This window comes from Ambystoma mexicanum, chromosome 9, assembly GCF_040938575.1.
Source record: "Ambystoma mexicanum isolate Mex_15411 chromosome 9, UKY_AmexF1_1, whole genome shotgun sequence".
In the NCBI taxonomy this organism is placed as follows: domain Eukaryota; kingdom Metazoa; phylum Chordata; class Amphibia; order Caudata; family Ambystomatidae; genus Ambystoma; species Ambystoma mexicanum.
This window is the reverse complement of record NC_090931.1, coordinates 767,905,104-768,049,282: the sequence shown is the minus strand read 5'-3', so window position 1 is coordinate 768,049,282 and position 144,179 is coordinate 767,905,104.

The window sequence follows — 144,179 nt, the reverse complement described above, 5'->3', positions numbered from 1 at the left end:
TGCAACTTATCCAGAACAGGACTGCGAGACTTGTCCTTGGCCTCAAGCCCTGGGATCGTATCTCTCCAGCTCTGAAATCTCTCCATTGGCTCCCAGTGGATGCAAGGATTAAATTCAAAACCCTCTGCATTGTCTACAAGGCTTTCTGGAGCCTAGGTCCAACATACCTTCAGCTATCCCTCCACAAATACCTTCCATCTCGGGCACTCCTCTACCTCTGACTTCCTCAGGGTCAGTCGTTTCTCAAAGAAACGAGCTGTGGGTAGATCTCTGTCTTCGGCTGGGGGCCTCCCTCTGGAACAGCCTCCCTGCCACTCTAAAACCTGAGGAGAACCATCTCCGGTTCCGGAAGCACCTCAAGACCTTCCTCTTTGCTTCTGCCTTTGCCCCCCCTCTCCCCTGCTGACTCTACTCTCCCTCGACACCATGCACCTGGCCACTCTCTTTCCTCTGGGCCCAGGTACCTGCTCCTCTTGCCACCCGCACGCACTGCCTCCGGGCCAACCCTTGCGCTGGGGTCTGTATCTGTACCCATACAGCTCCCACCCCTTTGTTTTGTTCTTCCTGCACTTATCAGACCTACCCAGCCTGATGCCTTAAACCCAGCACTGCCACTTGCTGACTGCACTCCCTCTGTTTGTTGACTTTTTATTTATTAATTAATTTATTATTATTTATGTTTTTTTCCTCCTTTTGATCCCCCTTCCATGCACTTCTCCCTCTCCCCCTCTACCATGCACTTGCACGTTCTCAAAGTCACTGGGCCTAGTAAGATTGTTGTTTTTGTTTCTCCTCTGTTCCCCTTCCCTTGCCTTGTCGCGCTCTGAAACACTTGTGTATGAGCGCAATAGAAATAAAATATCAATATCAATAAGGTCTTTCCGAAGTGAAAGAGGTTCCAGAATATGTTGGGGCACAGCCTGTTCTGACCCAGCCTCCATTAGCTACGGATTGCCTCAGGGGGTTTGGATTTCCCCAGCCCGCTTTAACATATATATAAAGGCTTTATGCGAGAAACTAGTAGTCAAGTGCCTTCACATCACCAACTATGCTGACGACTTTCATGGACCTCAGTGGTGACTACTTGACTGACACAGCCAACCTTAACGACATCTATTCATTCATTCAGGAATGGATGGTTAGTAATTGGATGTGCCTAAATTGCTCAAAAACTGAGCTCATGAATTTTGGAACAAAACAAGCCAGGAGTAAGCTAAATCAAACCTATGATAGCTGCTCCATCAAGGTGGTTGATAAAGTAAAAACACTTGGCAAAGTACTCGAGGCATCCCTCAACTCTGACGCTCACATTAATAACGTTGCTAAACATGCTCACTTTCATCTTAGAATCCTGCGGCAAATTAACCCACAAGTATCACAAACAAATTGTGAAACTCTAGTCAGAGCCATAACAATGCCTCAGCTGGATTGCTGCAATGACCTACTTAGTAGAGCTAGCAAACAAAATATACAGAATTTACAAATCCTTCAGAATGATGCTGTCAAGATAATACACAATGTCTTTAAGAAGGAACATGTCTCCATTTTCTGGAAGGAGCTTCATTGGCTGCTTGTGGAAAAGAGAATCCAGTTTAAAACATTAACTTTAACCCACAAGTGAGTGCATGGAAAGGCACCAGACTACCTGAAGCGTGCCCTGACACGAGACACACCCAACAGGACTCTGCGATCAGGATCAGCACACCTTCTTACTGTACCACTTGCCAAACAGGTCAGAGGAAAAGGTACATCCTTTCCACTCCGAGCAGCCTTTTCATGGAACAATCTTCCCATATCCATGCGCTCTGAAGAAAAACACTACTTTCTGAAAAAACCTAAAAACACTCCTCTTCAAGTAAATATCCGTATTCCCTATGTGTCTTTTTCTAATCACATGTGTTGTCTATTTGTGCACCCTGATGCCTGCAGGCTACAGCGCATTAGAAATGAATAAATACAAAAATACATAAATAAAACATAAGGTAGGACATACAACTCCAACTGACTATCCTGTATTGCCAGAGACACTCACATAAACACTAGACAGATGGTGTAACTCACATACCTCTAATCCAACCATTAGTGTAGGAGGAGGGGCCCTACTCACATTGTGTAAGTGAAGTGGAAATTCCCCTAAAGTAGCAACATGTATTGTACGTGCTATGACAACTGTGGCATAGGTGGTACAACCTCTATTGTGTACTGGGACAAGGAAGAGGGACAAGGTGGGAATGGAAGGTGTAGTCCCCACAAGCTCTTCTTTGCTCTAAGTAGTTCTTGCAGGGGGACAGAGGAGTAAATGTGCATGCTGCCTGTGGCTTGACATTTCTGTAGGCAGGGGTGGTAGGAACAGATGGACTGCCCAGTGACTGTTACATGAATAATCGTGTGTTTAGGTTTCTCATTACCAAGTAAGGATTTCTGATCCAGGTCCAGGCTATGGTCTGATAAACAAACTACACATTTTGTGAACCAAAATCATCCAGGATTCATTGAAGTGGTTCTTATGAGTTATCTTTTGCTATGGGTGGACTGTGATATGGGCAATGTGTGAGTTTGTATACATGGAGGAGCACTGCTGCAGGATAGTTTTGCCTTAGTCAAATAGTGGATTATCTGTCATTGATCTTGGTATGGTCTTCACAAGGCAGGAATCTACCTTCACCATTTGTGGTGGAGATGTTGGCACAGCATGTTGTACATGTGTGTCACATCTGTTAGTGATGTGTTGACAGGCTTGGCTGTCCTGTAGGGCAATAGGGCAATACCCGAACCAAAAACTTGAAATGCTAGTTTGATGAGTAACTTCATTATGCAGCGAGTAGTTTTGATCAGCGTTGCTAAATAAATATTCTTTAAAATGCGCAACTTACATCACAGGATATAAAAAAACTCCCCCTTGGGTACTATTCAAACAGTCAGTCACAAAAGGAATGAATTGCCATTTGCAACTGTGGGCCACTTTTTCATTGGTGCCTTAGACAATTGTATACCCAAGTCCTAGCCTGTGTGTTGAGGCATAAGCTTGACATGACGCCATTTGGAGCGGCCTGTACAGAGGGAGTGCTCAGCATTGCTGGGAGGAGCATCAGCAACCTGCTACAGTGCAGGACCAGCCACAATAAGAGAGGCAAGCGAAGGATTAGCCATAGGGGAGCAAAGCTGCACAGGCAGTGGATTGTTACCAGAGTAACTGCATCATGCAGCAATTGAATCTGGAGTATAAGGCACAAAGGGGCTGGTGTGGTAAGCTGCAGAGGGGAACGTAAAGCAAGGGGCATGTAGGAGTTGTGGAAGCATAGCAGCACAGTCCACTCCAAAAGGGGGTGTGGTGCTGTGAGGGCAGACAGACCGGCAAGCCCCAGGGAAGATGGCTTTACTTGTGCAGCTTCTGCTGGAGGTGGTAGTGCACATTGAGCAGGGTAGTGCAGGAGTACAGAGGTGCCCGGAAGTTTGCCTTATTAGTAGGGCACATAAGGGCCTGCTGGCTGGGTTGGTATCAGCCTTGACAGGTGAGATGGAGGTGTAGTGGGCACACTGGGCCAGGGTGTAGCCACATTGGTAACATGTCATCCCAGAGCAGGATGTGCCACCACGTTCAGAGTGGGGCAGCAAAAGGGGGTGTGTTGAATAGGGGGGGGTACCACATATAGATATTTGCTGATGAGGGACTTGATAGGGGCAGCAGTGCTGGCAATGTGTTTGTGTGCCCTGGGATCATGGAGTATAGGGGCAGGAGGACACACAGGAAGAGGTAGGGGTTGATGATGGCAGAGGAACTAAGAGGGAGTGGGTTAATGAGGGGCATGTAACAGGATTGCAGGCACACATGCCCCAAGTCTCCATGGAAAGGAGAAACGAAGGTGCTATGGGGAGCAGAAGGAAGAGTGGATGCATTAACAGAACTACGCCAAACAACGTGGCCATGGACGACAAGCAGTCTGGTACAACACTGCCAGGTGTGGTGCCAGTGCTGCAAGGTAGCAGTAGGGCAACGCCGGGACGGGGGACAGAGATGGGGCCAGCAGGTGGTACACCCACAACTGCCATGAGCAGCAGGGGGATGCTAAGGCTAGACAACACACAAGTAGAAGAAAAATGTGTGTGGTTGGACATTATCCGACTGGGAAGATGTGGACGAGGCAGTCACTGGGGGTATGGTGGGGTGTGAAGTGGTAGAGGGTGCTACGGGAGTCGTGAGGGAGCATTGATGGATTGGGAGTAGGATCATGATGATGACAGGGAGGAGGAACTGAGCATTGTAGCAGGATTACTAGTGGATCAGAGTTTGGTAGGTGTTAGTGGCATGGGTAGGGGTATTATTGGGGGAAGAGCAGAGAGGTAAACGTAAGGAAAACAGGGGCAGTAGCTGTGCCGATGTTGTGATTTCCCATTGTAGAAGCACACAGGCCACCAAAGAGCGTACAGCTCAGTAGGACCCGCACACATTGTGCAGAGGAACTATTCATCAAGTGTGCAATCAGATGAGCAGGCAAACGAGTGGTTAATGGCATGGCATATGTGGGGGGAGTTAGGTGCATCAACGATATGTGAGTGAGGGTGGGGGCCATCAGGGTGCTGAGAGGCTGAGGCAGGAGTGGGGATAGTCAGCAGTGACATCTGGTGGGAAAGAGGGGGCTGTGGAAGTGCAGGTGGAAGATAAGAGCAGGGGGGTGGAACACTGTAATGGGTGCGGAGGGACTAAGGACAGGGGGAAACAAAGGGACAAGCCAAAGGTGGTGCATTAAGGCTGACATTTTGGGAAAGGGAAAAAGGACAGTGTGCAAGCAGTGACCAATGTGGTATTCATTGTTAGAACGGGACCTACATGGCCCCAACTAAGGCTTTGTGGATGCACTTGATACATGTGACTGGGGTGAATAAATGGGGTGGAGCCTTTTGGCCTAGGGCATCCAGGTCCAGGCAGGGTTCTTAGGAAGAGGAATTGGAATTGGCAGGAGGGTAAGGAAAATACATGCCAAGATTCTAAATCACCTTGGAGGGAGATTTCCTAATGGAAAGAGGGAGAAATTAATCTTCTCGTTGGCCTGCATTAGGGTTAGATTTATTTTTGCTGCTACAAAAGGAAAAATAGCAATATCTTTAATAGAGCAGTCAGGAGTCTTCCACGCCTATCAGTGTTTCTGCCACTGTGTGCTGAGGCAATATACACATAGATGTGTCTGTCAACTTTGAAGTACATTGACATAATGCAAGAGTCATTTGTGAACTCTGGTGGTGGGTTATGTCTTGTGTATGAGGTGGAATTCTGGGAAAGGTTGCTGGAGATTCAAATCCTGCTTTAGATGTGTAATTGGCATGGATCTGTGCTTATGATGGATGTTGCCTAATGGCCTGGCTCCAGTAGTACACACCACTAGTAGGTGTAGGCCTTTCCTTGAACAGCCAACACCAGAGGGCGTGTGGTGAATGATGAGGTGTCGGAAGTGACCAGCGTGCTGGGCATTTAACCATGCATATTTTATGGTGTGTATATTCAAACAAGAGTCCCTCGGGTGCAAGAAACTAAACCCTGTCGCACAGTGCTTTGCAGCATACAATTGGATGAGGACAAGTAAAGTTGGTTCCACTTCTGAGGGGATGGACCTTTAGCGAGATTGTGACGGATTTGGGGGGGGGTGTTCCAGTAGCTTTTAATTTGGAGTATTAATTTTCATGCATAACAAGATAGTCCCACATTTTAGACTCAGCAAAGGAGATGGTTATATTTTTTCAATGTAATTGGTAAAGAAGGTGGCGGCGGCCATGTAGGAGTGTGAGGTAGACATGGTAGTATGGCAGCTAGGGTGGTTACACTGCCAGCTGCAGGGTCATTTTTAATTATATTACTCCTGTCATGGCCAGAGGGGACATGGGTGAATTATTTATATGTGTTAGAAGATTCTGTGGTGTCTTAGATTGGCATTCAACAGGTGGTGGCATTGATGGGGGAATGTGGCTCCAGGACTGCCTAGTCAGTATGTGACATTACGTGAGCATTTATACATTTGCCAGTACACCCAGTTGATCATTGGGTTTTGTGGCTAATGTTTGGGATACAATATTTGACAGTAAGGTCCTGTCAATGTTACTTTGTGTATCCTGTGCACTTTTTTGAGCATATTATCTGACTCCTGCTGTGGTCTTCTTCTCTCATGCCAGGCGGTGTGCACGTGTAGAAGGATTTGCATAGTTTTTTGTTTGACTGCAACAAATGAAATGGGGATTATGGCAGGACAATTCTCAGGTATTGGATGTTTTGATGGAGGAGCTTGGGATCAGTTTAGCACCATGTAAAAAGACTTTGGAAAGCATGTCTTTCACCTTCTGGCCAAATTGTCTGTAATTAGTGACTAAAGTGTGAAGGCTGCCAACAGGGAAGGTGCAGAACTTGTACAGCATCCTGGTTGCTGTTGAAACAGCGGACACGTTGGAATTGAGTCAGGGTTGCCCTTTTGATGTTTTCATGGGAGGTGTTCACCATGTTGCACACAATTGGCAAGAATACTAGAATATCAATGTGAGGGCCCTGGTTGCCACATCATGTGGTGCGAGTATTGTGGGGTCTGCAGGAGGATTCAAATGTGCGTTTGACTTTCTTCTGGGGATACAATATCTAGGGGAGGCTCTGGTGTAGCTGGTTTCAATGCATACCATAAGGGACAGATGTGTGAAGTGATGTCTTCAGGCTGTTGGAGGACTGAGGGCTATTCCGTTGCCTTTCTGGAGTTAGTTCCACTTGTAGTAGCATTGGGCAAATTGACAATGTGGGCAGACAGAAAGTTCAATTTCAATGTGGACAAGTAAGATGTGATGAGCATGATGCACAGACACTCGCAATGAGACAATGGTGTATGCAGACTTTTTATGTATGTGGTCAGGTTCAAGGGTGGAGAGCATGCAATAGGGTAGTGGTTCACAACTGGTGTTAGGGGCCACATTGGGCAGCAATGGGGGTAATTCAGCAGGGCAGCATTGTTGTACATGTTGGATCCTCAAGAAGGTGAAGAGATGATTTCCAGTCATGTTTTGAGGGTTTCAGTGTGGGAAGATGGCTCTGGTTATGGGACTCTTCCTTTCAGGGTAGATGCAGCATTGGAAGGGAGGTGCTTGTGGATGGGGAAGCAGATATTTTATATATTGGGGCTCTGGAAGTCAGACATATATAAGGGGTGAGTGCAACATCGGGAGTGATAGGTTTGATGAGAGTGGTGGCGTGTGGAGGGCAGGGTGCTGGTGAGTTATTTATTGTTTGATTGTTGTTTTAGATACATTGAATGATGCAGTGGCATTCCTGGGGTATGGACCTGTGGTCATTCAATTGTGTAGTCATGGGAAAGCAATAAAGGGAGGAGGAGAGTCTTTAGAACTCAGACAGAGCGTGCTATGGAGAAGTGCAACAGAGTTGTTCCAGTTTTGAGAGATTGAAGTGAGAACAGCTCCTTCCAATATTTAGCTGGAAGAAAGAGGGGCCTGATGCCAGCAATACTTATGCACACATGGATGGACAATTTGGTTAAATATCTAGGGTTGGCACTGATAGGGCAATGTCGATATTGCATGACTATTGGACATTGAGCAAGGTACTGTTCACTGAACTCTCATCAAGATGGGAATGGAGGGGGGCATTGAAAGAGGAAGCAGTTTAAATGAGTAGAACAAAGCTAAACAAGGAGACTCTGCAGGTCAGCAAGGTATGTGTTGTGCATGAGGTGCACAGCCCAGATATAACGTACATTGTTTTATTTAGGACAGAATTCTTTTGATTATGTTGGGATAAGAGTATTATGTGTTGGACCTGCAGATGGAAGTTCAGAAGGTGGTAGTGGCCTTGAAAGGTGTAGGGGTGTTGGGTCAGTAATAACTCCTATGGGCATTGTAGTATTGAGTGAGTGGAACACTGCCAGTTGTAGGAGTTTTTGGGTGAAAGTTAGGGTTTGGTGGGTCATACAAGAATGTGGTCAGTGCTGTTCAGAAAGACAGTTAAGGACAGGGCTACACTATAGGGAGGAGGCATTTATGAGAATCTTGCTCCTGATCAGTGAGAGGATAGGTCCATTATAATTTACTTATTTGGGGTTGATGAGGGGGGAATGGCAAATGGAAGTGAGTAAATGTTGGAGGGGAGGCTGGGTGATAGCTTAACAATGGTCAATTTGTAATGTCATTGTTACTTCTTTGTTAGTCTGTAATGCCGAAGGGACTGGTTATCAGGATTAGTACTCTTGCTTCAGTGGCATTAAAACTTCAATATCAATTGAAATCATTCTTGTTGTGGTTTCCACACTTTATAACAAGGATGTAGATGGGATAGCAGTCTATTTTTTCTACTATGGAGCACACACTGTTTTTCAAACCGAGACAGGCATTCTCTATGTGTTGTTTATGGGAAAGCTGGAGTTGTCAGGTTTCATCATTGAAGGTCATCAAGGATGTGGGTTTGGTCCTTGTGTTCCAGACAGAATGTAGTTTATGTGAAGTTTATGTGACGTCGGTTTGAACTACCTCAGTGTGCATGTCCTGTCCCCTCTCCCTTTGGCCTGCTAAGGGAATGGTAGTGCCCGTGGCTCAAGGTGCAGACCCTCCTGCACCTCTTCTGGTATGCAGGACTTGTGGCAATATTATCTAAGACACAACATGCTATTATGATTGTGCATACAACAGGTGGTGCATATAGCAATACTCCACCAGATTGGTTGAGGGAGAGGAAGCGTGATTTAATCATTCTGATTCCTCATGTGTGCCATTATGAATGGTGATAGCAGGTAGACACTGTCCCCTACAAATGACAAAAATAGGTCCTGTTACTTTGAGGTCTGTAGTTTGATAGATGTATGTGTAGGATGTGACTGGATGAGTGTGCTTGTGTTTATGGTTGATACTCCCCAATGAGCAACTTGTTGCCAACGGTTCCAGATGCCAGTGCCTGGTGAATAGGGGAATGGCATAATATTTTATTTATTTATTTACTTGGATTTGTAAAGCAGCCCAAGGGCATTGAGGCACTGTTGCATGAAATCGTCTTAGTTACAGTCGGGTTACTTTGCTCATGTTTACAGTGAGCTTGCAAACAAAACAGTCCGAGGTTGATAGTATTGATAGTACATTAGGAGCACATGCACAGGTGGTTACAGTTTTTAGATTGTCATACAGTTATAGTAAGAGTTACATAATAACAAGGATGGAGCCTGCTGTCTACCTAGGGTGATGGTGCCTGGGAACTCGTTTAAACAAACAGCATAGTTTTTAATGCTTTCCTGAAGGTTAGATGCGAATCAATACTCCTCATGTGAGGGGGCAGAGAGTTTGTGTGTGTCGCTGCCAGGACCGGGAAACTGGACCCACCTGTCCACATTCTCTGGGTTTTGACAATGGAGATCCTGTTAGTGTAGGCAGATCTTGTGTGGTCTGGCTGAAATGGGCTTGACTATTCTTTGAGCAAGGTACAGCAGTGGCAAGTTATGGACGCATTTGTGTGTCAAGCCAAGAGTTTTAAAGACTATCTTTTCTTTAATGGGGAGCCAGTGAACCTGCTTCCTGGTTTCAGAGATATGTTCCCTCTTGGAAATACCGGTGGCAGCCCTTAGAGCATTATTCTGGACAGTTTGGAGTTTGGTGATGTTTTTTACTGATGTCCCACCATAGAGGGCATTTCAGTAATCAAGTCGGGATCCAATTATTGCTCTTGCAATCGTGAGCCAGTTCTGTTCTGACAGAAAGGTTCTAGCTGCGTTAAGCAGTTTAGAGTGGTAGGCTGAGGTCAATGCAATGGCATTGACCTGCCTGTTCAAAGAGAGGTCAGAGTCGAGGTAGACCCCCAGGGTCTTAACAGCTTGCGATACAGGGATTGGAATATTGTCAATCATGAAAGAGCTGTATTGTTTGTCCAGTTTCCTTGGGGAGGCAGGTGATCCAATTAGCAGAAGTTCGTTTTTTTCACCATTCAGGCATAACCAGTTTTCTGCCATCCAGGTTTGGATGGTGGAGTATATGGATTTATGGGTTACCATGTCTGTCCCATAGTCACCAGTCAGGGGGATGATGACCTGCGTGTCATCAGCATATTTGGTGTATGTGATTCCCAAGGCATCCAAAATATGGGACAATGGCCTTGTAAACACGTCATAGAGGGTAAGAGATTTGAAGGAACCCTGTGGGAATCCACATTTAATGTTACTTGGATGGGCACAGGCTGAGTCGAAAAAAGACTTTCATAACCCTACCTTGGAGAAACAAGGTGATCGAAGCAATGGCATTGGGGGAGAAGGGACTGGTTATCAGGATGAGTACTCTTGCTTCAGCAGCGGAAGAGAGATGGTGACAAAGGGTATTAATATACACCAGGTCAAATGCTGCAGACAAATGAAGGAGCAGAAGGAGAGCGGGTTTGCCTGCATCTCTGAAATCGTCCATTTGATTTTTTTAAGTCTAAGAGTGCCGTTTCAGTACCATGTCCTGGACGGAATTCCTGGACTTGCAGATAAGCTGATTTGTCAAGAATTTGTTATAGGAAAGGGACCGTAGTGATGGGTCTAAAGTTCCATGGGGTAGGGGGCTCTAGTGATGTTTTCTTGAGGAGAGGGTGTACCCATGCTTCCTTGAGACCTGTAGGGACGTGGCCTGACTGGAAGGATGCATTAATGAATGCTGTGAGGAATGGGGTCAGGGTGGGGGCACAATCTTTAATAAGTTGAGCTGGGCAGGCAACCCCTTTGCAGAAGGAGGGTTTGATAGACTTAAGGAGGGTGCTGGCTTCCTGTTCACTCATTCACTAATTTCCTTGAAAGCGAAGGTAGGGGAGTTGCCAGCAGTCCTACTTTGTAATTCAGAAATGTGGTGGCTGAGTGCCTGTTGATGGGCAATGATTTTATCTGCAAGGTGGTAAGTTTATCTAGCATAGCAGATTGGATATTATTACACCAGTCTTCATCTTTGTGAAGGGTAGGTGGGGGTGGGCATTTCTAATTCCCAGAAGATAGCAAAAATCTCTTTGGTCCTAGATTTTGCATTTGCTATCCTTGTATTAAATAGGAGGCTTTTGCTTTGATAGTAGCTACTTTATATTCTTTAGAGATAATCGGAAAAGCTAACTTGGAGGCGTCATTAGGGTTCACTTCCCAATGGGAAAGCACTGTCCTTTTCCTGGCACATAGGTCAAGAAGCTCTTGGGAAAACCAAGCATTGGAATGCTGGGAACGTTTAGCTTTCCATTGGGTGTGTGGGGCAATGGCGTCTACTGCTAGAGGGATGACGGCTCTGAAGGCATTCGCAAGGATTTCTGGGTCACTAGAAAAAGGGGCCTGAAGGGCAGGCACTTGGAGGTAAGGGGTAAGCTTTTCCTTAGTGAGCAGATGGGTACTTCTCGTGAGTGCTGGGGGTAAAGGAGTCTGTAGCTGGCTGGATCCCTTCATGGTGTGAAGTTCAAATTGAATGGAGTAATGGTCAGACCAAGGAATAGGGGAGATGTCCTCGACCCTGAGGGAGCAGTTATGGTGGGAAACCAAATCAAGGGTACGGCCTTTAGTGTTAATAGACTCTGTGATAGCCTGAATGAACCCTAAGGTGGAAAAGGCTTTGTTCAGGGAGGCCGCTTGGGAATCGTTAGGGTCATTAAGGCCTAGGTTAAGATCTCCCCGGAGAATGGCTCAGGAGGATTTCTTCAGGTTGTCAGACAGAGAGTGGATCAGAACATCTTGGAAGTCCGACACTGGCCCTGGTGGTCAATATACAATATGGAGGGCAACGGTGCAGTTAGGGGAAAGGTTAATTTTAAGATGAAGATAGTCACTATCATGGCCAAGTTCCCCCAACACCCTCTGTTAGGGATGGTTTCTTTAGCAATAAGAGCGACCCCTCCCCCTTTCTGAGGAGATCGATCTAGAGTAACCTGGTGGGATGTCGAGGGCCAGGGCTGGGCCGGACACTTTGGTGAGACAGGTTCACTATTTATCAATAGGTCAATGTTCCAACTAGTGATAAGATCATGAACGTCCAATGCATGGGCAGGGAGAGAGTGGGCATTAATAAGGGCACAGATAAGAGGAGCATTTGGTGAGGCCATGTGGGCGAGACTAGGTACAGAACTGTTGGTGTTTGGCCCCTGCAGATCAGTGTTAAGCACAGGCAAAGCAGTTTTCAAGGCATTAAGCGCAGGGAGATCAGAATGCACAATATTTGACTCCTGCAGATCATCATTAACAGTATTATGCACAGGCAAATCAGTGTTCAGGGTATTAGGTTCAGGCAGATCAGAATGCACAATATTTGGCTGCCGCAGATCATCATTAACAGTATTATGCACAGGCAAATCAGTGTTCAGGTTATTAGGTATTTGCAGATCAGAATGCACAGTATTTGGCTCCCGCAGATCATCATTAACAGTATTATGCACAGGCAAATCAGTGTTCAGTGTATTAGGTACAGGCAGATCAGAATGCACAATATTCTGAGGAGCAGCACTCTGGCTGTAAGAAACAGTGGGGGCACCGGCGGATGGCATACCACGAGGCAGATTCAGTGTTACAATAGATGGCAGAATAGGGGCATCAACATTCAGTGACATTATGATTAGCGATACACATGGAGCAGCAATTTTCCCATGCGGCACCAAGGCTACATGAGCAGGTGTTGGCAGAGAGGCCCTTCACTCCAGAGGTGCAGCTATCCTATTATGAAGCTGCACAGGGGCAGCCACAAGAGGCGACATTTGGGCATAAGTGTTTCCAGTTCCAGCATTAGTTAAAGATGATACTTCCACCTACTGCACGACTCCTTTTAGTGGCTCGCGTGTGAGCGGGCTAGATAAGGTTTTAAGTGATGCCGGGTGTCTGAAGTGATACGCTGGGTGCGGGGTGTGGAAGTGATCCTCGAGCACAGGCATGCATTCCTGGAGAATAGGGACAGGGATTTGGAAGCATAGGAAATGCAGCGTGTCTGCGCTTTTAGGCGCTTTGCTCTAGCGGCAAGGAGGGGGTTAGCTGGCCAGGAGGGGGTTAGCTGGCCTGGTTACAAAAGGGGGGTAAGGGCTTGCAAAACGGCCGCCATTTATGTAATAAGTAGCTTCCATGTGTAAATCCAGGGTAGTTGGCATTTACGTGCATGATATGTCCCTTGGCATCACAGATGACCTGAACATTGATTGAATGCCAAGTCTTTCTTTTCCGATATATACGCTTTGTATCTCATGGGATTTGAAGCACATCATGGGTGCAGTCGATGGCTCTGAGTACTCATGGAAAGTGGGCCACAGCATAGAACTTGTGAGCCACTCTTTGCTTTGCCTGCAGAGTGCATGGAATCTGTATATGGCTCTGCACGTGTGCTATAATGCACCTCAAGTCCTGGTGGAGGCAGCGTGATTGTGTGACTGTGAAATACCCCCTCTGGATGAGCCAGTGGCCAGGAAGTGAAAAGCAGATAGGGCTTTCACACGGGGTGGTACTAGCTGGGAGCACAAGGTGGGTGGCACCAGGTCATTCTCCCACTCCCTGACCAAATTTAGGATGACATGTGGAGGAAAGAGGCATGGGCCATACATTTCCTCATCTGGCATCCTAAAAATAGTTGTGTGGGTATGGAAGGTTCTGTGCCTCCTCGTCCTTCTTCCACTTACTAGTATGAGTTAGAGCAATGCAGGAAAGGGTGTGATCAGGAGATTCTGCTAGCATTGAATTCCGCTTTTTATACTTGGAATTACATGGGGCCTCATTACAACTCAGGCGGTAAGGGGTTTACGGCGCCGTAAACAGCGCCGACCCTTACCGCCTGAGTACGAGGTCCCTTAGCGCCATGGAGATCTTAACGGCTGCTTTTTGCAGCCGTTAAGATCCATGGCGCTAAGGGACCATGGAGTTAATTACACCACTGTAATCTACGGTGGCGTAATTAACGCCTTCCCCACTCCCATTATGCCCTATGGGGCAAAAATGGGAATGGGGAAGGGTAAATGGGGATTGGGGACTTACCGCCCCGCCAAACTCGGAATGGGGCGGTAAGTCCCCAAACGTAGTTTACGCCATGGTGGTAAAGGTACGACCCAGGCGGTAACTTACCGCCTGGGTCATAATGAGGCCCACGGTGTAGTTTTACTTTTCACCTTGTCACACGCCCATGCTATTTCTTATTTTCATATTTTAATGAGGACGTTTGCATATTCCGGCCCCTTCTCTTTGTGCTGGCTCTTCTGTTGTGACTCTCAATGAGCTTGAGTATTGCGCATAGTGGGAAGGACCAACGCAAAGTCTGATCTGTAAATCGGGGAAAAATAATTTAGCATGCCAAAAAGTGCACTGTTTCAGCGAAAAGTCACTGCGACGCACAAACCCTTTTGTAAATGAGTCCTCTTATGCTTTAATTGTATTATAACTTCAAAGAACCCAGCAAGGGCAATAGGCGAACCGTCATAATAGAAGAAAGGAATTTTTAATCGCATTAATTTCAATAAGTATTTGGCAAACATACTGCTAATAATTTGCTGAAATAACTGATACGTTTTCGGCAAAGATTGTGCTTCCATATGCAAACGTTGGTTTTACGAAACTGAGCAGTCCACTGTCTTTGAAGCAATCTGTGTGTCATTGAAATGTGTTTTAAAGTCGGTCTCCTGTGAATTTGTATGTATAGCTGTTTCATGTAAGCCACATGATAGAGGCTCAGCTCTCTTGGGCGTAGCTTCAATAACAGTTCAATAAACATCTGCTCGATTTGTTCGCACATTGTTATTTATCTTGGAATTCTGGAATGTCGTCACTAACTCAAACTTAATTTTCTGGCTCTATGTGGTTCATTGCTTACAAAACAACCATGGGGTTTCTGTGAATGAAAATGTCCTAAACCCTTATCCCTCACTGCATATTCTTTACAGCTGGTGTAATAGTAGAGTCTGTGTTTGGCTTTGGCGTTTTGGTTGCCCAAATACAGATTGAATATTTGAATATTTGTTGTTTCTTAGGCAGCACACCCTTTAGGCCCTGGAACACTGAGCTACTTGTAAATGATATAGCAATCTTTAAATTCAATCTAATATTTACCATGTTTCCAAGCCCTGACTAGGGTTCCCCCTCACCCTCTTCTTCAAACGTAAAAAAATAATAAAACCACATTTAAAAAAACAAAAATGGATGAGATGCCCATGCTTTCTGGATACCTTGGCCCTCATTACAAGTCAGGCGGTGGACCATGGTGCTATTAGCACCATGGTCCATGCCGGATTCCGCCATGGTGGATGGCGGAATTACCGCCCCATTCCAAGGTGAGTGGGGCGGTAATTCCCCATTCACCATTTGCCCTTCCCCATTCCCATTTTTTTGCCCCATAGGGCAAAATGGGGATGGGGAAGGCGCTAATTACGGCACCGTAAATTACGGTGCCGTAATTAGCACCAAGGTCGCTTAGCGCCTTGGACTTTAACGCCTGCAAAAAGCAGGCGTTAAAGTGTGAATCAGGCGTTAAGGGTTAACGGCGCCGACGGCGCCGTTAAACCCTTAACGCCTGACTTGTAATGAGGGCCCTTGTCCAATCACCATCTTGCATTGTATTGCCAAGGCCAGCTATATTCCAGGCAATAATAACCAAAGGTCCATTGTTCAATGATAGAGCTTTAGAAGCATTCATAACAAACTTTGCTGATGGACATATAAAATGTGGGGTGGTGAGGTGGGTGGAGCTTGTGGCAGTCAGTCTGTACCATCCAGAACTGCTCCACTTAAATTAGAAACTTGTGAACCTTTCAGGTTAGAAATAATACACATTCCCTGGCACAGGTAACCTTGAATGCCAGATTTCCCCTTTCAACTGAATGCATGTGCTATCAGGGAGGAGGGGGCGAGCTGTACAAGCTGTACTCTGTTGCTGCAAGACCTATTGCTAAAAGCGCAGAAAATAATTGAGTACAGTCACATCTTCAACATGGTCACTGGGATAGGAAAAGTGGGTGAATTCAGCAACATTGTTCCTTATAACTGAATTGAATCCTCTCAAGTCTATAGTCCCGTGCACTGCGTTATTGATTACAGACTCCTTGTGTTCTAGTGCCTTGTGCCAACTTTGAAACCCCACCCATATAAACCTCATTTCCCTAATTCCATCCAGTCGTCAAACTCCTTTGGCATACGTCCTTATTGTAAACACTCAGGGCCTGATCCACAGAATCAGAATGTTTTGCACAGTTATTACCAGTTCATTTAATCCACTAACATTCTTCTACGTCAGTCAAGGGATTATGGCTGGGCATTATCAGGAGATTTAGGGCCTAATTTACAACGCTTTTTTTAATAGGATTGTGCTATTGTAAAATGCTATTGTAGCCCTCTCTTCCTCAACCCACACCCAGATCAGCAAATTGGATGCGCCCAACGCCACAGCTACTGCGACGGTGAGATGCGGCGCCGACACGCATATTGCTAATTTCACTCTCCATTATTTTTGATCTGCGCATTGTATAGCAGTAGTGCAGTGTTTAGAACTTCATATGACCCACAGACTCTGATTAGACGGATCTCGCTATCCTCCGCCATTGCATGCAATGTGGTCAATGGCTGCCACGTTATTTGCAAGCTTACGCCATCCCCAGGTCTGATGATCTGTCTCAGCCGCAGATTGGCTCTTCCGCCTTCCACCCCCACCGATAGGTGGAAGCCGGAGTGCGGACGCTCCTCACCGAAGGGCTGAGCAAACCGGCCTGTCTGCGCCTGTCCATGGCGGGCCGCTGTCCGCCACCTCCGGTTTACAGTACAGAGTAAGCACTCCCCCCTGATTCACCCGCTTTTGTCCTCTGCAGCCTAAAACATTGTATTTGAAGTCCACTGTTCTCTGCCAACTGAACCTAGCTACGAGTGGTACAAACTAACTTTTCTCGTTGAACACACGCTAACAGAGAACTAGTAAACACATCATCCGCTTTGACTTTGCTTGCTTCCCCCTCACTTGCCCATGATCTCTGAGTGTTTGATGCCATACCAATATATACTGTCTTTTGTCTAACGCTGACCACTGGCCACTCCATATTGTTGCTGTTACATTACTGAATGTTGACCGTAACTCCTTAGGCCTTACCCTCAGGTCACCACACTCTAACCCTGCGCTTAGAACGCCATTCGCTCTATGGTTGCTATTGCTCCTGTGAATTAATCATGGCCCCCACCCTACGGGGCTGCTAGCCACATAGCCATTGTGTCCGCAAAACTATTTCTGCTCTACACTAGCAGTGCCTAAACTACTTTGTGACCCATTATCTTCTGCTAATTGAGACCGTACATTGCTTGCTCTACTCTAAATATTTGAATAACCATATGTTGTATTTTTATCCAGTGCTGTTAATGATCAATGTGTCATTGGCCTATTCGAAATGTATAACTGCCCTCTGCCACCAAAGATGAATGTATCAATGGACAGATGTATTGCACAAGATGGCCCTGGCTTTATTGTAGTATGACATGTTGCATTACTTAGGAATAGATTACCTTAAGGGTCTACCCTCGAGTCAATCGGACAACCTCTACTAGAATAGCCAATCCTAAACGTATGTCCAGTACTGCATAGTAATACCAGGTTACTAGCGTATGGTGCTCCACCGCCTCACCCTAAACTATAGAAAGCCATGCTAAGCTGGCTAATCATCGCCATGTTCCCTTTCTGAATTGTTCAGAATGGCATACTTTGCACAGGGTGTCATTTCCTTAGCTACAAAAATGGCCTCTCCAAATTGGGCTGTTTCTGGCATGACCCCATTCCCTGCCCCACACCCTTCCTGCCCTTCATGCCACCTTTACCGCCCATCTCAGACCATGCCCATAGTACCAGTCCTAACAACAATACCCATAGCTCAGAACCCATCACTACTCTCTACATAGCGGCTCACCCGCAGACCGAAGATACCCCAGAGAAGAAGTGCACCCATCACATTCTGGGCAAAAACTCCCAATCAGCCCCTGCCTGAAGTTCACCCATGCAATATCAGTCCAAAACACCCACAGCCCTGACTACTAAACAAACACTCACTACACCATACTTATGGACACACACAACTGCAGCTACTCCTGATCAGGAACCACCAACTAGTCAATGCCCGATCTCTAGGAGCTCACGCCTTTGTAATACATGATCTAATCACCAAACAACATCTAGACCTTCTAGTAGTCACAGAATCCTGCCTTCACCAAGCATCTGGACTGCTGCTGACACTCACCATCACAACAGATTACCCCATCCTTAGGACCGATAGATCACATCCTCATGGAGGCGGTTTAGCTATCATAGCCAAGACCAAACTTCAATTAAGATCTTGCCCCATCGACAACATTGCAGGCTATTAATTACTATTAGCTAAACCTGCCACTAATAAAAAAACTACGATAAACCTTGTGGTGGTCTACAGATCAACAATACCAATAGTCATCCAGAAGTAGACATACCCTTGTTACTATTTCCACTCATCAAACCCAACACCAAATGGATTATCCTTGGAGACCTGAATCTAGGATTTAATGACAACCAAGACCCCAAAGCAGAAGCCTTACACTCTTCACTTAAGGACTTGCATTTAACACAGCTTGTGAATGCCCCCACCCACATTGAAGGGAGAACACTTGATTGGATCCTCTCTCTTAACACAACCATAACTATTGATTTGATCTCCCCCCTTGATTGGACTGACCACCAGAGCATTAAGTTCAGTCTTTTCTGTAAAGGATCCCACCCTCCTAAAACCAATGCTAGAGACACTTACGAAACCAGAAACACTTGTAAGCTCACATCTGATAACTTTGCCCCTATACTTAGCAAAGGGTTAGAAACTATTTCGATTACCAGTGACAACCCTTGTACCCTTGCAGATTCCTACCATAAATGCCTCACCTCCACCATCAATGCCGTAGCGCCTCTAACAACCAAAATGCGACGCACTGACAAACAAACCTGCTTTTGGTTCAACGAAGAACAAGTCTTGCTCAGGAGAACCAAATGTGCCCTTGAACATGCCTATAAAAGACATCCCACTACTGAGTCTGCATTTGCCTTCAAGGTGGCAAACAACATTTATAAAGCATCTCTCACAAGCTAATGTCTACACTACTCGTATTAGCAATGCTTCATCAGGTTCTAAAGAACTTTTCTTGATCCTGAGAGAACTGGAAAACCCCACCCCAGTCACAGCCTCTGCTAATTCTAGTAAAGAGTGGTGTACCACCATTCAAGATGCCCTAGCCGCTAAGATTGATCTTCTTCAATACAATATAATAACGAAAAGACAAATATTAGCTGATATAATCGCTACTAGTAACTCCCTCACAAAATCCAACTAGAATACCAACCCGCAATTCAATTTCACCCCAGTCCCTCAAGAACTAGTGCTCAACACTATTACTAAACTTAAAGCCTCAAATTGTAAAAGAGACAATGGGCCTCATTACATGGTAGGCGGTAGCCATGGCGCTAATAGTGCCATGGCTACCCCCTTACCGCATTCCGGGTCCGTGTTCCCGGAATAGGGATTTACCAGGTCATTCTGACCTTGGAGGACCCGGTGAGTCCCCATTCCGAAAGCATTCTGCATTCCCATTCGAGCCCCCATAGGTCTGAATGGGAATGGGGATGGAGCTAATAAAGGTACCACAATTTGCGGTACCGTTATTAGCTCTGAAGTCCCTCAACGGGTCCCTTCCATAACGCCTGGTAAAACCAGGCATTATGGACGGGACCCGCTAAGGGACCTCGTAGTAGGGTGGTAAGGGATTACCGGCACCGGTGCCCTTACCGGTGCCGGTAATCCCTTACTGCCTACCGTGTAATGAGGCCCAATGTCCCAGCGCAATTCGTTAAATCATGCGCTCATATTCTCACACCTATTATAACCAACTTTGTCAATGCCTCCTTCAACACCAATCTGGTCCCAGCCAGTATCAAAGAAGCCTGGGTCACCCCCTTCTAAAAAAAACAACGTTAGACCCAACTATGGCCAGGAACTTCTGACCAATAACAACAGTCCGATTCCGGCTCAAAATCTTAGACAAAATAGCCTATGCACAAGTTCAAGCCCACCTGGAACAAAACCAGCTCCTTGGAACCAGACAATCTGGTTTTAGGCCCAACATCATTACGGAAACAGCACTCCTCGACCTGAAAATCCAGATGGATACCATCAAGGACACAGAAAAACTCTGTATTCTCCTATTGTTGGATTTATCCACAGCGTTCAACCTTGTGGATCACAATAAACTGTGTTCTACCCTAGCTAAGGATATTCATTTCTCTAAAGATGCCAACTTGTGGGTGAAATCCTTTCTAGCCAAACACACATCTAGAGTCTCCATAGGAAAAGAAGCTGTGGACCCCATCCCAGTCCCCATTGGAGTACCCTAAGGCTCGTGCCTTTCACTTACCTTCTATAATGCATATACAAAGCTCCTCTTCTTGGCTCTAGACAACATAGGTGTCACGTACACCAATTTTGCAGATGACACCCAGATCCTTACTCTCAGGCAACTACGACCAGGACACACTGACCATTGATAAAATCTATGCCATAATACAAAACTGGATGGCCCTAAATAGCCTCTGCCTTAACAATGAGAACACCGAGATTCTCATAGTGGGCTCCCAAACCAAAATAGGTGCTCTCCACCCGGACTACTCCGCCATCAACATTGACGGTATGATGATTCCTATACTGAAGCAAGTTAAAACCTTTGGAGTTTACATTGACGCCAACCTCACAATGGCCAAACATATAATTACACTCTCATCATCCACCTCCTACACTGCCAAATTAATTGCCTTAAGCCGCCGATTCCTGACATCGACCAACTTCATCACCCTGGCCAGGGCTTTGATTTTATCAAAGCTCGATTGTTGCAATGTGTTGCTACGTGGGACCTTCAACACTAACATCAACAAACTACAACTAACACAAAACAAAACTTTATGGGGTGCATTAGGAATTAAAAAATGCAATCATATTTCCAAGACAAGGAGAGACTCCCACTGGTTGCCCATCAAAGCCAGAATCATTTCTAAGATACTTTGCATCGCCTTTAAATGCCACTACAAAAAAGCACCCATCTACCTGAACAATGCCATAGCTAAAAAGGAATCTGATCACTGAGATCCAACTACAACCTTCTCATGGTAACACCCCGCTACAAAAACACTTCTAATTTCTGGCCCACATTGAAACTCCCTCCCTCTCAGCATGAAAAAAGAGGAATCCTTCCATGGCTTTAGGAAACTGCTAAAAACTTGGTTATTTAACCAATATTAATAAATGCTCAACTTCAGAATTTGTAAATAATGTTGTAAATAAATAAGTAGCATTTTGTGCTGCCTCTTTTTGGATTTCTTTTACAACAACTATTAGAATGGGGAGAATTATTGTTTCAAAATATTTCTAATAGTTCTACCTACTTACAATTACACAAATGTAACAACCTGTGTATACACATTTTTTAAATATATCAGTAACGTTAAAAAATGTCATAACATCACATTATAAAAAATGACAAGACAACACAAATGTCAGATATAAATGTTTACAAAATGTAATCATAATTCCTATCACAGTCAAGTGACATGAACCATACCTCAAACACTAATTTACAAATTCAAGTGAGATAAATATGAAACCACAATTTACAAAAAATATACATTCAGTCTTTGTAGTCTTCCTTCCACTGACATATGGACCCATTGGTTTCACAAAACATATTTGGATCCATCCCTCGTCAGTGTGTGATGATCCCTCATCACCAGATTCCAAAAAGTACTACTCCATTTCATTTTCTCACCAGAGGATTAAGCATTATCGTCTTGTTTCTCACCCTCAGGGAATAGGCAGTTCAAAGTTACGAAATGGGGTTCCTGGCTTGGTCTGCTTCATATCTTCATTGTGGTCTCATCCAATTTCCACTACAACATACCTTCCCTCCTTAAGCAGTTTAGGCATGTATTCTATTCATTCTCCAGGTTTGACAACTTAAAAGTCCCTAGTTGTGTTGCTGGCTTGATATACAAAGCACACTTGAGCTGTGATAGGGATGGCAGGATCATGTTACTTTGCTTACAAATTTGGAGAAATAATGTAATCTATTTTTATCTACATTTCTTCTTCCTGTGTCCTTCCTAATCTCAATTGATATGGGTTTGGCTGCTACCTGTTCTGAGAAATCCTAGCATCAGGTCAGTATAACTTTCACTAACATGATGTAAACCAACTGATTATCATAGTCTTGTCTTTGCTGTTTCCAGTTACATGGATAGATACTGGAAATAAGTAGAAAAAATGTTCTCACTATTGTCCTGTGCATGTGAACCTATGAGCGAGTTGTCTACATGATCTGCCTTCAGCCCATTATGCATGTAAAGAAAATAGGAGGTGCCATGACTTTATGTTGGTACATGTTGCACCTGAATTCCTGTGATTCTTTAGCTTAGGATATTTATTTAGGCTTTATTCTTGCTAAGTCAATTCAGGCTTTTGGATGGTGAATATTTGTTTGGTGAAATCGGCAGGGTGAGGTTTCTTCAAATAGGTGATGTGCAACTATGTTATGACCAATTTCAAGGTGTTTGTCCTATATCAAGCTTACGTGTTATTAGGTTCATTGTATTCTTTTTTGCGATTGTGTACCAAATGTGTATTTGACAAGCCTGCTGAAAGGGATTTTGTGAAGAAACACATTTTTATTTCATACTATGTAACATTTACAGGATCCATGTTTCTCAAGATGTGATTAGTATTTTATATATATTGTGATTAATTGTTCTACAATTGTCAAAATGATGTTAGTTGGATTTAATCTGTATGCGATAACTGAACGTTGTTCCCTATGCCATTTTAGTGATTCATCTCTTTTCTCTGTCAAAGTGAGTTGTCAGAATGCGTCTGCCTGTTTGCAACATGATCATTTGAACTGTACCTCATCTGATTTGAATAAGGCTTACTTAAATCTGAACTGCTGTTTTCAAAATGTCTGCAACATGGGGTTTGTGTCCTTATAATTATATACAGGCTGCATTGGTCACTGTTACAAACAATTTGGCCATAATCACCAACCCCTTTTTCCATATGAAGAGATGCATAGTGTCTGGCACAAGTTAAAGATAGATCTCAAATTCTGAAGTCTAGATAATTTTGCAATTTTGTAATGCATCATTAACCTAAACTTGAATGTTTTCCCCTATAATGTTGAGCAATATACGAATCAACTCTGGATGGATCTGTGCTTTGATAAATAACGCCTCTCTTGTCAGAAAGTGAAATATCTAAAGAACTGCTTTCGGGTTTTGCTGAATTATTGTTCTTTTGAGTAACATATTGTTTCAGGGTAATACATTCTAAAGTATGTGATGGCTAATAGAAATAGAAATTGATACTTCAGATATGACCTCTTTCTTAGGTGATCTTTGTCAGTGCATACTGTTTCCTGGTTCTTCGCAGAGTTCATAACATATTTAGAATCTGCAAATAGAATTGTGAACATCAATGTGTGTAGAAAAACATGTGGGTCATTGGGGCAAGGTAGGTGATAGCAGCCATCCTTGCTTCCTGACTGTTCTGGAAAGAAGAACATGTCTTACATTTGTCTTGGTTTTCTGAAATTCCAACCTGATAGATTTCTAATTCTCGAGGGATCAGAAATAAAGGTGCATCCTTACCTGCAAATTGGGAAGTTATTTGGTCTGGACACAGCTCTATTTTGCCACACCAACTGTGCATCATGTGCATCATGCAATCAAGTGACAATACATGTTCAGGTATATGCATATTGTTATTTGGATTAAACTCTTTTTGAAGTGATGTAATTGCTTCATGATACAAACTAGGTTATGTTTCTCTCTAGATTTGCAAATTGTACAGTCATTTGGTTCTAAATTAATGAACTTTTTTTTTCATCCTTTCCAGAGGTTTAAGGTTTTGTCGGTGCTTTTTACTTGTCATGCTGTATCTCAGAAGACAGAGCATTGAAACTTTGTGTGAGCATCTGGTTTTCAGGAAAGGCCTGAAAGTTTGTTTTTGTGCTTCAGTGTTACGCACTTCCCGGATTAGATGGGACAGGCGATAGCTGGATGAGATATGATTCTCACTGTCTGAACCTGACTGTATGTCTACACTATTTAGAGAAGTGCCAAAGTGTCTAACTATTATAATCATGTTGACTGGTAAATGCATCATGTCTTACGTGGTAAGCTTTTTCATTTGGTAAGTTTAGAAAGCTCCATATGCTTTTTGTTTATGTTTTCCCATTTTGATTACATTTCATCAATTAAATAAATTACATTCAGTAATTCTCTCTGACCACTAGCTAACGCTTTTATCATTGCTGCCAACTGCATAGTCATGTGATTCATATTCCTTATATAAGTTACTTTTACTTCATCCTGTGTTTTTTTAGTTTGCCTATGTCTTATTCTAGATTTTGAACTGCATTTTGTCCAAAGAATTGCTTAATTTGTGTCTTGGTTTTTGAGTTACTCTTTCATAGTCGTTCATAGTTTGTTTAAACAATTCCATAACATGAGTAGCCTTGTCCTATTGGTTTTTGTTCAATTGATGTATTTTTGTTTCTATGTGGTACTCCTGAATGTTGAAGGCCACACACAAAATTACAGACTTTCTCAGCCAATTTTATGCAGCCTACAAATGCATGATTATGCAACCGAGAAGTACCCGGAAGTGCTGCTTTGCTGCGTCAAACTCTGCTTGGACTCTGCTCCTCAAGGACACATGTTTTCTCAACTTCACTTGTGATAATATAGCCCTTTTTGGTGATAATACACCTATTGACAAGCAAGCTCTTCCCCTAACATTAGCTGTTCTATATAAACCAGCATGCGCGCGCAAATGCGTGCACACAGCGAGAACTCTGCTTGGACTCTGTTCCTCAAGGACACGTGTTTTCTCAGCTTCACTTGTGGTACAAATATATATCCACAGAGGACTTTAATATACTGGTGTGGATTGCTAACATCATATTAGATCTTGGGCCTCATTACGACCCTGGCGGAAGACTATGGTGCTATTAGCACCATGGTCCATGCCAGTAAGTTACCGACTCCGCCATGGAGAAAGGGGGAATTACCACCCCATTACACGGTTGGCGGGGCGTTAATTCCCCCTTCCTCCAATGCCCTTCCCCATTTTTGTAGATAATAAGGCAATTTTTGGTGATAATACACCTATTGACGATCAAGCTCCACCCATAACATCAGCTGTTCCATAAAATCTGGCAAGCTTGCGCAACCGAGAAGTGCCCGGAAGTACTGCTTTGCTGCTTCACTGCACAGCGAACGGCGCCTCCAGGCTGGGCTGAGATTATAAGAGTGTGAGTACTTTTCAAAACTCTTAACGGTTTAATCTCTGTCGTCGTAGATTTCACCTTTTGCTGCCAACTTGTATGCAAACAAAGTATACTCATTGAAATCGGGAATGTCATCCTGCATTGTTGTTACGAGATCTTCGGTGCTTCTTGAAGCGACGTGACAAAGCTCTCGCCAACCAACACTGTGAAAAAAAAAAATATTGTAGGAGTTGTCAACACCCTGAAAAGAAAGATCTCAGCCAGGGATATTCGAGAGTTTTGCCAGCCTCATTCAAAGATCGAATCTTAATGTATAACAGCTGATTGCATGATTGTGTCTCCCATTTCTCTACACTTTACTCCTTTTGTATAGGAAATTTTTAATGGCAATAATGTTAGTGACACTATATCTGGCTCTTTACTATTGGCTGGTATCAGTGATTCTCCATCGCTACCATTTATCGTTACAAACCTGCTTTGAGCATTTCGTGTTCCGATCAGAACAATACACAGCAATCTAGTGTTAATTTAACCAGTCAGGATGTTTTACCTAATGTTCAATCATGTTTCGACAGAATGGATAATTTGTCACCACCGGTCCGTATCTTTCTCACTGAACAGTCGTTTGCTAAAGAATGAAAATTGTCAGCTATTGTGGATATTGCAGTTTCTGATATACAAATTGTCGCGCCTGCTTCTTTTTCCCCTGTAAGAACGGATGCAATTGTACATAACCATAGTCTTTCACAATCTCACAATATGTTTGAAAATTCTATTCATCAATCCTTGACCCTTTCACTTTCTTTTACACGTCCAACACTGTGTAAGGTCTGTTCACCTTCTTGCATACCTCATACTCCATTTTCAAAGCAAGATTCCCGGAATACACAGTTCCCCTTACTTGAGATTACATTATCTGCAATGAACATGACTATGCTATCTCTATCTAAGCTATTTGAAACCTTGGATACTAAAATCACGCAACAAATGAAACAAATTGACCAAATAATATGATGGAAGACAAGCATTTATAAAGACAAGATGATAAATACTGATTTGACACCACCTCCCATCAACATTTCATTGGCGAGGACACAAACTTTACATGAAAGTGCAGTTTCTGATTCACTTAAACTTTCTTCCCACTCAGAATTGTTTGAAAAAATAATTCTTCCAACATTCATGCAAATAATACATCCTTGTGAAGAAACTATAGTAGAACAATCATCTTCTGAAATTCAAAACATTCAAATACCAAAGAAACAAGGCCTCATTACGACCCTGGCGGTAAGTTACCGCCAGGGCCGTGACTTTACCGCCATGGTGCTAACTACGTTAACGCCATGGCGGTAAGGGGATTTACCGCCCCATTCCGACCTTGGCGGGGCGGTAAATCCCCAATCCCCATTTACCCTTCCCCATTCCCATTTTTGCCCCATAGGGCATAATGGGAGTGGGGAAGGCGTTAATTACGCCACCGTAAATTACGGTGGCGTAATTAACACCAAGTTCCCTTACCGCCATGGTTTTTTACACCCGCTAAAAGCAGGTGTAAAAACCGCCATGGCGGAAAGGGAACTCGTAATTGGCGGTAAGGGGTCGGCGCAGCTAACGCTGGCGCTAACCCCTTACCGCCAGGGTCGTAATGAGGCCCACAGACTGCTAGTGTTAGCACACCTGTTATTAACAAGTGTGAAAACATGGAACATACTAAACGAGACTCTAACAATCAAAATCCAACTTCAATTACTACTTATTCTCGATTAGATGATGAAAAAGATGTGCCATCAATGCAACTTGTGGCTGAATCTAAAAATTTGAATAACCAAGCAGCAGCCCATTCAAATGTGATCACAGACTCTAATAAAAGTGAGTCATCATTGGGTGACAGGTTGCTCCCGCAAATTAGAGCGTAAATTCAGAAATCAATAGAAGCATATTTAACTTCTAAGAATGAGTCAGGTCTTCCAACTGGCACCCAAAAAACACTATCCAAAGAGACTGCAGGCAACGGACTTGACCGTAGACAGCCTAACATGGTACAACATTCAAATCAGCATATTACATCTTCTTATTCAAATCAGAAATTCTCTCATCAATATTCTCACCTGCATTGTAGAAGTGATGTTAGAAGGAACAAGGATTGCAAGTCTCAAAACATATTGAATCAATATCATCAACTTATTATGAAATGCCATCCATCACCATATCCTACTTATGATCTTATCGGGACAAGTGTATTTGCAATCTCTGGTCAAATCCTCACTTTAGAGGATATCTCTTCAATTGACATTGAGCAGGTGGAATTTTTAAATGACATTGATTTGTCTGTGGTGAGGCTGTGGATCTGTTCAGGTATAGTGAGGAATACCATATGGCAGGCCAAAATGGAGCTTTTTGCTCTAGGTTTTGTCATAGCACAAGATCCCACAGTGTTTAATGAAGCCTATAGAATGGAAAAACATAAGAATTTAGAAATGCTGTTTTCAAAAAGGCTGATTAATAAATATAATCAGACTAAAACATTAATTCCATCTGTTAATGATAGACTATCATCTTTACAATGTGGTCAAAGGATATAACCATAACTACTCTTTGAAAATAGTCACTATGTAGTAACCCTCGCTATCTAGAATACGCGTGGTTCTTCTCATTTGTTTGGTGCTACTGCTGAATCAATTGGTTCATTTGACATAATAGCACTTCAGGAAACCTGGCAGACGGAAGAGTTTACGTGGAGTGACCATAACATTATTTTACATCCGGCCAAAATTGTACAGAAAGGTTGACCTACTTCTGGCCTTATGGTAGCCGTTAAAGTCAGCTCAGGTTTTAAAAATATCCCTGGAAAGCACCAGATCAATATTTGAAAATTGTTGAATTGACCTACCGCAAAGGCATAATGGCTTTTAATAACATCTACAGAAATCCAGCTGCGATAACCAATGCTAAAGTTTTTCAAGATCTTGAAACATTGCTAAATATGGTAACTCAAGCATCAAATAGCAATAATAGCATATCCAGTGATTTAAATCTACAGTGTCTGTCGCAACAAAAGAGAACAGTTAATTTGATTTGTACGAAATGGATAATATGAAAGAACGACAATTAATAATGGTAAATGGTTGTCTATTGGGTGATATTCCACCTCAAAGTACATGGTGTAGAGATACCAGCAAATATATTATTGACTACATATATGTAGATCAGTATACTTACACTAAGGTTAACACATTTGAGGAAATTAAACACTGCCACAGTGATCACGAAATGCTGACATTACATTGGTCTCTTGAAATGTCTAACATAAAAAGAAATCTTAGTAGTTAAAATGAGCATATCATTGTCAATATTTCAAGAACTCGATTAGATTGGAATGAGGATTCTTTACAACATCTTAATGTTAATATTCTACGAGTTCAATCTCACACTGCATTTCAATGGGAGACATATACAGATGCCTTGTAGCTTTCTAAAATTAATTCTGTGGCAACTTCATATTGTAACTATAAAAATAAATGCAGCTTTGATCCGGAAGTTCAGAAACAAAAAAGTGTCCTTCGTAAACAAAACAAATTAGCTTTGGTTGTTCCATTTTCTGAGCAAGCTGGAATCTTAAAAACATTAAGATGCATGCATAAAAATTGACAGAGAACTAAAAAAAATTCAACTTTATCATCATCATGGCAAAATCATGCTTGGCACAATAAATGCTTAAAGTTCATCACAGATATGGTCTTTGCTTAATTTAGCTAACCATACAAGCCAAACGCCTGTTCAAATTAACAGAGTAACAGAAGATCAATGGATATCTTATTACTCCAATACATACTCTCGAACTCAAAATACAACTCAACGGCCTATCTTGATGAGTTCAACTGAAGTAAAGTCACAAATAACAGAGCAGGACAGGACATTCTGTACTATATGCTAAAATCAAGTAGTTCACGGGCTCCCGGCCCGGATGGGATTAACAATTTGATGATTAAACCACATCCACAAGCATGGGTGACCATTCTTTACAATATCTTTTTGAACATTCTATCAACCAATGTTATTCCACAGCCTTGGTGCCGATCTGTCATTGTTCTTATTTTTAAGAAGGGCGATCAGACCAACTAAAGACTGATCGCCCTTCTTGATGCGGTGGGTAACAGTTTTGCTGGGTTCATCCTTAGAGACTTCAACCAATGAGCCATTGAACATCAGAAGTGTGATCCGTGTCAAACAGGTTTTGTGGCAGGGCTTGGAATGACAATTAATTTGCTTTCCATTACCTCCATTACATCAAATCTATCCTCCATAAAGCAACCTCTTTATTTGGCATTTGTCGACTTCCGTGCGGCATTTGACTCTGTCTCTAGAGAGCTTCTATTTGACAAATTACACCATGCAAAATGTCCTTCAAGCATCACCTAATTTATTGAAGTCCTACATACGAACACCAAAGTACAGATTAGACTGACGCTGGAAGGTGGCCTAACTACTTCGATTGATACTTATAGAGGGTTGAAGCAAAGATGTGTCCTTGCTTCGGTCCTCTTTAATATTTTCATTTCTGACATGGGAGATTCTTTTGGGAACATCTTTACTGATGCCCCGAAATTAGGCTCTCAATTCATTCCAGCTCTGTTAAATGTGGACAACTTAGTCCTGAAGTCTAAGACCCCTCGGGCCTGCAGAGACAACTAGATTCTCTTGCAGTTTATGTGCAAAATCATTTTCTAACTATAAATCTTGAAAAAACAAAAGTAATGATTTTCAATGGCAGGAGACATCTGAAGAAAACAACAACATGGTCACTGCAGAACTCTGAACTGGAGTTCGTCCATCAACATATATATTTAGGTGTGGTTATTAGTGACCAAAATGATGGTAAAGCCTATTTGCTAAACTTGGACAGAAAACTGAATGCAGTTATTTCTCAAACAATGATTATACAAGCAAAATATGGTAAATTTACAGTCACTGCCGCACTAACGTACTATCACCAAAAGGTTACTCCCATATTGTTAAATGGATCTGAAACTAAGGCAATTTTATCGGAAATTGTGTGGCAAAATGTTATAGTAATTTTGGCGGTGAATTATCAATCTGCCGAAATATGTCCCTGTTGTTTGGATTAGATATGGGATTGGGTCTCATATCTTTGTATGCAAGATACCTGTGGCAGTTGATTGCACTTTTCAGGAAATGTTTGGTTGCACCATAATCAAATATGCCGTTAATCATTTTATCCAAATGCATGTTTTCTACAAAACATGTTTTTATGGAAAAATGGAAAAACACAGTTCTCCACATACTAAAGGAAGTTCACATCTTGCTCGAATTACTCATAGAAAATCCTAATCGAGTAAATACCAAACTCTTTCAATATGATTGGGTTAAGACGAGAACAAAATGTCAAATTTACCAAGATTTTAGAAATAACCCCTTTCGATCCAAAAGATATAATGTGGTAGAGCCATACATAATTAAATGTCCATCTCCATCACATAGATCAGACTTTCTGCATCTAAGATTTAACGTATGGCTTACTAAAGACATACAAGCAAGGTGTGGAACAATTGCTAAACAAGATAACGTTTGTCGTTTTTTGCAAAATTTCAGATAAGAAATAAACTCAATGTCATTTACTAGTTGATGGTCATATGCTGCACCATACTCGTATTCTATATTTAACAAAAACAGTTGCAAGATTTCAAAGAGATTACTCCAAACCTGCTGTGGCAATTCATCTTTACTGGAAAATTGACCGCACTGAGAATTGCTATCATTGTTTTTTACATGCATTGCAATTGAGTTAGAGAGTGTCTAACTAATGGTCTTGAACTTTCAAAAGAACTCCCATTTGATTTTGTCAAGAAGTCTACAATTTGTTATCCTGATTATTAGTATGCAGATTTGTATTCTGATTTTTAAGTTTGTTAAATAACCTGTCAATTTGCAACCGTTGAAATGGTATAACATAATGGGTAATGAGCAAAAACAACACTGTTTTTATTTCAGACTAATGTAAAAATTGAGCAGATTTTGTGTTCTTTTTATTATATGTGATGTCATAATTATTTTTCCTTTTATCAATGTGTTCGATGTTTTAATATTTGTAAAATTGTATTGTAAATTCGATAAAAATCAGCTAAATCAATAAAAAATAATAATAGCAATAATCATGTTGATTTTAGCGGTTGTCTCAGCCCTCCAATCCCAACTGCCAACTGATGCCATGCCCACTCCAACCCCCACCCTCTCTTGTACTAGTGGGTATTCCTCTAAATCTGGGCATTTTATCCCCAAACCATATTTTGCTATCTGGCCCCTCCCTCATCTGCCCACCTACAGACATACACACAAACACAATTACACTTACCTGCTTCCCATACCCCTTCACACCTCCACCCCCTCCCCTCCAGGTTACAAACATTCCCCCTCCCTTCCATGCTACAGACATTACCCCCACCTCTCACAGACACACACATTTACACTTACCTTACATGCTCACAACTTCTATCTCCTATCCTGGCACGGCCTGTCAGTCCTAGTGCCACTCACGTGCGGTGAGTGCTATAGCTGGTTGATTTAGAAAGACCACTCTGAGCGGTCGCACAGTGCTCTCTCAAAATCAACTATTTTTTGCGATTTTTAAAATTGAGTTTAATGCTTAGAACAGTATTTTCAGGAAATCTGACATGGATCATATTGGGCCTTATTCCGAGTAGGTAGTCATGGCGCTTTATTGGCTCTGATTTCCCTTAGCGGGTCCCTTCCTTAACGCCTGGTAAAACCAGGCGTTAAGGAAGGGACCCGCTAAGGGAACTCGTAGTAGGGCGCAAAGGGATTACCGGCACAGATGTCCTTAACGGTGCCCGGTATCCCTTTGCGCCCTACTCGGAATGAGGCCCATTGTCATTTCCTTGCAAACTACCCTTGTGTTCAGCTCATTCATTTTGTAGAGTTTATGTCTCAGCAGATGTTCCTGTTTCTTTAAATCATCTTGTAACTGCTGATTGCTGATACTCTCTCTTTTGCAATATAGCAGCATCTGAGTACCCTGGTCATGTTCTGCATGGTGCCCACCTTTATTGTTAAGACTGTGATATAAACGCACAACATATATTTCCAGTATTAAGGTAGGATGCCATAGTGCTGCAGCTTCTGCCTTGTTTTGTCTGTGTGGCTCTGCGCCTTAAAATGACCACCTATTCTTCATCATCTTGCACACAAACAAACAATTTGGTAAGCATCCAACTCCGAATCTACTCCAGACTTGGATTCTCCCTTTTATTCAAAACACTCGATGATCTCCAGCACTGCATCCACCGTCCATGCTGCCTATAATAAACCAAAAGGCATCAATTCCTTCAGCAATTCACCATAAATTCATGTGACTCATTGAATCCCCAGATGAGTGTCCCATTATACTCTTGTCGGGGAAAAGGGGTAACACCAGAACACTTTTACAGCTACTAGTATTTATATTCTCCACAGCACCCATTCTCATAACATCATATATTACCTTAAATTTAGTATTGGTTTTTCCGGGTATGTTTCCGCAAATATTCTGGCCATCCCAAGTCCTAGTCGGCAGCCGTTGCATACGACATAGAGCATAATTATTTCTATTTAGTTCAGAAATGGAAAACAACAGATGTCTAGCAGACACAAGAACAGGCAATTAAAATGAAAAATCATTCGCACTCTGTTTTAACTTGAAAATGTAACTCAGATGTAATGATGAAAATAGCACCTATTTGTCATGTCTTCTTTGATGTCCTCGGTGTTAGACTGAGCAGTGCATGGTGCGCGCACGAATTATGGTTTCATAGCTTACCATAACTAGCATATTTTTGGGGTTTTCAATTTTGCGTTGCAACCATACTGTCCCTTTAACAAAGTTTCTTTTCCACTGATTTTCAATGTTTTTATAAATAAAAACGTTTTATGATGTTCCAGCACTGAATGTAAGTTATTAATAACTCCCCTTATAACATATATTAAAGCACTATAACTCTCCATTCACAAATATATTTTTTGCAGTGCATGCTGATATGTCATGTGTGAAACGCCCATAACATGATGCTCAACCTTGACTTGCCTCCTCCAGGTCATGGACAATAGCCACTGGACCTAGACTACAGCCTGGTGCAGTTCACACTATACCATAATGGATTTGTATGCCACTGTCCACAGCTTGTGACCTTGGCCACACTCCCTCGGGCATGGGTGTCAGAGATGTTGGCTGGCTGTGCAAAGCAATCCATAGTAGAAATTGGGGCTACTAGCCTGCAGCCTGGCCCAGTAGCCACTACAGCCGAATTGTGGGACAGTTGACTCTGCCCATGATGTGTGGCCATTGCAACAATCCACAATTCTTGACCTGTCGCCTCGCCCAGTGGCTACTATTTCTCAATAATTGGACTGTTGGTCAGTGTCCACAACCCCTGCAGCATGAGCTTCAGGCAAATTACAGGGACTGCTATCGATCTCAGAGTGAACATTATGCTTTGCGCCCACTTTAACCCCATAGCTGGTACCCTGGTGGCCCTGGCTTTGGCCACGCCCCAGTGCCAAATTTGGACCATTTTCTTTGTACCTACATTTTGGCACATTTGAAAAAATAAAACACAGCACATAGTAACTCCAGATTTGCAAAAACATGATATCGGAACTGTGGGGATGCGCCTCGGCACCCGCAGGGGGTGATGGGCGCACCTGGGATTGGGGGCACCAGGAGCCGAGGCAGCGGACCGGCCCCTCCTCTCGCGGCAGTCACCAACGCTGGTAGTGGAGGAGCCTGAGCCGATGCTCGGGGACGTGGCGTGTCACCGCCGCACTCACCTGCCGGAAGGCGGCCCGTTGCTCGGGGACGCGGCGCGTCACTGCCGCACTCGCCTGATGGAAGACCCGGACCCAAGGACAGGAGGGGAGTGCAGACCCTCCATGACAAGGAGGGGGGGCGACCAGCCCTTCAGCGTGCCGCGGATTGCGGCTGGAAGACGCCCGGAGCCAGGGCCTGCCAATACCCGACGCGACCACGTTTTTGGTCACGTGATCGCCTCAGCAGTTCCCCGTGGCATGGATGGGATCACGCAGGCACGGCAGCCTTTATGGGAGGCGGGTCAACACGGCAGCAGCCAATAGGATGTCGGCTGGTCAGGGCTGATGGCGATTGGTGGGGGCTTGATTCTGAGGTAGTCCATAAAAGTCCGCCAAAAGAAACTGACAAGGTTCTCTCATTTTACAGGGAAGAGAAGAGGAGGAGGAACGAAGAACAGAGTGGTGGGCCTATCCAGACACCACGGTATAGAATAAGCTTGAGGACTGCCTCACCGTATTCTGAAGGGGTCAAACACTGGTGAAGTAAACCAGAGGACAATATACTTTGTTTTGTTAAGGACCCTTATCCATTTGGAATAAATAATTTCAGCATCTGCCTGTCTCCTGAAGGTTATTTCTCACAGGGACCTAGCTGAAATTTGGTGCAACTCCATCCAGCGATTCATGCTTTAGCAGCAAGCAACATTTTGTTCCCATTCAAGTCGATCCAGACTTTCAAACATCTTTTCACTCCCTTTACAAAAAAACACCAAACTTTGCAAACACATTTATTTAATTGTTTTTTTTTAACACACCTAATACCATACCTGAGTTCAGTTTCTAAGCACAGATACGGGATGCAAACCTCTTTTGCTCTGTGTGGTCTTGCTTCCAGGACCAGCGTGTTGCTTCTGTACTATCCTCCGGTCACATATTTAATCACAGGTCTACATTGTTTCCGCATAGTTTGTGTTGATTTGTCAAACAGTGCCAAAGTTAGACACCCACTCTTAAACTGAGCTGACCCCTAACACTTTGCGCCCTTGACAAAACCACACCAAATCTTTGAAAAAATATTCAGTTAGGTCTATTTTGTTCTCAACAGATTGCTATCTCTAATGTATTAATATCTACGTTTTTGCCATTTTTAAATTATCTACTGGATGAATTAAAACTAAATTTGTAAAAGCACACTTTTGGGAGCAGTCTGGCCCTCCTTTTGCAAGTTTGGTGCAAATCTGTCCAGCGGTTCGAGCTGCAGTCTATCTGGATCTCTGTATTATTGTTGAAAAGTTTTCAACATGGAATGTGATTGGCGTGTTAGTGAATTACAGGAATGTATAGCTCATTTTAGAACAAAGCTTTTACGTGATGGCAAACGGTGCAGGCTACTAGGTGTTTATGGTGTGTGGTTGCATTATAGGCTTCAGATGTGATCAAGCAGCCCTTGTAGTTTGGAGGCTTTCACCATCTTACTTTGTAAGAAACTACCTCTGTCATGTTGAAAAATCAAAAGATGTATTTGAACATAGGGCCTTATTAGTTTGTGAAGCTGCCATTGAAAATTCTATAAATAGTGAACTTGTAAATCAATACAAAACAATACATGAATATTGTCATTTTATTATAAGGAAAGATTTGTATATGTAGGAGTAGAAGCTCTGAATTTTAACAATTAGGTTAATCATTTCAGCATGCGCATGGTAGTGTGGGTTTGAACTGCAACTGCGGCCCATGGTGTGAAAATCATTACTGGACTCAATAGTGTGAGTCTGAGGCAGAATTAAATAGATGCCAATGCACAGAACACATGCTTGAAATTGTACTTTGCTTCAGGATAATATTCCAATGAACTGAGCTGCACTGAATATAATACTAACATAAATTAACATAGTAATTTAACCCAACCCCAGTTAATATGTAACTGGATCCATTAATAACATTTAGTGCAAATTACTCCATGATGGAACAAGCTGAATGCAGATTGTGAAAATGCTGATGCTCTGGAAATTGGAATTTAAACACGCTGGCTGATTCTGCGCTGAGTGATAAACTAAAAATATGTGAAGATCCATACTACTGAAAACAGGGCATTGTATTAGATCAGGAAGTGCAAGAAAGAAGTATATTTTGCTCTCCAGCAATGAAATCACGTGCCATTTCAGTGGAATGATCTGTTCAAAGGGAGGTATTTCCCTTGAGTGACAAGGGGGTTTGACAAAAAGGCTTGTGAGACAGAATAGCATGTCATTCATTCATCCTCGGGTACTGGGAGACGAAGGAGAGGCAGGCAGATGGAATTCAGTGCTGGCAAGCTGTCCTTACCAGGGTTGACCATGTGCGAGGCAGGCAGAAAGATTCGGGAGGATTTCCATGCCAAAATGATAAAGAAATACTGCCAACAAATCTAGGTAAATATGAAATTAAGTGAGGGGCTGCTGTTGTGAATGCGATCAGGTAGTCTAAGTTAAGTAGTCCACTTCATTTTAGGCGCTGTCTATTTTTAACATGCATGTAATCCTGTGTTTATATTTCTCAAAGTCTTACTATGTTTTTTTTAAAGTGTATTTCTCTTGCCAATTTCCACGGTGCCAAGGACAGCTGGCATGGCTTTAGCCAGATAATGCTCTGAAAGCGATTACAAAGAGAAATATACTTGCACTATGAAATACAATGTGGTCATAAATGTCATTCTGTGTAACGCATATTTCTATTGTACGATAAAAAAAAAGATTAAAAAGTAACTAGTCTAATTACATTTATTCCGCATCCAGTCCCTTTCTTTGGGCATGCTTAGAGAGAGAGATGTGTGGTAAGAAATATCTCGAAGTAAAAAAGCCACTTTGAGCTGTTTATCTAGTGAGAGATTGAATGAATATGCAACTAATGCCTTTTCATCCAATGCATTTGCATCAAGGCATTTGTATCGAAAAGAAATGCATCAAATGCATCTTTGGGTGGTAAAGTGTTAATTTGTATTGTGGATGGTTTTTAATGGTTAAGAAACGGGGGTTTCCCCCACCAAAAAAATAAGGAAAAAATGCATTTGATGCTAATTTATTCGATGCAAATGCTTTAGATGGAAAGGTATTAGATGTAAAGAATTTGATGCAATGACTATAAACCAATATGCAGTCCAGTGTGGTGTTTGTTGTTAGTGACCCTGGTAAAAATAATTATTAGGCAGTATTTTGAAATAAGTCTCATCACTATAAGAATACCCCAACAGGTTACCATGATATATTACCAAGGATTATAAAATACCACCAAATACCACCATAATAAAAAAATACCACAAAGTAATACATATAACCCCAAAATACATCCTGGCCGTGCGTTCTAAAGCATAACCATAGTGTGCGCTCATTAATTTACTTAGTGCTGTGAGGTAGTGCAGTACTGTGTGCTAATCTGACATTCATTATAGTGCCAATGGCAATAGTGTCACCATGTCCCAAATCCAGGTTCAGTTTTCTGAATTGGCAAAATATCTTGGGGCAAAGATTTATGCCCATGCAGTTTGGTCCTCAGTAAATGCGACAATATGGAAAGACAGAGGGCCTCATTACTAGGCTGGCGGTAAGGGGTTAATGGCACCGATGCCACATTCCGAGGTCCTTAGCAGGAGCCGCTTAGGGACCAGGGAGCTAATAACGGGCCCGCTATTTGCAGGCCCGTTATTAGCTCCTTCCCCATTCCAATTGAGCCCTTTGGGGACTCGAATGGGAATGGGGAATGGTTTTCAGAATGGGGACTTACCGGGTCCTCCAAGGTTGGAATGACCCGGTAAGTCTCCATTCCGACTACCCGGACCCAGACACGGATTTGGAGGCAGCCATGGCACTAATAGCGTCATGGCTACCTCCAAACTCGTAATGTCCCCCATAATTACCACAGAGGTTGAACCGGGGGCATTTGAAAACATTTTTTGATGAAGGAAGCATTAGGCAGGTGTGCCTCCTTAGGCTATTCCAAGCATCAGAGCAGAGGAGGAGAAACACTGCAGCATCAAATTATGCGTAAAATTGTGGTTCCTGCTACACAGGTCCATAGAGATGCAAGGGAATGACAATGAAGTTATTACCAAGTTACAATGCAGTATAGACATTGAATGTGATCAGGTGAAGCTGTTACAAGCAGAACTAAAACAGAGAGAGCTAGACACAGAATTACAAGCTAAATTCAGCAAAATGGTTAATCAATTGGCTCAGAGAGAGATAAAATGTAACGAGAGTGAGCAAGAATTAACCCACTTAAAAGCAATTTTAGATTAAATAAGTCAAGACAAAGATGTTGCTATTTCAGAAATATAAACCCTTAGAGAAGATAACAGGGAGAAAGATAGAGAATTCCATGCTATGAAACAGGAGATATTTAAATTAGTGGAATCAGTATCAGACACAAATCAATGAATTGCAAGAAATATTCAATAAGGTCAGTGATAAGAATTCTGACATCTGTCATGAGGCAGAACAGCTTCATGGACAGTGCAAGAACTTCGAACAACAAATATTTAGTCTCAGGTTTCCAGAAAGGAGACACAGCACTACATTCAATAGAACTGAACTCAATCATAGTTATGGCCAAGGAAACAATGTAGCAACAGCTGTTCCTGTGGCCAGACCTGGTTATAACTCAATGGTGCGGTCTGAATCACCGGCAAATACTCACATGCATTCCTGCCCACAAGAGAACAGGAATGAGTGACAAAATGACACCCACCATGCACCATGTAGTCCTATTAAAATTATGAAATCTATCAAGACTTTGATTAAACCATTCGAAAAGGGAGGTGATTGTTGAAGGGAAGACCTCTTAGAAGCCGTTCACGATATATATTTATAGCCCTACAGATACAAAGGGAACAATATAGACAGTACTTTCATCCAACCCTAGATTCAGCAGCTGCTAATGCCATTCGTGGTCTCAAGGAACAGGAACATTTGTCATGGACGGATTTTGAGAAAGAGGTTAGACATTAATTCTCACCTTATAAGTCTATACAGGATGCCATAAAATCAACTTATACAATGGTGGCAAAGCCAGATATGTCCCCTCGCCAATACCTTCAACATTTAAAAGAGCATGTTCACACTTTGATGTGGCCCTTAACACTAACTCTGTAGAATTTAAGACTGCATACTTTTATGGACTCCAAAAACAAATTGTATCCCAGTTAAGTTGTGAACTTGACAGGGGAAAACCACTAGAATGGGTAATAGAACAGGGGACCAAACTATATGAAGTGATATTTGGTCAGAGAGAGGAGAGGCCTAAGAATAAGGAGACAAAACTAAAGTCTAATTTTGGAGTTAAAATCTGTAAAGATGCTGCTTGAATCAGCCCAAATTCAGGCAAGAAACAACATGACACCTAGTCAAAGGGATATGCTTCCACCGAGGATATCGCCCCAAACTCCTTTGTTCCAATCCATTGATCCCAGTAATAGGGATTCTTAGATTAGCCCTAGAAATGTGGGTAATTCTCCCAGAGTGGGATTTCGCCATGATAAGTGAGGCCTAAATAATAATCAAAATAAAATTTACAGTGCCCCAAACCAGACACTAGGGGCTCAGAGTAGATTTGAACCTAATACAATTTTATATGGCCACCAAGAAAGACCAAGATATGTAGATAGATTCATTGAAAATGGAAACAAGCATAGGGGACAATTCCCAGCAAATGAATGACAAAATATGAATTATGTCCATCACCAATATAACCAATCACCACCACCATTCGACCATGGTGAAAGGATGGTCACTGTGCGTTCTCCACCTCCTGTGTCACATGAATTCAGAGGTAACACAAAAGAAATCAATCTCTTGAGAGGTACCAGAACAGGACTAATCAGGGTGAGTTTAACCATTACCTGACCAGGCCACTAAGAGATCAATTCAGAGACTGGGACAGGTTTCAATGCTCAGAGGCCCAAGTGGAAAGGTTGTCTGAACAGCTAAGAAAATAATGTGTAGTTCAAAAGCAACAGCCAAGTGAAGGTACAGAATGTCATAGGAGTGATCTTGTGTGTTCTGACAATAAGTGACTTGTTAATAATCTCTGCACTGATGAAAAAACCTGATGAATCACCTTTGAATAATGGTTCTAAATTATTTAATGATTTAAAATAAGAAAAAAAACAAATGAAAGTGGAACAGAGAATTTCAACGCACACAAAAAAAGGAGTGTGGTTCAATTTAGAGATGAACCAGACTATTGGGGTATGGGACAATGAAGACAAAAAAGGGGGAAATTAACAAGAAAAACCAAAATACAACAGAGAAATAGATTTAAAAAGAGTATCAAATGTGAAAATAAAACACAAAGCGAAGTGTTAGAATCAACAGATTATCGTCACTTGATAGTCAGAATACCGTTGATACCCATGCAGAGGAAACAGTAGCTCAAAAGGTGGGTGCAGGTCAGTCAACTGAGGAGTATCTTGAACCACAGATATTCCAAGGGGCAGAAATTACAGGCTCCATGCAAAACACAGATAAGTGTCATGAGCCAGATGTTCATAGACTGTCACTTAACACTTGTGAAAATACCCAGTCAAAAGGTTGCATTGTAGAAATAACTGGCAAGAACCCAGACAAGTACAATAAGAAATGGGGGTGTGAACAATAGTGGTCCCAAGTCAGAGAGGCAGTCAGTAGTTCCACACCGAATGGGTTTTGAGCCCAGGAGAATAAATAAAAAAACTCAAAATTAAGTGGGCAAAAAGGAGGGTAAAATGGCATTTCATATGCCCATTTGCCGAGCAAAGAGTCAAAAATAGCTAAGGAAAGTAAGTTCTGAAATAAGCAAAAGCTCAAACTCACACATATTATGTATACTAGAAGAGGTTGAATGTAGGTACTATGCTCCTATTACTATTGGAGACAAATGTAAGGTATTTGCAATGATTGAGAGAGGTGGCGAAGCAACCAGAGGCGTCGCTAGGGGGGGCTAAGGGGGCTATAGCCCCTGATCTTTTGGTTGTAGCCCCAGATAGAATCTCAGGAGCTACAACCAAAAGGCTAGCTAGCCCCCAGTCCCGACAGTTCCGACATCAGCGTAGCCCCGGGTCTTTTCCAGACCTAGCAACACCCATGGAAGCACCAATAATATCAAAATAACTAGTGAAAAGTATCAATGAAGAGAGATCCCACAAAATCATATAGAGGTGAGTCAAATCAAAGGCCCTGTGCACAATTTCAATGGGGAAGATCCACCTATCGAAGGTGTCACTGAGGTTGACATAAAGATAGGAAAGCATCCGATGAGACAGAAAGTGTTGATCGCATCCATTCATGAAATACCCTTTCTCATAGGGACAAATTGCCTGAAGAGGTTGTCACCCCTCATTGATGGGGTCAATGGAGTGTTGTGGTCCTTAGCTAAAAAGCCATTGAGACCCTACAAAATAATGACACAAAGCAACAGTGTAAAAGAATGCACCGCTGTTGCTGAATCAAAAAGTGCAGTGGAACAGTGGAAGTATATCTTCAGAATGGCTGTGTGCCCAGCGTCACTGTCATTCTCATGTGTCAAGATTAAATGTGAGAAAAATAGAAGCAGTCTTTGGAGATTTATTTGCACCCCAAGAAAAAATGGCAAATTGAAATAGATAAAAATACGTTGCTTTTTTATCTAAATGAAGAACAACGCAAACCACATATCACTGTACATGTAAATAAAGAAAAGCACATTTCAAGCATCTCATAAATGCACATGGGAGATGGACAGTCATGGATGTCTATCCATGTGAAAGGGCATCCTGAAATAATTGAAGCCACTTTGGCAGTTGAACATGAAAGGATTTTATTAATGAAAAAGGTACTCCAGCAAATAATTGACAGGGACGACATCCCAAAGTTCAGAATAAAGATTCAACACATTTTTGGCATAGATCATCCAGAGTTGGGACAAAGAATTGTAGGAAGATGCATGTTGAAGATTACAATTGGCCCTAAGGGTATTCATCACAATGTGTGGATCATGAGCGGGACACAAAACAAATTCTATTTTGGAAATGACATCATGCACAGGATGTGTTTGGTATTAGACTTTATAAATCAAAAGGTTTGTTCCAGGTTGGATGGAGCCACACCTGAACTTGAAGACAAAAGACAAGCTTACCATTGCACCCATATGGCACCATATGCAGTTGAACTGCAGATGAAAAGGGATGTTATCATTTCCGCATTCACCAGATAAGTTACAATAACATTACAATATAGAAAGGGATAACAGATAAAGGGTTCTGATGCATTTGTGTGCCTAAATGAATCCACAAGGCAGCAAGGGCTATAATGTGAATATATACCACTGACAGAGATTGGGGATGGACCCATTAAAATCCTGGTGGACAATAAAGGGTGTTAAGACATTCATTTGGAAGAGAATTCAGCAATAGAAATGGCAATACAGAAATCTGATAACACTGCCGATTTCATTAACCCAGCGATTGTGAACATTTCTGAAAGCTATGTGACTGCACAGGGTGAGTTACCAGGATCCTTGGATTCTTAGCCTAAATTAATATTTAAAGTCCAATCTGTGTACCCTTATGAGCCAAGTGAAATAGTGTGCTGTCATCAAGATGAGTGTATCCTATTTGAATTAAGTGAATCTAAAAGAGAAAAGCAGCATATTGAAATGGAGGTCAATATTCGAAAATATTTGAGTGTAGGGATCCTCCAAAGAGACACTGCCAAATTATTAGAGGAAAGTACAGAGGTTCCTCCTTTGGAGGACTTCCCAGAGTTCTCTAAAATGGTAGAGGAGCACATTCAAGCTGCAGATGCTTGCACAAGTGAAGAAGAAAAAGACCAAATGAGAAAGAAATGGTATTGAATTCAAACCGGTATTTGCCAAAGATGCATATGATTGTGGGTGGACCGATTTGCATGTTGCCACACTACCAGAAGGACATGGTAGGGAACCAGTATTTGTGCAATAACATATGTTACCCCTGGCATGTTTGGAATCACTAACTCAAATAATCAAGCATTTAGAATCTAGAGGAATCATTACGCCTATTCCTAGTACATCAAATACCTCTATATCAGGTGTGCTAAAACCTAATGGCCAATGACGCTTGTGTGCAGATCTATGAAAATTAAACATTAAGGTACCTGTTTCAAGGTGACCCATTCCATTTATTGATCAGAGTCTTGCTGCACAGGTTCATGGGCCAAAGGTGTTACCGCACTGGACCTTACAGCTGGATACTGGTGTTTGCCACTAGCTGAAGATATTCAAAATGTGTTTGCATTTTCTTTAGACAAATCCCAATATGCATTGTCCTGGACACCTGTTGGGTATGACAATAGTGGGAGTGAGTTTGGGATATTCTTGAGCAAGGCATTCCCGGATGCAGCTGAAAGGGGGACAATTGTTTATGTGGATGACATGCGAATCAAAAATGAAGATCTGAAAAGCCACTTCAATGAGATTAGACATGTACTTTGTCAGCTACAGAAGGCTGGGGCAAAAGTATCTTTACAGAAAGCACAGTGGTTTAGGAAAAGGTAAACTTCCAAGGTCATGATGTGACACAGCTTGGGTTAAACCCAAAAAAGAAAAAGGTGGAGGCGATTCATAAACTAAAAGATCCCACTGATTTCAAATGTTTAAAGAGTTTATTAGGAATGACAAGCTACAACAGGAAATGTATTGAGAATTATGCCGAGATTGCACAACCTTTAACAAGATTACTGAAACAGGGTGTACCCTGTGCTAGAGAGAATTCTCAAAAATGTGCTAATTCCCTCCACCTTAGAGACCCCCAGCAAATTTTCTGGATTTTGAGGACTTGATTTTTTTAACCAGGAGAGAGTGAGACCCTTTTGTCCCACTCTTTCATGTATTTTAATGTGATTTCTGACCTTGCGTTTCTTTTGGTTGTGGAGTCTGACAAACTCCATAGGCATTATCTTTTACATTGTGTCACAAAGCACCTTCAGTGCAGTGGCACAGGGAAGTCTGTTAGATTTCCCCAAGGTTTAAATACCTTCTCTGGGATAAACTACTGTTTCCCAGAACAGTAAAGTGAAATTGACTTTACTTACGTTTGTAACTTTCTAGACCCAGCACACACTATCTCACAATAGGGTACTGGATGGGCTATCTAGTGTCCTTTTCGTCTAGATTCTCATGTAACAATTGTTTGTAACCCTTTCCTCACTGAATGGCTGGTGGTAGTGGTTTCATTTTAACTACTATAGTGTGCATTACTGCAGGCTGTGTTCGCAGAAGCAGTAAAGCACCCAAGGCTGTCATTTTTTGTCAAAATGGCCCCTGTCTTCTTTTTTCACCATTTCTTTGTGGAAAGGTCCTTCTTGAGATTTTCTCTGCACGCCAAACCAGGTTTGGTCCCATTGTTCACTTTGCCTTTGGCGGGATTCACGAGTGAAGCCCGCCTCTGGCTCCAGGGTGTCTGGGGTAGGCAGGAAGTGAGGGAGGTGGCCGAAACTCCCTGTGCTTAGTCTCCTAGGAGGCCCAAATTCACTCTGTAGTGATTAGCCAGCTACTGTCGGGCAAGGACAGCCAACCTGCTGGTTGACTGACAGCTAGGCTGGAATTAATGGGAGAGAACTGAATAAAAGGCAAGGTTTTTGGCTTGGAAGGCAGATTCGACCACTGGACGAAGGAACCAAAGCATAACTTGAAGAGGACAGCCCCTGCAACTCCTGGACTGTTTGTTTGCCTGGAGACGCCCTGCTGCTCTGCTGAAACTCCAAATTCGTATTGACAGAGAAGTCCCTGCAAGGACGACTTCTCCCCTTGAGTTGGTGGGACCAATCAACTCCAAAATAAGCCACCTGGACAACCTTCTCAGAGCTTTTTGAATTTCCACAGATGCTGCTGGAAACCATACAGCTAGGGAGAGGAACAACAGATTGTGTGCGTTGCTTTTAAGCTGGCCTAGATCTTCAGGAAGATCCTGCGGAGTCCGAGGAAGCAGGACTGACTGAGCCTGACCCCCCTCAACAGACTGCGGGACCCCAGAAGCAAGGAAAGTCCATCTCAACATCCAGGAACCACGTGTTCCTATTTGCGCTAGATGCAAGGAGCTGAAACACTGAACAGCCACTGATTTGACTTGATTTGATTTGAAGATTGCCGGTTGTGAGCTTTGACAGTCCCATTGCAGTGCAGGAGTCTCCAGAAGTCCTCCCTTTGTCCCAACGACTGAGGCCCAGGAACATTGAGATCGGCAGACCTGCACAGGAACATAAGTCATCTGCAGCACTTTTTTCTTCAATTCAAAGGTACTGTACAAAGTCTGAGAGAACGTACCTCTTGCTGTAGAGTTGCTTGCATCTTCTACCCCTCACAAGTGGTCCTACATTTGATTCTTCTTTTCTTCAAAGACTTCTAAACATTGTGAAAACACTCTTCTACTTAGCTACCAGAAGAGCTTCATCCTATACAAGATTTTTGCCCATTGACTTTGGCCTAGCCTGTTATACTGAATGACTGTGCTGTGGGGATCCAAAAGTATGTGCCTTCTTAAGAATTGTTGTGGTCTCTTTTTTGTTCTAATAGCCTTTTCCTTTTACCAATTTATGACAGTATTCTAAATGCTAACAGTAAGATATTAATGTCCCCAGCACACTAGCTATTGAATTCTCTGGGCCATCCCAAAAGGGTCTTAACTGATTTAGAAACTAAGAGTGTACAGTATTGAAGTGTATTTGTGGGTTACTGTTATTTTGTTCCCTTCTGAAGAAGGCTTATTCTAACTGACTGATAACTAAATTAATGATTGTTTATTCAAGAAACCTTGAGTGTAAGGGTTTATTTGAATACTTGTCACTGTGAATCTCTGTGTAACTCCCCTATAGCTCACATTGACCCCTTTTAAGATAATCTAGACAGAAGAATTTTTGTTAAAAAGTTTTTCCTAAATCTAAGTCCCTACAGATAACTTTTTCACACTGTGTTTTTTTTCTACCTTCTACACTGTCTAGCCAACCCTAGTGTTCGTTTGTGTGATGCCTACAAAATGAGGTGTAGAGGTACTTGCCCTTTCCTCACTCACTACTTTCCTATATCTAAAGGATCAAGTGCGCACTTATTTATGGTCGGTTCTCGTCTTTAATGTTACCACCCTCAATATGTGTGTCTTATCAATACTGACTATTCGACCTATTGATCGGATAGTGGTTAAAATAAGTATCCATCTAACAGTCAATCTGTTTTTTCTGTTGGATTGGATCACTATGATGCTTTCTTCATCGATCCCTTTCATCAGAGTATGGAGGGTATCAGAGTTTGGTTCATCAGCTACTTCCCAACAGTCAACCGGTTTCAGCGGTTCTGGTTAATGGCTGCTTTCTTCAGGACAAATGATGCTAATACTGCATTCTGCATGTGTTTTTTAATTTCTTTAGGTCTCCATTTCATGGGTGCTTGGAGGATATCTTTGGGTTTCCAATGGGCATGCTGGGTTATTTCCCGGGCCCTATGGGATTAAAAAATAGACAGATGGGGCATCATCAGTCTTTGAGTGCTTACTGTATGTTTATAAGTGATACAGGCATAAACGGGGGAGGGAGTCTCAGTACATCTTAAATCTTACCCCCTTACCTATATTGACATGTGCCTCCCTATAGGTTCATCAGTCATAGGTTTCTCATGGTTGTTGGATCCTGTTCTTATACATCCTCCATATTTATTGCAGCTGCGTCATTTTCTTATGGCAGGTGTTTGATTATCGATTGTAGATTACTATCATTGTCACTGTCTATAATGCACTGTATCTTTAGTAGCAGCTCATCAACACTAAGAAACCAACATTTCCTGGTATTTGTGTGGGTTCTTATTGGTGGTCCATGCTTGTTTCTTGGAAAATTTCAGTCTTCTGTGTATGGGTCCCTGATTATCCTTTAGGAAAAGCCCCAAATTGTCAGTAATACGGTTGCACTGGGGCTTCTGTCATAAGTACCCATTCTATGCATGTATAGTGCACTATAGTGCTACGTTCCACAATGCCTATATTTTTCTTGTAATGTTTGACCACACTGTATTCTATGCACTTTCCTTATTTCAGCTTGGATGGAACAAAGTGTATTCTTCTCTTTCTCCCTGCTGTAATGCGATCAAGAACTGCCTGTATTGTATTTGAGGCGTTCCATTCTGTCATCTTAACTTTTTAGAAAGATGTTGTGCCTCTTGCTGTCTCCTATGGTTTCAGTCTATGGTTGGGTAGACAATGTAGAAGGTAGAAAAAAACACACAGCGAAATAGTTATCTATAGGGACTTAAATTTAGGAAAAACTTTTTAACAAAAATTCTTCTGTCTAGATTGTGTTACAGACATTAGGGTAAAGACAGGAGGTGACGGCCCCTTGACTGCTATTGTATTAACCCCTTTTGAGATAAGCCTGGCTGTTCAACACACTACCAAAACTATGTAGTACAAGCATATACCAAAGGTTTGGTTTCCTAAACCTGTAGTCAGATTTATTTGTAGTGTTCCAAGAGGGTACTGCATACAAACTTTGCCTAACACCCTGGAAATGCGAAGCGGAATAAAATGAGGCAGTAGCCAGGCTAAAAGATTGTTTAATGAAGGCTCCATGTTTGGCATATCCAAGAAAAAAACCTTTATAGAAATAGGATTCACAGATCAATGCATGTCATCAGTGTTATATGAAAAACATGATGTGAATAACAAAATCATTGCATATGCTAGCAAAGCATTGTCACAGCTAGTGACAAAATTTAGTGAATGTGAAAAAGCTAGGGAAAAAGGTAGGCCTGCCAGCGAATGGTATTTCTGTTTTTCTAGGTTTAGTAGTAGGTGGTTATGAGCCACCAATGCAATGATTTTTTATAACGCAATCAAAAATGTTAATAGAAGGTATTGTTTGATTCCTAATTTTTATGATAACTTGATTGTGATCTGAACGGTTATGGGTTGAAAGATTGTGCTTTCTTGGGAAAGCCAGCAGGGGAGATAGGTGGAGGTTGGACAGTAAAGGTATACAGTACTCTGTTGAGGTACCCCAAAGAGACCGTTTTTTAAAGTTGAACTGGAATCGTTTGATTATTATGCTGTTGGCATGCAGCTGCAACATCCCAAATGTGGAAGGTGGTTCAGGCTGCATAAATTCTATTAGCATGGATAGCTGGTCAGTTTAGTGTCAGTGGGCCTCCTTACGACCCTGGCGGAATGGGTTAACGGGCGCTGCAAATGGATGCAGACCCGTTAAACTCATTCCGCCTGATTACAAGGTCCCCTTGCGGGACCCGGTAAGGACGCCTGGTAAAACCAGGCATCGATACCGGGTCCCGCGAGGGGGCCAGGGGGCTAACAACGGGCCGGTCGTAATCGGCCCGTTGTTAGCTCCCTGCACCCATTCCCATTGAGCCCTATGGGGGCTCGAATGGGAATGGGGAAGGTCTGGGCCCGGGTTCCCTGAGGGAGGAATTACTGGGCCCTCCAACCTCGGAATGGCCCGGTAATTCCCCATTCAGCGAACCCGGACCCGGTTTTGGAGGCAGCCATGCCGCCAATAGCGGCATGGCTACCGCCAAAGCCGTAACGAGGCCCAGTATGTTTATCATTTGTTTTAGCATTGCTGTTCACATGTGAATTGCACTTAGCTTTGACACATTATAGAAAGCATTACGTGGTGGAATGAGGGGCTGCAAAAGATACTGTCCCTTAGACTTAAACTTTAGCGCTATGGCACGCCAAAGGATCCTGGGCAAGCATCACTGAATTAGATTATGGGGGACTGGGAAAAGTGCTGTGAAAATTGCTGGTATTTCAGGCACTGGCAATTTTCCTGGACCGGCAAAACACAGGTTTGCCGGTGGGGGCACTGATTTACCTCCAGCAAGGAGCTGCAGGTAAATAATGCCACCACTGGCAAATAAATGCTGGAATTACTGGCACTGGTATTACCAGTGACATCCAATCGGTATTGACTGCCGTTTCTGCTGCCTAAAATATCCTGCAAATACTGAGATATCAGGTGGCAGAAACGGTAGAGCAGTTTGCCAGTATCTCACCACCAGAATTACTGGCGGGATACCGGCAAACTTGTAATGAGGCCCTTTGTTGCAGTGGAGAAATTTATATTGTGACAATGTTGTATTAGCACACACATTTTGTTAAAGTCAAGTATATGGTTGAAGTGCCAGGTAATGCAAGCATTGAGTAAGGTAGACATAAGTAATTATTAGAATAAGGGACACCAGACGGCGGGTGGCTCTTATTCTAATAATTAGAACCCTGCCATTTTGAACTAGGCCCATTTAAGAGTTGGTAGCTCTCTGTCATTCAGGGAACTAGGCTGCATTTCTTCTGTCCTGTTCATTTAATTAGACTTTATTCCTGCCCCCCAGACCCCCCAGTCAGTGTTCAGACGACCAAGGCCTTGGAGGAATGGTGAAGTGCCACTCAATAGTTGGTTATTGTCGCAAGACTTAACTGTTCCCATATGCTTCAGGCAGGAGAAAGGTAACTCTATGCTCCCAACATTAGATACATATAATAGCAGTGAAGGACACATTTTGGTGTGAACAAGGTCTAGAGGCAAGACCTAGCTAGGGTATTGAACAAGGTTGTGGTTATACCGCCCCCATTGAAAAGTGGTACGACCATTGGAACTGCAGCTGAATAAATAGAGCAAATAAATCAGAGAAATTAGTCCTCAAGAGCAGCTCCTCGGCTGTGTTTTAATGAAGTCACCAGGTTCCAGCGAGAGATGTGGGAGGATGTTTGCTAGGAAAGTAACATGTTTCAAGATGGGAGTCGCATGAGGCATTGCCAAATGTACAACTTCAATGACTGAGAATTGCTGAGGGGTGCCATGTTGTCTGTTCTCATGAGAAAGTAGTATTGTGTCAATTCTGTTGCCATAGGGTACTAACTTCATTGTTCACACTCGCTTCAGAATTGAGTCGTCTCAGGGGCATGCATATCATGAAGTTGTCCTGGTCAATGGGAAAAGGCCATTGTAGCAACAGTATTATCAATAATGTTGTCCAATCAATACTGACTAGTTTTTGCTAACTACAAAATTAAATCATTCATAGGGGGCAGCATTTAAATGATCCTGGGAAGGTTACTGACCAATGGGTTTGGGTTACATTGATTGCGTTTAGATTTTTGTATAGGGTCTAGCCAATGAGAAATGTGGGATTAGCATGCACTTGATATTTGTAACAAATGTTGGTTTTGGGTTTTCATTTATAAAAACTGTATACTGAGAAGGGTGTGTTGAGATCTTTTTCTGTTTTTCAGTTCTTCAGAGATGACTGACCCTCCCGGCCATATTTGCTTGTAATAAATCTTGTTTTTCTTGCAAATCGTGGGCTCCCCCAGAGAACATCCTGGGCTGCGGCACCTACCTGCAGTGACCAGTCCATGTGCACACCACAAGAGATTTGCAGGTGATGTGTTTCCCTAAAGGCCTTGCTGATCCCTGGAGTGGGGTGCTACGCCTTGCTGTGCAGGCAATTGATGGTGACACAGCATCGGAGGACCTCAGAGAACACGTAGAACATGAGTGCACTCTTGCAGGAAAAACAGGGGGGTTGAAAATCTATATCTTTATATGGTGCATGTCTGAAGAAGGAGAGAAGGGGAAGCCCCTCAAAGATGAATGAAGACAACATTGTGAAATAGTTATGAGTTTTGACCAGTAGTGAGGTGAAACTCCCCCACCGCGGGGAAAGATGACATCATAAATAGAAGTAAGAGTGAAAAATATATGTGGGGTAGCTACTCTGAAAACAAGGAAAGTCAGTGCTGTATTTGAAGTGACGGTCCTATGTGGAAATGGCATGGTATCCGTCCATCCTAGAGTGAAAGGGGAGTGAGGAGGGTTGAGTACCCTCATCTCAAAAGCACACAGAGAAAGGCTCTTCTCTAATCCATTGTGTGAATGTGTTTTTATTATTGATTGTGTTAATAGTTGTGCATATATACATGTTTTGGTGTGGGATATTGGCAGTCCATTATGTGGATGGGGTCCTTTTATGGTGATTGTATTAGTAGAAGTGTTTTAAAGGGGGGTTGATTTTCTGTTGTGTAAGGGTGAACTGGTTTTGTCAGTGTATTTGGTTTTTGAGGTAAGACGCTGCTGGATCAGTGTCTGTGAGATGTTTGTTTTAAACAAAGTTGGAATGTATATGGGTTCTCTGATGGAGCGTATGTGTAAGACACTCTGACAGTACATGGAAACAATCCTGAAGTACCACCAGCAGCGGATTCAGGGAACAGAAGGCAAAATGTTCAAATTGTAGCCCGTGAGGACATGCAGGATAAAGCTATATTGGAACACATGTATATGCATTTACTGTCAACATATAATGGAAAAATGGTGACGAGTAGGTAGAGAATATTTGAATTATGGAAAATGTTTGAAGACGTAGAACATGCTGCAGATTACAGCACAGAGGGAGCCAATCAGGAACAAGCCACTGCCCCACCTCCCTATGGGTGCTTTCCTTTACAGCACGCCGCAGGTTACACCGATCTCAAGCATACATCTCCCACTGTGCCCAGAAATGCAACAAAAGCAGAACCAAAAGATAGAATATGTGACTCCTTCCCTATGGAACTAGAAAATAAGGCTTGCAGAGAACTAGAAGCAGCGCTAACAAAAGCAGAGGAGATGCTAGCGTGAGCACCGCAGGGCAGGAGGAGGGGCAATGACCAACGATAGGTACAGGCAGATGGAGGGCAGAACAGATTATTTTCAAGACCGATAGTAAGGTTATCAAAGGTATCAAGGTAGAATCGAGCGAGGAATCTCTCAATTCAGGGGGGGACCTTCAGTGGTTCACAAGCATAGGGACGAAAGCCACAATAGCGTTGACTATGACACCATATACAGTGAAGGAGAAGCAGTGGGCGAAGAGGAGGACTGGGAGACAGATGAAGAATAGAGGGAAATCACAAAATGGGTCCTTAGGCTTAAACTGCAGCCCAGATGAATGGCCCTGGTAAAGGGTAAAAAGGGAACAAAAATATACCAGAATAGTGTTCCACTTACTACAAAAGGGGGTGGCACCCTAGTCCCACATGGATTGTAATGACACCATCCTCCCTTACAGCAGGAGCAGGCAAATGGATCTATGAGATAGAAAAACAAATAGCAGTGTTCACTTTATCTACAGGGGACATGCAGAGTTTGTTCGCTGCCCTGCTAGGGGAGCAGGTGGATGAGATATGGAGGAAGGCGAGATACCCAAAATAGTGCACCATTTAACAACTGTCAAGCACATGTTTGGAAAGCATTAAGGGACACATACACAGACAAACCAGAATTAAATTCCATCATGGCCCGCACAATAATAATAATAATAATAATAATAATAATAATAATAATTATTATTATTATTATTATTATTATTATTATTATTATTATTATTATTATTGTATTTATTAAGCATGGACGTAGGTTTGAGAAGCAACTGAGCATTTTACAGAGGTATACAACAATACAGATACATAACTGAGCTTTTTTACTGAGGTATAGAAAAGTACAGATGCATAACAAAGCGCTTTTCAGCAGTAACAAAAGAACAGATATACAGCAAGGATAGGATACAGTGGGGCACAGAGGAGGGATACAGCTTTACCGAGTGGCGGGGAGGGGATGGGTCGGTGGCGTCTAGCGAGTCAGGAGGCAGAAGGTCGTGACATGATGGCCTAGGTATTGATGCAGAGAGACTCCTAAAGAAGGTGGGTCTTGAGATCTTTTTTGATTTGTCAGAGCGTAGGGGCAAGACTGATGTTAATGAGGAGGAGGTTCCATAGCCTTGTGGCTTAGGCAGAGAAGACTTTCTTTCTGGTCCTATCTTTTTTGCAGTGGTGGATATCAAGTCTTCATGTGTTCTGGCTTCTGGTGGTGCTGTCGGAATAGAAATGATATTGGGCCTCATTCCGAGGCTGGCGCTATCCATGGAGTAAATAGCACCATGGTAAGCAACCATGGAGCTATTTACTCCATGGAAATCCGGCATGGTGAATGGAGTAATTACCGGTCCATTCCAAGGTTGGAGGGACCGGTAATTCCCCATTCACCATGCCGGTTCCCCATCCCCATTCCTGCCCCCATAGGGCTCAATGGGAATGGGGAAGGAGTAAATTACGGCACCGTAAATTACGGTACCGTAATTTACTCCAAGGTCCCTTTGCGGGTTGGATGCCAACCCGCAAAAGGGAACTCGGAATATGGTGGTAAGTGTTAACGGTCACCGTTGACCCTTACCGCCAGCCTCGGAATGAGGCCCATTATGCCTCCTATTGTAATAGTTATATGTGTATTGGCCTACGCCAAGTTGTCTAAACATCATGCGCGAACAAACTCCACGGCAAAGTCTTGACCTAAGAGAAATCAATGTAAGCTGCCATCTTGAATCAAGCCGCCATTTTAGGTTCTCTTGTTCTGTAGAAGTCACCCTGAACATCAAAATGGAGGCCAAATGACATTTCGAATAGATTCTGGCCGTTGTGACCTCAGTACAGCTGAATAATTAATATGCCTGCAGGCTACTTGTCGGGGTCGTGAACTGAGACCTTGTCCTACTGTTGACCTATATGTAAATGTACTACTTATATCAGCGAAACTAATCAAAATGCATATATTAAAGGTTGACCTGGCAAGGAACCCTAGACCAATATTGTATTTCACAGAATGGTTAACCCGCAAGAGGGTTGGCCAAGGGCAGGACAAATTGTATAAATGGCCCGGGTATTCCAATGTGCGGTCTCTCACTGAACACATCGAACCCTCGTTGAAGTTCGTTATGTTATACTGAGAGCCGAATAGCTATCCGTTTGTCAGTTGACTTGGTAACTGTTGTAGCTTGAAATAAAGTACTTGTATGTTTCTTTGTAACCTGTGTTGGTGTGTTTCCTTTTGGGCTTCCCGGCCTCATATAATTTTTCTGTTTTCACAGTTGGCGCCCAAATAGGGACCCTCAAGATTGATGCCGGATCATTGAAGGTTGACGCAGGCTATCGAACCAGGATCGGACAGTGTGATCCTGCGGGCCCGACCGAACGAGACGTGATACCTTGGCAGCGCTACACGATCCGATCCTTGGACGATAGCCGTGTGGTCTGAAACAGCATCTTGACGAGGGTCCATTTTTGAGGCGGGCAGATTTGTCGAAACCACCAAACACAAGGTAAAATTCGTTAGGTAAGTTCTTTGGTAAACCGTACGGTCCTCCTTAGGTTTGGTCAGGTGTAGTCATGACCCGACTCTTAATTTAACCCTGACAATTTGAATTTGGCGTATTGTATCTGCAGACACAATTATTGACCAGGTAACACCAATTGTTTGTGAAATGCCTGGGAAATTGTCTAGCTGCTTTAGGGCACTGTTCCGCAGCGATCGACAATCTTTGGAATTTAGCCGCCCGGCACCACAGGAGGGGTCACCGGCGTGTACTATGTACTGTAAGCATGGCATTGGAAGTATAGTATTTAATGATATTTGGCACAGACAAACCAGACATGCCTCCGAATTTCAGTGGCCAATCAATGGTAGTTTCGAGATCCCCGTATTGAAAACCTAGAATCGGTCTTGTTAAAGAAGAAGGCCAGACCTGCAGCATTTGATGTTTTGCAGAATTGGAAAAAGAAGCGTTGCAGCAGCTTAAAAGTAGGGATAAACATGCACGCCGTCATAAAACGAATGCCGAAAAGGCGTTGTTATATGATAAGGAAAAACATTCAGAGTCAGTCAAGAATATGGATAGGGCTTTCTCACTCGGTATCCAGAAAATCTATCCCTCTAAAGATTTTCATGTTTCCAAAGAATTTATTGACAAATTGTTAAACGAACGAAGGCCTGGTGCCTCTGCGCCACCTCCGTATGATCCTCTCCCTGGTGCTCTGCCTATTCCTGCTGTTATTCCTGTTCTCCCTGTACAACCCATTGTTCCTATTCCTCCAGTTGTTTTTCCTCCACCTACTCTACCACCTCTTGCCCGTGCGCCGATAGTCACACCTCCATTGAATTTGCCTGCACCTCCGCTTCCGAGTGGTTCTGTACCGACTGTAGTTGATCAGGGTGCGGGGTCAAAGATTGTCACTCGAAATACTGTCTCTGCAGAAAGGAAACGGGAATTGTTTGCATGGGCTAAGCATTGTATGGAGAGAGATGATCAAGCTAATGTTTTTTCCACATTATCAGATATGGACAATTTTCCTAAGAAAAATGATTTTATTGAAGGTTTGGGGACTCATTTATGTGTAATGTGGGGTAGATTACATAACGCCCACAAGGGTTGAGGGATCTGAATACTCTAGCGCTTTCAAGGGACACTGAGGAGAAAGTACATGGTCATGTCGAGAGGTTATTTGGGTATAGGAGGGACTTAGAAAAATTGCGGGATGAGGATGATGAAGACGACAGTATGTATGTGCAGAAACGATTCCTTCCGTGTCGTAAATCAGCATCTGAGGAAGTACGAATCTGTACAAAAGATGCGATTCGATGGATCTCGGCTTCATCGATACCGCCAGATGAAGTGTATGACACGTATAGTCAGTACACAGTAGAAATGCAGAGGAAGGTGATTCAGGTAATGGTGGAGTACCTGCAGGATGAATGTGTAAGGAAGAAGGTTAGTTGTCCCACAGAATTATTGGGTATTTGTAAGAGGGCTTTCTCGCTCGACACTTCTTCGACTGCCTTAGCGCTCGACCTGGCTCTGTTGCTTAGTAAGCGGTCGGAGTTACCTATATCTCAGTTGCCTATGAGAGAGGTTCCCCCGACATTTGTCCCAAAGGTTGAGATTCCTGCTAACGTTGGGACAGGAGCACCCGCTGTGGACATTCCCGCACATTATGTATCACAATTTGTTCACGTCCGGTTTTCGCGACAGGAAGTGAACACTATTAGACAATCAATTCCTGATATTAGGAAAAATCCGACAGGATTCTACAAAGAGATAGAGTCCGTTTTGCAGTCCTCTGTGTTCACCCTAAGTCATATTGACTTGTTATTCCCTGTACTCCTGCCCGTAGATTTATGGAAGTAGGTTCGAACAATAGACGATGTGCCTGGGTTGGGAGATACGTGGGCTAACATAACTAGGCTTGATGGGGAAAGACCAGCTGGTGAGAAACCACCTCAGGTAATACTCACTTTGCCCGATAGAATTGTTGCAAAATTGAAAACCATAATTCCTGAGAAAAGAATTATTTGGGACAAGCTTACGGCCTGTGTTCAAGGAAAATCTGAGGGTGCCACCAAATTCTTTAATCGATTCTAACAGGTATTCTCTGACTTCAGTGGACAGGACTTGGGCACAGAGTTTGGGAAAAGGTTGTTTGTGGACAAATTTCTGCGTGGATTGCTGCCTGACATCCAGTCACAGATTATGTCCTCTGAGAACGCTTGGCAGGCGAAATCCCAATCTGAAGTTTTGCACATGGCTCAGTATTACGAGAACCGTGTCAATAATGAAAAAGATAGAGTCGAGAAGAGGAAAGGAGATTTGAAGACTAAAGTATTGTTACAGCAAATTGTTAGAAATCCCAGAGGAGGTAATTCACAGACCAGAGGTCAGTATGTTCCGCAAGGGAACGTCCCCTTGGGTCCTGTGAATATTAATCAATGTGCCTATTGTCGCCAGGAAGGTCATTGGCGTGCACAGTGCCCCGTCCGTCGACAGAGGTCAAACAACACATTTGGGAGTATGGGTAGAAGACCTAGAGGTCGCCTCGGAGTGGGGGGCCCTGATAGAGGTCAGCTCTCACAAGATCCTCAGCAACCTTTTTCACGGGATAATCAGACTTCGAGTGTGGACACAAGAAACATATTTGATCACCCTTCTGCTGCCTACCTTTTTGAAGAGCTTCCTTTCGACAATATTTTGTTTCGTTAGGATTGCCCGAAGCAGGGTTTGGAACCTTCACCTATTCCCGTTAGTCAAAAAGGTCCCTACGTTGAACTGTTAGTGGGGAATAGGAAACATCAGTTCTTGATAGACACTGGAGCACAGAAGTGCTCCATTGATCATTCTCGGGTTCCAAACATTCCACTGTCAGGGCAAACTAATGTTTCTGTAGGGTTTTATGGCATACCAGTTGTTTGTCTGGTTTCTTCGCTGGTGCCTGTTTCTTTGGGTCCCTTTACGGGCCACTGTCCATTCCTCTTGACTTCAAACTGTGGAGAGAATTTGCTGGGGTTAAATCTGTTGAAGAAATTAAATGCAGTGATTCATTGTTCCTCTGACGGAGTGCGACCGACGATTTCACCACAGCAACTTCCCAGTTCTCAGTTTCTGACTCAACCATTGCCTCCTGAATTTAGCGTTGTCCCGGAATGTTTGTGGGTGGTTGACGACAATGATGTCGGGGTATTACAGGTTGAACCTGTTAAAATAGTTTTGAAACATGGAGTTAAACGACCACGCATTCCGCAATATAAAATATCAGTTGAGGGCGAGCGTGCTTTGAAGTGCATTGTTTCCGATTTTGTGCATCGAGGGGTGATTTAAGAGATTGCAGGTAGTTTATGTAACAGTCCGATTTTACCCGTGTACAAGAAAGGCGACAATGCAATCCCATTCCATTTCATAATTGATCTACGCGCTATTAATAAAGTTGTCGCCCCTCAATTTCCAATTGTGCCTGATGTGACAACGATATTAACGATGATCCCTGCTACAGCTACTCACTTAAGTGTTGTGGATATGAAGAATGCTTTCTTCAGTATTCCTATACACAAGGATAGTAGATATTTGTTCGCGTTCACCTTGGGGTGACGTTCGTTCACATTTACTCGTGCACCTCAATGTTATACTGAAAGTCCAAGCATTTATAGTAGGGCTTTGAAAGAGCAGCTTGACACCCTTGAACTGCCATCTACTTGTACACTGCTTCAGTATGTCGATGACTTGCTTTAGGCTGCATATCCTGAAAGTGCTTGTAAAGAAGGCACTGTATTGTTGCTAATTCGCTTAAGAAATTTCAATATTGTTGTCAGGAGGTCGCCTATTTAGGCTATCTCCTGTCAAAGGAGGGGAGAAGATTGACACGTGAAAGAATAAAACACATTTCTGGCAAGTCTGTCCCAAATATACAGAAGGAAGTCAGAGCCTTAATAGGTATGGCTTCTTACTGTAGGCTGTGGATCCCGAACTTCTCACTAGTGATAAAACCGATGTTGGCCTTGACGAAGAAGGGCATTTCTTCGCCGCTGCCATGGAAGTCGGAACATTAACGATCATTTGAGCTTCTCAAAACCGCGTTATGCTCTGCACCGTTTTTGGGTACTCCAAATTACAATAAGGCCTTTGTGTTGTTTGTGCATGAATGTGATGGATGTGCTTTGGCTGTATTAACACAGGAACACAGAGGGAAGAATAGACCGTGTGGCTATTACTCTTCCGCCCTTGATCTTGTCGCATGCGCTTTGCCAAGATGTTTGAGAGCCGTCGCTGCTGGTGCCGCGTCTGTAAAACAGAGTGAGGGAATGGTCCTAGGCCATGATTTAACCCTAATGGTACCTCACTCTGTAGATGTCCTATTGAATAAAACCCAAACACAGCACCTCACCTCTGCACGGCTGACGACGTATGAATTGACTTTGTTTGCCCCTCACATTCAAATTAAGAGGTGTTGTGTCCTTAATCCGGCTGAACTCTTACCTTTCCCGCAAAATACTGTTTGCGGCGACGAAGAATCACATGACTGCCTGTATACTACTGAACAGGAAACAAAGGGCAGGATAGACCTTATAGATAGTCCTTTGGATAATGCGGAAGGGGAGCTGTTTTGTGATGGCTCCTGATTCAAACTTCCGGATGGTACATCTACAGCTGCTTATGCAGTCACTACATTGAGTACGGTTGTTGAAACTAAGAGAATTCCGCATAACTCCGCGCAGGCCGCAGAGATTATAGCGTTGACCCGAGCTTGTGAACTCTCCGAAGGGCGTACAGTAAATATATATACTGATAGCCAGTATGCCTTTGGGGTGGCTCACAACTTTGGGAGGCTCTGGTCGGAAAGAGGGTTCCTAACCTCACATGGGACCAAGATTCAGCATGGCCCCCTGATAGTGCAATTGCTCTCGGCACTCGCGCTTCCTAGTCAGTTAGCGATCCTAAAGTGCGCAGCGCATCGCAAGGTCATAGATGATGTGGGGAAAGGGAACGCTTTTGCTGACCAGATAGCCAGGCAAGTGCCACAGACCTTAGTACAGACATGTATGCTCTAAGAGAAACAAGAGATGCCTATGTAATGGATGAGGGTATTGGGTCTGTACGAGATATCCAAGCTGATGCCACAATAGAAGAGTCTAAAAAGTGGGCCGAATGGATGGGGAAACTAGATGAAGATGGGTGTTGGGTGGACACATCTGAAGGGAAATGGTTGCTCCCTAATTCATATGTGCTGGCGATGGTTACGATGGCACACGGTCCTACGCATGTGTGTGCTCAGCAGATCACGAAAATGTTAGAAAAAGTCTGGGTAAATGATAACATTTTGAAAATCGCCCAGCATTATGTCCAAAATTGCATGATTTGCTTGCAGCACAATGTGGGGAAGGGGACAGCAACTCCAAGGGGTAGTTTTGGGCCTCCTTCTGTCCCCTTCGAGGTCATCCACTTTGATTTTATTGAGATGGAACGGTGTAACAATCCAAAATACGTCCTTGTGATTATTTGCCTTTAGTAAATGGGTTGAGGCTTTCCCCGTTAAGGATGCTACTGCCATGACCAGTGCGAAGACTATGGTAAAGGAGTTCTTCCCACGATTTGGGTTGCCAAGAGTCATTTGGTCGGACAACGGTCCACATTTTGTTGCAGCAGTAATCTTGCAGATATGCACAGTATTACACATCGAAAAACGATTTCATTTGGCTAGACATCCTCAAAGTGCTGGGTTGGTAGAGAGACATAGCGGTATCCTAAAGAATAAGCTCGCTAAAACATGTGCCGGCACCAAACTGAAATGGCCGGACGCCTTACCTATTGTGTTGTTAGCCATGTGTACCACACCTCAAACTAAGACTGGTCTCTCTCCATTGGAGGTGGTGATGGGAAGGCCTGCTAAACGGATTGCTTGCAGACTACTGTAACCAGTTGACTAAAAATCTGTATTTCATTTATCATCAGGTTCGATCAGCTTTACCTGTACGGTTTACGGGCCCAGGACACAATATTCAGCCTGGAAGTTGGGTCCTGGTGAAGGCCTACGAAAGGTCCTCCTGCCTCGCGCCTCGCTGGCGGGGACCCTACCAGGTGCTGTTGGTCACCCAGACAGCAGTGCGGGTGGCTGGAAAGAAGCATTGGATCCACGCAACGCATGTCAAGAAACTTCCTCACCCGACGCCACACGTTACAGAAGAAGCAGAACCCCTTGCTGATGCTACAATCTCTGATCCTGGAGTAGCAAATAGCACTGTGAGTGTGTCGGAGAATCCCTCTGAGCCCGTGGAGCTTGGGGAACCGTCCATTTTGTCTCCACACTCTTCGGAAAAGTCACTTCCGGAAAACGTTGTTTCAAGTTCTGCGACTTCTGTCGCCTCTGATACGTTGCTTCCCTCAGGAAGTGAGGTTACCTTATTTCCGGATCAAGCAGTACCGGGAACCACCAGGTACAACCTTCGACGACGAAAATAGAACTACGGCACAGGTTTTGCCTGTGCATCTGGAAAAGAAAAGAGTCATTGAGAGTTTTGTTCTTAAAAAGGAAAATTTTGGGAAAAAAAAGGGGGATTCTGCTGGCTAGGGTTGGCGGAAGGACTAAGAAGTCGCGCGACCGTAGTGTCGCCAGCAACGAACATTGGGGTCGTCGATTGAAAAACTACAATGTCTGCCACCTCCACTGCTATTGCTCGTATTGGACTTGTAAATAAGGGGGTGACCAACTCAGACAATGAACAATGTGCCTGGGCCACGAAAACGTATTGCTGTGTTGTGATGATAATAATTGGGATTTGTATAGTCACTGCTGTGGGACTCTGGTACTTTGAAGAAAATTATCCTCTAGAGCCTCTTTTACCAATTGAAATTGTACCTACTGCTCTGAACCCCTCTGTACACCTTCATACTCTGTCACCTAGGGACTCTCAGCATAGACAAAAGTATCACAATAACACTTTAATGATAATAATGAATTCGACGCATGCCATTTTTAATAAGAGCAACTGCTGGATCTGCACCCATTTACCGCAACATGGGAACAAGGGCTAGGATGGTATATTCACCCTTTACCTTTAACGAGTGCTTGCTATGCCTCTCTTAGAGCACTATTTTTTGGCCGTTGGAATGAAAGCATCTCAGGGAACTTTGATGGAACTAATTTAAATGATTTTGAGAAACGTGTATTGACTCCCCTGGGATGCTCGCTTTTTGCAAATAGAAGTAAGTCTAATGTTGCTTCTATTAGGCCATCTGATAAACTGTCTCTTCCTTTCCAAACTCTAATTTCCTTTAAAATGGCTCTGATAGGCAATAAGGATGCCGTGCCTCCTTCCTACTCTATTAACCATAGCCCCGATTCAGTTCCCTTCTGTGTACAAATAAATGGCACCCGGTCAATGGGAGATTTTGAAGGTTGCGCGAATGTTGACAGGCGTTTGTATGTAGGGGGCCTGTCTATTTCGTTTGCGGTAGTACAGCATTTCCCTGGTTGCCCAAGGATTGGCAGGGAACATGTTATTTAGGGATCCTGTTACCTGGGGTATTTATAGCTAGTACATTGGAAGTTTCTAAGGCACGTCCATGGCGGGACGAGGATGGAGATCCCCCATGGCAAATATTGGGAGATATAGCAAAATCAGTTGTGCCATTTTGGGGACAAATAGCAAATTCGGAAAATATTAGGGGGCTAGCAAGAGTACTGGAGAGAACCATCAACCGGACCACCGATATACTCTATAATATGACACTGGAACAGAAAGCAATAAGATTGGTAGCGTTCCAAAACCAGATGGCATTAGATGTCATTCTGGCAGAGCGTGGTGGAGTATGTAAATTAGTGGGGCCCGCTTGTTGTGTTTTCATACCAGATTCCTCCCCGACAATTTTCAAGGCAATACAGAACTTGCACGTCCTTAGTTCAGAAGTGCATGTTCCAGTGGGAGATTGGAGTATTAGTACTTGGTTCTGGGACTCCTTACGATCCTGGGGTTGGAAGGTGCTTTTCCAGGTACTGGTTATTTTGGGAATTCTGCTATTCCTTTGTTGCTGTATCCAATGTCTACCTAGTATATGTGCAATACTAGGGGGATGTTGCGCTCAGGCGGTGAGCACGATAGGACATAAAGTGTATGCCCCAGATACAGCATCTAAAGAGTTTGTGTTGCAAGAGGTTCTGGTGAACGACCTAATGGCTATAGATATTACAGATGACGATTAAGGATGTATGGATGACAAATGCATGGAGTTATTTTCAAAGACATCAGAAGTAGTATTAGCACTTGGCATAGGCCAAAAGGTGGGTTTGTCGGAATAGAAATAATATTATGCCTCCTATTGTAATAGTTATATGTTTATTGGCCTACGCCAATTTGTCTAAACATCATGCGCGAACAAACTCCACGGCAAGGTCTTGACCTCAGAGAAATCAATGTAAGCCGCCATCTTGAATCAAGCCGCCATTTTAGGTTCTCTTGTTATGTAGAAGTCACCCTGAACATCAAAATGGAGGCCAAATGACATTTCAAATAGATTCTGGCAGTTGTGACCTCCGTACAGCTGAATGAATAATATGCCTGCCGGCTACTTGTCGGGGTCGTGAACTGAGACCTTGTCCTACTGTTGACCTATATGTAAATGTACTACTTATATCAGCGAAACTAATCAAAATGCATATATTAAAGGTTGACCTGGCAAGGAACCCTAGACCAGTATTGTATTTCACAGAATGGTTAACCCGCAAGAGGGTTGGCCAAGGGCTGGACAAATTGTATAAATGGCCCGGGTATTCCAATGTGCGGTCTCTCACTGAACACATCGAACCCTCGTTGAAGTTTGTTATGTTATACTGAGAGCCGAATAGCTATCCGTTTGTCAGTTGACTTGGTAACTGTTGTAGCTTGAAATAAAGTACTTGTATGTTTCTTTGTAACCTGTGTTGGTGTGTTTCCTTTTGGGCTTCCTGGCCTCATATTATTTTTCTGTTTTCACAGTGCGCTGCCTGCCAGAAATGCTGAGTTTCTCTGCATGGTATGATATGATATGATATGATATGACATTTATAATGCACCTATACACAAGGGTTTCAAGGCACGACAAGGCAAGAGAGAGGAAACAGAGGGAAGAGAGAGACAACGATACTACTAGGCCAAGTGACATTGAGATTGTGCAAGTTCAGGGGAGGATGGAAACGGGAGAAGCGCAGGGGGAAAGGGGAGAGGGCAGTGCAGTACATAGGACAACAGTATAAATAAATAAAGACAATAAATAAGAGTGCAGCCAGGTGGTGGCAAGTGCAAGGGTAAGTGCAGACATCAGGTGTCAAGTGCTAGTAGGGACTGTAGGGATACAGAAATCGTCCCGAGTGCAAGGGTTGCCAGGGGGGCATTGCGGATGTGCAACTTGCGGGGAAGAGACCTGGGCCCGAGATCAGAGGTGCTTCTGGAACCAGAGATGGTTCTCCTCAAGTTTCAGAGAGGCAGGGAGGCTGTTCCGGGGGGTGCCCAACAGAAGAAAGAGATCTACCATCAACTTGCTGCTTGGAGAAGCGACTAACCCTGAGGGTGTTGGAGGCGGATGAGCAAAGAGCTTGTGAAGGAAGATAGTTCAGAAGAGAGAGTTGAAGGTATTGAGGACCCAGGCCCCAAAGGCCTTGTGGACAAAGCAGAAGGTTTTGAACTTAATCCTTGTTGCCACTGAAAGCCAGGGCAGAGATTTCCGTCCGGGAGAGATGCGATCCATGGGCTTGAAGCCAAGGACAAGACTTGCAGTCCTGATTTGGATGAGTTGCAGAGGGCAGAGAGTAGAGGCAGGCAGATTTAGAAAGAGGCTGTTGCAGTAGTCCAGCCTAGAGAGAACCAGAGTTCTGGGGACAGTGAGCTTCTGGGGGAAGGAGAGGAAAGGAAGAATACCTCTGAGGAGGTGCAGCTGGTAGTGTGACTTCTTAGAGACGTCAGAGATGTGAGGAGAGAAGGAAAGTGTGGAGTCGAAGATGACTCAGAGGTTTTTAGCCTCACAAGGTGAATGAAGTATAAGTGCTTTGTTTATATTATTGTACGATGGTCATTTGGCAGCAAAACCACGGCAGCCTAGGGGTGTGTGCATCGGGCCAGGACTAATCTTCAGTCCTCTTTCTATGCCCATTGCTCCAGCCCTCTGCCTCAGTTTCAGCCTGATCCGTGCACATATGTGCAGATCGACCGCCCGTGCAGCGGGCGCGCCACCAGCACGCCAAAGGCACGCTTAATGCAAGCCTGTCTGTGCCCGTCCGTGCCGGGAGAGGACGGGAGGGACGGCCTGACAGGAGTCTTCTGCTCTCCCTTGCCCCACCAGATACTATCTGGCCAGCTGGGTGGAACCACCATCTCCCTACTATGGCTACTAACAGCATGGAGTCAATCACGGGAACTCCCATGTTACTTTTATTGAATACCAGGTCTCTCCCAGCTCACACTGGTGAAATCTGGGACCTATTATCCAGTAGGCAACCGGCTCTTCTTTGCCTGATAGAAACCTGGCTGACGCTGAGTTCGGCGCCTGTTCATTCCCCCTGCTGATCTCATTATTCACCATGATCGCCTGCCCCCCAAACGTGGGGGAGGTGTTGCTGTTATTTTCAGTGACAAGTATACTATTACCCAGTTATCATGCTCCCACAAGCTTAATATGGAAGCCTTATTTTTTAGATGTGTCATTGCACCTTCCTGAATTAGTCATTTCTTGCTCATATATCGCCCTCCCTGACCTATAGGGTCTTTCGGGAAAGGTCTAGTAGACCTAGTGACCGACCTGAATTTACAGTACAATTTACAGTATACCAATCTAGTGGTACTAGGTGATCTCAATCTTCACTTTAATCTGCCAAGATCAAATGAGATGAATTCCTTTTTTGATAGCTTATCTGATCTGCACATACATCAACTGATTCAAGCCCCCACTCATTCTCATGGGAACACGCTTGACTTAGTATACTCCAAGGACTCCCTGTTATGTCCTGGCCTTATTGAACCAGTGGTATGGTCTGACTACCATCTGGTATCTTGCACATTTAAACTGGCGAATCTACCCTGTAAGCTCCTCCCTCCTAAATCCCTGCTACGCTCTTGGCGCTCGGTTCATACTAAGACACTCAGTGCCCAAATAGCTATCAACTGTGCCCCTCTGGGGCCACTATTCTTAAAATCACTCTCTCAATCTCTTTTGGCTGCTGCAGAAGTTTGCGCCCCATTAAAACTGATTCAAGGTCGCAGGCTACCTCCCCAACCTTGGTTCATGGAACAGCTTAAATCCGCTCGCCTGAAACTTAGACAAACGGAGCGCAAATGGCGAAAAAACTATAATCCCGTGCTTAGAGATTCTTACAAACTCTGTCTTTCTACCTACCTGGCCAGTGTTAAAATGGCTAAAGTTACTTTCTTCTCTCAGAAAATCGAAACTGCCTTATGTCATCCCAAAACCCTGTTTTCCATCGTGCACTCATTGGCCTCTTCTGAGACCTTTATTTCCAAGGTTAAACCCTCTCAAAAGCTGTGTGATGACCTTGCTTCGTTTTTTATCAATAAAATTGAAGTGATCCGCTGAAATATTGCGAAATCTCCTGCGATAGTGACTCTGGATGCCCTCATGTCATTACCTGCACACCCTATTGATTCCTCGGCCAATTGGTCTACTTTCCCTCTTTTTCTGAGACAGCGGTCCTAGCGGCTATCTTGAGAAATAAATCATCCTCCTCCGAGGATGCTATTCCAGCTACCATTATGAAGAAGATTGCCCCAGACCTATTGGCAGATATTACTTCGGCCATCAATGATTCCTGTCAATCAGGACTGGTTCCTTTGGAGTTGAAATCTGCGAGGGTTATCCCCCTTCTCAAGAAGCCCTCACTTGACCCCACGGTCCCGACTAACTTTCACCCTATCTCCCTGCTTCCTTTTCAGTCCAAACTTTTGGAATCTCTTATCACTCACCTCCTAGCCTCTTTCCTGGAATCTTCTAAGATCTTCAATCCTGCGCAGGCAGGCTTTAGAACAGGGAAAGGTACTGAAAGTGTGCTGCTTTCCATGCAGGACGACATGTCCAGGCTAGTTGACTCGGGTGGAGACGGTGCTTTGATTTTGCTAGATCTGTCAGCCGTGTTTGACACGGTTGACCACCCCATCCTCCTGTCACGCCTGTCCCAGATAGGGATATCCGGTCCAGTCCTTTCATGGTTCACTTCTTTTCTCTCAGACCACACACAAACTCTTGCTATGCCCCCTTTTCTTTCCTTATCCTGTTCTCTCAGCTGCAGTGTCCCACAGGGTTCCTCACTCTCCCCGATCCTGTTTAACATCTATATTTGGACGTTGGTCTGCCTCATCCATTCTTACAGCCTCAACTGTTACTCTTATGCTGACGACACTCAAATTTTGATCCGGCTAGATCAAGATCAAGCCAAGGTGTCGTCATGCCTTCATGACTGCTTGAGGGCCGTCAGTGACTGGATGGATCAGAATTGTCTTAAACATAAAGGTGACAAAACTGAGGTACTGGTGGTGGGCTATCCCCCGGATCCCTCACTGTGGACTTCTGCTCTTTGGCCCATCTCTCTAGACCCCCTTCCTAGTCCAGTAAGCAAAATGAAAAACCTGGGTGTTATTCTCTCTGCCTCTCTCTCTATGTCTAACCAAGTGACAGCTGGGTGCCAAGCCAACCACCATCAGATCAGGGTTCTGAAGAGGGTTTTAACCATGATATCAGAAGCCATTCGCCTCCTCCCATGGTGGCTATGTTAGTTCTTTCGCGTTTGGACTACTGCAACTCTTTGTTATTATCGCAGCTGATTGGCTTAATACAGCAGCTTCAGCGCATACAGAACCTGGTGGCCAGACTAGCCACTGGCACTCCCCATGGAGCTCATATGTCTCCAGTGCTTCGTCAACTTCACTGACTTCCGGTGGACCAGCGTGTCCATCTCAAATCTCTATGTATTGTCCACCGGGCTATTCACGGCCAAGGAGCTGAGTTTCTGCAGACGCAATTCTCCCGTTACCTCCCTGAGCGCGATTTACGTTCTTCCACTGATAATCTTCGTGTTGTCCCAAGATTCAATCGTGAAAGGGTTGGCAGTAGGGCCTTTTCCATCACAGCTGCTAAACCCAGGAACAATATCCCCTCGGTACTAAGGAATGTTCCTAACCACCCTGGTTTTAGAAGAGCACTTAAGACCCTTCTGTTTTAGCTCTCTACTATTTTGGCTCCCCTCCACCGTGAGCAGCTCTCCTCTCTAGCGCCATGACGCCCTTGGGTGACCGTGTGCTCTACAAATACAGATAACATAACATAACTTAACAGGTTGGAGCAGGAAGAGGGCCAAGAGAGGCTGGCCAGAGGGTGACAGGAAAGGAGGCAGCAGGTGTGCCGATGAGGAGAATCTAGGTCTTATTAGCATTAAGGCCGAGATCATTGACTGCACACAACTCCTGGATTGCGGACAGACAGTCAGAGATGAGAGAAGAAGAGGTGAGAGATGAGAGAAGAAGAGGAGCCTGTAAATGAGCTGAGTATCATCCGCATAGCACTGAAAGTTGGGGCAGAAAGCGGCAATGAGGTGGGCTAGAAGTGCCAGGTATTGGTACAGCCAAGGAGAGAGGTTAGTCCCCTGGGGAACACCACTGGTAGAGATAGATATAGAGGAGAGGAATGACCCGAGTTGGACCCGGGAGGGTCGATCGGAGAGGCAGGAGGTAAGCCAAGCCAGGGCCTGATGAGTGATAAGAGCAAGGGAAGAGGACCCAAAGTTTGAGTCCTCCCGTCCCCTGCACACTCTTGGACTACGCAACAAGGGCGTAGATTCTTAAGGATATAGTTAGCAATATTCGTTTTTAAGCACTCTTTAGAGAATTGATTCGACAAAATGTATATCATCAAACAGAGGAACAATGGTTTCTGCATTTTAGGTGTACAGGGATGAAGTGAGCACCTATTTATTTATACATAAAAAAATGTAGTGAAGACAGGAGAAATTGCATAACAACATTATAATGTCAACATAATCAAAAGTTGATGGAAATTCCACTCTCAACGGCTTGACGCGTTTCGAGGTGATACCTCTTCTTCAGAAGCCTCTGTGGATCTACTGTCTAATCAAAATACATTTAGGGAAAAAAATCAACAGAAGGTATACTTGTAAGTTCGTCAACAAAATAAACAACAAGCAGCATTACTTCATTTAAATTAAGTATCTACATGTAATGTGCTAAACAGTGCAAACATTCAATTTAGTTTGACCAGAGTAACTATCTGGCCATGTTTTTTTAAAAAATTCAAAACACTGTCTAGTATAATCCCGTGCACCTCTCATGGGAATCCAACCAAATAGAATATCATTAGTAATCTAAAAATGGAAGCTATAATGAAGGCTTCTAAAATTCAATTCAACAAATGAAACATTCGATTTTAAGGGCATATTCAACCAGTGTAGGTTTACTGTTAAGCATGGTAAATACAAACTACACACCAAAGAAGGGTTTTTTTCACAAAGAGGATATTTTACATAAAAAAAGTACTAACCTATTAAGGTTTAATGTTGTAGCAGAAAAAAGCCATCTATGGCGAAAAATAAGTCAAAGTGGACATGCTTGTAGTGCCAAGACCTCGATTTAGGTGTTTTCTTGGTACAGAAAGGTACTTCAATACTTCCGGTAATCTCTGTGGATAGCAATGTTAATGTACGGGTCACTGTGTGTGACTAAATATCTATTCACAAGTACAATAATGCGTTCATTAGTGAGGAAATGACCATATACCTGCTATAATTCGTGCGGCAGAGCACGCGGGTATGTTGCGGCAGGGTTCAATGTACGACGGACGTGCAGGATTCCTCTGTGTTGCATCTAACGTTGCAGGAAGAACTGGTGCAGATAGATCCGGGAACTCGTAAGTGCGAATGCTTTCTGTGGAGGACAGTGTGGTGCTAGTGAGTATTCAAGATCATATGGATCATTGATCACACGGTCAAAAACGTGTATAGTATTTTATACATAGCGCGTACCTGTACAGCCTCTAAGTACATCCAGTTGTGCTTCTCTCTGCTCGTTGTTTGCACGGTGCCCATGGAAACGAGGGACCCTGTTCAAACAGCCTAGTATTTGGCGGGCTAGATTCTGGGGGTAGAGATCAACAACAGACTAACCCGATGTTCGAGGAATGTGGCGGCCATCTTTAGCTATGTAAAAGGACCCTGTTAGTAAAGGTGGTTACGTATATAAAATTCTGACAACATAATCAAAATTCTATTAAGAGTAGCATAAGTTTGAACAATATGATGATAACAGCAACGGTCGAAAGACAAAGTTATTTTACCAAACATTTTCTACACGTGGTGCTATTTATGCGTATGGCACTTCTGTATCGTTCAAGTGTATTCAAACATCACAATATGTCCATTTACATCCCTTTATCTAATTTGCTGGACAATCTGATACATGGTACCAGATGTCCTCACATTCTTGGTTATGCACACTGTTTACTTGTTCAATATTACAAGTGGCGAATGTACATTGCTGTAAATTCCAATATATACTAGGACTAACAATACTAAGTCCTAGCATGCAATAATGCATTAAAATATGTATAATATGTACCGTGGCGTGAAGACTGTTCTTCAATGGCTATGACCACTTGATTAGTGCTGCTGATCTATCAAATGTCTAGTTATTTCAATAGGGTGCCCTTGTGATATTAATTTAATTATCCCATTCACTAGACAGTCAGTTGTGGGGACGTTGCTGCCTTCCCATATCCAAAAGCATAGTGAATTATTGGTGCATGGTAGAGAGTGCAGAGTCTACAGGACAGAAATATCTAAAAAGTAAAAAGTATCTAAATGAAGCAGTTCAAGGATGTCTCCTCGTTGAGACCCCTTGGGTATTTGGTGTCTAAAAGGTATATCCAATATTTTTCTCTTTGTGCCAATAGTCTTATGTAGTTGCCACCTTGCTGTGGTTTGCTTACAACTTCAACGACCTGGAATCTTAATTGACTGATGTTATGTTTTGCTTCCATAAAATGTCTGGCTACTGGTGATTTCTGGTTTTGGCACCGGATGGTGGACTTGTGCTCTGATATTCGTTCTTTCAAAGACCTCGTAGTCTGTCCAATGTATAATTTGCCACAAGGGCATTTCAGAGCGTATATGACGCCTGCTGTTATACAGGTGGCGAAGCTTCTGATCTTTATCTTTTTGCCTGTTGATGGGTGAGAGATGGTATTACCCTTAATTACATTGTTGCAGTTCGTACAATTAAGACATGGAAAAGTGCCCATTTTTTTAGTCTGTAAAAGCATCTGTTTATCCTTATTTGGTCTTTCAGCTTTCACGAGTCTGTCCCTAAGGTTGCGGCCCCTTCTAAATGCCATCATTGGTACTCTTGGGAAGAGTTCTTTCAGGTGTTCATCACTTTGTAGTAAAGACCAATGCTTTCTTATAGATTTGCCAATCTGGAAACTTTGACGTGAATATTTGGAAATATACATCAATGGAGTAGAATTAGTTCTGGACTTAGGTGCTAACAGGTCTTTCTGTGTTAGATGGTTCGATCTATCGTTGGCTTCTTGTAGAATGTCCTGAGGATATCCTCGTTTCTCAAATCGCTCAATTAGTTGAGTGCATTCAATGTCAAGACCAGCCGGGTCTGATATGATTCTTTTTAGTCTCAATATCTGACTGTAAGGAAGACTTTTTAGCATGGGTTTCGGGTGAAAGCTGGTAAAGTGTAGGAGATTGTTGGTATCTGTGGGTTTGTGATAAATGGTGGTCACTACCTTTCCTTCATAGATCTTCAAGCTGACATCTAAAAAGTGGAGGTCAGTTCTCCAACGTCCATCGTGAATTTGATTTTTGGGTGTACTGTGTTCATGTAGAGTAAAAACTTGTCCAATTCAGTTCTTGTGCCGCACCAGATTCCAAATATATCGTCTATGAATCGTTTCCACAGTATGATCTTACATGACCATATTTGATTATCTAAGACGTGTTCTGTTTCAAATCTATACATAAATGAGTTTGCATAGACAGGCGCCATAGCAGAGCCCATGGATGTGCCAGATATTTGATTGTAAAAGGTCTTTTGGAATCGAAAGTAGCTATTATGTAAGATGAGTTTAAGTAGTTCAATGATGAACTCTGGGTTACCTCGTATTTGTTCAGAGTTGGAGAGTAACCATTCCACAGCGTTAATGCCTTCATCGTGTGGTATAGAGGTATATAGACTGCATACATCCATACTGAATATGATGCAGTCGCTACTGATAGCCGAGATTTCTGCTAGACAGTTAAGGAAGTCTGTAGTGTCTTTGAGGTAGGTAGGAATTGCCTGAATTAAAGGCTGTAGAAGGCGGTCAATATAGATAGCTAGGGGATCGAAGATGCTCTCCGTTCCTGCAACTATGGGTCTTAATGGAGGTTCCTGATTGTCCTTATGAATTTTTGGAAGTCCATAGAATACTAGTGTTATCGGATGTTTATTAATGAGAAATTGACTGGTTTTAACACTTATCCAATCATTGTCGAGTGCATTGTCAATTAAGGTCTCGATAATAGTCTTTATACCCTGAAGGGGGTCGCCATTCAATCTACTGTAAGTTGTCTGGTCGTTGAGTTGTTCGAGGCATTTAGTGGTGTAGTAAATCGTGTCCATGACTACTATGGCTCCGTCCTTGTCTGCCGGTTTAATGGTGATATCTTCATCTTTTGCCAAGGTCTCAATATGCTCAAGCTGACTATTCTTGATGTTGATCGGAGATAATTTGTGGTAGTTGATCCGTTTCAAGTCATTAAGTACCTTTTCTCAAATAGATCGAGTATAGGATTTTGGATAGGTGGATCGAACAGGCTCTTGGGTCGCAGTTCTAGATTGTCTTCAGGAGTATCATCTTGTCCTGGATCATTTTCAAAAAACATCTTTAATCTAATCTTTCTCATAAGTCGGTGTAGAAGACTTGCTCTTCAAACATAGATGTGTTACTCGTGGGTACGAATGATAGGCCCCGATTCAGAATAAAAAGTTGGTCACTTGATAGATGTTTACTTGAAATATTCATCACTATGTTTTCAGTTATTTGTTTTTTGTTTTTTGTGGCCTTTTTACCTCTTCTGGTCTTTCTCTTAACCGATCTCTTAGGCCTAAAAAAGCCCCAGACGGTGTTGCTATTCGACCCGTGTGTTGATCTATTGGTGTCTCTGTTCTGGCGTTCTCTATGTCACTCTGTGATGTTGTTGGTTGATGTCTTGGGGCTTGACTGATCGGATCTCCTATACTCCCACTGCTGCTATCGCTACCCGAATTGGGTGGATTCGGGTGTGGTGGTCTATTTCTATTCTGGTTCCGGTGGTGGTAAAACTCTTACCAGGAGTAGACGATGTCGTTCAAGTAGTCGAAGGTGTCTCTTTTGAACTTTCTTAGCTTTCTTTGTTCAATGTCTACCTTATAGTTGTTTAGTTTTTTGTTAATGTCCTCCAGAAGACCTGTAAGTTCTTCCGCTGTTTTAAATTCCGATAGTTGCGTTTTTAGAGCCTCAATGTCTGTATCTAAAGTAGTCAATGACTTCGAAGGTTCTTCAATAGTTAATAGAATAAGATCAAGAGAGCACTTGTTTAAGATCTGGTCCCATTTGGCAATAAATGTTTTACTCTCGCTGCACAGGGTCGGTCTCAGATATACCCTTAGACCTCTAGGGATCCTCTGGGATTTATAGTACTCAACTAATGTTGTAGCGTGAAGTTTTTGTGATGTTTCACGTCTAATCAGTTTTTCCAACTGTGAAATTAATCTCTCCGGATTTGACGTAGACTGTAGGTTTTTCTCTGTGGTCTTGATCAGAGACAGAATGCGTTTCGCTTCCTCCGTGTCAAAAGCGAGGGTTGTAGCGTGTTTGTCAGTCAGTTCATTAATGCGTGAAAATGACATATTAGTTAGATGTTTAGGAAAAGGGGTGCTACCACTGATTGTGCCACACTGGAATGAATCCAATGAACAAACAACAAGGTATAGTGGTGGAGTGAGTGCACACACAAATAGAGGAGATGTTTGAAAATATTATTTTGAAAACCACAAGGAGTGGTGTCGATACTTTTATGAGGTGCAGAGGAGGAAAAGAGGGTTTTGGCACAAAAACCCTATAGCAAATAAGAGCAAGGGAAGAGGACCCAAAGTTCGAGTCCTCCCGTCCCCTGCACACTCTTGGACTACGCAACAAGGGCGTAGATTCTTAAGGATATAGTTAGCAATATTCGTTTTTAAGCACTCTTTAGAGAATTGATTCGACAAAATTTATAACATCAAACAGGGGAACAATGGTTTCTGCATTTTAGGTGTACAGGGATGAAGTGAGCACCTATTTATTTATACATAAAAAAATGTAGTGAAGATAGGAGAAATTGCATAACAACATTATAATGTCAACATAATCAAAAGTTGATGGAAATTCCACTCTCAATGGCTTGACGCGTTTCGAGGTGATACCTCTTCTTCAGAAGCCTCTGCGGATCTACTTTCTAATCAAAATACATTTAGGGAAAAAAATCAACAGAAGGTATACTTGTAAGTTCGTCAACAAAATAAACAACAAGCAGCATTACTTCATTTAAATTAAGTATCTACATGTAATGTGCTAAACAGTGCAAACATTCAATTTAGTTTGACCAGAGTAACTATCTGGCCATGTTTTTTTTAAAAATTCAAAACACTGTCTAGTATAATCCCGTGCACCTCTCATGGGAATCCAACCAAATAGAATATCATTAGTAATCTAAAAATGGAAGCTATAATGAAGGCTTCTAAAATTCAATTCAACAAATGAAACATATTCGATTTTAAGGGCATATTCAACCAGTGTAGGTTTACTGTTAAGCATGGTAAATACAAACTACACACCAAAGAAGGGTTTTTTTCACAAAGAGGATATTTTACATAAAAAAAGTACTAACCTATTAAGGTTTAATGTTGTAGCAGAAAAGCCATCTATGGCGAAAAATAAGTCAAAGTGGACATGCTTGCAGTGCCAAGACCTCGATTTAGGTGTTTTCTTGGTACAGAAAGGTACTTCAATACTTCCGGTAATCTCTGTGGATAGCAATGTTAATGTACGGGTCACTGTGTGTGACTAAATATCTATTCACAAGTACAATAATGCGTTCGTTAGTGAGGAAATGACCATATACATGCTATAATTCGTGCGGCAGAGCACGCGGGTATGTTGCGGCAGGGTTCAATGTACAGCGGACGTGCAGGATTCCTCTGTGTTGCATCTAACGTTGCAGGAAGAACGGGTGCAGATAGATCCGGGAACTCGTAAGTGCGAATGCTTTCTGTGGAGGACAGTGTGGTGCTAGTGAGTATTCAAGATCATATGGATCATTGATCACACGGTCAAAAACGTGCATAGTATTTTATACATAGCGCGTACCTGTACAGCCTCTAAGTACATCCAGTTGTGCTTCTCTCTGCTCGTTGTTTGCACGGTGCCCATGGAAACGAGGGACTGTGTTAAAACACCCTAGTATTTGGCGGGCTAGATTCTGGGGGTAGAGATCAACAACGGACTAACCCGATGTTCGAGGAATGTGGCGGCTAAAGGGATAAAGGGATGTAAATGGACATATTGTGATGTTTGAATACACTCGAACGATACAGAAGTGCCATACGCATAAATAGCACCACGTGGAGAAAATGTTTGGTAAAATAACTTTGTCTTTCGACCGTTGCTGTTATCATCATATTGTTCAAACTTATGCTACTCTTAATAGAATTTTGATTATGTTGTCAGAAGATGACTTGCAGAATTTTACACACGTAACCACCTTTACTAACAGGGTCCTTTTACATAGCTGAATGTTTGCACTGTTTAGCACATTACATGTAGATACTTAATTTAAATGAAGTAATGCTGCTTGTTGTTTATTTGGTTGATGAACTTACAAGTATACCTTCTGTTGATTTTTTTCCCTAAATGTATTTTGATTAGACAGTAGATCCACAGAGGCTTCTGAAGAAGAGGTATCACCTCGAAACGCGTCAAGCCGTTGAGAGTGGAATTTCCATCAACTTTTGATTATGTTGACATTATAATGTTGTTATGCAATTTCTCCTGTCTTCACTACATTTTTTTATGTATAAATAAATAGGTGCTCACTTCTTCCCTGTACACCTAAAATGCAGAAACCATTGTTCCTCTGTTTGATGTTATACATTTTGTCGAATCAATTCTCTAAAGAGTGCTTAAAAACGAATATTGCTAACTATATCCTTAAGAATCTACGCCCTTGTTGCGTAGTCCAAGAGTGTGCAGGGGACGGGAGGACTCGAACTTTGAGTCCTCTTCCCTTGCTCTTATTTGCTATAGGGTTTTTGTGCCAAAACCCTCTTTTCCTCCTCTGCACCTCATAAAAGTATCGACACCACTCCTTGTGGTTTTCAAAATAATATTTTCAAACATCTCCTCTATTTGGGTGTGCACTCACTCCACCACTATACCTGATGAGTGATACCCAGGTTATCAAGGAGACGGTTTAGCAGGATGGCATGGTTGACCGTGTCAAAGGCAGAAGAGAGATCAAGCAAAATGAGGACACAAGGGGTGTTGAAATCGAGGTTCGAGAGCAGGTCTTCATGGATGTTCAGGAGAGCAGTTTCCGTGCTTCTGGGAGCTCTGAAGCCAGACTGATGGTCATAGTAACAACCAACAGATTCAGAGTAAAGATTAAGCTGGGAGATGGCCAGCTTTTCCAGGAGTTTGCCCAGGAAAGGAGTGATGGAGATTGGATGATACCCAGGCAGGAAGGGTCGGCAAAGGGTTTTTTAAGAAGAGGGTGCACAAGGGAGTGCTTCAGGGGGTGGGGAAGACTGCAGTAGTAAAGGAGTGGTTGCGGAAATCAGTCAGAGCAAGAGCCAGGGTGTCAATGTGGTCCTTGATGGTTTTGGAGGGACAGAGGTGAACCTGTTTTGACAAGACTTTCATAGATCAGACTTGTCTAGACACCTTGTCTGAGGAGAACAGGGGAAAGGTAGTGAAGGAGGGAGGAGAGGTAGCTGAAGAAGGGCCAGAGGAAGAGCAGGGGGTTGAGGGAGGAGCGGTAGAGGAAGAGAGAGAGGACAGGATGTCCTGAGATTTTGAACTGAAATGAGAAGCCAGGGCAATGCAGAGGGCCTGGTAGGGGACAGGAGAGGTAAATACTGCAGATTTTAAAGAGTTTGGCCAAGTTGTTAGATGCAGCAGAGACACAGGCTTGGATATGGGCTCTCTTCTTAGTGCAGACAGAGATCCAGTATTGCCTTTGGAGCAGGCAGCAGGCCAATTTGTCAGAGGATGTACCGGAAGCATGCCATTTCCTTTCAGCCACCCTGCACTTGCGTTTAAGGGTTACGAGGTCTGAGCCGTACCAAGAGTTGCACTTGGCTTTGGGCTTCAAAAGGATCCTCATGACAGGGGCAAGAACATCGAGGGTATCAGGTATAGCAGAGTGGAGCATGGAAAGGGCTGTGTTAGAGTTTGAGTCAGCCATGGGCTGGGGTGAAAGTGGCAGCGAAAACCTCAACTGACATATGCTTCATGGGTCGGATAACCGAGAAGGTATGTGGCTGTGCTGGAATTGGCTTGGCCTGAGGGGTGGAGAGGGTGAGATGGGAGGAAAGGAGAAAGTGATCACTCCAGGAGAGAGGAGTGGTGAGAGGGATCAAAAGGGGAAAGTCTGAAGAGATCAGAACATCCAGAGTGTGCCCTGCAGTGTGAGTCGGGCCGGAGGGGAGTAGAGAGTGATAGAGAGCAAAGGTCACGAAAGATTCCAGTAGGACAGGAAGCATCCAGGTGGATGTTGAAGTCTCCAAGAAGGAGGAGTTGGGTGGTTGAGACCAGGATGGAAGAGAAGTGGTCCACCCACTCAGACAGGAAGGAGATCTGACCAGGTAGCTGAAAGATGGTAGCCACAGTAAGGGAATGGCAAGGAGCAACAGAGATCCTGCAGATGAGGCATTTGAAAGAGAAGGCCTGTGTAGGAATGAGAGAGGCAGGAATTCAGTCGGGGAAGATCAGGGCTATTCTCCCTCTGGAACTGTTGGATCTGGGCACAGAGAGTATCTTGTAGCCATCAGGGAGCAGAGTGTCAAAGCTTGTGACAGAGCTGGCCGTGAACCATGTCTTGGTGAGACCGAGGACATCGAGGTCAAGTTCCTCAAGGATGTCAGAGGAGTGTTTGACGGCTGAGCGAGAGCTTAGCGTGGCAATATGGAGAAGGTTGCCATCCTTGAAAAACTACTGGAGAGGGGTACAAATCAGAGGTACACCCTGCGGAAGTGTAGAAGCAGCACAAGGGGGGCACAAGTGGAAGAAGGAGAGGGCAAGGTAGCCAAGGAAGAGACAGCAGGGGGTGGCGAGGATGCGGTGGAGGGGAGAGAGGGGACAACTGGAGATGAAAGGAAATTGATGAGGCGCAGGAAGCGTCTATCAAAGAGGAGAAGTTTGGCTTGAGGGCCTTAGACCAAGATGGTACCATTCAAGTAGACATTAATGATGAGCTTAGAGGAGCGGAAGGAGGCCAGGAGGGCCTCCCACCAAGTGCCAACTTTAATGGGAGAGGAAGAGAAGGGAGATAGCAAAGGGACCATATGTAGAGTCCATAGGTCTGGTAAGGGAATGACAAAGAGGATGTCGGTGAAAGTTTGCCTGGAGGAGGCACTGGTATAGGTGTCAGCGATAGGGATGCCTGAGTTGGAGACCAGGATGTCCTTTTTAAACTTCTTCCGACCAGATTTTGTGAGGAGAACAGGATAGTAGATAGAGAAGCAGTTAGAAAAGATAGGAGAGAGAGTGAGAGAGCATCATAGAGTAGGTGGGGAGAGGAGAGAAGAGGAGGGGGGTGGGAAGGGGTAGGGGAGAGCACTAGGAAAGGACACAGGGCTGGGTGCAAGCAGACGAGACAGAGAGAGACGAGATACATTGACAATTGGACAGGACGACAGGCGCTTAGATAGTGGTGGAAGGTACACTAGGTGAGTGTTTTGCTAGGAGGCAAGCCACAGAACGGCACTACTGTCACAAGGAAATATTAAAAACAGGAGAAAAAACACACCTTAGTTTGATAGTCCTGAATAGTGGGGAAAAGGCCTAAATTTCGCAATGCAATTTTAAAAAAACAGGATAAAACATACCTAAGTTTGAGAGTTCTGAATAGTGGGGGAAAGGCCTAGGTTTCACAATGCAATTTATAAAAAACAGGAACTGGGTGACTTGAGGGTGAATGCCTTATAGCTGATGCAGCAAGACTTGAAGGTGAGGAATGCGTGCAGTGGGAGCCAGTGAAGGACAATGAGGGCTGGGGTGATGTGGTTGTATCTGCGTAGAACCTTGATAAGGGGTTGGCTTCATGTAGGACACTTCTCATGGGCACAAGGGAGGACAAGGGGAGGCCTTTGAGGAGTGCATGGCTCCCATTGAGGTGGGATAAAACCAGTGCTTGAATGGTGGATCTAAAGCTGTCCGGAGGGAGTAAGGGCTTGTCTTTCCACAGGAGGGAGAGCTGATACCAAGCTGTCTGAGTTTTCTTAGCTATGTGTGTCTTGAAGGAAAGGTGTTTGTCTGTGTGGAACCCAAGTGGCTTGGCACAGAAGGCGAGCTTGGTGAGAATGAGGGCAGATGAAGACCCTGCACTTTACATTCAATAGATATAGGTGATGTGTAGATTAGAAACAGAAGAAGGATGGGTCAAGAATATAGCTTTCCTGTGTGACATGTTGCGTTGGTGTCTCCCCGTAGATGTGCAAACTGATTAAGCTAAAGTACTTGGTATCAAGGCGAAAGGATGGTCTGAGAAACAGGCACACATTTTGCATTTTGTAGAAAGCAAGAAAAGGAGAAACAGATAGCAGAACAAGTGGAACAAGCACAGAAGGCTGGTGCTAAATTGGCCCACAAAAAGTTAGCTTAATTCAGCATGGAAGGGGAAGTGATTATCAACACAACAGAAGGTCAGCAGGTACAGAATACGCAGCAGAGATGGACAAAAGGGGCAGAGATGGCAAATGGGAAATCAGAATTTTTCCAGAAGGGAAGGGGTGATTACCAGAGGGGCAGAGGGAGCGGATGGGGAGGAATGAGACCCAGGTTTGGAGGAAAGTGTTGCTCTTGTGTGAAGCCAGGACATTTTGCGCTAGAATGCAGAGGCAGGCCCCCTTTAACTTATAACAGCCGTAGCAGCCCAGTGTTTCAGCTAACTAGCACCCACCGTCTCAAATGCAGCCCCCAGTTATCCCATACGTCCCAGGTCCTGTGCACGCCCCAGGTTCCATGCAGTCAAAACTGACCCCATACCCAGCAACAAATGCCATACAGAAGCAAATGCAGCGGCCACCCACTCAGAACAACTTCAAAGAGCAGGAGCTCTGGCTGAGCTCCACCGCGTTGCAGGAGCAACACCAACTACCTTCATCCTGGCTGGATGAAAAGGTAAGCTTTGCCCTTAAGCTCCTTGTGGGTGCGCTGTACACAGCCGTGTACATTTGGCAAATTACATATCCTGCATCTGCGACTGGAAAGCCACGAAGGCTCACCTCAGCCAGCCGCAACAACGAAGGATCTGACCCCCATATATTTGCTTTGCTGCATCCTCCATTGTAAGCCACAAGGCTTTATTCCACTCCAAAATGGCTGCTATGTTGTTCGTTAATTCATTCTACCTGTGCTTCTGCCCAGATTACCATTGGAACGACAGGATTGGCTTACTCTCGCCTAATTAGCCAATCGGGTCTCGCCGGCAAGCGAGTGCCGGCCCATGAGAGAAGGCACAGGAGAAAAGGCTCCTGACTGAGCCCCCCAGCTGTAGAACAACTTCAACAGAGCAGGAGCTCTGACCATGTTCCCCCGTGTTGCAAGAGCAACAGCAGCTACCTTCATCCTGGCTGGATTCAAAGTCAAGCTTTTGGCTTAATACCTATTTGCCCTTGAGCTCTTTGTGGGTGCGCTGCACTCAGCTGTGTAAATTTAGCAAATTACATATCCTGCATCTCCGACTGGAAAGCCACAAAGGCTCATCTCAGCCAGCCGCAACAACGAAGAATCTGACCCACATATATTTCCTTTGCTGCATCCTCCATGTAAGCCACAAGACTTTATTCCACTCCAAAATGGCCACTTTGTTGTTCGTTACCTAACGCCCAGATGACCATTGGAACGACGGGATTGGCTTACTCTCGCCTAATTAGCCAATTGGGTCTCGCTGGCAGGCCAGCGCCGGCCTATGAGAGAAGGCACAGGAGAAAAGGCTACTGACTGAGCTGACCAACAACATGCTGTGCAACTTGCCCTCCGCCATATGTTCTCTGCTCTCTTCCTGCCCCACAGTTTGCCTCTCCTGGTCCAGCTGAAACCAGCAGCCATGCGCTTCAGCATCAGCTCCCAAACTTTCAAACATTAGTTGCTCTCCAGCACTACCAAGCTAAAGTACGGTGAGTCCTGCCCTTCCCTCTACAAGTGCTCAATAACCTCCTAAGGTCCCCACCTTCATACGCATCCGCAAGCTTGCTCATTCTTCCCTGCAGGAGTGCTTCTGGCGCAAGCTAAGTTCTGCCTCACTCACCAACGCATAACCAAAAACAATCTAACCGAACTGTGCCATCGGAATAACTCTCTATCTGAACCAATATGCCCTACTAGCCCACACGGCACCCATCTCTTCGCATTACCATCATACCTATATGACTATTCTTACTACTGATGCACTGTATTGCTTTAGCGCTACTCTAGTGCCGCTCGTAATGTTTTTAAGCCTACTGCCCTGCATTGTATTGGTTTGCTCAATGGTGCCCTGTAACAATCTCTCTTCTACGGCCTTGTAGTGCCTTCCATTGCTTTAGCGCTACTCCAGTGCTGCACGCAATGTTTTTAAGTCTGCTGCCCTGCATTCTATTGTTTTGCTCAATGCTGCCCTGTAACGTTTTCTCTACTGTGGCCCATAATGCCTTCCTTTTTAATGTGCGGAAAACCATAGTCGCTTAGTGCACATGCTCTGATCTATCCACCTCAATCACAGCATCCATGCCCATTGTTTTACTTGCCGATTAGCCTGCCCATTTCCTAAAACAAACTGGCAGTGCCTGTACTCTAGCCTTATGACAATCAAACAGCCTATTGCATTATAAATGAACTAGCCTACTTCATTATAAGCCTATTGCATTATAAGCATTATAAGCCTATTGCATTATAAGTGATCTAACCTACTGCATTATAAGTGATCTAGCCTACTGCATTATAAGTGTACCAGCCTACTGCATTATAAGTGAACTAGCCCACTGCACCGTATAGCCCTATAAGGTCCTTTGCAGTCTAGCCATGTACATCACGTTGTAACGCTCCACTGCTGATTACGTATACAAAATTGCCTTTGCGCAATACTACGGACAAAAGGGCACAACATGTACACATCATTTCCAATATTGTTAGTAGTATAAGGTCTCTCAGGATCTGCCTACTGTCACGCTATACATCCATACTTCACAAGCAGGTACCACCCCTACTTAAATATGATCCCAACTAAAGACCTTGCTTCTAGCATCAGAGCCACTCCCTTCCTACCCGCAGTTAGATCTTGACGTACCTAAGGCCTCAATCAGGCCCACCACATTCCTACCCCAATTATGTCTGGACACCATAGACCATTATAAGACCCCCTCATCCAACACCCTCGTGAACGAGCATGCCTCAACTCCTACCTTGATTACACACACTAAAGCCCCATGCCACATCAACGACAGGAACCATAGACTCCGCTCCAGACTACTGACTTACAACCTACTACTAGTCAAAAACAACTACAACAAACGTAATCCATCCACCAAAATAAATTCCCTGATGGAGATCTCAACCACAAATAAAACATCAGATATCCAGAATAAGATTCTAACAAAGTCTAAAACAAACGCCTCCACCTCCCACGATTCCAAATTTAAGATAAAGGGAGCTCTAAAAAATGCTAGGTCTTTGATAGCTCATGCCACTAACATTGCAGACATCATCCTAGCCAAAAATCTGGACTTCCTGGCAGTAACAGAATCCTGGCTGCATGCTGCAGCCGGCCCTTCACTTCTACTAGCAGTACCAGACAATTACTCCATCATTAGAATGGACAGACCTGACTCCAGAGGAGGGGGTATTGCCATCATATTCAAGAATAATCACCTCACCTCCACTCTACTCCTGCAAATTGCTCTCAGCCAAACTGCAGATATCGCATAAAAGCACCATCACAATTCACCTAATCTACAGACCCCCAGGGCCCATAGGCTCATTTGAGGAAGATATGATAATTCTACAATCCGACAATAGGGCCTCATTACACGGTAGGTGCTAAAAAACATGATTTACCAGCATGGCGCTATTAGCGTGTCCGCCCTCACAGGAGACCGCCAATAGCCTACCATTACGAGTAAGCGGACAGGCGCATAGGGCCATGCCGGTAAATGACCCTACCGCCATGCCGCAAAAGCACCTTACCGGGGCCGCCCAAAGTGCTGATAGCACCTCCGCCCTCACTGTACATGCTATTAGCGGTCACAGCTATTAGCGGTCACCGCTATTAGCGGTGACCGCTATTAGCATCGACCATTAAATTGCAGAACCGGAAATAGCGTCATTGCACCGGAACGGGAAAGAGCACGGCGGCCATCTTTAAAAACACAATCCATTCCATCCTCTGCCCCCTGGACCATTTTGGAGTTGGGAGCTGTGTGAAATCATCCGTGACACCTGCATCATGCCCAAGGCCTTGAAGAAAACCTGTGACAGGCAGCGGAAGGAAAAGTATACTAACGAGGAACTGGTCATGTTGACACACACCCTTGCAGAGCATGCAGAGGTAGTCTTTGCCAATGACATGCGCCGCGCCACCTTGCTGAAGAAGAAAGCCATCTGGGAGGAGGTGGCTGTCAAAGTCAGTGCTGTGGGCAGCAGCACGCGCACCGTGCGCGAATGCAGGAAGAGGTGGGACGATCTCAGGCTGCGGGTGAGGGGCATCCTGGCGGAGAACCACCGCATTGCCAGTGCCGGTGGAGATGGCTCCCCAATACGCCTGAAGGAATGGGAGGAGACATGCGCCAACATGATTGCCACCGAAAGCATCGAGGGAGTGGGCAGCATGGAGGTCGGCGTGGCTACCACTTCCGATGGAGGTGAGTGTACACATGACAGGATGTGGTGTGAATGTACAGTCACCCCCATATGTGAGCACAGACCCCACTCATGCATGGACACACATCCACACATGCATCCATCCATCACCATGTCAGTGTCAGACCCAAACACACACACATGCACACATCACCAGAGACAAGTCCCAAACTCAACCATGCATGGATGAGGCACTGAACTGGCACATCACCTGCATCCACAACTGCTAAGTCCCAATGGCCACAACTGCATCATTCCTGTAATTTACATTGAGTATATTGAAACGCAACCAATGCCATCCCCCTTCTCGTCCCTGACAGGCTCACATACAGATGGGGAGGATGCCGCTGATGCATCAAAGGCACCACCTACATCCAAGAGGCCAAGGGCACAGGAGCCGGAGGATACCCCTGCAACATCCAGGGGCAAGGGGGGAAGGCCACACCTGAAGAGTGGCAGCCTACGTCATAGTGCCACTGCCAGGGCAGCAGTAGCTGCACCACCAACTGTGGCCCCACCACCGGAGGCAAACCCACTGTCAACAATGCCAGACACCCAGGGCCCACCATCAGCTGCGGCAAGCTCCGCTGGTGAGGCAGCCGCCACTGGCCCCCTGTCCGATCCAGAGGACACCCTACTCCAGCACATGAAGATGCACACCCCAAGCCCACCAGGAAGCCCAGAGGCAGTGGCATCCCAGACCCCTGGTTCTGATGGGACTTTCGAGGACACCAACCCTGCAATCATGTCACCCATGCTACCATCACCTGTTGCATTGGAGCCATCTGAGGGCACGGCATCCAGTGCACGGTCACCCGGCACTGACCTCCAAATTTCCACCATCCTGCAGCGGGGGGTGGTGGGAAGGGTGTTATGGGTCTGTTGTGGGGGGTGGCGGGAAGGGTGTTATGGGTCTGTTGGGGGGGTGGTGGGATGTTTTGGGGCTTGCACTTCTTCACCTTTATGTTAGTCAATACACTGGTTTCTGATGAAAACACAGCCTTGGACATCTTCATTGTGTGTGTGTGTGTATACTTCATTGGCGACAGGGTCCATTGCGTGCTCTGAGACATTCACCAGTGCATTCCTCCCCATATCCATGTGACAGTACGAAAACATGTTCCGCAGATTGATTGGCTGATCAGATGCTGTCTCACAGCACGTGCCTCCTGGCCATCCCCTCTTGCAACACCTGCATCCCCTTCACCTCCGTCCTCATCAACATCATCATCCTCATCATGTGCTTCTATTCCAACGTCAGGGGACAGTGGGCCATTCCGTCTGTCACACATATTGTGCAGCATGACACATGCCATGGTGATCTTGGCCACCTTCTCATGTCCATACAGGAGAGCAACACCAGACCTGGTAATGCACATTCAACGTGACTTCAAAAGTCCAAAGGCCTGCTCGGTCACGATGCGGGTACTGGTATGTGCACGATTGATTACCTCCTCGTGCCTGTTCTGTGGTCTCCGTACAGGTGTGAGGAGCCAGGTTTTCAGGGGATAGGCCGCATCACCTGTATGGGGGGATGAATGGGGTCCTGTTACTGTTCACCTCAAGGGCGGCCTGTTCACATCACACAAATTGACATAGCATTGTGATGCAAGTGCTAAAATGAGCGCATACATGCAGATGGTCTGTGTGACAGCAACGTGCAAGTGTGTGGCCGACCCTGCAAGTAGAAATGGCACAATAATGCCTACAACAGTAATTTTTACATGTCCTGGGTGTGGCCAGGTTTTAGGTGTCCCTGGCCCAGGCAAATTTTGTAGCACACTGCTTGTGTACTGACATTCTGACGCCAATGTTGCTATGCTGTGAAGCATCACTTCCGTGGTGTTATAGGTGTGTGGTTCAGTGCTATGTCTAGGGGTGTTCCCTTTGCATGCATTCAAGGGTACATTGCTGGATTGATGCTGTGATGCGCTGATTCTGTATTACCATCTTGACGCCATGTTGCTGATTTGTGTAATATGTGGCGTGGCATGATGTGCAATGGGGATGGATGTGTAATATTTTGCAGCCTACATTGTTCTCATAGTCGTGCACCTTCAAATTGCATGTGGATTCTTCTCAGGTACATCGTGGCCTTCCCTGAAGGACATTGGCGTACATCTGTATGTCCATTTTCCCTACGGACGCCAGTCAACACCCAGTTGGAGTATGTATCACCCCCCCCCATTCACACCCAGTTGGAGTATGTATCCCCCCCCCCAATTCACATCCAGTTGGAGTATGTATCTCTCCCCCCCAATTCACACCCAGTTGGAGTATGTATCTCTCCCCCCCATTCACACCCAGTTGGAATATGTATCTCTCCCCCCCCAAATCACGCTGCCATGTGCTTGCCCTGCTACTCACCAAGTAGCCACAAACGTTGTCCGGTGTGTCGCTCCATGTAGCGCGGGATACTTGAGTCCTGCAGAACCATGGAATCATGTGTTGATCCTGGGAATCTGGCACAGCAATGTGTGATTATCTTGTTGGCGTCACATACCATTTGGACATTGATAGAGTGGAATTGCTTCCTGTTTCGGTACACTACTTCATTGTGATGTGGTACCACCAATTCCGCATGGGTACAGTCGATGGCCCCGATGCAACTTGGAATGCCTGCCAGTGAATAGAAGCCAACTTTTGTGTTTGCAATCTACTGGGCAGTCTGTGGCATGGATATGTGTTCAGGTGCATGCTTCAGGAGTGCATCGAGTACCTGGTTCAGCGTGCATGAGGATACTGGTTGTGAGATGCCAAGCATCTGTCCCACTGTATGCTGATAGGTGCCTGTGGGCAGGAAGTGGATCACACTCACCACCTTCAGTAGCGGGGGGATGGCAGTTCTGATGTCTATGAGGCTCGCAATGTCTTCGTGGATCATGTCCACGATGCTGGTGATGGGAGCCCTGTCCAGAAGGTACAGGGTGTGTATCTGCTCAGGGGTCAGGTTGAATGGACTGGCTCTGATCCTGGGTATTGGTGGGTGCCTCTGTGGTATGATTAGGTCCCGTTGTGGTGCCTGCTGTGCCTGTCTTGCCCTCCTCCTCCTCCTCCTCCTCCTCCTCCTGCGTCTCCTTTGTGCTGCCTGTTGTTGTAGCAGCTGCGCTGCAATGAGGTCCTCCAGGCCATGTAATGCTGCCAGTATCGGAACCATCTTGGTGTGGGGAGGGGTGTGGGAAGGGGTGTGGTGTGCTCCTTTTGAGCTGCCACAGTCTCCATTGCCTTCACCTGTGCTGATTTGGTCCACCTGTGGCAGGTGGGAACACTGCTCATTTCCCTTAACGGGTGGTCCGCGTTGCCGGTATTTGCACCATGGCGGTAAGGGGTTTGGGGGGATTTACCATGCCGCTATTAGCATGTGCACTGGCCTTGTGATGCTGTGCTAATAGCGTCATGGCGTAATTAACGTAATGGAGGGTAGAGCGCACGCGGCCTGCCCGCTATTAGTGGCACCGTAATTAGCGGTGCCGCTAATAGCGGTGTGCCGGGTCGTGATCCACATGGGGATTTAACGTTACCGGTAATACATTACCGGTAACGTTAAATCAATACCGCCTTCCGTGTAATGAGGCCCTAACACTTCCTCGGAAATTCTTATACTAGGTGATTTCAACTCAGGTTTTAATGACCCTAACGACCAACAAGCAGCATCACTGGTGAACACCCTGACGGAACACGGATTCCTGCAAAAAATCACCCAGCCTACCCATGAGAAAGGGAGGACGCTCGATTGGGTAGCAGACCTAAACGGTAACATCACAGTCACTGATATCCTACCTCAACCGTGGACCGATCACCACCTCCTCTCCTTCTAGTTCGCCACCAACAACTCACCTAACAAAACCAGCCTCATAGGACCGTCAGGCCTAACAAGAAACAAACGAAACATCACTGGAGAGGCAATTATGCCTTTGGTGATCCCACCCTAAACTCACTTCTGAATACTACAGACCCCAACTTACTAGTAGAGACCTATAACCTTACCATGTCCAAACCCTTAGACATAGTTGCACCCCTGAAAATGTGCAAAGGCAAACCAAGAGCCCACCTGAACTCCAGGTTCACCCCTGAGCTAAAAACACTACGATCTGAAAAAATAAAACTCAAGAGATTATGGAAACACACCCCATCCTTTGAGAACAATGGCCAACCGCTCTGCTAAACACAAAGAAGAGATTATCTGCACCAAACATGACACCTATAACAACAGAATTAATCAAGCCGGATCCAGCTCCAAAGAGCTCTTCATCATCTTGACAGAAATGGAGATGCCTAACCCCCTACCGACTCATGCCAAAAGCTCTGGTTTACGAACATTCAGAATGCACTTACCAACAAAATTGCCACCCTGCAAACTAAAATAGCAAAGAAACGGAGCATGACATCACGCAGAGAAGAGGTTGTTACATTGCACGTAGTACGCGATGACGTCATCATAAAATGCTGATATATTTAGCACCCATTTTGTACTGTCAGAATGAAGTCAAACGAAGCATAACGATCATCAAGACACTTGGGAAAGGAACTCATTCTCTGAAGGTAAGATTCTGAATATTTGACAGCCATTGGGTCTGGTGACCCTAACACAAAAACCGATTTTGTTCTGCTCTTAGTTGTCTTCTTGAAACCAAGGGATTAGATACCAGACGGGCTAAGTGCCAACATTGATCACAGTCACAACACACCTGGGGGCTTCTGTCCAACAGGTAAGCCTTTTCTATAAGGAGGGCATTTAACATCTCAAATTAGTGCCTACAAAGCACGGATTGTCGGTTATTTATTTACTTATAGGGAATTTATGCTTTGGTTGGAATCATTTGAGGGAAACGTTATTTTTTTTTTTTTAAATTCAATTTTTATTGGTTTTTCAAGAGCAAGAAAAAGCAAACTTATGCATGTAGTATACATTGGGCACATGCCCATAATGAGTTCAAAACTTAATAGAAACACAAGGCTTTAATGGTTTTCGCCCCCCCATCGCTCCCCCCCTCCCTCTCGGGAACTCAGAGTCTGCAATTTGTGATTCTTCTCTTTGGGCAGCACCAGCCGGGCCCGGGGCCAACTATATATAATCGACTCTCCAGATTCCCATGCATAGGGATCCATGCACAAGGTAGTAATGGGCCGGGTGGAGGCGTCCAATTACCCTGGAGACTTATCCTCTGAGTTAACAAACACCTCCATGAAACGCAGCCAGTCGGTTTCAATCTGTACACTAGAGCCATCTATTGCGGGCGTTAGTTTGTCCATGAAGTAAATGTCCTGGGCCACTGTCACCCATTCCCTCTTCGTTGGAAGGGTTTGTCTTTTCCAGGTCCTGGCCCGAGCCGCTCTAGCAGCCAGCAATAGGGCGTGTGTCAAGGCTGGTACCTTTTCCCAGTGCTCATCTCTATGTTGCAGGCCAAAAATCACCAGTATGGGGTCCAACGGGTAGTCCCCCTCCCCCGCATCCCTCATCCAACTAAGCACCTCGGACCAATAAGTCTGGACTTTGTGCCAGGTCCACCACATATGCCAGTAATTGGCTTTTTCCCCACACCCATGCCAGCACACTGGGGCTACGTCTGGACAGCGTGGGACTTATATTGTCATGAAATCGACGTCTTGAAGGCCGTAGTGCAGAGTTTCCCCCAGACACCATCCCCTATGGTGCAGCCTAGATCCCTCTCCCATTTTCTTCTGAGGCTCCCAGTGGTTCCCTCTCGGGGAGCCAGGAGGGCCGTGTACAGGAGCGAGATGAGGCCCTTCATTTCCGTATGGGAATCCAGTACTTTTTCCACTGGGGAGAGCCCCCTCTGTAAGCATTCCTTCAGTTTTGGGTTCATTAGGATGCCCTTGAGTCTAAGGTGTTGGAGTGGCGAAAGTCTGCCGATACCCAGTGCCTCTTCTAGTTCCTGGATTGGTATGAAAGAGTTAACCCTCACCAGTTGGCCAACCCTACAAAGCCCCGCTTCGAACCAGGACTGGTAATGTTCGTGTCCCGGAATCTCTTCCAGTACTGGTGTGGACCATATGTGACTGAGTGGGGAGGGCCATGTGGTGACTCCATCCTTAAGTCCCTTCCCTGCTAGTGCCTTCCACATAGTTCCCATAATGGGGTGGTCTTTAATTCTTCTCGGACGTTTCTTAAGTGGGACCCACAACCATTCACCCACCGTAACTGGGCTCAGGAAGGAGTTTTGAATGTAGACCCACTGTTTGTTGGGGTCTTCTCTAAGGTGGGGGGCCAAAACCCTGAACTGGTCGGCCCTGTGGTACATGTCGAGATCTGGGAGGGCCACACCTCCTCTTTCTTTGGGAAGGGTGAGGGTCTCATACCCTATTCTGGGCTTCTGGCCTTGCCATATAAACTTCAGTATGCGCCTCTTGGCCTCTCCGAGGTATGCCACGGGGCCTCCATTGGGAGCATCTGGAAGAGGTAGAGCACTCTGGGGAGAAGGTTCATTTTTATCGCATTTATTCTACCCATCCATGAGATTTGTCCCTTCCCCCAACCCTCCATTTCCCTGAACAATTTCTCAAACAGAGGGGGATAGTTTGCCAGACTCAGGTCTTCATTGGGTCTTACGATGTTGATCCCCAGGTATTTTATCCCATCGACGCAGCCCTGAAGGCCCAAAGGGGGCAATTCTGGTAAGCACCTATCGGCATCTGAGGCAAATGGGAAGATCATGGACTTGCCGACATTAACTTTAAAACCTGAGAACCTGCCAAACTGGTCGATGATCTGAAGGGCCGCCGGGACTGAACGCGTGGGTTCCCTCAGGTGGAGCAGGATGTCGTTCGCGTACAGGCCGAGTTTAAAGGTACGGTCTCCCACCCCTATGCCCCGCACCATGGGAGAGCCTCTGAGGTATTCTGCGAGAATCTCCATGGTCATGGCAAAGAGAAGGGGGGAAAGGGGACAGACCTGCCTCGTCCCCCTCTGGAGGCCAAAAATGCGAGACAGGCGACCATTGACAGTCACTCTGGCCGAAGGTGACATATATAGGGCTTTGACGTCCCGTCTGATCCCCATTCCAAAGCCCAGCTTTTCTAGGACACCATGTAGGAACCCCCAGTCAACCCGATCAAATGCTTTCTCGGCATCTATGGACACAAGGACTGGGTTCTCACCCATCGGAGCCGCGACTCGCATGAGATGCAGAGTTTTACGCAGGGTGTCGGCTCCCTGTCTTCCCTGTATAAACCCCACCTGGTCTGAGTGGATCAGGTTCGGCATATGGCCGTCCAGCCTCGTGACAATAATTCTCGTGAACAGCTTCGCGTCCACTTTAAGGAGGGAGATAGGTCTATAGGAGCGGCAGTCCGTAGGGTCCATCCCCTCCTTCGGGATCACCGTGATTAGTGCCTTGCCAAATGACGGTGGTGCCCTCCCTGTCTGCATTATATTCGAAAATAGACCCGCTAGGAAGCCCGCCAGTAGACCCGAGAAAGCCTTGTAGAAGCCTGCGGTGAATCCATCCTCCCCCGGGGCCCTACCCAGCTTCAGCCCTGAAATTGCTTTCAGCACCTCCTCCTCTGTTATTGGGGCATCTAGGGCCGTGGATTCCAGCATTCCAAGGGTCGGGAGTGAGACCCCATTGAGGTATGCCTCCCGTGCTTCCCTCTCCACTACCCCCTCACTTCCATATAGGGTCTCATAAAAACTTGCGTATTGCTCTGCTATGCCTTCCGGATCTGTACATTCCCCCTCTACATCATCCCCGATTTGTTGGACCCACCTGTCCGCTCTCTGACCTCTGAGTTTGGCCGCCAGCATAGCATCGGCCTTGTCCCCCTTCTCGTAGTACCTCTGACACAGGTGTTGGAGTCCCGCTACTATTTTGCCCAATTCTAGATCCCTGAGTTCCTGTCTCTTTTCCCTTGCCAGGACTAGGTCCCTCTCTTTTTCTCCTTCCTTCCCCCTTCCCCTCAGATCTTTCTAGGGAGAGTATATCTGACCTCAACCTGTGAGCTAGAAGGGTCCTTTCTCTTTTCTTGGAGGCTCCTTCACTTATCAGCCTACCCCTCCAAGTTGCCTTCGCCGCTTCCCTTATGATGTCCCGGTCCACTTCGCCCGTGTCATTTAGCTCGAAATATTCTCTGATAGCCGAGGACATTTCTTCTCTAAAGACTGCGTCCCGGAGCAGGAAGTCGTTGCATTTCCACAAAGATTCCCTGGCCTTTAAGCCTGAGATGCTTAGGTCCGACCAGACCATATCATGGTCCGACCAACTGACAGGGCGAATATCCCACGCGTCTATTCTACTCATGAACTGGTGACCTGTGAACAGATAGTCAATTCTTGTCCTTGTCCCATGGGCTGCTGAGTAAAAGGTGTACCCCTTTGCTCTTGGGTGACGCTCCCTCCAAGTGTCCACAAGTCCCCTTTCCCACATCAGGTCTCTGAGCCCCCATTCCGGGCCTCCGCCTACGCCGCCTGGTTGGGTGGCCCCCCCGCTATGGTCTAAATCCTGGTCCGCCCACATGTTGAGGTCCCCCCCAGTACCAGGAGACCTTCCGCCCTGCCCATCACCTCCCCCATGGCCTCGTGGATGAATTCCTTCTGGCCTACATTGGGGCAGTAAATGGATACCAAGGAGACTCTGGAGTTGTGGAGATTACCGGATACCATCAGGACCCTCCCATCCTCCCTCTCCCAATGGGAAACCTCTGTTAGTTATTGGTGCCTGTGGATCAGGATCCCAACCCCCGTCTTTTTAGTGGCGCTGGACGGCCAAAATACCTGGCCCACATGCGATCTGGGGATGGCCCTCTCCTCACCCTTCACCAATCTGGTCTCCTGCACGAAGAGGATTTCTGTCCCCGCGTTCTTCATTTCTCGCCCCAGAAGAGAGCGCTTAGTTGGGAGTTAAGTCCTTTAACGTTGAGTGAGCCAATTCTGATCATCTCGACCCGGCCCTTTCTCTCATGGTCTGCCATTACTCCCAAGCATGGTGTTCATCGGCTTCCCGATTAGGCGGGAGCTGCCCTGTCCCCCGTTATGGCTGGATCCGAGGAGATCCCGAGAGTTCCTTCCTCCCCTGGCCCGTTTTCCCCCTCCTCCCTCCTTCCCCTGTTTGTGACGCCTGCCAACGGGCAAGCCGCCTAAGCCAGAACATGATTGTGCACTGCAGTTCTCTTGGTCAAAAGAAAATCCTGTCCCCGGCCGGGGTTGTGCCACTAGGGACCTGATGTATCCCAGGAGTTCATAGTCGTTTCATTAGTCTCCTCCAGCCTCCGACGGTGGGGTGTTGGGTTTTTTAAATTTCCTCCTGCCCTTTGTTTTCTTCTTTGTCGACCAGGGACCCAATGGTCCCCTCTCCATTTCCGGTCTGGGCTGAGTTCCCGCTCCTTCTCTCTCCTCCGGAGGGTCTCCCTTGAGCGCCTGTAAAACTTGCGTAGCCTCCTTACCACTGATCACCCTGTAGTCCACCCCGCCCGTTCGAAGGATAGGGCGAACGGGAAGGACCATCTGTATCTCATGTCCTGGCTTGTCAGCCATTGTGTGAGTGGACGACACTCTCTCCTGAGCGTGAGGGTCGAAAGGTCCTGATAAATCTTAATGGTGTCCCCTTCAAAGATGAAGCTCCCCAGCCTCTTTGCCTTCTCCAGTACTTGCATTTTCTCCCTGCAGCGGAGAAACCTCACCATGATGGATCTTGGGCCTCCCCCGCACCGCCTCCACATCTGTGCGCCCTTTCCAGTTGGACCTCTTTGCCCCCCTCCAGGGCGAAGAGTTGATTGATTAGGCCCTGGACTTTTCTCCCCACATCCGCGAGCGTCTCCCCTCTCTCCTGAGACACCCCCATAATGCACAGGTTGTTTCGACGTTCCCTGTTCTCTAGATCGTCCATTTTAAGGATCATGTCCTCTTCTCTCATTTCCAAGTCTGTTAACCTGGCCTCATATTTCATGTCGAGGAGGTCTGTCTGTAGATGGTTGTTTTCCATCCCCTCCATTTTGTCTTCCAGGGTGTCCACTCTCCCCTTGAGGTCTATAATGGAGGCTTGTATGTCCGTGCAGAGCGCCCTGATCTCCTGGAGGATATCCTTGAGGTCATCCCTGGTCAGTGCTGTCGGGGGGGGGTCCCCCACTGCCGGAATGATTACTCTGGGGCCCTCGGGCTGGGTTGGGGACTGGCGGCAAAACCGCTGGAGAGAACTCATAGCGCCGGGGAGTGGGGTCTGCTCCAGGATCGGGGGTAGGGCGGGCACCCGGGAGGTGGCGCCGCTGTGCAGGGTCCCCCTGGAAAGTTCTAGAAGATCAGGTCAGGGATCACGGCCCCTTCTTGTTGTAGGGTGCTGCGGCCACAATGCCAACGCCAACCTGCTTTGCCCCCCTTCGGCTCCTCACCTTGTATCTCTGGGTCCTCTTTGGTCCAGGCACCCAGGCTTTCACGTGGGGCGCGGCCGAGGAGCGCCTGGATCGGCGCAGGGCAGTCACGTCCACTCTGGACAGGGACGGGTCCGGGGCGGCCTCGTCTTTCTCCCCCCTGCGTTCTGGTAGCTGGCCCCTGGTGTCTCGCTCCGGGCTGTGGACAAGGGGGTGCCTCCCCCAGCGCCCCGGCTACCCTGATATTGTGGTGATTGTTGGGGGGGGGGTAGTTCCCGCTCTGCTGGCAGTTCCCGTGTGCCTCCTGGGGGCCCGCTCGGCGAAAGCTTGGAGGTGTCTCCCGCGCTGCAGGCGCCGCTCGCGTTTGGCGGGCTGTGTCTTTCCCGGTTCCAGCGACTCTCTCCATGGTTGCGCCTAGGGAGGCTGGCGTCTCGGGCTGCTGGGCGGTTGGGGCTTCCCATTTACTTCGGGGACAGTGGTTTCCTCTGGGGCTGCTTTAAAATCCTGGCCGGGGATCCTCGAAGCACACTAGGCCCCGCAGTGCTGACGGAGCGTGAGCTCCCAGGTCCGTCATGTTCCGCGCCCCCTGGTGGTCTCCGAAAACATTATTTTGATGAAGATTTTTTTCTATAAAAAGAAGAAGTGACCGTGAAATTGGCCATAACTTGACACACTGGTTATCATCAGCTACTCAGTTTGGGTAAGTCCATTTTAAGTTCTAGATAGTAACCACTCTGCTTATTATCAGGTATAGATTGACATCATAACAAACATATTGTCCTCCACAGATAGGGTGCTCGATTACCGGCAGGAGTATGAGATACAGACTGTGTGAATTTAGGCAACATCAGATACAGGAGTGTTTGGATTCCCTTTACTATCGAAACACAAACGTTAGTACCTATTCTCTACTGTTTCTCGACCCATCGTATACGTCCTTTCTCCACATAGGATATTCAAAAAAGTTTTTTGATACATTTTAAACATGAACATAGGAGGTATAGGAGCGTGGAGACTATTATCAATGGTTACAAATTGATGGAACTACAATCAAACATAGGTTAACAATCATGTTTATACAAATTATGTCCAAAACACTGTTGGGACTGTATGTATATATTGTAAAAATCTGTCAAGAAATGTATTCCAAATAACAATCTGTTTGATCATCTTTTTTGTCAATATAATAATGACACGTATCTATTTTTTTTCTAGAATTTTTGTTGTGAATGTACACAATAGCCCCTGAAGAAGTGAATCCTCTCGAAACGCGTTGGGCCCCATATCAAAAATAAATGTAATCTTGTAAATAACTACACAACTTGTATGACTATTACCATTTTTACATAGACTAATGAAATATCACCTAAAGACTACTTCATTGACATGTTGAATATCCCTTATGAAGTGTTAGCCTTATTTGTCTAAGACATTGATTCACAACCCATATGCCAGGGTTGACAGTTGTCTCCCTTGCACCTGATGTTTACTTTAATCATCAATAATATGCTAAAAATTATTATATCGTAACCTTTGTTTCATTGAATTTTGGTGTGCATAGTGAATCAACTAGTCTAGAGTCAGGAATCAACTCAGTAACGATCAGGGCTACACCTCTCCGGATCGAGAGGATCTAGGTGTGTCGATGATCTTGTGGCAATCAGGGAAGAGAGTGTCAAAGCTGATGAGAGAGCTAGCTGTGAACCATGTCTCGGTAAGACCGAGAACATCGAGTTAAAGTTCTTCAAAGAGGTGGCAGATGTCAGAGGAGTGTTTGACAGCAGAGTGAGAGTTGAGAGTGGCAAGATGAAAAGGTTGCCAGCCTTAAAGACCTTTCCGGGGAGGGATACAAATCAGATGTACGCCCTGCAGAGGAGAAGGTGCCTGAGGTGGGACAGAGGAGGAGGAAAGAGAGGGCAAGGTAACCAAGGGGTGAGAGGAGGGGGCAGCAGGAGATGAAAGGAAATTGATGAGGCGATGGAAGCGCCTTTCAAATAGGAGGATATTAGCATTAGGGCCTTGGACCATGATGGTGCTGTTACGGTAGACATTAATGATGAATCTAGAGGAGTCAAAGTGAGCCATGAGAACTTCCCAGCGGGTGCCACCATTAATGGGAGAGGAGGAGACAGGACAGAGCACAGAGATCATATGAAGAGTCCATAGATCTGGCAAAGGAACGACAAAGAGGATGTCGGTGAGGGTCTGTCTGGAGGAAGTGCTGGAATAAGTATCAGTGATGAAGAGACCTGAGTTGGATGCCAGGGTATCCTTTTTGAACTTCTTCCTACCACACTTAGCGAGAAGGATAGTATAGTCAATGGAGACGCAGTTTGAAAAGATAGGAGAAACAGAAAGCACCATGTGAGTGGTAATGAGGAGAGGAGGGAGAAGCAGGGGCGGGGGGACAAAGAGAGCATCACTGCTCAGTCACTGGGCTGGTAAATTACAGAGAAGCAACAGTTACAAGCAAGGTGCAGAGCAAGTTGGCAAAGTACAGCAAGATTTGACTTTTAAGGCAAAAGCCAAAACAGCAAGGTTTGACTTTTAAAGTGAAAGAAAAAACAGCAAGATTTGACTTTTAAAGCAAAAACAAAAACAGCAAGATTTGACTTTTAATGCAAAAGCAAAAATAGCAAGATTTGACTTTTAAAGCAAAAAAAACAGCAAGATTTAACTTTTAAAGCAAAAGCAAAAACAGCAAGATGTGACTTTTAAAGCAAAAGCAAAAACAGCAAGATTTGACCTTTCAATTGGGTTCAGATGCAAGATTATTTATCACAGATGGTTCAGAATGCCAGCAAAGGGTCAAAAATCAATGCAAAGTACAGAGGTGGAGTCAAAGATCGAAGGTGGAAGGAGGGAGTCCAGAAAAGAGGGAACTAACCCATGGTTAAGGTGGTGTGAATGTCAAGGCTGTTAGGAGTTCTTAGAAAAGATTGGTTGCATCATTATTGAAAGTATGGTGCCAGGGTGCCGGAAGGAACCCAAATCACATTACACACGGCACCAGTGTGCACAATTCAAGAGCACAGTCCAAGGCTTATCCTGAGGTAGCTGTTGTGCAGGCAGATGGTGATTCCAGCACTGAGCAGGCTGCGGGATGCAGCTGCGCTGTGTTTTCGTCGGATGCATGGCGATCAAGCATGATGACTCCCTTGGCATAAAATGGTTATCTATAGGTGCACACCTAATTATCTGTCACTGTGAAGAATAGTTACATAAACATTTTACACAATTCTGGGTGCTGGGGAGGAATACAGACCCTGACACTGGAGCCTGTCTAAAACATGAACTAAGAAAAGTGTCTAAATTTAAAGACACTCCCGTCCCCTGCACACCATTAGAGCTGAAATAAATCAGTCAATACAATATTTATATTTTCAAAATAGGTAATTCAGAGTAATCAACTCAAAGTAAAAGTATATATACATTTGGTTTAGCAAATTAATTCGTACAAACAATAGTAATTTGCACATAAGGCCATCATAAAAAGCAAAGGAAAAAACCAAACAATATGTTCTTATGTTCAGGTGTGATTTCCAACTCTATGCGTTTCGGGGAAACTCCCCTTCTTCAGGAGCAATAGAAATCTGCAATTACATATATACATACAATTATTAATCACCTTTTCACTAAATGAATCCTCAAAAACCAATAGACAAAGCATTCACATTATTCATGTCTAACTTGACACAGAGAGAGTAATAGCTCATTCCCTATATGTTTTACTTGATGGTTGGTGAACCATAATTCTAACACCGGTATGACTCCAAAAGAAGAGAACTAAAAAAGCAATAGTGTAAAAGGTTACCTCTACTGTGTCTTTATATGTAGTCTTCCCCCCTTAATGAATATTATGCAGGTCAAGAATATCCACAGCTGTCTCTAATCTATGGGGAACCCATCAAGGATATCTAATTTAGACAGGAGGTCATACTCACTAATCAAAAATCAGAACATCAAGTTCTGATTCAACCAATCGTCAACCAAAGATATGTAAATCAAAAATAAATAAAGACCCAAATGCTTACCAAAAAGTTTGGAACATAGAGAATAATTCCAAATGGAACTTTAGTAGGAAAACCAACCGGGTTGTACAATCTCCGTTTTAGATATAATCGAAGTATCCTAAGGCTGGCAGAAGTCCTAAATGAATGTAAAAACTCACAGTTAGTGTTGATGTCAAAATTAATCTAAATGAGCGTATTGATATTTCACTAAGGACCACCCTTACCTCAGTGAAGTATCTGTTAAACATACAGTAACTCCAAACTAATCGACAAAGATAATTTGACTTGTCATAAATGGATGACACCAGTGTTCCAGTCAAATGTCTAGCCACTTGCAGACTCAAAATCACGTACTGTTAGATTCTAGAAAGGCTAAGCACGAAACAATGCTCATTATAATCCAGTGAACCACAGTGGCCCCATGTTAAATAAAGATCCAGATACTTCTAAATGAAGTAACCATCGTAATGCTTACAACAGATGAAAACGATCCTCTGCTCAGGCAAAATCCCAGGGATTAAGTATAACGTGCACCACTCGGAGGGTGTCCGCGTACTGAATGAGCATTTTATGCCGGATTTAATGAAACCAGGAAGAGGTAGGTCACATGACCACGTCATGTGACCCGACAACTTCCAAGAGGGACAAATCGTCACCTGACCGCGTCACTCGACTCTGAAAGCCCAAAGCATTGCTTTCTGAGATGCTAATAGAACTAAAGTAATGGTGATGCTGATAATCAAGATATAACTATTGACACTAGATCCAGTGCTTACATAAATATATCTATCGTACGTGTGGCTGACTTACACAGTCACATGACGCTGTCACGTGATAATGTCACATGACGCAGAAATATTCCTGCAAGGCCAGGGAAAACTACCTCTCAAAAACTTCTAAAAAGATGATTCGAACTACGGAAATGTACAATAATTGATGCCACTCCAGGTGTGGAAAATGAACAAGAAAGAAGAAAGATAATATTACAAAATAGGTCATGATGCCCAATAAAATTCAAACCCTAAAAATAAAAAACAGAGTCAAGAGATGTTAAAGGAAAAGAGCACCTAATCCACCATTCATGAATATATATTACGTGCGTGTGACTGAATTACAGAGTCACATGTCGGTGTCACGTGTTAAGAAGATAATTCGAACTGCGGAAATGTACAGAGATGGATGCCAATCTAGGTAAGGAAAGAAAACAAGAGAGAGAAAACATTTTTTTTTTAAGTGATCCACTGTAAATTAAGAACAGAAAAAAAACAAGATTCCAGAGTCAAAAGATGTAAAAGAATACCTAATCCACCAAACCATTTCATAACTATTTTACAGTCAAAGATTTAACTTGACCCAAGGTAAAAAATCAGTCATCGCACGCGGAAACTATGAAGAATCCTTCAGTGTGTACACCAGTTCCAATTGCAGCCCATCTAAACAGTTTCTAAAAGTAAACAGAGATGTTCTAGCCCTACTTATATATACCTAGATGAAACAGTTGAGGGAAAACTCCTCATTCAGACCTCTCAGTGAGATAGTGTCCAAAAGATCAATCCAAAACATCTCTCTTTGTGCCAAAATCCTTGCATAGTCACCTATTCTATGCGTTTTTTTGACTACTTCCAGAATATTCAATCTTAACTGAGTCACATTGGCCCTCATTACGACCCTGGCGGAAAGTGACTGACCGGACCGCCACAGCGTAAATAGCGTTTCCGCCATTGCACGATGGAGCAAAGTGCGGCCCATTCCGACCCATCGGGCACGAGCACCACGCCATGGCGGAAGTGCAAAGTCCGCGATGGCGGAAATGACCCCAAAACGGCCCACACCGCCGCCGTACGGCGCCCTAGGTGCAATACCGCCACCCATCATAGCGGACACCGCAGTGAGCGCCAACCGGAAAGTACGGTGACCGTAAATATACGGAAACGGAAGTAAAAACATGGGCCCGGAACGGGAAACAACACGCCGTACACCTATAAAACCACAAAATACACACAACCACTAAAAACACCACCCTGAGACACATCCCAACCCGTCATCCACCCTAGTGAAACCAAGAAAAATGGGAAAAGTAGCAAAGAAAGCGTGCGACCGCAAGCGGCAGGTCCACTTCTCCCGTGAGGAACTCACCGTGCTTACAGAGACCCTCCAGGAGAATGCCGCCGCCGTCTTCTCCACGCAAATGACCAGGACGGCACTTGCGAACAAGAAGGCCATATGGGCCCTGGTGGCACAGCGGGTAAGTGCGGTGGGGACCGCACCCCGCAACCCACAGCAATGCAGGAAGCGGTGGGATGACCTGCGGATACGCGTCCGTAGCATACTTTCTGCCAACCGCAACATTGCCACAGCCACCGGGGGAGGATCGGAATCACCCATCAAGTTGACCCCCTGGGAAGAAATCTGTGCCTCCACCATTGGAATGGAGAGCATAGAGGGAGTCGGAGGGATGGAGAAAGGAGTGCAGACATCCGGAGAATCAGGTAGGTGGCCCAAATAAAACCATGCCAAATCCACAATGTCCAATCATGTGACTCACATGTGTCCATATAGCGCAACAGCAACACATGGCCAGCAGAACGTCCACACACATTGGCCTGATAGCGCACTTTAAAACTCACAATAAATACATAAATAAGTAAAAACCCCAAAAACACCCACTACACGTGCAGCAGGCACACCCTAACTGCAGGCTGCCAAACAACTGCACCCTCACTCCACACACAAATGAAAGCACCTCCAAGGCCCCGACCCAAATCACCCTCAGGTACCACCCCAATGCATGTGATACATTGCCATTCCAATTCCCACAGACCCATTAATAACGCTCGCCCTTCTTTACTCCACCACAGGGTCCGATCCAAATGACGAGCTCCAGGACACCCCTACCAGCACACCTGCAAAGAGGGCCAAGACCGACGGCCAAAGACCCTCCACCTCAGCTGCACGCATCAAGACACGGCAGCAGCACATATCAAGTGGCAGCACACAGGAGGGAACATCAACAGGCACCCCAGCAGCCAGCATGCCCACAACAGCACCACCACAGGTCCCCCCAATGGATGCCACAGAAGGTACTGCCTCTGGTGGCAGCAGCACCATAGGTGACACCCCATTAATGGCAGCATGCTCCGACACAGAAGACGGGGATGTCAAAGTCAGATCCATCCATGACCTGTCCCAATCCCCCTGTCTGTTCCATCCCGTACACCATGAGGATACCACGCAGGGGCACCCACAAGACGACGACTGGCCATCCCCCACAAGCCCTGTGGCAGGGCAACATGAGGCGAACAGCCCCTCTGTGACACCACCGCAAATGGCCATGGCACAGCACAGGCAACAGTCCCTCGACCAGTCAATCGTGCAACAGCAGCAACTGGCCACGCTCCTCAAGGACCATGCCGATGGATGTGGGGGCACTAAGGCAGACATAGAAACATCAACTGAGACACTTAGGGCACAAATGGAGAGTAGCACCGAGAGCCTGAGAGTCCAAATGGAGAGTAGCACCGAGAGCCTGAGAGTCCAAATGGAGAGTAGCACCGAGAGCCTGAGAGTCCAAATGGAGAGAAGCACCGAGAGCCTGAGGGGGGAACTGCATGCGACGTCCAAAGACGTATGTGCCGAACTTGCCGCAGTGCGCCGTGTGCTCACTGAGCTCTCACAAACCCTTAGGGACATGCATGGACTTGAGCAGGCAGAGACATCATCCGTTGCAAGTTCCGTCCAGGGCAGCCCCCAACGTAGATCTGGGAGGAACCTGCGCTCCACAGGCAGGGGTGCCCCTGATACCCGCAGAGGGGGCTTGCAATAGCGACTGCCCACTGACAATGAGCATCTTTGGACACTGGTGTTCGGGGGGGAGGTAGGAGGGTGGAGGGGGTGTGTTGGGCTCACTTGGGTGGCGGGTCGATAGGGTGTTCAACATGATATCACATATGCCATAAACAATGCACGATCAACCAATGAGATGTGTGGACAATGATCTTTGTGTACTAGGCCATCATAGGCGTACAGTCCATATTGTGCATGTACCAGACACACACAGTGCCACGAGTCCCGTGTCCATGTATCAGCCACCAGGCGTGAGTGCTAGAAGCATGCATCTATGAGATGCTGACGAATTTCACGGCCCTCCTGTGCCTCGCAGACTCCTTGAGGTGCTGCCACATCCCCACCCTCATCATGACCATCTTCAGGTGCTTGCAGTTCTGCGTCAGGGGGCATGGGCACATTTCTACGTACGCACATGTTGTGGAGCATGACACATGCCATCACCATCTTTGCAACCTTCTCATGGCGGTACAGGAGTGCCCCGCCAGACCTGCTGAGGCACCGGAAACGAGTCTTCAGTAGGCCGAATGCCTGTTCAATGACTACACGGGTACGTGAGTGGGCATGGTTGTAGTCCTCCTCATGCTGGTCCCGTGGGTTCCGGACTGGTGTGAGGAGCCATCTCTTCAGTGGATATCCGGCATCACCTGTATGTGGACGATAAACGAATTATGTGGAATGCCATTGCTACGTACGCACCCCCCCCCTTCCTGCCAGGTCATTGCCGCATCACATACCCCACATCATCATGCATGAAATGAGACTCACCGAGTAGCCAGGATCTGTTCCCTGCGTGTCGCTCCATGTAGCGTGGTATTGTTGAGTTCCTCAAGACCATAGAATCATGGGTTGATCCAGGGAATCGGGCACAACAATGTGTAATGATCCTGTTGGAGTCACACACCATTTGTACATTCAGTGAATGAAATTGTTTTCGGTTGCGGTACTGGGCCTCCATGGCATGTGGGACGACCAATTCCACATGGGTGCAGTCGATGGCACCAATGCAACCCGGTATGCCGGCAAGTGCATGGAATCCCACTTTTGTGTTGGTTATTTCCTGCTCCGAGCGTGGTAGAGAGATGTAGTCGTCTGCGTGCTGCAGGAGGGCATCAAGCACTTGCAATAGTGTCCGTGAGAACAGTGGCTGAGAAATGCCATGCAACTGTCCGACTGTGTGCTGGTAGGTGCCTGTGGCCAGGAAGTGGAGTACAGACACCACCTTCAGTAGGGGTGGGATGGCGGTTGGGCTATCTATCATGCTGACAAGGTCAGCCTGTGTCATGTCCACAATGGCGGCTATGGTGTCCCGGTCCAAACGGTAGAGGGTGTGGATCTGCTCATCAGTGAGGTTGAACGGATGTGCTCGGAGGCGTGGGATTGCGGGCTGCCTGCGTGGTGGTAGTGGCTGTGCTGGCAGCCCTTGCTGGCCCTGCCTTGCCCTCCTCCTCCTCCTGCGTCTCCTCCGTGCGGCCGGTTGTAGTTGGTGTTCGTCTTCTTCTTGGAGTTGGAGTACTTGCAGTGCTATCAGGTCCCCCAGGGCCAACATCGCGAGTCCTGCCGGTAGCATTTCGGAGTGGGTGTGGTTGTGGGAGGAGACTGGGTGTGCAATTTATGTGTTTTCAGGCTGTATGGCCTCCACCTGTGGTGATTCATTCCACCTGTGCAAGCTGCTCTCCCCTTTGGGCGAGCACGTCCCGCACACAACGCTGCAATTCGAGGAATGGCATCTTGCTATTACAATCATGTATTAGTACCCGATGGCCGTGTAACATTGGTTGATATGTTCATTCGGCTATGGTCCCATTGTTTCACATGCATTCTTTGCAGTCGCGAACAGACTTGTGAAGGGTCAGTGGAACGTAGTACTCGAGTAACGGTGGACCCTCATGCATCACTGTACCGAGGTTCACCGACGGGCGGGGCCTCCCATTTGTGAGTGAAGGCAGTTGCCATTTTCACACACAGCCGCACTAGATGGATTAATTTGTGATTTCAAGCGGCCACAGATGCCTTTTCGACGTGATGTTGCAAATGAGGAATTCGAAGGGCGGCGCTTTCGGTCTTCAGCTAGCGGCGAGAAGATGCCCACAGGTCTGACTGCAAATATAACGTTCTATTGTTCAGTGTCCTTGGGACAGGGGCCATGGCGAGGATGCAATGATTGATATGAATAGTTTGGGATGCGCAATAGCGAAGTGGATGATGAGGCCGGACGTTCCCAAATACATGTTACTTCACAACACTGGAATTACGGGCTGGGGCACAGTGGATTTTGCAGGCTGCATAACGCACAGACTCAATGGAATTCTCACATGTTATGTGAGTATGGAAACAGGCGTTATCATTACGGGATGAGGGAATGATGAATGGATGCATGGACAGATGATTTGATACGGTGTTTGCCATGTACAGGGCTTCTTGGAATCTGTCCGCCTCCCCTGCGCTATGTGATGCAGGGCTGCCATAGTGGGACCATCGTCTATCTGGCCTTGTTGAGCCCTCCCTGTCTCGACGCGCCTTCAGACACTTGTGTACATGCACGTTACCAATCCCATCTGATGGATTCTGTTTTCACAGACGCATGCACAGGTACACTCGTTTGTGATGGTGTTTTCACCTCGATATGGATAGTTATGAGTCGCAAGTGGTTTTGGGGTGGTGATGATCCTTTGGAGTGGGCTAGCATGCATATGGCTGTGGATCTAGTGTGATCATTGAAGTGAGTTGTTCGAATGTAGTTCTGATGGCCATTCTATTCTTTTTCTTTTCTTTTGGTTGACAGGTATCTCCTCCCCTTTTGCCACTGCCATCTGTATGCCACTCCTGCAGATGGGTTTTACTCCCGACACCTGCTGCTTCGTGTTAATCAGTGGAGCAGCATTACGATCTTATGGGACGATCGCCAATGGGCCACATGCCCTTACGCAGTACTAGTGGCTCGGAGCAACATTTCGGCCTTTCAGCTGGACTAGTGCCTCCCTATTGGGACGGCCCTGCGGTTCTAGGCGCTTCCATGTTGCCTTTTCGTACGAGAATGTAGCCCCTGTGTACCATGAAGGAACAGGGCGTCACACAAGAAGTAGCTGGTCATTTATTGCGGATGCAGCCCACAATGGTGAAATGTGTTTTGGAGTTCATGGCCTAATGGCTGTATGGGCTTGGTGAATTTGTTGTGCATTTAATTTCTATTCTGATATGGGCCGTGTAGCGTTCTTCTTTGCAAATGATGTGGCATATTCCTATTTGGGGAGCGATGTATTGTGAGGAGATCTGCATTGGGTTCCAGCTTCGGAGTATAGTTGCGTGGTACTGTGCTGGGCGCGTTTGCCTACGAAGCCCAGTGAGGTCAGGGGTGAGAGCTGCCAATATGACTGTTTGAATGATGTCATGCTCAGGGGCGGGGGATTAGGTTTTGTGTAACAGATGCCGGTCAGCCAGGTGGATTGGTGGAATGATGTGATTATCGGAATATTGCTGGTCACAGGTGCCTGTGTTTGCGTGCGTTTCTTGGTGGGAGACTGAGGTCATGTCCATTGGTATAGCTTCTGTATTCGTGCCATCTGTGCCCTGCAGCTCCCATTGGCCCCTCTTGTGATTCTTTTGTTCGTTGGCATGCATGGGTGACTTGTACATTTCACTGGTTGCATTGTGACTTCGTTGCACCTACGGGGAGTTGTACTATGTGGCCAGGGAGCGGTGTACAGGCACTCAGTGGGGCCGTTTACGGTTGATTCGCGATGCCGTACTTCTCACCATGGCGGAATGGTACTTTCCGCCGTGCTTGATGGCGATAAGTACATGTCCGCTAGGGTCGGAATTCGCGTACCCTTGCGCCATGGTGCTAATTACGGTTTGGCATGGCGCGCGCGCGCGTACTTGGTGCAGTTAGCGTTGGCGTTCACTACGGTGTCGCTAATGGCATCGTACTTTACGGTGACGGGTCATAATCGCACCGAGCGCTATTCGATGGCGGTATTGCATTTCCGCCACCGTTTTTCGATTTCCGCCAGGGTCGTAATGAGGGCCATTATGTCTCTCCTTGGTGAAGTGTCTTGCTACAGGGGATTTTTCATTTTTACACCGAATATTTGATTTGTGTTCTGTCCATCTTTCACGGGCCGACCTTGCTGTTTGGCCAATGTACATAAGGCCACATTGGCATTTCATGCTGTAGACAACCCCTGTGGTTCTACACATGGAAAAATCCTTAAGTTTAATTTTCCTCCCCATCTGAGGGTGTAGAATATATTCCCCTTTTGCCACATTATTACAATGACTGCACGTCAAGCACGGGAATGTCCCCTTTTTCTTGAATGAAAATGTGGATTGTGTCTGTTTAGGTACCCTTTCTGCTTTGACTAACCTGTCTCTGAGGTTAACACCTCTTCTGTACACCATCATGGGTGGTCGTGGAAACAGTTCAAGTAGCGTTGGGTCATGGTGTAAAATAGACCAATGTTTCTGTAAAATTCTTTTAATGTGAAAACTTTGTCTTGAGTACTTTGGAATGTGTAAAATTGAAGCTGACTCCTTCTTGGGTTTTGGAGTCAGAAGTTGTTCCCTTGTGATGGGGAGAGCCCTAGTTTGTGCTTGCTCTAGGATAACTTTAGGGTATCCTCTGGAGGTAAATTTATCAGTCAAAACATTGCATTCCCCTTGGAAATCATCTGAGTCTGTAATTATTCTTTTGAGACGTAACATCTGACTATACGGTAAACTTGACATGATTGGTTTCGGATGAAAACTCCCATAATGCAGTAAGTTATTGACATCAGTTGGTTTGTGAAATAATGATGTTTTCATTTGATTGTTGACAATTTCCAACTCAACATCTAAGAAGTGTAATTTTGGGTCGCCAATCTCCAAGGTAAATTTAATACGTGAATGCACATTGTTCAGGTAGTCAAAAAACTCTTCCAGTTGACTTTTGGAGCCACACCAGACCCCAAAAATGCCATCAATATACCTTTTCCAAATAACAATTTTAGTACACCATTCAATTACATCCATTACAAACTGTTGTTCAAACCAGTACATGTAAATGTTTGCATATGCAGGGGCCATTGCTGATTGGGTCAGACACTTGTGCAAAATACTGTCCTTGATATCGAAAGTAACTGTTGTGGAAGATAATTGTGATAAATTCCAACACTAACTGAGGATCACATTTCACATTTTGAGATTGTAACAGTAGCCATTCTACAGCTTCGATCCCCTCCTGATGTGGGATGGAGGTGTATAGGCTACATCCGTCCATTGAAAATAAAATACATTCTGATGACAAACAAGTGATCTCTTTGATATTCAAGAGAAGGTCTGTGGTATCTCTAAAATAAGTCGGTATTAGTTGAACCAGGGGTTGTAAAATCCTGTCCAGATATTTGGACAGTGGGTCTAGAATGCTATCAGTACCCGCCACAATAGATTTTAACGGGGGGTGAAGTTAATTTTTGTGAATCTTTGGAAGTCCATACAGGACTGGAATTATTGGATACCTTTTCAGTAGAAAGGACCTCGTTTTAACATTAATCCAGTCATTGTTAAATGCTTTATTTACACAGTACTCAATTATAACCCTGATTTGGGCAGTTGGATCTCTATCTAACTGAAGGTAAGTACTGTTATCATTCATTCAACATGTCCTTACATTGGGTATGATAGAAACAGGAGTGGATCACTACTACTGCACCCCCCTTATCTGCAGGTTTAATTGTTAATTCAAGATCTTTCGACAAGGATTCAATTTCTTTAAGTTGAGAGTCCTTAAGGTTAAATGGAACTTTTGGGTTGTACTTAATTTTCTTCAAATCATTTTCAACTTTGAATTTGAATATATTAATCACCGGATTGTCAATTGGCAGATCAAACACACTTTTGGGTTTCATCTCCAATGTATCTTCCATATCCTCATCTACTGTATCCATAGTCTGTGTGGCAAAACATAATTTCAGTTTATCTTTACGTAATAGTAAATGAAGATTCACTTTCTCTTCAAAGAAAGTAGAATTACTTGTTGGAACGAATGACAACCCTTTGTTGAGAATATTGCGTTGATTCGGAGTAAGGTATTTATTAGAGATATTCAAAACTATTGACTCACTCATTTGTTTTTTTTTCTGGACCTTGTGCCCACGTCGGGTCTTTTTTCTAAAAAAGGCACTGTTGGTGGTGATCCTGGGGCTACAGGTATTGAAGCGCCTGCTTCCCCTGAATAGTCACTTGCAGTTGGTTTCCGTGTGGGCACAGTTCTACCTGGTATTGGGTCACCTAAGCTAACTTCACTAGTGTTATCAGAGCCTGATGAATTGAGGCATGGATACAATTCCTGCCAAGAGTATACAATATCGTTATGATAGTCAAAAGTATCCCTCTTAAATGTACGTAGTTTACGTTGCTCAATATCCTGTTTATATGAAGCAAGCTTTTGGTTGATGTCTTCTAGAATACTTGTAAGGTACTGTTCAGATTTTAGCTTAATAATTGGCTGGTTAAATCTGTTATCTCCTTGTCAATTGTATCCAGAGATTTTGCTAATTCTTGTATGGTTAAAAATATGAGATCTAATGAACACTTGTTCAATATCTGATCCCATTTAATGATGAAATCCTTGTTTTCTTTGCATAAAATAGGCCTGAGATAGACTCTCAGTCCAATAGGTATGCGTTGTGATTTATAATACTCGACAAGAGTCGAGGCATGTAATTTTTGCGAAATCTTGCGTCTAATGATTTTTTCAAGTTTCAAAATGAGGTGATCTGGATTTGTTTGTATATCCGTAAGCTTTTCAGTTTGGCCAATCAGAGCTAAAATCTATTTAGCTTCTTCATTTGTGAAAGCCAAAGTTGTGGCATGTTTATCCATAATTTCATTAATTTTAGAAAAGGACATATTACAATACGCGGGTGCTACCTATGATTAATTAGTGTCACACAAGAAGGGACTAATACATAAGTAAAAAATGGTTATCAATAGGTGCACACCTAATTATCTGTCACTGTGAAGAGTAGTTACATAAGCATTTTACAAAATTCTGGGTGCTGGAGAGGAATACAGACCCTGACTCCGTTGGCATGACAGATGACATGTGCATTGATTGAATGCCAACTTTCCATTGCCATACATGTGTTCTCTCTCTCGGGGGGATGGCTGTTGTGCTAAATGAGTACAGTTGATGGCTCTGAGTACCCGTGGAAACTGTGCAATGGCATATAACTTCTGGCACACACTCTTTCCTTGCCTGAAGTGTGCATAGCATGTATATGTGCATATGCACATGTGCAATTATGCAGCACAATATCTGACGTAGGCAATTGGGGGTTTGTGAGCCGCGATACACCACTAACAATGAGAGTGGTGTGCTGAAAAGAGCCTGTTGCCAGAAAATGTAGGGCTGTTAGCACCCTCATCTAGGGGGTTCTGTGCGTGGGAGCATGGGGGGTGATGCAAGGTCATTCTCCTTGTATGCACCTCTTCATCTGGCATCTCAAATAGCATTGTGCATGGACGGATGCGTATATTTGTATGCTCTTCTATATTCCTTAATAGATAATTTTGTGGCTGCCCTGGACCATTGTAGCCAGGAAAAATAATCTGTTAAGGAATATAGAAGAACACACAAATATACTTCATCTCCCCACAAAAAAGACCATAAGGATTAAAAAATACATCTGCATTACTTATTTTCAAAAGAGATTAGGAATTTAAATATAACAATGAAATACATCCTCCTGAAGATCCATCATACAAGGTGGTAAAACACGTTTGAAGGTGTCAATAAACCACAACCAATGAGGAAATTGAGAGGATTAATCTTATTTTGGAAGAGGTGAATTGAACAAAAACAAAGGCTGAACATAAGAACAATTAAGTTGGAGATTATTACTGCTTCAAAACCAACAAGGATATTGAGAACATTATTTTCATTTTGGAAGATGTTTACTATATAAGCCTGATATTAAAGTTTAAGTTTGACAACAAAAATAAAGTGTTACTTGTTTGTTTTAAAAAATTAGACAATGTGTGGATTTAAACATCAACTACAGCACTCTCTTTTACATATAGCACAGACCCTGGGGTAGTGCTCGTGCAGTTATGGTTAAGGTGCTCAACCCATAGAAAGAGCAGTTTTTGGGTGGCTTATGACTTTGGTGCAGTTTGGCAAATTAGCGCAAAATTTTGCAATTAAAGTATATGGCCACCTCTGCATTACTATGAAAAGATTGTGTGTGGTTCTGACAGGGATGGGGGGAGTTATAGGGGTGTGGTCCCAAAACCTTTGAAATCTCCATAGACATGAATGGAAACATTTTTCATTGCAGCTACAGCCTAAACCGCTGGCCGTATTAGAACGAAACTTGCGCGAAGAGTGGCAGCATGGTCCTGAAAGCATGCTTTTACAAATTTGGTGTTAATCTGTCCAGTATATCTTTTAAAAATGCCCAAAATGTAAGTTAAAAAGTAGTAATATCTGCATCCCATCCGCAGACTAACTTCCTGAATCGGTGTTCATTGGACAATAAAAAGGTGAGGTGCATAAACAATTTTGAAACAGACGCCATGTTGGATTCACAAACTGTGCTCTTAATCCATGGACATCACTGCAAAAACATATTGAAAAACACAACATAACACTTGTCAAACTAATGAAAAGATCTCTGGGGTGGATGAGGAGTGATGAGGATGGGATGGGATATGGCCAGAAAAAGCCAAAAACCGTTTTTCTTTTATTTTCCGAATTCCACAAACATGTTTGTTGTCATTGCTGTGATGTTCGCGAACAGGACAATCTGGCAACTGCCCATGACCACCAGGGACTGGCAATGTGGTTAAAGTGGGTATGTTCACCTGGGACCAACTGTGTGGTAAATTTTTTCGAAATCAGAATGGGTTTGAATGGGAAAGAAAATTCTGCTTGCAGCTACAGCCCAAAGTCCTGGATTGGATTGCAGCATACCTGCGGGAGGAGCATCAGCAAGGACTTGAAAGCATGCTTTTGCAAATCCAAAGTGTCAAAATGTAAATACAAAAAATTGTGATATAACTTTGGTGCCTGGGCAGTGGGTCTGGCCCTCGGCAAAGACAGATGTCTACTCTGATTTGTTTATTGGGGCATGCGGATTGGCCAAAGCCCATGCACATTGGGTTGTGGAGACTGGCAAGGCTGCAAGTCATGAGCACTGGCCACAGGTCACATTTTTCAGGGGTATAGTGGACACGGGACAAGGATGCAGGCAAGGTACAGTGGATAACGGAGGTGGTTTGGTGCGGCTGGCTGGGGTCATGGTCTCTTCCCGGGAGGATAGCTCAGCAGCAACATGCTCACCTTGGAAACAAGACGACATGAAGTAACACAGGTTCGATCCCTGTGTCCGTGTTAGAAACCTCTGGGTATTAAGCATGTTAGAAATACGCAACTAAGACATATTCCTGTAACAGCACCTCAATGTCCCCGGGCTTTCTGAGCACTTTAAAAATGCAAAATAAATAAAATGGTCGAGCCTCATGGCCTAGGCAATTCAACCATTACTGGCATTCCCAGCATGCGCTGCTGAAAACGACACACGTCAGTATGCGCTACAAAAACGATGTTTGTTAAGGGAGGTTTATAGTTCTTTCATATATGTTAAAAGAGGAAATATTAATAACTTATATACAGTGCTGTAACATCATTTAAAATGTTCACTAATATAAACCTGTGAAATTCACTGAAAAAAGGTTATTAAAGGGATTATGTTTAAGTTGCACTATTAAATAAGGAATTAATTGAAGGAAACGTTATAAGGTCATTACAGTTGTAAGGTAAAAATGAAAAATCGTAACTCATGCAACAACCATGCAGTGCTAAGACTAACACCCAGGACATCAAAGATGACATCACAAATGGCATCATTAATGACATCACATATGACATTAATCATGCCCTCTCCAGGAGTAAGCCATGGATAAGTCTGATGTATTCTGTGTAACTTTGATAGGTAACTTTGGAACTCAGCCCGTGTAAACAATCTTCAATCACTCCCTGCACCTGTATGCTGCCCACATTTATAATGCAATTGTTCCCCCTGATCTTCGTTGCTATCTAGGTAGATTTACGATCCCCAAGATCAAAATGGAAATTATTGCAATGATCGGCCTCATTACGACCCAGGCGGTAAGTTACCGCCTGGGTCGTACCTTTACCACCGTGGCGTAAACTACGTTTACGCCATGGTGGCTGGCGGATTTACCGCCCCATTCCGAGGTTGGCGGGGCGGTAAGTCCCCAATCCCCATTTACCCTTCCCCATTCCCATTTTTGCCCCATAGGGCATAATGGGAGTGGGGAAGGCGTTAATTACGCCACCGTAAATTACGGTGGCGTAATTAACATCAAGGTCCCTTAGCGCCATGGATTTTAACACCTGCTAAAAGCAGGTGTTAAAACCTCCATGGCGCTAAGGGACCTCGGAATCAGGCGGTAAGGGTCGGCGCTGTTTACGCCGCCATAAACCCCTTACCGCCTGAGTCGTAATGAGGCCCGATGTCACTTATCCCACATTCCCTACTGGCCAAAAAACCCATAAAGCTACCTTCACCCACTCATGACAGCTAAACTCATTAAGTCACCGTCACCCTCCGAACAATACTACACCCACTATTACTATCAATTCAACTGGAGAATTGCGGACCTGCCCCAGACAGACACAATGCAGAACCTATGCTGAAAACACTTCTCAGCGCTAATGATGCCTCTGGAACACAACAATGACGAGCATCATTTGGGTGGGCGGGCTCCATGAGGTAGCATTGAGGCGGCCTGCTGTGCTTTACAACGTTCCAGAATCAATACATACAGTACTCATTTACCAGCATGGAGATTCTGCACCTTCTGGTTATTTGGAAACTTGAACACTTTATAATGAATATCAATGCTGTATACATCTAACATATTGATTCTATACTAGCGAATTAATGGATCATTTCAGTGTTAAACACACACGGAATAACAGAAACATTAGGCAATTTTGATAATAGAACCAAAAAAGCTGAGCGTGGTTTATTCAAATAAATGTGTCTTTAGGTTCCATTTGGAAGAATACATACCACATAAGGACGGCAGTGGTCTTAAGCCTAAAACACAGCGTTGGCATACCCACACATTCGAGTTTGCATGCTAGTGCTGCTTTGCGCCTGTTCCCTGCTTTGGAAAATTGATTTATGATTGCCATTAAGTTTGAAAACTCTAACTATAAAGTTTTAGATGTGGTTTTTTATTAGCATTGCAAAGAATGCACCGCAGCTCTGCTGTGCAGACACCTCTTTGGAAGGAATCATAAAATAAGAAATATGGAAAGAATAAACACAACACATTTTCCAAAGTTGAACTGCAAACTTCATTTTTCGAGCCTTTCTGGCAGACTTTCTGAAGAGTAGTAAAATGACTTCTTTTGTAAACATAAATTAATGTCGGCAAGCTTATAATATATTTTGATACAATACATTTGAAGTTATTTGCAACTAAGTTCTGTCTTAATCAAGTCTAAAAATGAATTTAAAAATCTCAAAAGCCCTTGTGTTTTGGGACCAAATCAGTCATTTCAACAGTTTCTCAAAGGTCTAGGATGCCAATCGCACCATGCAACCTGATGTATTTGCATGTATGTCGTTCCAATATCATGGTAATGGACGTAACATACAGGCTATCTGGCAGCTTAGACGCACGTCTATTTAAGTTGCAGAGTCCACTAAATTAAGTTAGCACAATTTAAACTTTTGAATAGGTTACATGATCATAAAACATTGCTACCACCCACATATCACTAGCACTTGCTTGCAACTTGGACTATTTTGGCCTTTTTAGGAAACACACATCCTCACTCGTATACACACCCTTCATGATCAAGGACACACCACACACCAATACATTAATCAAGAGTTATATAAGAATTAGGGCATAGGCAGAAGCTGTCGTGTGTCAATTATACATGATAAAGACTACATTTTCCTGAGGATTCCCTGGACTTATCCAAGCTTAAATGTGGTTATCATAGTGAAAATGTACAGGACACTGTGCACGTGTGCCTTTATTTTGATATGGCATCCATGCCACACGTCTAAAGGGGTTGTGTGGTCTTTAGATGACTGTGTATGTACATAATGTGTGTAGAATACACCCAGATAGAAAGGAACAGAGCATGGCACAGACAATGGCGAACACTGAGATTCAAGGACCGAGAGAGCAGGGGAGGGGTGCATTCACATAGTTTACATTATGCAAGTAGAAATGAGTGGTCACTCAAAAGGTAATCACTTGTAGTACAACAAGGTGTGAGTTTCATTAACATCAAATATGAGTTTGGAACGCCTGGCTCAATTCCATGCAGGGATAGGTCAAGGAATGGCGCAAGGAATTCTACTACCTATGATTCTGGCACCCATCTCAATTTCAGTATGTCCAAATTGGATGTTTGCAGAGACAACTTGTCAGTGTCTCGCACCCTATGCCAGTGGCATACGAGGCCAGCATCTAGGTTTCCGCTGTGGTAGGGAAGTTTTAATTCTATGTGAACCTGTCCATCTCCTGATTCCAAAGTGAAACACATTGCTTCCAACATATCAAAGCATTTTGCTTGCCTTTCAGTCCAATTGGTGGTCAGATAGAGTTTGTTTCTTTCTGAATAAATGTACAAAAATCAATTATTTCATAGTTGTCCCCCATTTATTTTTGTATTTATTATTTTATTGTTTAAAGCACTGAGAGGAGCAGAGTGCTGTACTGAGTGTGGGTAGCCTGTGTCTGTGCTGGCATCTTTTAAGAGTAGCACGTTATTGTGAGTTGAGGTGTGCATTAGTATTTTCATCCATTGGAATTAGTCCTTGGTCGGGTGAAGTTGTAAAAGCCATATTTTGCGAGATTTGTAAAACTGGAGAATTGTGGGGGCATTCTGAGCCGACACTGGGCTCGAGTTCCAGAGGGTGTCTGCATGACAAGAGAAGGATTGTTTTTGGGTTGCGGGTCCCTTACATACAACATGTGATTGGTCAATTTGCTGTGTGAGGAGGCTGTGCCACCCGATATGTGGAGCTTAGATGGCAGGTATGCTCATGTGCTACTTGTGTCTGCATTGTAGTTGATAAATGCAGTGTTGAACAGTTTATTAGCCTGGAGAGGAAGCCAATGCATTTTGCGTCGGACAAGGGTGATTCGATCAAATTTCCATGCACCGTAATAAGGCGTGCTGCAGCGTGGTGGACGTTTAGGGGAGCCAAGTGAGGATCTGGGACCCTTGTCAAAAGGGTATTTCCCCCATTAATGAGTGGGAACCACAAGGGTCTGCACTATGGTCAAGAAGTCCTACTGCAGGATGAAGGGTATGATTTTGCGAAGTTTGGTGATTTGAAGCCAGGCTGTTTGGGCCTTTATGCATATGAGTTTCTGCAATGGCAGGCTGCTGTCAATGGTGAAGTCTAAGGATTATGCTCAGTCCGACAGTGGTGAATCAAATCCTTCTAGGCTCATATCATTGAGCCATTGTTGGACCAGTTGTTGTTTATTGGGCAGACTGATGATGACGAATTCAGCCTTGGATGGGTTTCGTTTTAGGTAGGCAGTCAAAGCACAGGACTGAATGATGGTAGGTAATTGCAAAGACGAGTGACATAGGAGCCATGCTTAGTAGTGGTGTGAGCTATGGTTGCGTAGTTTACCATAATGTGGGAATTTCTATGACTTGCACACTATGCGCTGCATCCAAAATCACCCTATAACACACATTTTCCACTGAATTTCATAGGTTTTATTAGATTAAGACCCTTCAATATTATGTTGAATCTTTCCAAAAATATGTGAGAGTCCTGCAGACCAAGTTTTGGGAAGGTTATCCAGGCCTACACTTGAGACCCCTGTGGTGAGTGCAAAGTTCAGTTATCCAAACTATTATTCTATGTCAAAAACATGTTGCATAGACTGGCAATTAAGCCCATGTGAAGTTCCAGGTGCTATGAACTACAACTTGTGGACCTCTTGAAATATGTTACATCATTCCATATTTCTAACCACTTAAATGCAACATTGCACACCTCTGGTGTCCCACGGTTGTTTTTCATATAAAAGATTAACACTCCCATTGATAAAATCCTGATCCCCAGATGGCAGCACTGCCACTTCTGGAAATCTGACATGGACCTCTTCCCCCACTTTGAATGTTTGCATGGGCGCCGCAGGTGAGGACATCTCCGTGTGCTTAGGTTACTACTTTCCCCATTTCAGTCTGCCCTTGGCATCACATTGACCTGAGCGCCCGAACGCTGGTACGACCATGTAAAAGGATTCCCTGTAGTTAACTTCACTAAACTGAGTTAGGACATGTGTAATGCCGGGTCAAGCTTCTCATTATGCTACAGCCGCCTTGTGTGTACCACTATGTATCTATCAGTACATCAAACTGCATAGGCCTGGAAAACTCCACTGTAGCACAAGAGCACTGGAAACTCAATGGAGAAAGAATAACATTCAGAAATACACAAGTTCTTTGAAGGAGAGTCAGCATGACACTCATTACAAACAGAATATAGTACCATGCCAGCAGATGCAAGATGCTATTTAAGGTGGGTCAAGATGTTGCTTTCCCCACCACCATTTGCTGCATCAGTCCATCATTATATAGCTGCAATAAAAATATGGACTTTTCTTTTTGCAAATAAGACCCTGCATGCAGGGCTTGTAATGACTGGCCTGCCGACCCACTTTTACTGCTAAACTTTCATCCTGTCATTAGAAAATTATCTTAAGCTGGGCATTCTTTAGCGACCTCGTCTCTGCTTCCATCCTTCACTCTTTCTCCCAAGCTGTTCTCTTCACATACAACTATGATTGTTATTCTTTGTTCTTCAACAGATGCAAACATGCTCTGATCTGTTCTTTGCTTAAGACGCCATCACTGGACGCAGCATGTGTGGCCAACTATCTCTCTATTGCTGCAATTGCTTTCATTGCTAAACTTTTAGAATAAGTTGCTACTACCCAGACACAGGACTTTGGCTCTAATTACGAGTTGTATAGTTGTTTTTTTAACAGAAATACCATTCGGTGTACCTACCACCTCTACTAGTTTTACTTCTTCAAATCCACCCTACTCGTGTTGTCTCTAGTTGAGGTGGTATTTCAGGGATATAACTCTGGAAGTATTCCAGAAGTACAGCCTCAGCCTGTGGTAATTTAAATGCTTTCATTTAAAATCTCCCCATTTCGACCTTCAATGTGAAGGTAGATACGATACATAATAAACAAAAAAACACATGCCACTACTAGTAATTGTTTTTAATGTGGAAAAGGGTCGATGTCGCACCTGTTTGCATTCCATTATTGAGGTAGTGAATGACACTTTTTCACCCCCTTATTATGCTTAAAATATTCCCTTCTGTATGGAACCAACGGTACGTTTTTGTTGGTATTTTAAATGTTTACAACCACCTTTTAGGTCGACATAAAAATAGGCAGACTTTGCTGAAAATCCGATGGAAGATCCAGTGGTATTCCACTGAAACACAACAAAATGAATCCTCCAAACATTGAATCCAGCATATTGAAATTACAGCAGTGTTTTGTAAATACCACTGCAAATGCTGTTACCACCAATCTTTTAACCCCCTTCAGTGCCAAGGTCGAGTATGTGCATCCTTTTTGCATAGACTTGTATAATAGTTAATCATCTGTTAGACAAGTTCCCACCCAAATTAAGGCACAGAGCCAGTCCAGCTCTTTGTTTTGTACATCACCTTGGGCACTGCTGGTGTTGGCCGCATGCCTATGATTTGCATTCTTGACCTGTCAGCACTATTGGATACAATGGATCGTGGTATTCTGGTGGAAAGGCCTGCTGCTTTTCTCCCCTGAATAGCAAAAAATGCACACCTTCCTATTTAGCAGAGAGATCCCAAAACCTCACTTTTCTTCTGCTCTCTTCACCACCTCATTATGTGTTTCAGCACCACCTCAACATATTTTTCTACTTCCTACTTTGCTCCTCTGATCACACCTTATTCCGGCCATTACTCTCTCCACAACTTCCTTCACTCTTCCTGTCAACTCCCCCTCTTTACCTCTTATTGTACCTATCACCTTATTCTCTCCTTCTGGCACTTCTTCCTCCTTAGCTTCTACTCTCTTCACCAACTGCTGTGCTGCTCCTGCCACTTCCTAACATCTCCAAAATCATATCTGCCTTCAGCATTTCCTTTCTCAAGCGGCCATAAACTTAAATCATCTCCTTTTCCAAACAGCCACACATATGGCCTATGTGTGCCTTCTTTTGTATGTCTATATACTCTGTTGCTGGGCCCGGATCCCCCTGAGGGTTTGAATTTGAGTAGGATTCTGGGTGCTAGTGCAAAATTCGATGTTTCTTAATTGTTTCCCTGTACCTGGTGTGTTTGATTTACTCCCATGGGCCCCCAGGTTACCTGTACCAAGCATATACAAGGATGGTCTACCACCTTTGATTGTGTGCTAGTCTCTTGCAAGCATGCAACCACAAGAGCAACCCATCTCGGGAGGGTGCCTGTCTCAGGGTCACAATCACTCTCAGATGTAGGACTTGTTCCTGCTTCTTCTCCAATAACGTCTGCATCAATATACAAATGGCCTAAATCCCAGAAGATTTTTTTATAATGACATAACCCCATTGGAAAATGTTCTGTGAATTGGGCCCAAAGTGCTAATATACTTCGGGTCTAGAGTAAGAGGCATGCAGATGTTTTCGCCTTATCATCTGCTGCAGTAATATTCTGTAAAGTCTTATTAAAAGGGTTAGGTGTGAGATTGTAATGTGTTGCAAGTATTACAAGCACCTGCTCCCTGACCTGGGTGTTGTGGCCAGATCAGGGAATCCTTCCCTGCATCACAGAGAAGGTTAGTGGCACCGAGCTCCATTATCGCTCCTTCCAGATTTCCCACAGGGCAGGCTTGGGCAATCGTCATACAACATAGTGAGGTGCTGGGATACATCCTGCACCAATGATTAAGCCAATGTCCACACATAACAACACATCTGGTGGAACCTTTACATTTACCCATAGGACTTTCAGTGCTGGTTGCATTCCTTGCAATGTGGGATTTGCATTTCAGAAGCCCATTAAAAAAGACAATAAAGAAAATCACAAATTTAATGGGACCCACTGGACTGGCGGTCCCACTCAGCCATGGCAGAGTCTGAGTGCCATGCCTGAGGACATTATGACGCGCTACTGTTCATATACATTTGAAATTCTGTTGTGCCACATAAGACCATCAGTATACCCTAAACTTCTAGAATGAACCAGTGACCTTACAGACACGTATTCATTTGCACAGTATATTACATTGCCACAGCAACTAAAATGCATATCCCTTGAATATTGTTTCATAAGTGAGATTCAGCCATTACATTAACTGAAATACATCAATGAAAATCACTGGTGATTCACCTTCCACTGGTGAATCTGGATACCAATTCACTGTTGGATCATGACACCACTAAGAAATCCAGTCAAACCCATACTCAGATCTATAATCCTATGGATTGAGCATTTAATGTTTTGAAGAAATGCTTGCAGTGTCTTAACATTCCTGATGATGCATTTATATACCAACTGGTGAAATCCTGCCTTACCATAGATGTGTGTGTCATGTCGCAGAGCTTCGCCCATGCAGTGCAATGTGCAATGCCCAATGAGGGTATGATGTTGAAAACTCCAATTTATTCCTATTATATAGATTGTGTTTTATTAGTGTAGGTGTGCCATATCGGGCAAGAGACCTGCCATGTTAGAACAAAACATCTCCAAGAAGTTATAGATTGTGTTATTTTAGTGAGCTAAGCTGCATTTTTTAGCCATGGTTATTTTGATTAATTTAAGTTGATTTTATTTTTGTTACTCTGCAGTAACCTTCAAGTTGTCAAGGTCAGAGAGGAGTCCTGAATAGTTGCCAGTTCTCTGTTACAAGGGAAGTAGCTCTCAGGGGCCTTAAACGAGATTCGAGACAGCAGGTGCCTTACCAGATGATAAACAAATTAATGCTCCCAGGCCCTGACACCATTAGTGAAAAATGTTTGTGAAGGACACAGTGACATATGCAAGAAGGCCCAGGCAGCAGCATTGCCAAAACACAGAACTAGGATGTGAGCACAGCACCCCCACTTAAAGTTAAGACAGTCAGTCCAGTGGTAAAGTGCCTGGGTAAAACAAATGAATAAGAGACATTAATTTCCAGGGGCAGAGCTTCGGTCAAGACAATAAGGGGGTTGTGTTCCAGAAGTTGCAACATGTATTGAGATGGGAGTCACAGAAAGAGCAGATAAGTATTTTTAACAGAGTGTTACAAAAGGATTTAGGACATTTGCAAATACAGAGCACAGTGATAAAGTATGTGTTTGACCTTCTGGTGAGCGACACCACAGAAGAACAGCGTAGGAATTATTCAGTGACACTTTTGACACTATTGGCAGAGAAGGGGTATAATGTGGACAAAGAGAAATTGCAATACTGCCAGAAAGAAGTTGTGTATCTAGATCTGGTATTATCTTCAGCAGGGAGAAGAGTTACCCCAGAAAGGGCAGCAGCAGTGCAAAACACACCACAGCCAAGCACCGTAAAGCAGATGCAACAACTCATGGTCCTCTGCAACTACTGCCAGTCCTAGACTTTTTTTTGACACTATTGGCAGAGAAGGGGTATAATGTGGACAAAGAGAAATTGCAATACTGCCAGAAAGAAGTTGTGTATCTAGATCTGGTATTATCTTCAGCAGGGAGAAGAGTTACCCCAGAAAGGGCAGCAGCAGTGCAAAACACACCACAGCCAAGCACCGTAAAGCAGATGCAACAACTCATGGTCCTCTGCAACTACTGCCAGTCCTAGACTTTTGATTATTTTACTTACTCCAACCCCTCCTACAGGTTTTGAAGGAAGCCCAAAAGGTGAAGGGCTCCATCATTTTGACACCTGAAATTATCAAATCATTCAAAGAATAAAAAGACACTCATTAATACACCTGTCATAGCAAAACTTGACTAGAATAAGCAGTTTTTCCTGTTCTCAAATTCTAACGGTCAGGTGATTAAAGCTGTCCTCACTGGGAAGACTTCACAAGGATACAAGCCTTTGGCTCATTACAGTCGTCATCTAGACCCAGTCATGGAGGAACCTTTTCCATGTGATTAAGCATTTGCAGCAACGCCATTTGCCATGCTGAACATTGTCAACCATTACTATGGACAATCCTGTGGCACTCTATGTGGAACATGCAGTGTTTGCTATCTTGGAAAAATGAAAATGTACCCTTATCAACTAACGTGCTTCGGGCTATGCAGTAATATTGTCCAAACACTCAATTAACATAGTAAGGTGTCACACAGTATCCCAGCGACATTTGTTGCTGAACCAGTGCAGGGCCCGGTTCAGGGAGACCCCTGAGAAAAAGGGGAGGTTTTTAATTGACATGTCATCCATGATCGATCAGAGAATAGGCTACAGACACATGGGAGCTTAATAACTAAACATGTTCAATATTAACCTTATAAAATCAGGATGTCTTAACATGTTTGATGTCCAGCACTAGCATGTCAATCTATTTGATGCAGTTTAAATATAGTTTGAATATCTTAACAAATTCAATTCAAGTGCCTATCCTTATGTAATTGAGCTGTCTCAACACATTTTATGTCAATTACAAGCCTGCCAGCACGTGTTCCAAACTAACAATCTTTTGCAATGCTTGAATTACAACAATGTAATCATCAGCATAATGAAAATTAGTTGAAATATACATTGAGATATACATCAATGTTCACACAAAATCTACAATTAGAGATTATTCCACTGTTCTATTGTATAGTGGCCTTTTTCAGTCGATATAAAGAATATTTTCTTTTAATAAACTCAATTTCTTGTCTGTGATTTAACTGATAATTTGAGAGTAATCTTGGGAATTTCCAGAGGATCCAGATGTGTATTTATTATTCAATTCCCTTGTTTTCTTTTTTCATCCTGTCCTTGGCTCAGGCTATTTTAAATATGTTTGTCATATTATATAATTAGCATCCCCTTTTCCTTTAACTTCAGTGATTATTCATGTAGTTTTCAAACTATATATACTGGCATCATCTGTGGTTCTTTAGGGTTCCCCTTGCTTTGAAAATCTTACAACAGGCACATGGTGTCTTTCATGCAGCTGCCAACCTCTCTTGTTCAGACTTACCCTTTGTTCTTGTAGGCCCACGTGGAGTCATGATCCCTGGTCAAGTACAGGTAGGCAGCCCATGTTTTAGTTGTTTACCCCAATGATTGCTGTTGCTCCTAGTTATTCTTCCCTTGCTGAAATCTGAACAGCCAACAGTACAAATACCTTGGTTATGTTATGTTATGATGATTTATACCGTGCACCACTTCCATTTGCATGGCTTCCAGGCGCTCTCCTGGCTCTGTATGAAAGTGGGTGGGTTTGGTTAGTGAGGGAAAAAGGATAGTATAGATGGTGTGCTTTTCTGTTGATGCTTGCAGAACCAGGTGAAACTGTTGTCTCTGTGTGTAGGCTTTCTGAGGGCATTTTGTCGTGTACACTGGACTTGTTCTGTCTGGACAGGTAACGTCCAGTGTCTGGGTTGTTTGTTGTTGTGGCTGTTTGTTCTTGTGGTGGTTGTGTGGCTTGTGTGTTTTTCTGTGTAGTATGGCTGGCCTTTTTGGGGATGTGTAGTACATGGGAGGTATGTGGGAGAGGAGAAAGGAGCAGGGGAATGTGGTTATTAGTTTAGTAGGTTTGGCTCATGGTGTGTGTTTTTCTTTATTGTCTGTTCCACAATCTGTTCTGTTCCATTTTTGCCTTGGGATCGGGGAATGATTTGTGCCCATTTGTATGCTTGTCTCTTTGAATTGAATAGACAGATTTTCAGTCATTTTCTGAAGGATAGGTGATCTTCTGTTGTTGTTATTTCCTTTGGTACTGAGTTCCGTAGTTTGGTTATCAAACAGTAGAATGCGGTTCCTCTGAATTTCCTTTTCTCATAGTGTTTAGTTTCGATTTCTATGCCGTTACTTGATATACGTTTTCTTGTTGGTTGGCATCGGTTGATTTTGGCTTGAAGAAATTAAGCTCCTTGTCTATGTTGTGATTTTTTCGCAATGCAGAGGGTTTTAAGTTTACATTTTTTCATTAGAAGCCATAAATTCTTCTCAGGGCTTGTGTGATGTGGTTACTTTTGTTTAGTGTCAGGAGTAGTCTCGCTACAGTATTTTGAATGCGTTGGAGTTTTTTGGGAGTCTTTCTGGCATTCCAAGGTAGAGGCTGTGTGTGTAATATAGTCTCAATAATACCAAGAAGATGATTGTTACAAGTGTTCTGTGTGGAAGGTGAGGTAGGTGAGTATACCTTTGATTAGTCGCAGTAGGTAGAAGCATTTCCTCACTATTGTGTTGACTTGTGATTCCAGTTAGAGACCGTTATCCATGAGAATTCCAGGTTTTTATCACTGAACATTTGTCTAGTTGGGTTCCCATCCATGGTGGCCATCTCAGGAGTGTATGTGTTGCATTGTCTTCTGTGGCGGAAATCATTATTTCTGTTTTGGTCAGAATTAGTTTGACTTTGTTGTTTGTCTTCCAGATGTAGAAGTTTGTGAGGCATTTGTTGAAGGTGTTGTTTGGGTCTTGGGTTGAGGTTATCTTGAAGATGAGTTGGGGATCATCTGTGTAGTTGTACGCGGTCAGTCCATGGATTTAGGGGGGACATGTAGATGTTGAAGAGGAGTGGGGAGAGGCTGCATTCTTGGTGTATTACACAGGTGATATTTTTGGTGTTAGATGTAATTGGTGGTAAGTGTGTTCTTTCATTATGGTTGGTTAGGAAAGATCTGAGCCAGTGTCGTGGAGAGCTTTTTATTCCGCATTCCTCTAGTCTCTGGATTAGTGTAGTTTGTCTGATTGTGTCGGAGGCAGCTGATATGTTTAGTAGTATGAGTGTGCTGTTGTCTGTGTTTATTTTTAGGTTGTTCCATATGGATGGAATTGCTAAATCCATTCTTATCATGGGTCAACTTGGGAGTGGCTGTGTATTCTGTTACTTTCAACATGGTTGAGTAGTATATTGCAGATGAAGTTCTCCAGTATTTTTGTAGGGTAGGGCAGGTACGATATAGGACTGCAGTTGGTGGGGTATTCTGTATTTCCTGTTTCATTTTTTTAGGTTTTTTAGGAGGGACTTGATATTTGCTGATGTATAGCTTGTAGGTACTATTCCTGTGTTTAGGGACAGGTTAATTAGTATCTGGAAATATGATGCCGGCGTTCTGTGATTGAGTATTAATTTTAAAAAGCCTAGTGCGCATGGACCACTGGGGGATCAAGCAAGGCTCTTCGTCTATAGGTTCGAAACGGTCAAGTGTTGCAGTGATTTGTTGTGTGCTAGTTTCTGGTGGTTCTGAAGTGAGGTTTTTGTGTGGCGACTTGCATCGTTGGCCTGTTGAATTGCTTCTATTTTGTTCTTAGGTGGTTTGTGATGTTGACAAATGGGGATTGTGATAGTCCAATGCTTTTGTTGCACAAGGTTGGGTTTTTGATTTCCTTGATGACTCTGAATAGTTCTTTTTGTGTGCTTGTTTCCAATTGGATCCTTGTACGGTAGTATGTGCTTTTTATGCTTTCAGGACTGCTGATTTGTAGAGTCAGATCTGTTGTCAGTATTTGTTTTTGCCTGATTGGGTGTAATGTTTTCTTCATTTTATTTTCCAGTTTGAGGTTGTTTTTTTTTACTTCCTTCAGTTCTTCTGGCAACCATATTTGATACAAATTTTATGGGTGCTTTTTAGAGTTTCGCAGGTGCTAGTTATTTTAGGCCATTTGTGATCCTGGTGTCAAGTTTTTCTTCCGCTGAGTCCTGAGTCATTCTGTTAAGTTGGGAGATGTTTGGATTGGTTGATTCCATTAGCTGTGTTAATGTTTCAAGGTCAAGAATCTTCCAGTGTCTTTTGTTAGTAGCAGGAGCATTACGTTTGCAGACATCATGCGGTTTGGGATAATGGCGGTGAATGGGATCATATGGAGATCACTCCATATGAATGGTGCTGGTTGTGCGGTGGTTGAGAGTCCATCTCTGCAGAAAATTGCATCTACGGTGTGTCCAGCATTGTGGGTGGGTCTGTTTACTATTTGTTTGAAGTGGAGGGTTACCAGTAGGGTGCTGAGGGAGTTTGCTGTGCTTTTGTTTTCTCTTTCTAACCTGATGTTGGAATCCCCCAGAAATATTATGTTATTATGATAAGGGGAGAAGTTGCCAATGGCATCACTGAGGTTTGTGGCAAAATGCAGTTGTAGGATGGTGGTCTGTAGATCAGGACGAACAATAGGTTAGATTGGTCATTGAGCTTGATGTTGATTAGGAGTGATTCTTTTTTTTATGACTCAAAGAGTCTTTACAAAACTTTAAAACATATACAAACCATATAAAAACATATTTAAACTAAATCATTTCTTTATCAGAGCACTTCAACAATTCTAAAACCCATTAAGGCACTTGTAAATGTTGGTCTTCCTAGAATCCCGCTCAACCTTGAGTGGAGCTGAAAAATAAGGAGGATAAATTAATCTTTTTTTTTGATGTTACATTCCTAGATGAGAGTAACAATACACCGATGTTGTATTTATATCTTAATTTCACAGTTTTCCAACACCTGTAGATGTTAGTGCAGCACTTGATCCTGCAGTTATTCTGTCCCCAAAAAACTCTGAAATAAGATCCTCTTCATTCCCAATCTTTTATGTCGTTTGGGGGTGTGGTGTGGTGCAGATTTGTTCTTTGTGCGCTATTGCGATTCCACTTCCAATTCAGTTTTCTCAGTTGGAATTTATTAATTTGAAGTTGTCTGTTCTTGCTTCATGGGCGATTGTTCTGTAGTTTTCCAATATTCGCACAATAGAGGACTCAGGTTGATCGGTTCTATGGGTGATATTGTAGTCAAATATCTAATTCAGAGTTTGGGTTCGCCCTCTTGTGAGGTACTTGAGGTTGCTTTAAAAACTGCTTCATAGATGAAAAAATAATTTTTCATTAGATTTCTCTATCCACAGGGTATAAAAAGAGGATACATATATATGTATTTCTATTGGATACTTGTATTCATTTTTCAAAATGTCCTCAGAATTCAGGTCTCCCTTGTTATTTCTTCTGCTCTGGTCTTTTTCATAATTTTACCAGAGTCTTTTTAGGGATAATGGTTATTCTCATCTTTTTTGAGGGGGAGTGAGGGAATTTGATGAGGAAACCTGACGAGTTTCAGGAAAAAATGTATATCTGCTTGTCTGGGTTTGTTCCTGGTAAAGAAGCCACAAAAAGCCTACCGGTTTCAGTTGCACAGGCTAGATAAAGGCCACATTCATCAGGGCTGAGCTGACACTTAAAGGTTGCTGTGTCGACAAATGGGTAAATGGTTGGATAATGCCAGGAGATCCCACCTGCAGATGGAGGGGGAAGAGAGGGACAGAAAAGGCACCATTAATGTTGTTACACAATAGGAAATTGCATGGGTGCTATCATATAGTAGACTGGGATTAGGTCTTACCTAGTTACAGGGATCCCCACGAGTATCCATGTAGAAGGGAAGATTAGATAGTGTACTCCCCAATGAGACATGGGACATTTGGCATGCTCAAAGATCTGGAAGAAGAGATGGTGATTTAAGTCTTATGGCAGAAGGGGCGAACAACATAACATTACTTAAAGCAATCAGTTAAAAATTAAAAAGTGCTAGGTTAAAAAGGTCAAATCACATTGAGATGACCCCCGGCAAAATTTAGTCAAAGGGCTCAGAAAATCTGGACCGCACATAATAAATATTCTAAAGGGCATGCCATGCCTCTCGGTGTTGGGATGTTGCATGCTTCTTAAAGGTGTACTTGTTACCCCAGGGTAAAGGTCCTATTAAGGTCCATAAAATTGTGTCAATATGCATCCAAGACACAGAGATTTCCCAAGATGTATGAGCAAATAGACTTGCGCCCATTCGTGTAGTCAGTGACTCCGAGTGGAACTCACCTTGTCCGCATAAGTCGAACATTCACAACGGCTCGGCTCGCAGGAGATGCTGGCCTGTACAGCGTTGCTTGCAGCTGTACGCGAACTGGCGTACGGCTGTTTGTTATGATGTGTATTCGGCACGTTCGACAATCTGCACCGAGCGTGGCCAGAAAAAGAAAGAGGACTTGTTCGTAGTCCACACCATCTTACGTGGATACACGTTGATGCTAGGAACAATACGATTGTTCCACTAGTTAACGCTCGGGGGCCATATTGTATGTGTTTAATAAATGTATCTAAGCATATTACCACAGACAACAGAGAAATCTAATAAAAAATTATTTTTTCATCTATGAAGCAGTTTTTAAAGCAACCTCAAGTACCTCACAAGAGGGCGAACCCAAACTCTGAATTAGATATTTGACTACAATATCGCCCACAGAACCGATCAACCTGAGTCCTCTATTGTGCAAATATATAAGGGTACACTCAGGCATGAGACCCTCTTTTTGGTCCTTTCGTGTCAAAAGTAGTTTTCCAATAGCCATGTTTCTGTGAGGAAGATTGTGTTGGTGCGCCCTCGTGAATTTCTGTTTTGTGTTTGACCACAGATCTTAAATTGAGTAGGCTGCTGTGCAGAGTGTTTATTTTCCTTTGTTTTTGGATATCCTTTCTTGCTCCGCGATCAGGGTGATGTTTGTCCAGTTTTCATTTCTTTCTAGGGTGACACTATTATTTGCTGGTTGTGTAGTTGGAGCCTCTGTCTCTTCATTGAGGAGTTCAATTGCATTGAGTGATGGAGTTCTTTGTTTCTGGTTCGTAGTAACGGGTTGTTTTGTTGTGCATGTCATATTTCTTCTAGTCATTGATTGTGTAAGGGATTTTAGCTTAGCTCTGATTCTTGTTGGGATCGTTCAGAAAGTTACTTTAGAGTTGCTGTGTTCTGTCTGTGGTGGTGTGTGTTGTCTGTTGGACCACCCTAGGATTGTGTGGGTCTTTATTTGTGGGTTGTTTTTCATTGAGGTATGGATGTAGGTAGAGAGGTAGAGGGAGATGTATTCTGTTTTTGTTCTTGTCTTGGTCTGTATCCTTAGTCCATCTACCGGTGGTGGCTGGTGGAGATATTTCTGTTTTCTCTTCTTATTTCTCTGTCTTTGTATTGTGTCATGTTCTTGGACTAAATGTCTAATTCTTAGATTTGAGTTTGTGGTATATTTCTGGGGATGGGTGCCGTCCTGGATTGCTTTCTTTCTTGAGATCAGTGATGGGTCAATGTGCTGCAGTATACAGTGTCATCTGCCTCGACTCCGGGTTTGCAATATATTCCAGGGGTGGTTGCCCGCCTGGGTTGGCTACTTTCCTGGTCTCGGATTAGGTCTGTGTACTCCAGCACACAGTGGTGTTTGACTGGCTGTGGTTGTTAAATTGTGCCTCAGTTTTGGATTCGAGTTAGTGATGTATTCCAGGGGGGGTTTCCCTTTTTGGTTGGTTACTTTCCTGGGCTCAGACAAAATCAGTGTGCCTCCATTTTGGATTTGGGTTTGCGATATTACAGGGGCGTGGCCCTCCTCTGTTATATTCTTTCCTGGTATCAGGTTAAATTGGAGTGCTCTAACACACAGGGGCATCTGCCTCACTGTGTTTGTTGTAAAGTGCCTCTGTTTTGGATTCAGATTAGTGATATATATTCCAGGGTGCTCTCCTGGGTTGGTTACTTTCCTGGACTCTGGTTAAGAGACTCACCAAAGGTCTGTGGGCTTGTGGCGAGAGCATGGCTTAAGTTGGGCCTCCAGGGGCCAGCAGGCCAGGAGATGCTGCACCTGGCCGTGGAGTGGGAAGATCCCATGGTGCTCTAAACAGTCTATTCAGACATTGGAGTGGAATGGGGTGTATCGTTAGACCTGATTGCAGACATAAAGTCATCATTTGGCAACATAAAAAAGGAATGTTGCTGTCTCTGTCTACAACCATGTGCAGAGTGGGAAAGGGAACCTCAGTTGGGGAACAGACATTGCTACCACATTTACACAGCTGTTGACACATTTGTGCATGTGTGTGTTTATGTGTGTGCGTGGGTGGTGACTTCAGCACTTGTTCTCATTTATGCCGCATACATGGTGTCAGGCCACTTACCATCAGCAAATCAAATAATTGCTTTCTGCCATATATACATGCAAAGTGCTCACCTTCAAACCCAATATCCAGCGATTCAATTTCCAAAAGGCTGGAGATATCAATGACGGTCAGTGCATGTCTCTCTCAAAGCCGAGTTCCAAAGCTGGCAGTGGTAAGCCAACACCTGTAGCTAAGGTCTCCCTTTGTTGGTCCTCATCCGGCCTCCAGACATGCCTCTTTGCATCCTGCCGGCTCTTCAGCACCTATTCAGTGGTCCTCACCACAGAACTAACTTTTTGTGTGAAGGTTTCCCAAATCTTGTTGCTCTCGAAGAGAGGGGTCTTCTGATACTCCAGATATATGAGGCATGTTGACTCCTTCTTGATAACCTCAATCAGAACGTTCGGCTCATCAGCAGAAAACCTTGGGCTTCCTTACCTCAATGTGGTCCTAGTAGCTACATGGTGGTGTGCAGAAAAAAAAGAAGGTAAGCTAGTAAGGCAGGGAGAGGGCATCAGGATATGATGTCAGAAATATGGCATTGGAAGAGAGGCTGGGTTTAAATTGTTAATCCTCTGTTATATTCTTTCCTGGTATCAGGTTAAATTGGTGTGCTCTAACACACAGGGGCATCTGCCTCACTGTGTTTGTTGTAAAGTGCCTCTGTTTTGGATTCAGATTAGTGATATATATTCCAGGGTGCTCTCCTGGGTTGGTTACTTTCCTGGTCTCTGGTTAAGAAACTCACCAAAGGTCTGTGGGCTTGTGGCGAGAGCATGGCTTAAGTTGGGCCTCCAGGGGCCTGCAGGCCAGGAGATGCTGCACCTAGCCGTGGAGTGGGAAGATCCCATGGTGCTCTAAACAGTCTATTCAGACATTGGAGTGGAATGGGGTGTATCGTTAGACCTGATTGCAGACATAAAGTCATCATTTGGCAACATAAAAAAGGAATGTTGCTGTCTCTGTCTACAACCATGTGCAGAGTGGGAAAGGGAACCTCAGTTGGGGAACAGACATTGCTACCACATTTACACAGCTGTTGACACATTTGTGCATGTGTGTGTGTATGTGTGTGCGTGGGTGGTGACTTCAGCACTTGTTCTCATTTATGCCGCATACATGGTGTCAGGCCACTTACCATCAGCAAATCAAATAATTGCTTTCTGCCATATATACATGCAAAGTGCTCACCTTCAAACCCAATATCCAGCGATTCAATTTCCAAAAGCTGGAGATATCAATGATGGTCAGTGCATGTTTCTCTCAAAGCCGAGTTCCAAAGCTGGCAGTGGTAAACCAACACCTGTAGCTAAGGTCTCCCTTTGTTGGTCCTCATCCGGCCTCCAGACATGCCTCTTTGCATCCTGCCGGCTCTTCAGCACCTATTCAGGGGTCCTCACCACAGCACTAACTTTTTGTGTGAAGGTTTCCCAAATCTTGTTGCTCTCGAAGAGAGGGGTCTTCTGATACTCCTGATATATGAGGCATGTTGACTCCTTCTTGATAACCTCGATCAGAACGTTCGGCTCATCAGCAGAAAACCTTGGGCTTCCTTACCTCAATGTGGTCCTAGTAGCTACATGGTGGTGTGCAGAAAAAAAAGAAGGTAAGCTAGTAAGGCAGGGAGAGGGCATCAGGATATGATGTCAGAAATATGGCATTGGAAGAGAGGCTGGGTTTAAATTGGTCGAGATTGAAGATGGGAAGGAGGCAGCTCAGGTGCAACCTAGGGAGGTTGATGGAGCCAGATGGTGATGCGAGGAGCTGGAATTTAAACAGAGGTGACACATTAAGGTGGATGTTTGCTGGCAGTTGGGAAAAGAGCAGGAAGGGAAGCACAATCAGGGAGGGTGAAGAGCAGCCTTGAAGGGGAAAGAGAAGTCAGGGAGGGAGAAGAGCATTATGGAAAGATTGTACATCAGTCCAGGGAGGGAACAGAGAGTTCAGGGAGGGTTGTGCAGCAAACAAGCGAGGAGCTGAGAAGTTAAGGAGAGAAACGTTGCAGTCAGGGTGGTGTCAGACTGGTCAACACTGGCTGTTCATAGCTCATGGAGGGGTTAGCGGAGTCAGGGAAGCATCAAACAGTAATCAAGGAGGGGTGCACACGGGCATTGAAGGGAGAAGCAACAAGCGGGTAAGGATGAACAAGGCTAGACAGGAAGGCATGTATAGGGATATGGAGATTTTAGTAGCAGGCAGACAAAGTTGCACAGGGTTAGGTAAAGTGAGGATTGAATGTGGGATATCAAAAGAGAAAGATCCAATATAGCTTGCAAGTGGATGCTGGTGCATGTGTTGTTACTTGTGGTAGGAAGTTAAAAACACATCTTTAGCTCTTAGGGTGATGTTTCCACCTTTTAAAATCTGTAGGACCCTGTGCAGCCTGGCCTTTGTTATTACTTTCCATAGATGCGGAAACAATGCGCTGAGGCTGTTCTGTGCAATATTTAGGCATGGGAAGGTGCTGTCTCATATTCAAGTGGTAAAGATTTTCTATGCAAAACGTTTGTTCACCATAGAAAGCCCTCATTGGGCATTTACCCTTGAAGATCGGTGTAAATTCCTCCCTCACATTGGTGCAGATGCAGAAATTGTTAAGTGCGTGTAGTTAGCACACTCAAGAAAATGAATCCCGTACTGTAGATTCATTTTCTCATCACCTTACACATCTGATGCAATGCTACTGACATTCTTTCTGCAAATGCATTCATGCTTGAGTATGTAAGCAATACGGGTGCACCCTACAAATTGCCTATGTCAGTTTTTCTATTGATTGATACCTAGCTCACGTGGATCACAGCATGATCGTTCTATTACAAAAAACAAGTAGTACAGCAATTTACTAGAACAAATACATTGAAATAAATTAGAACAAATACAATGATTTCATCTGAACGAGTAAATAGAAATATTACAATTGGGGAGTTCCTAGAAACAATATGTATTCAATAGCCATTGGTCACATATGGCAGAAAGTCAAAACCAAATAGTGGTCCATTACAATCGTGGGACATTACATCTGATCCCATACCCCCCACTATTCATCAACATTTGCCCCATAACCATACAAGTTCCATAGTGTCCTAGGATACCCAACAGAGAATTCATCAAGGTAATGCGAACAACAGAACACCAAAGACTGAAAACATCACAGGAGGCCTCTGAGCCCTAATCTTACCATACACCATAATTTAGTGCTTCCCACCATGCCATTAACATCCAAAATATTCAATATAACATGTGACATAACTATTAATGAACCAGGAGAAGATAATAGTAAAAGGGGGATTTGACGATACAGAATATGAGGGAAAGACACATAGGACAAAGCAAGAGAGACAGAATGACGCTGACGTAGTGAATCACAAACCTACTACAACAATAACACTAAAACTAATCAGGTGGTCTATGCGCAATGGGTCGTCTCATGCTTCTCAGTCAGGGAAAAGATCAATAATAGAGTAGTGCAGGGTTGGTGGGCTATACCTACCCATACCCTGCACTGGACCCATATCAGCACTAAGAATGTCCTCTAGGCGATGCCAAGGCGAGGGACTCAACCCCGTGCACAACAACCTCTTGCTTAACTAAGCCTTTAACCAATGTGTGTACACCACCTGATTCCACCAGAGTACCACAGACAATTTGGACAACTTCTTCCAGTTAAATGTGAGGACTTTGAGTGCTATGGCTAACAGAGCATCAACTAGCCTCCCCTGATTATGAATCCTGCTGAACAAGGGGTTACATGCCCCATGAGTACTGCTGCAGGTGAGAATGGTATATCAGCTTCATAGATTTGGAGCATTTCTGGCCATATCCCTGCCAAACATGAGCTGGAGTATTTACACTAAAATAGCATATGAGCTAGGTAGCTAACCCTTGACCTACAGAACCAGCAGGGTGTGATTTCCCTGTCCTTGTTCAGCTTCTCAAATCTGATGGGGTGAAAAGAGCTCTATTATATATCATATACAACATCAGTGACGTGGACGCCGCTGATGAGGTGCACTCGATTTTGTTCCAAATACTCAACAATGCATTTTACGAAATTGTGTCCCCATTCCATTCTACTTCTGTTCTCCAGTTGGGATTAGACTTAGAGCTATGGCTCCTTATAGCATGCACCTCTGATGCCTTACGGGGAACGGTTCTCCATCGTGACCCTCTAACCGCCCCTTCAGTATCAATCTTCGCCACCCTTCTAGTCAGTTGAACATATCTTAAAAATTCACAAGTGTGGATGCCGAACGTCTTCTGCAAATCTCCAGGGGGGAACTCATGAGGGTGTGCATACCTAATGCAAATACAGCATTCATTGCTTCTCCCACATAGACCGACTTAAGAACTTGCCCGCCATTCCCAATTTTGAATTGTACCATGGCAGTATCATCTCGCTCGAGGGCTGCTCTCCTCCCCTGTCCCCGCGTGTAACGCATTCCATGTAATTGTTATCGAATCAACCACTTACAGAGAGGGTTTAGCCCATATGTGACGTATAGGCCGATTATGCTTCTAAATCCCTTCATACCGGCTGATGAGCATGGCTTCCCACCAGCAGCTGCCACCTGCCCCGACATATGCCAAACGCTGCCAGGTACCTTTCAATATTAGGGAGTTTAACCCCGCTACTCCCTGTGACTGGTGCAGCTACAGCCTATTGAGGGATATCCTCAGTCTCTTCGCTTTCCATAACAACTTGGTTCATACCCGATATACGCCCACAAAATATGAAAAAGGTAATTGAAGGGGCAACATCAATAGAATGTATAGAATTACTTGCGAGATACCTATTTTAATGGTTACTAAACCCCCCATCAGGTGAGTAGTAGTGAGGACCATTTATTTCATAAGCACTCTATCTTGTACCTGATTCTCACACAGATTTTTGAGAGTATCCGCTGTATGGGTGGAACAGTCAATAGCCAGGTATTTTATATTGGCCTGCTTTCCCTTGAGGCCCTGCCCTTTGATGTGTGAATTGACACATACATTATTTAGGGCCATAACCTCTGTTTTACTTAAATTGAGTTTCGGAAAACATTGCAACCTCATGCCGGAAGGGGGGAAGAGATGTTTCCCGATCCTCTAGGTAAGACAGAATGTCATCAGCGCATGCTGAGACCTTGACTGTAAACCTTCAGGTGCCCACCCTTTTAATACATTCATTCATAGGAATCCTTTGCAACAAGGACTCCAAGGCTAAATCAAAGAGAAGTGGGGATAAAGGGCATCCCTGACTTTTGCAAAGTAATGGGACAAGTTACCATATGCAAAGATAGTGGCTCAGGGGCATTTATAATCTGGGATATTATTGTGGGTTCACAGCCATGCCATTTTAGCACCCTTTCTAGGTAATCCTAGCTCACCCTTTCAAATGCCTTTTCTGCATCCAGAGTGGCAGCTGCCCAGATTTTGGCTGCTTACTTCCCCAGCTCTAATACATTGCATCAGAGGCTAGTGTTAGCTGTTGTCAATCTATCCTTAACAAACCCCATTCGACATTTGATCTCTGTGCACTAATCTGGGGATCACTGAATATAGCCTGAGAGCAAGCACTTTGGCATACATTTTTGCCTCCACTTTAATCAATGAGATGGATCAGTAGTTTTTAATGTCCGTGCTATCTCTTCCCGAGTTTAGGGATAACATGAATCATGGCACCAAAAAACGTCCCCTTACCTGCCTCCCCTGCACTGTTGTGTGAATACAGTTTCAGTAGTCTGTGTGCTAGCTCCTTCCTAAATGCATAATAAATATCCATGGGTAGCCCATCAGGACCAGGTGCCTTGCCTTGCTTTAACTTGTTGATTGCCGCCATTATTTCCTTCCTGGAAATCCCCCTCTCTAACAACCCATATACTTCCTGAGGGATATCCACCCACCATGGATGGGAGGTTCCATTTAGGTACTCCTCAATCAGTGAAGCTGATGGGATATTTTCCGGGGAGTAAAGGGATTCTTAATATTTTGAGAACTCCCGAGCAATCTCCATATCCTTGCACATCAACCCTCCCCCATAGCCAATGCAGAGACCTTATTATTCTGGCTTCGGGCCTTAAGATACTCGACCAGCAGGGTCCCTGCCTTGTTGGCACCTCCAAATAATTTGGAATTGCACTTCAAGATTACCCCTGAGGCCCCGTCAGTCTTTATTATAGTCACAATTTCCTGTGATTTGCTCTCTAAGTATCACTTACCAAAGATCTCTCGCATAGAGGAGTTTGAGTGCCATAATCACCCCAAGTTTCTTTCAAGCAACCTTTTTGGCTCCATATTCCTCCCCGTAGTGTACCCAATGAAGAGTCCCCTGAGGGTCGCTTTTAGGTATCCCATACCACACTAGGCTCCAGCCCTCCATCACTCCCTAGGAAATTGTAGTATTGAATCTCTAAAAATTGGGGACACCAGCAGATCTGTATTGATTTGCCATCTACTATTCCCAGACTAACCCTCCTCCCATTGCAAGGCCGTGATGACCGTGCATGATCCAAAATGACTATGGATGACATTTCGGACGTGATGACCCTCTTTACCAGGCCTCTGTTCACAAATACATAATCAATTCTCGAGTGAGAGACGTGGACCAGCAAATAAAAATGGATTCACCAATGCTGAGAGATGGCATTATCTCCACATATCGTCTAAACCATTGTCCTGAATAACCGGGCTTAATTCCTTGTGGATACTGGAGGGTTTAAAACCAGCCTGAGGCTTCCTATAAAAGCAGGGATCCACCTTAAGATTACAAGCACCCCCTGTCGACATATTCCCTGAGTTTAAAAATTGGATCATCCCGCTATCCTTATGCCAAAAAGCAGGGTCAGCTTGATTGGGGCCATAGATATTCAACAGAATGACCACGGCAGCCCACGGGAGGGCAAAGGCTCAGGAGTTAGCGCATGCAGGAAGGACCCCTGTGTGTTCCTGTAGCTAGAGAGACTTACCTACTTGAGGCTCCACACACCTACATACAAAACTCCTGTCATCTTCCCACAAGGGTGAAGCCACAGGTGGGCAAGGGCACGGGAGTTAGTGCCTGTACGAAGGACCCCTGTGTGTTCCTGTGGCTAGAGAGAGTTGCCGTACCTAAGGCCCGCCCACCTGCATACCAAACTCCCTTCATCCACCCACAAGGGTGAAATCTGTCAGAGGACCCGGGTGCAGGGAGTAGTGCAGGCAACCGTAGATCTCCCTGTGCCTGATGGAAGAAAATAGCGGTTTTGCTCACATGTGCTGATGCAGTGGAAGTATTCCAGCAAGCCGATCAGCCCCTGTAGGTTGGTCACGAGGTAAGGGGGACAACCAGACCTAACGGATTAATGGAATGAAACGCTGCTGAACTTTGTGCGCATCTAATTGGAATCTGACACAATACGTACTTGACACGAGCAGTGAGCAGCGTGTTCAGGTTCACATTTTTAATCCCCAAAAAGGCAAGCCGATATTCCCTCTTTTTAAAGCACGGGCACTGTGGGGATCTCCAAGGAAGGTCCCAGTGGGATCTGAAACTAGGGCCGGAAAAGAATGGCAACGCTAAAATCACAGAGCCTTTACTACTGCTGCTGTCACCTCGCCACATGTGCATTGCTTGGCCAATGCTTGGCACGTTCTCGCCCTCGAAAATATAGTGCAGCTGCTCTGCCTCACTAGGGGCAGCTCTTGACATCTCTGTAGCGGCTGTGTCTGTTGTTGCATCCATTATGTCAGCTCCACTTGTTCACGAACCTGAGGAGGCATCTGCATCAGCATCTGTACGGGGCCCTTTATTGGGACCTGGGCTTGAACTCGGCCCTGAGCTTGGCTTGGGACCAAAATGGAGAATTCAGACACTTAAGTGGAAGAAGCAAACCCTAGGCTTAACCTCTCTGGCCCTCCCATGTGCCGTGGACCTAGCGGTTTTAAGTATAGCAGATACTGACAGTGCTACTTCTAGCTCCTTTGGTGATGCCCACCTGTTACCAGTTTAACCGCAGGGGAAGGGGTAAAACTCCTGTTACACTGCTGCAATAAGACCTCGCATTACAATCTGCTTAACTACGGCTAATGTGGGTCTTGGGAGCCTGGAGTTATAGGGGGATCGTTGACTGTCGACATGTTTCTCATGTCCAACAAATGGGCCTAGGGTGCCCCCCAGTGTCCTGGACTTGGTTACCTCAGTTACAATCCCTGCATTATCAACTCTGGCACCAGGCAGAACTTTACTCCTGTTGTTCAACCTCCCATATCAGGCTGCTTGGGAACCACTGCACCTCGGTCCAAACCAGAGCTCAGTCATTTAGCGAGGGGGAGGTCACGCCAACACCCATAGGGAATGCTGGGAATGCTGATGAGCCTACGAACCAATCTTCCAGCACACCAGTTGTAGGTGCGTGTAGGGTGCCCCTGGGGGATTTTAGACTGTGTTCCTTGGAATGCCCAAGGAGTCACTGGGCCCTGTGATGGTAACAGAGCAGAGCCCAATAATGCCAGTGTCCAAAGGGGCAATGGGCCAGCAGGTATTTTAGCCTTAGCTGACCCCGATTCTAAAGGGACCACACAATATGCTGCTCCACTTATATCGAGGCAGCCCTGCACCCCACAGATAGGCAAAGCACCAGGGGTGTATGCGTCACCCGTGATAACAGCATACTGGCTCAGGATTTGCTTAACCTCAATGATAAAACTAAATGGCCTCTAGCATCCCAGCCAATATTTTTGCGCCAACATCAAAGCGGTATGGACCAAGGGAAGCTCTAAAGAACAAGTGCCTACACTGGTTGCGATCTGTGAGGGGGTGCCATTTTGTCTCGAGGGAACTTGTTGCTGACTGTGCCAGGATCTCCAAAATGGGGGAGGACGTTCCAGACTCTGTTGAGATCAAGTTTCGAGACCCCCAGAGTGGTCGGGGATAGATTGAACACCATCAGGTCATATAATTCGACTGCAAATAGTGCAATGGAACTGAGATTTTATCCCTGGGGCACAAGGCCAAAGGGGCCTGAATTGTCGAGAGCAAAGGTTGATGGGCTGAGGGAAAGGTCTGTAGGGCCTGCAGGGCCCCCATCATTTATGGGCATTAATGGTTGTTGACGAATCATGCAGTTTGACATGTCATTGTATAGCTTGGAGATAATCCTGGTGCACAGAACCAGTGTGTTTTGTGCTTATGTTATTGATTGTAATGAGAAAGTTATGTAATGTTCGTGTGTTGCTGTGAAAACCTTTATGGCGTTTACGCTGGAATAAAGTTATGACTGGATAATGACCGGAATTAACTAGAACCCATCTGCCATTTTCATCCGCACAGGTATTGGCAATGCTGACCGCGAGAGACATGTGGAAGAGATTTGTTACCGCTCCTCAGCCCTGCAGCTGGAGAGGCAAATACCTTCCTGACCCACTGTTTCTTCAATCTCTCTGCCTCTTGTACTGGAATGTCCATCTCTTGTATAAGAACTATCTGAACTTCCAGTCTCCTCAAGTGTGCAAGCACTGTTTGCCTTTTAATGGGCGCTTGCAACCCTTTTACATTCCATGTGACAACATTAAGCATGGGGCAGCAACAATACTGTTTTCTAAACCTCACCCTTTCCCCCATGAGCCTGAAAGCTGGGTGTACACCAAGCAACATAGCCGAGGAGAGCACACATCATCACCGCCACCCCCATTTCCCACCCATAATTCCAACTCACGTGTTCACTACAAAGGAAACACAAGACAGGTACAGACACAAATGGATAAAAACATGAAAACCCAAATAAATATAATCATACACTGTAGCTGCGATCATTCCCACCACAACTCCTTGTCCAACCCTATCCCCCTGCAGAGCATCCCCACCTGATTTCACCCGAGGCAAATCGCAACTACATCCCAAATGCAACCCCAACCCCATACCACCACAGCTACTCTAGGATGGCCCAGGATAGGAGGGTAAACCACTGGTATCTTCGCAGTCCTGTCCTCACTCAAAAAATTATGGTAGTGCAGGTTAATTATATGCAACAGTCTCCCTCTCTCCCTCGATAACCATCCTATTCATGGAAACACTCAACCTGGACCTATCTCTGGCTCTACTTTCTCGGTGGACTTCAGTGGGGACCTGGGTTTGTCCCATGGCTCACGGCCTTATAGCTGTGCATTTCTAGTGTCTCTTGCATCAAGCCCGGTTCTACTCATGGGGCCCATCTGGTAACTGTAGCAGGATAATCTGGTCTCACCCTCTTGGGAGGGTTCTGGAATCTGCATTTGCAATGCCGCCACTGATGATCCTGCATCTCGGTCATTGTTCACATCAGGAGCAGTGTTCAAGGGAGGAGGCCATTCCGCAGGCCTTCCAGCGCAGCTCTGGCCACAATGTGAGGAATTGCTTCCTTACGTAAACCGTACATTTTGAAAGGTCTTGAGTTACATAGACCTGATGAACCTCATAAGACAGCTTGCCTGACTTTTTCTTAGCCACCTCTAGTACCTGGTCCACCTAGTTATGGCACAGAAAGCTGGCTATTCGGGGTTGCGATTTCTTCTCCCTGTTGCTCACTGTCGTGCCCACTCTGTGTGTCCAGATCTCCAGGCGTGGTATGAAGTTCATTTGGAGTGCTTGGGCTCGCCACTTCTCCAGCAATTGGATGGGGTCTGCCCTTTCGGCCTTTTCAGAATCCCAAACACTCTGATATTGCTCCATCGGTTCCTTTCCTCCAATTGCAACATTGTCGATTCCAATTCACCAATTTAACCCTGTATGTGATACAGACCTGCCAGCCTCTACTCCTGCAAGGATGTCCCTTCCTCTACATGACCCATGCAGCCCACGAAGGACCCCATGACCTTCTTAATGGACTTCATGTCGTCCTGGATATCCTTGGTGTGCCTGTCAATCGATAACATAGTTGTCTGTATCGCTGCCAGTTCAGCCATAATCACATCTAACTCCCCCTGCAATGGCTTCATGGACATGGTACAAGGCAAAGCTCTGTGGGGCGAGTTAGGCAGTGATCATTTGGTTGCTTCACATTTTAGGGCCATAACATCTGTAGATTCCTCCATCTCCTCAAGCAATGCCATGTAACAGTGCCCTCCTGCCCTCTATCCTTACTTGAGTTGCAGTTTTTGTCCAACAGACTTTGGAATGAGATCAGCTGCCCCAGCACATGTTAATCTGTTGCAGATGTAAATAGAATAGGAGACACTGTAGACAGACTCCATGGTGTTATGTCCATAACGCATGTGCGCATGCGCGAGCCTCGTTATGGCAGTGCATGCACGTAAGAATAAAGACGGCCCGTGGGGCAGATGCCGCCAGGACCCTGGAATGATCAGACGTGCGTGTGCGAGACTTATTGTGTGCGTATGCTTTGATGCTAGTACAGGGCGGCCCGAGTCACGGGAAGCCCCATCACATTGGCGACGAGGTGTGATGCGGGGAGAGAAACGCTCGGCACGTACAAATGTGTCATTATGGGCATTTCATTTCACGTATGTTACGATCCTCACACGAGTGACGGCGGCAATTTTGTTTATGGTGTTTAAGGCGGTTGCGGCCCACGAGGGTGCTCGTGCGCTGACTAAACACTGAGGCAGACAATTCCTCAATTTTTGGACACTCTGCAGTCTTCCTAGGAAGGAAGACTGCCCTTTCAGCCTGAGCGAACAGGCGGTGTGGGGAAAAGTTCCATCTTCGGTCCCAGGTTGAGGAGGAACTCAAAGCACTGATCAGTATGGATATCGTCGAAAGGGTGGAAGGGCTGACTCCATGGGTCTCGCCAATCGTGGTGGCACCTAAGCCCAAATAACCGGGCAAGGTTCACATCTGCGTGGACATGCGGTTGCCCAATGCTGCTATTAAGAGAGAGCACCACTTAACTCCCACTATAGATGATATCCTCAATGAACTGCAGGGGGCCAAGATATTCTCAAAATTAGATTTAAGAGCGGGATTTCACCAGCTGGAGTTGCATGCGGACTCAAGGTACATTACCACTTTTACAACGCACGAGGGTCTGTACCAGTTTAAGCTCCTCAGCTTCGGGATATCCTCAGCTGCAGAGGTTTTTCAGAATGCAATTAGGGGTGCTTTGGCAGGTCTAAGGGGAGTAATAAATATGAGTGACAATATTTTGGTCTTTGCCACTACACAAGCCGAGCACATGAAGCGTCTAGAAGCAACCCTACAGAGACTGAAAGATCTTGGACTCACGTTATATCGTGAGAAATGTGAATTCTTCAAGGATCGCATTGGGTTTTTTGGCGTTGTGTTTCATGGCAACGGTGTATCCGGAAAAGGTCAGAGACATCCGAAAGGCTGTACCCCCCCCAATCGCCGACAGAAGTCCGCAGTTTTCTGGGGATGGTGAATTACTGCGGCCGCTTCATCAAGGGGCTGGCGTCCCTCTCTGAACCCCTGCGGGCTCTCATGAAAAATGACGCTGTTTGGGTCTGGGGTACCAAAGAACAAGAGGCGTTCGATGAGATCAAGAAGGCATTGTCAGATCAGGACACGGTGGCGTATTTTGATCCCGCAGCCGAATCTGAGGTGGTTGTAGATGCAAGTCCGGTGGGTCTAGGAGCTGTGTTGATGCAGAGGGATGCGAGAGGTCTGCATGCGCAAGCCTCGTTATGGCAGCGCATGCGCGTAAAGAATAAAGACGGTCCATGGGGCAGATGCCGCCTGGACCCTGGAACGATCAGACGTGCGTGTGCGAGTCTTATTGTGTGCGTATGCTTTGATGCTAGTATAAGGCAGCCCCATCACACATGGCTGCCTCCCTTCGCCTCTAGATGTTTCTCCGATCCAATGAGTGCCTCCCCATGGGTCTACATCAATGCAGAACCACTGCTATGGCAGGTCTTCCTTCCGCTCACGAGTGTCCCCCACTGGTGGTCTCCTTCAAGGGAAGCTCGGAATACCGAACCGCACCACCCAGCCAACAGTCGTCTGTGCTACCATCCGCTCGAGATTGTTCTTCATCCATCTCTCACTGCACTCCATCACCACTCCCAAAACAGGGCACTGGCAGCCTATCAAGGTTCCTGTGGTTATCACATCCAAAACCTGAGGGAGAAAGGGGCGCATTAAGGTATACTCCCGCAAACTTGGTTATTAGAGTGGTTTCGGGGCTGGAACGCGTTTACCTTGCAGCCATCTTGCAGGCAGCTAGCCACGCCCCCCCAATGATCCTTCATTTTAATAATATCCCTACTATTTTGGTCGTGCTAATATGGGGGAACTTATCTCCAATTCGTTCTCCAGTAAAGTCACGTGAGACTTTTGGAAAAGAAACAACTTCCCCCAGTGACATCAAATGAAACAGCAGGAAATGTTTTCTTTTTTTTTTGTTTTAATGTAAAGGCGATGATACTTTTATCATCTTCTATCATCCTATACACACAATATTTTGTCAGTAATCACTCGCCTGGCGTTTAACAGTGAACAAGGTTAAAAACACTCCAACAATATTTTGACTTATTAAGAATTATGTTTTTATGTATGTATGTATGTATTTATTTGTGAAGTGGTATCCAATGCTCACAGCCCCAATTGAGCTTTTCTAAACCACGAATAAAAAACAGCCTAAAATAAGTTTTCAAAAATCATTAATTCTATAAAAAGTCCCTTTTTCTCTTTACTATGAGTTGACCTTCATCACTTTCTCTATAAGATGCAAAGTTGCCAGTAGTTGCCTACCCTAAAATTATGATCATATTACAGTATGCTGTTTGTTAATGTCACCCAAGAGAGATTAATTATTTACCAGTGTATCCTGTTAATGGTAATTGATGGCATTCAAGTGAGGTCATATACAGGAACGATCTGTGAAGTTGCCAGAAATATGACACATGACTTTTAACTTCCAGTTCTGAGCATCAGATGTTGATCTACTTTAAAAAAAGAAGGAAAAGATAAATGTCAATAGTAACCTTTAGCGTTCACCTTTTTCAAGATCTATTTCATGTGCAAAAGCTGGCTGAAAAGTACATTATTACGTTGCAAAAGGGTTGCAATAATGATATCCCTCGATTAACAATGACATATTTGTTATGTTCGCGTCGACATGGTACGATTACTCTTATTTAATTTCGTTTTGATTTTAGTTGGGCCATCTATTTTGCTGACCCTAATTAAAGCATGGATCTTAGGTCTGGGTAGGGTGAGTGTAATATCAATTGCATCGTGATTGCTCTGCATAATAATGGCTTTTCCTGTCAAATGCACCAAGAAAGCGAGATGCAGGGCTGCGTTTGTGACCATAAATCCTTGCCCCGTGAACTATCTGTTGTAATGATACACGGATTTCATTGTCCAGGGAAAAGGATACACATTAAGACGTTCTACATTATGCCACCGGCCATATCACTAACGAGTCCTCAAGTTTCTATGCTTTATTGTTATTGCTTACATTAGTGTGAGGCGCATATTATATTTGCATATGTACAGTTACATAAATATTGTAGACAAAGAGGAGAACCGTGAAGTGACTTACTAAATAACAAGACAGACTTTCCATCCACTTGCTGAAATATCAAAACATTTGAATGCCAAATTTGGACTAATTTTTTATGAATCATCATGTATGATTTCCCAGTGGATCATGCAAATTTTACCAGTAATGTGCATATCTGCGAATTTATAGTCTGATAAACCCTTGTTTTGTTGGAATAGATAATGTCACCTTGGAGGGTCTGTGACAAAGATGGGGGTGGGAGGGGTGCGATTCTCAAACAGTGGCACAAGCACAAATAGCGCACAGGACACGGTTTTTCTACTTGGCTGCTTTAACAGATACAAAGGTCCCCTTATTCACAAAGGTGACCTGAGCATTTCTTGGGTCTGTGCAGCAGTGCAAAAGATGTGATAGCCAGCCCCTTTGCATATATTGTTGTCAGGATCCTGCTCTTGACATTAATGTATGACAGGCTTGTGCTGGGAGTGCATGTCATTGCGGGTTTGCCAGTAACCCGCCGGTGATTCCAGTGGGTTACCAACAAACCCGCCATTCCATTACCAGCGCCTGATATTGTGGTATTACGGGGATATTTTGTTAATGTCTGGTGTGATGAAATGTTACAGGTGGGAAGAGAAAGGGCGATCAGCACATGCTACGTCTGCTCACTCATCCCACGCCAAATAGAGGCTCCCTTCCTCAGGGTGTGTGTTATGAGGATGCAGGATACCTAATGCACCTATCCCTCTGCAAATTTGCTGGTTTATTCCAAGGGGCAAGTGTTACAGTCCAGTGGGTGAATGAAGGGGAAAATGCCTATGCCGACAATTACGTGACACTCAACCGGATGGCAGAAACATGTGATACCAACATAAGATAGTAGAATATATAACAGAAGGTTCTAAAAGAGTGGAGCTACAAATAAGTGAACACAACTAATTGCAGTGCATAAATAAGGAGGTGCAAAGCATTCCCTGGTGTCATACAAGACCACTAATGATATGATATGATATGAT